The sequence below is a fragment of the Budorcas taxicolor genome, chromosome 13 (genome assembly GCF_023091745.1).
Source record: "Budorcas taxicolor isolate Tak-1 chromosome 13, Takin1.1, whole genome shotgun sequence".
Classification (NCBI taxonomy): domain Eukaryota; kingdom Metazoa; phylum Chordata; class Mammalia; order Artiodactyla; family Bovidae; genus Budorcas; species Budorcas taxicolor.
The window spans coordinates 44,791,762-44,934,347 of record NC_068922.1 but is presented as its reverse complement, the minus strand read 5'-3'; the positions used below and the strand labels follow the sequence as shown (position 1 = coordinate 44,934,347).

Sequence of the window (142,586 nt, the reverse complement as noted above, 5' to 3'; positions counted from 1 at the left end):
TGCTGTCAGGCCGCCAGCCCGAGGCAATGCTTGTGACAGGACTTAGGTGTGGGGTGAAGGAATTCCTTTTCGCTGATTGCCTTTTCATCAGGAGGGCTGGCCTGGCCAAGGACTCCTATGAAGTCCTGGCCTCCAGGGAGCAGGGTGCAGGCTCTTCCCTGTGGGGGTGGCTTGCTGGGGGAGGAGGCGGGTCCCCTGGTGACTTGTCCTGTGTTCCAGCTCCAGGCCTTGAGCCACACCACCCACTGCCCTTCCTGGGCCCCCAGCTCGCAGATGGCGGGTCAGGGCAGGGCAGGTCAGCCTGCCCAGCCTCCATGACAGCCTGCCGGCCACTCACTGTAAACCTGCATCTGCCTCCTGTTGGTCTGTTTCACCTACCCCTTCTCTGGTGGCTCAGATGGTAAAAGCATCTACCTACAATGCGGGAGACCTGGGGTTCCATCCCTGGGTCAGGAAGATTCCCTGGAGAAGGAAATGGCACCCTACTCCAGTAGTCTAGCCTGGAAAATCCCATGGACGGAGGAGTCTGGTGGGCTACAGTCTATGGGGTGGCAAAGAGTCGGACACGACTGAGCAACTTCACCTTCCTCCTCCCAGACCCCCGCCTCTCACCCCAGCCCCTTCTTGGAGTAAGAAGCTCTCAGAGGCCCTATGTTGGAAAATTGAGCCCCTCTCTAAATGTCCACCTTCTCTTTTCTCTCCTCTGACTGGTTTCACATCTAGTATTTAATTTGCACTGTTCTCACCTCTCTGTGGGGCTTCCCTGAAAGCTCAATTGGTAAAGAATCTGCCTGCAATGCGGGAGACCTGGGTTCGATCTCTGGGTTGGGAAGATCCCCTGGAGAAGGAAAGGGCTACCCACTCCAGTATTCTGGCCTGGAGAATTCCACGGACTGTATAGTCCATGGGGTCACAGAGCCAGACACGACTGAGCGACTTTCACTTTCTCTTTTCCCACCTCCCTGTAAAAACAAGTCATGCCACAATAGTAAAAAATAAAACCAGTAGTGACAATTAAAAATCAAATGACCATGATCATGAAATCTCTATATTATCACTCATTCTTGCCAGGCCTTAATGGTAACTGAAGTCAGGAAACAGAAAACACATTATTACACGTTTTTACATCTTTGCCAAGATGAAACTTGCTCTTTAAATATTGACAAAGAGCTGGTTTCCTGTGTTTAAAGACTTCTTGTGTTCTCTGAAAGGGAACTAAAATAGGGAAAGGGTAACAGAAGAGAAGGAGTGGACCTTGTAACGTGAATTACCCCCAGACCCCCTTGCGTCTGTCTCCAGCCCTCAGGCGTGAAGCAGACACCTCCTCTCTGTCTGCCCAAGGGGAGTGTCAGCCATTCCTAGAAGCCTTGTGTTCCTGCGTCTTCTGGTCACAGTGTTGATTTTCCTCTATTTTCCTTGCCGGTTCTCACTCTCCTGTGATTTTATTTTCTCCTTCCTTGTCCGGTGTCCCTCATCCTCTCCTATAAAGTTCACCTTCGCTTTCAAGGGTAAATCCCCTTGTATCAGAAAGACACACGGCTGGTTAAATGGAGCTCAGGTTTTCTCTCTGCAGGAAGACTCCCAGCACCACTGACTAACTTCAGATAATTCCACACCACATCGGGACACAAAGCAGGGGGCTGCCATCCCAGGCCCCATCGTTCTGAGACGTGCACAAGCTGAGGATAGTTGTTTCCCTTTGGGATCACTACCTGTCCTGTCCCCTGTCTTTCCCACCAAGTGAAGCCCACCTACCAAAGGATGAGGCAGAACCCAGAGACGGAAGGGGCGGGAGCTCTGATAGCATCAGCCCAGATCAGCTGCGCTGCACCGGAGCCACCCTGGGCTTCTGGGTGGGAGTCAAAAAAAATAAACAATCAACCACTACCATGTGTTCATCGACCTAGTTCATGTTGCGTTTCTGTGATGCTCAATAGAGAGCCTTTCCTAGTACAGTGACACAGCCTCCTCATCCTTCCTAATTTCCTTCCTGCCACATTTCAGATGGGAACAGGCTCTGTATGTTTTATGCAACCAAGAAATCAATCGATTGCACACAAAACTAAGTCAGTACACAAAAACACTTCTCATCATGATACTTTAAAATAAAATACTGATAAAGATTTCAACCTGTATTACAGAGGAAAGCAGATGCTGTATTAAAATATCTTAAATATGTTTACATATTGAATTAGCTTGCTGACTCTAAATGCTATGTACATAACCTAAGGAATAGACTATGTGTAATGTATTATTTAAAAACTATGTGATTTCAAGTCATTAAGAATATATTTTAAAAAAAGAAAATATCTAAACTTATCATCAATATCAGAGGTTTTTTAGACAGAGTATCATATTTCTTTAGAATTCCACTGCCAAATTGTCTCATCTTAACATGTGCATGTGAGCTCAACCACTCAGTTATGTCTGACTCTTGGTGACCCCATGGACTGTAGCCCACCAGACTTCTCTGTCCATGGAATTCTCCAGGCAAGAATACTGGAGTGGTTGCCATGCCCTTCTCCAGGCGATCTTACCAACCCAGAGATCGAACCCCCATCTCCTGCACCTCCTGCATTGGTAGGCAGGTTCTTTACCGCTGAGCCAGGAAACCTTAATATGCATTGATATACATCTGAGGGAGACAGAGAGAAAGAGAGAAATGTATATGTGTACAGAGGGTAAGTATTTTAATAGTTTTCATTACAGTGAACATATATGGGACATATGGACTGTGAGGAAGACATAATATGTACTGAACAACAATATCAAACTTAGAAATGAAACTCTCAATATAATTTTCAATTAGCCCATCTGTATACAGGCCACCAAAACACATCTCTGTTTGGAAGAATAGCCCTCTATGACTTTCCTATGGGCTAAGAGAATGTGGTCAGGTGCTCCTTTCCACTAGCCTGCTGATTTCCCAGAAGAAATCAGACGCAGTCTGGGGAGTGTGATCTCATTCTAGAAATTACATTTAAGAAAACACTCGGGTTTGCCTGGGACCACCAGCCTTGCAGCTGCCAGGATGAGTGCTTACACAGAATGAGTCCTAGAGTGCCATCTGAAGCACGCAGGCCTCGGAGTCAAACACGCTGCCTTGTGGGGTCATGGGGGACTATTTCCTACATCCAGCAGGTGCCTTTCAGAGAGTGGAGGGGGCCATTCCTGAATTTTCTGCATGTGCGTGAGGCTCTCCAGGGTCCAGTGTGGCTTGCAAATGTTGATTCCAGGACAGAACAGAGCTATTTCTACCCCAAAACAGGTTTCCATTCCTGAAATGCATCAAAAATCATGAGAAGCCCTTTAGAGTCTGTTCTGATAGACGTGTCATTTTATCATTTGCCAAAGAGAGGCTCCTTTGTATGCTGTGAATTTTATTTGTTAAATCTTTTGAGTGATCCTGCCCTCTCTTCTCTGTTCTGTTAAAATAAAAAGAGTGGTACAGAACGCTCTTCTGAAAGCTTACATTTTTATCTACTTATCAGTTAAATGTTGCCTAGAGATTTCACATTTAAAAAAAATTTTTATTGGAGAATCGTTGTTTTGCCACATGTTTTAAAATTCCAGTTTCTCATGAAAACTGGAAGTGGTCAGACTGGAACCCTGGTCATCTAGACTTGAATCTCTCCCCATCTCTCTCCCTGTGTTCACTGCAGACCCCAATAGCTCTGTTTTCCCAAGCTGCAGAACTGAGTCAGTGTCACGTTTACAAAAATCAGCTCACTGTGCATGTGAAAATCCACTTAGAGACCCTCAGTTCTATTCCACTGATCAAGCCTCATGTCAGCACTACAGTGTTTGGTCACCATTGCTTTTAAGTATGTTTTAAAATCGGGAAATGTGAATCCCCTAAATTTGTTCTTCTTCAGGATTCTTTTGGCTATTCTGGGTCCTTTGCAATTTTCATATAAATTTTAGAATTAGCCTGTCGATTTCTACAGGGCAGAGAGCTGGGGTTCTGATAGGGATTGCATTGAATCTGTAGATCATTTGGGAGTGTACTGCAGTTTCATAAAAATATGAAAATTATATTTCCATCCATTGACTGTCTCTTGAAAACATGATGAAAGTCAAAGTGTTAGCTGCTTGGTCTTATCTGACTCTTTTCAACCCCATGGACTGTAGCCCACCAGACTTTTCGGTCCATGGATTCCTCCAGGCAATACTGGATTGTTGCCATGCGCTTCTCCAGGGGATCTTCCTGACCCAGGGATTGAACCCAGGTCTCATGCATTATAAGTAGTTTCTTTACCATCTGAGTCATCAGGGAAGCCCAATAAAGTAAATCATAAAAAATTTGGGGCTTCCTAGTGCATATTTTTTGGGCTCCAAAATCACTGCAGATGGTGACTGCAGCCATGAAATTAAAAGACGCTTACTCCTTGGAAGAAAAGTTATGACCAACCTAGATAGCATATTCAAAAGCAGAGACATTACTTTGCCGACTAAGGTCCGTCTAGTCAAGGCTATGGTTTTTCCTGTGGTCATGTATGGATGTGAGAGTTGGACTGTGAAGAAGGCTGAGCGCTGAAGAATTGATGCGTTTGAACTGTGGTGTTGGAGAAGACTCTTGAGAGCTCTTCGGACTGCAAGGAGATCCAAACAGTCCATTCTGAAGGAGATCAGCCCTGGGATTTCTTTGGAAGGAATGACGCTAAAGCTGAAGCTCCAGTACTTTGGCCACCTCATGCGAAGAGTTGACTAGTTGGAAAAGACTCTGATGCTGGGAGGGATTGGGGGCAGGAGGAGAAGGGGATGACAGAGGATGAGATGGCTGGATGGCATCATTGACTCAATGGACATGAATCTGAGTGAACTCTTGGAGCTGGTGATGGACAGGGAAGCCTGGCGTGCTGCAATTCATGGGGTCACAAAGAGTCGGACATGACTGAGCAACTGAACTAAATGCATATAAAAGTCTAGCTGAACTCATTTATTACTTCTCACAATTTTTAGTCTGAACTGAGTGCATATAAAAGTCTAGTTTATACTGTAGTCTATTAAGCATATAATAGCATTATGTAAAAAAAAATAACATACATGCCTTAAATAATATGCTATTACTCAAAAAATGCTAACCATCATCTGAGACTTCAGAATGTCATAGGAGTAACATCAATAACCACAGATCATAGATCCCACAGCAAATACAAAAACAGTTGAAACATTGTGAAAACCACCAAAATGTGACACAGAAACATGAAGAGAGCAAATGCTGTTGGGAAAACGTGCCGTTAGACTTGCTGGATGCAGAGCTGACACAAACCTTCAGTTTGTGAAAAACACAATGAAGCAAAGCTGGATAAAATGAGGTATGTCTGTACTTAGATTTTCTGGAGTTTCTTTCAACACTGGTAGTTTTCAAAGCACCTGCCTTGTACATCTTTTGTTAAATTTATTCCTAGTATTTTATTCTTTTTCAGGCTATTGTGAGTGGAGTTGTTTTCTTAATTTCATTTTCAGGATGTTCATTACAAGTTCATAGAAACACAATTGATTTTTAAATATTGATCTTCTATCCTGCAACCTGGCTGGACTCATTTATTACTTCTCACAATTTTTAGAGGATTCTTTGGGATTTTCAATATACAGGTCATTGATTTTCATTATTTTCTACATTGAGTAAACCTTTCTATTGTGTATACTGCTTGCCAGCCACCGTTTTAAGCCCTCTGCAAATATGAACTCACCTAATCCTCGGAACAGCTTCTGAGGTGGGATGATTTCTAGCCCCCTTGGCAGACGCAATCCCCGGGCGATCTGAAATCAGGCCAGGGACCGTGACGGTCATTCCTAGCTCATCCTGCCCTCCATCCTGTGCTCACCGGGCAGCACACAGACTCCACTCCCTGCGGTCATGATGCCAAAAGCTTGGCTTGTCTGTACACTGATGCCAAATCAAATCTCAGGGACAGAGTTTTGGGTGAAGTAGGAAAGGATAGCTTTACTGCTTTGCCAGGCACAGGGAGACATGGTGGGCTCAGGCCTTTAAAACCAAATATCCCAACTTGGGGAGATAGCAAGAAGTTTTATAGTAATTGTTTAAAGAGGGCGTCACCAGTCTATGGACATTCTTCTGATGGGTGGGTGGTGAGGTAAGTAGGGGTCAGCATCGTCAACCTTCAGGTCAGCTGGTCTGGGGTCTCCGTGCTTGTGGGCAGCCATACCATCATTAATCGTTAACTTCTCCCACCTAGAGGGTTTTCAGTCTTGAGCAAAAGAGCTCAAAGACATGGTTGTATGTATCCATTGATGGGAAACCAGGACCCTTCCCCGAGGCTGCTCTTGACTGCTTGTACCTGGTCTCACCTCCCCTCTTTTCCCTAGTTAACAACTGCTTGAATCTCCCCACTGGGACTCAGGGAAGGTCATGGAGGCTGAATGAAGGCTGTTCCCTGTAATCACAGAAAGGGGGGACACAGAGGCCTTGTGCCAGGAGCTCCTCAGGGCCCGGCTTGGTGTCAGTCACTCCATCCAGGCTTTGCTCCCCCCACCCTGCCCTCTCATGGGTGAAGCTTCTGCTCTCTGGCACCACAGGGTTCTTAATTCCTCCAGTTTTCTGGGAGTTACCTGAGTGCTACAGCATTTCTCTGAGGGTCAGCATCAGGCAGCTCCCCACCATCTATCGGACACAGAAGGACACAGGCAATCCCAGGAAATCAGTGCTACCAACCACGTGGGTTTGAGTCCCCAACCTGGCCTAGAGTCCCTGTGTCCCTCAGGAAAGGCTCGATGCTTTCCGAAGGAGATGCCAGGAGAACCCACATGGGCAAGGAAAGAGCCACCCTCCTGCTAGATGGTCCTGGAGAAGACCCAAGCATGTCCTCCAGAGTCCAGGAGTCCACCAGATCCCAGCCCCTTGTTTGTATAGGTTTTCTGATGCATGATATCCTTATTTTTTACTCTTCTCTTTTTTAAGCAGATAATCACCTTTCAGAGAGTGTGGTTTAGCCTGTGGGATCTAAAAAAAAATAGAAAATTAAACTCCAAGACTAGAGAGTGGAGGTGTGGTCTCCAGGGGCCGGGGGTGGGGGAGGGTTAGGGGGGTGGTGATCAAAGGGCACACACTTCCATCATCGGGTGCATAAGCCCTGGGGTTGAACCACAGTTGAGACTCTAGTTAACACACTACTGACCAGAGACATATTAGCTCACAGATTTTGGTTTCTGCAAAAATCCCATGGTCAATAGTATGTTAGCAGTGGTGCATTGTATACTTGAAATTTTCTAAAAGAGTGGAAGAGTGGATCTTCAGTGTCCTCACCACAAAAAGAAAATAAAAACGTATTTATGGAAGGTGGTGGATGTGTTTAATGTGTGTTAATTAGCTCGATTGTGGCAATCATTTCACAATGTATGTGTATCAAACCACCACATCAGACCCCTTAAATAGGCACAATTTTTATCAAAAATAAGTAAGTAAAATTTGGAAGACAAATAATTACACTTGGACCAAGAGAGCTAGTGCTTGTGAGCGAGAGGCAGTTGGAAAGATGCCGTTTAGGGTTATGAAGACAGGGCAGGTCCAGGGCTGCCCGGCTCAGCATCCTGCCTGCGGAAGGGGGTTTCTTCCTAACTGGTAACTAAGCTGAGTCCTAGACTGAGTAAGGAACTTGGGAGGGTGACCCAGCCAGGGTTTCGGTCCCGTGGCACTCTCAGCCTAGCTCTGTGCCCCCTCCCGGCGAGGCCCTGATCTGCTCAGTCTGGGCTCTGCCTGCGCCCTCCGTGTGGCTGTGTGAGGCCGGTGGGCCAAGGGTGCCAAGCCTGGGAACCCTGCTGGCATGTGGGAGGGGATGGCCTGCCCACTCAGCTCTCAGCACAACACACATGTCCCGCGTGTCACCCTGCCCGGGTGGGGGGACCCTCAGGGCCATGATGGACCCAACCAGCTGAGACCAGGCCAGACCCAGGTACCCAGGCTTGGGATGAGGGGAGCCACGGTCTCACTGGACCAGGTCAAGGGTTGGTAACAGGTCAGAGGAGGTCTGGTGACCCAGCGATTCCCAGCGATCCCCTGGGTGAATCCTGCAATTCCCAGCAGTGGGCAGTGGGTATGCAGTTCTCCACCCGGGGCAGCATCAACACTGCTCCCAGGCGGGAAAAGTTTGCATTTCTATGACAATTCATGGTGTTGGTGTTGGTCTCTTTTGCTTCCTCGGAGAAAAGAACAATCTGTTGCTGGTGCTCGTGATTTGTGCCGGCCCGAGGGATGCTGTCAGCCCAGGAACCTGCCCGCTTCTGTCCCTCGTTCATTTGCATTTTCCTGATTAGCCCTTCATGCTGGACACAGCTGGCAGGGTCAGAGGCTGAGCCATGGGCATCCTCCTGTGGAGGACGGGATGAATGAGACCAGGCTGTGTGTGCCTGCATGTGTGGTCCAGCGTCATGCTCCCTCTGGTGGTCTCCTGCAAGTCTGCGCATCAAAGAAATGTCAGGGTGACCCAAGCAAAAGTGTCCAAGATGCATTATTTATCCAACGATGCTGGACATGAGGAGGCCTTCACCACAGCACGTGATTCTTTGCGCTACAGGAGTGACTTGAAATAAAAGGATTCAAGGAGTCATAGTTTGCCTCCAGAGCTGCCTGCCCTCTAGCCGAAAGGGCAAGGTTTACATTCAGCTCAATTCAGTTTCTGTGGCTCAGTCAGGTCCGACTCTTTGCAACCCCATGGACTGCAACATGCCAGGCTTCCCTGTCCATCACCAACTCCCAGAGCTTACTCAAACTCATGTCCACCGAGTCGGTGATGCCATCCAACCATCTCATCCTCTGTCATCCACTTCTCCTCCTGCCTTCTATCTTTCCCAGCATCAGGGTCTTTTCTAATGAGTCAGTTCTTCGTATCAGGTGGCCAGAGTATTGGAGTTTCAGCTTCAGCATCAGTCCTTCCAATGGATATTCAGGATTGATTTCCTTTAGGATGGACTCCTTGGAGTCCAAGGGACACTCAAGAGTTTTCTCCAACACCACAGTTCAAAAGCATCAATTTTTCAGCTCAGCTTTCTTTATGGTCCAACTCTCACATCCATACGTGACTACTGGTTCGCATTAGTGTGAGACTTTCAAAAGTCAGCGTGGAGCATATGAACCAGCTATATCATCTACATCGGTAAAAGAGGTCACAGTGCACGGAGCTCGGTACCCAGAAGGAGCTCGGGTGTGTCCAGGGCTGCACAGGGCATGTGCTGCTGGAAATCACCTCATTTGATGGAGCGAGAGGCTCCCGAAGGAGCAGACTCTAGTGTTCGTCCCTCTTACCGAGAGGCTGAGGGAGGCTGGGCCGTGGAAAACGTGGCAGTGCCTGGGTTCCGTGCAGCCTGCTGTGACAGAACACAGACTGGGACGCTTACAAACTACCGACATAGACTTCTCCAGCTCTGGAGGCCGGACTCCAAGATCAAGGCTCCACCTGGAGCCTCGAGGGCTAAGCTGCCAGCCCTCTGGGGTAAGGCTGGAGTCACCAGGTCCCAGCATACAGCCCAGAACTGTATCAGAACACAGATTCAGTATCTGAACACGGATATCAGCGAGGACCCGGAACATGGATTCAGTATCCGAAAGAAAGAATTTAACATCTCCAAGATTAATCTACCTAGAAATGAAGTGGAAAAGACATTCAATAACTTAGTCACCAAAAATTGATTTTAGGCTTCCGAGGGTACATGAGAGTAAATAAGAGAGCCTTGTGCCCTCATGTCTAGGGTCATGTGGGCAGCGTAGCAGCCAGGGCTCACTGTTCGAAACCCTAAAGCCATGCACACAGGGCTAAACGCTCAATGCTACCTCCCTGAAACTTTGAACAAGGCCATTGTTTCTCAGGGACCATAAAACACAACTTTGATCTAGGATTCCTAGACTTCCTGGAAAACATTCCCAGTGCACAGCTGTATTTTTAGCAGAGATGATTAATACATTGGGAAATTGTCCTGTATAGTCAATTTATGAAGAAGCTGCTTTCAGAAACTGAAAGTATGACGTTGTCAGAGTCTAAAAAAAAAAAAATACAATATCAGGACAAGGAGGTTAAGATTGAAAGAAATAATGTCTTTTTATCTTGGTAAAATATACGTAACATAAAGTTTACCATTTTAATCAATTTTAAGTGTGCACTCAATGGCACTAATTCACATTGTTGTAAACCATCACCACCGTCATCACCAGAACTTTCTCAGCTTCCCAAACTGAAAGTCTGTCCCTATTACTCAACAACTCCCTGTTTCCCCTTATCCCCAGACCCTGGCCCCCACCATCCTACTTTCTGTCTCTATTACTTGATTCTCTAGGGACCTCATGCAATGACTCCTCATGGATTCATACAGCATTTGTCTTTTTGTGACTGGCTTGTTGCACTTAACATAAAGCCTTCATCCGTGTTGTAACATGTGTCAGAACTTCCTTCCTTTTCAAAGCCAAATGATACTCCTCTGTGTGCTTCTACCCAATTTGCTTCTCCGTTCGTCTGCCAGTGGCCACTGGGTGGCCTCCAGGTTTCAGCGGGCTTCCTGGTGGCTCCGTCAACAAAGGGTCTGCCTGCAATGCAGGAGACACAAGAGACCCGAGTCCAGTCCCTGGGTTGGGAAGATCCCCTGGAGAAGGGCATGGCAACCCACCGCAGTGTTCTTGTCTGGGAAACCCCGTGGGCAGAGGAGCCTGGTGGGTTACAGTCCATGGGATTGGGGGAGTTGGACACCGCTTCGCCTCTAAACCACCTTTAGCTATTGTGAGTAGTGCTATGAACACCTGCTTGAGTCTCTGCTTAACATTGTTTTGGATAAATACCCATGAGTGGACTTGCTGGATCATATAGTAATTGTATATTTAATTTTGAGAAGCTATCATTCTGTTTTTATGGTGGCTGTACTGTTTTCATGCCCACCAGAAGAGTACAACTGCTCCAATCTCCACATCTTCACAACACTTGTTATTTTCTGTTTTAAGTTTTTGGGGTTTTTTTTGTTTTTGGTAATAGCCATTCTGACATGCTTAAGTGGTATCTCACTGTGGGTTTAATTTGCATTTCCCCGGTGATTAGAGATGTCCAGCATCTCTTCATGGCCTTTTTGGCCACTTGTGTATCTTTTTTAGAGAAATGCTGTCAGCTCCTTCTCCTATTTTTTATTTGGATTTATTTTTTGTGTTGAGTCAGTAATGTTAATCTCTTAACATACATTGACACCCTATGGTAACATTCCAAATATTCACTCATGAAAGATTTTTATTTAAAGACATCTCTAAGGGGATTCTCTGGGAGTCCAGTGGTTAGGACTCTGCGCTCCCACTGCAGGGGGCATGGATTGGATTTGCTGGTTGGAAAGCCAAGATCCCACATGCCACATAGCATGGCCCAAAATTAAATAAATAAAATTTTAATAAAATAAAAATTTCTCCAAAAAAAAATCTCAGCTGTGAATTATGAAAGCTTACCTTTATCCAGGAAGACTTATGAAACCTCAAGCAAGTTCACACAAGGTAATGTAACATTCAGTCCATTAAATGCTTAATTCCCTGTGTATAAGGTCAAACCTATTAAACAAGTTTTTGGTGACCAGAAATGCTCCTTTTCGCAATACAGTCAAGACAAGGACATTTCTACAGTGGTCTCTCCTGATTCCTCACAAAGGAATTGTGAGGAAGGAATTCACAATTCACAAAGGAACTCACAAAGGAATTCCAGCACACTTTCTTTCCAGCAAAACCTGGCTGACTTTTTCCTAATTATCCTCATCATGGTGCATCTACCCAGCCATATCTATAGTACCATGCTGGAAACAGCTCACGCCACTTCACGGAGTCTGTCACACGAGCCACACACGCCCACCCAGGTGGGAAGTGGGAAGTGACAGGGTGGACACTGAGCCTGGCCACCAGGGAGGAGGTTCTCTGCCCCACCCCCACTTCATCACAGCTCAGAGCCCAGTACTGACTCTGTGCTTGTCATTCCTGCCCCTCCCAGCTCAGAAAGGGCCACCCCATCCTGTCTTCAAAAGCAGGTTAAATGTTTGAGAAAAAGGCCAGGGTTCTCCAGAGAAACAGAACCAAAGAGAACCAACAGAATCAAAAAAAGAAAAATAAATTTAAAAATATATATATATATATAGAGAGAGAGAGAGAGAAATTTATTTCAAGAAATTGGCTCATGTGATTGTGGAGACTTGGTAAACTCCCTCAGGATACGGGAGGCCAGTGGGCTGGAGGCCAGGGCAGCTGGAGCTCAAGGATGTCTGCTGGACAATTCCCTCTTGGTCCAGGGAGCTCAGTCACTGCTTTATCCAGGCCTTCAACTGATTGGACGAAGCCCACCACATTTGGGGGATGGGACCTGCTTTACTCAGGGCCTGACCATTTCAACATTGCTGCTGCTAAGTCGCTTCAGTCGTGTCTGACTCTGTGCGACCCCATAGACAGCAGCCCATGAGGCTCCCCACTCCCTGGGATTCTCCAGGCAAGAACACTGGAGTGGGTTGCCATTTCCTTCTCCAATGCATGAAAGTGAAAAGTGAAAGTGAAGTCGCTCAGTCATGTCTGACTCTTAGCGACCCCATGGACTGCGGCCCACCAGGCTCCTCCGTCCATGGGATTTTCCAGGCAAGATTGCTGGAGTGGGGTGCCATTTCAACATTACCCTCACCCATAAACAGTTTCATAGAAACATCAAGAACAGTGTTTGAGCACGTTTCTGGGCCCATTTATTCCATCTGTCACAGAAAATGTGGTGCATGGAATAAACCATCATAGCCGGCTAGGAGAACAGTTCCATCAGAGGAATCACCTGCAAGAAGGGGAAAATGGAACGTAAAAGCAATAGCCATACAAACATGGACACACTGAGTTGTCTTTACTTATTCATCTATTTCTGTGGCCTCTGGTTTTCTTAGCTGGACTGAATGACCACAAGGAAACAAGCAGGCAGGCGTTTGAAAGGAAAGAAAGACTCAGGGTTGAGAGCCACCCAAAGCCACATCCTCCAAAGTGTGAACCAAGTTGTTTTTCCATCTCGGAAATGTGTCTTCCCCCTCCCCCACACTTCTAATGTAATTTTCCATAGACCCGGGAAGGCAGAATGAGGAAGAGAAGACAGCGCTGGCCCCTCATTCCAGCCATGTGGGAGGAGACAGGAGAGAAACTCAGTTCTGTTCCTGAGTGCAGTGAGAGTCTGTGTGAGGACAGGAGGAACTGAGGGGTCCAGGACTGAAGGAGAGGCTTCCCCAGCACAGGATGCCCATCTGACTTAGCGCTCGTTCTCTATCCAGCATCACTGACGGAGCAGGTGGGGTGCAGGCAGGGCAGGGAGTGAGGGGGCTCTGCTCACATGACTCACCTCAGCCACAGAATCCACACAGTAAACCTGCATCTCAGCTGTGTGAAACTTGGAAATGAGAGAAAGTCATATTCTGCCCCTCTATGGGGTGGGGCTGCCCAGAGCTGGCCAGGCTATTCCTCTGAGTGCATATCTTGGGGGCAAAGACACCCAAGCTCAGCTTTTAATATATCTCACTTGAATATTTGCTTTTTAAATTTCTTTCATTCTCCATCAGCTGCTCTAGCAGGAGAGGAAAATAAGAACTTAAAAACGTAAAGCAAAAAAAATAAAAAGGGAAATTGGGTATGAACCAACCTTGCAGAGCATTGTAGATTTTGTGTGGACCAGACTGGTTCCAAATAGGCAAAGGAGTACGTCAAAGCTGTATATTGTCACTCTGCTTATTTAACTTATATGCAGAGTACATCATGAGAACCCTGGGATGGAAGAAGCACAAGCTGGAATCAAGATTGCCAGGAGAAATATCAATAACCTCAGATATGCAGATGACACCACTCTTATGGCAGAAAGTGAAGAGGAGCTAAAGAGCCTCTTGGTAAAAGTGAAAGAGGAGAGTGAAAAAGTTGGCTTAAAGCTCAACATTCAGAAAATGAAGATCATGGCATCTGGTCCCATCACTTCGTGGGAAGTAGATGGGGAAACAGTGGAAACAGTGTCAGATTTTATTTTTTAGGCTCCAAAATCACTGCAGATGGTGATTGCAGCCATGAAATTAAAAAGACACTTACTCCTTGGAAGAAAAGTTATGACCAACCTAGATAGCATATTGAAAAGCAGAGACATTACTTTCCGAACAAAGGTCGATCTAGTCCAGGCTATGGTTTTTCCAGTGGTCATGTATGGATGTGAGAGTTGGACTGTGAAGAAAGCTGAACGCTAAAGAATTGGTGCTTTTGAACTGTGATGTTGGAGAAGACTCTTGAGAGTCCCTTGGACTGCAAGGAGATCCAACCAGTTCATTCTAAAAGAGATCAGTCCTGGGTGTTCATTGGAAGGACTGATTCTGAAGCTGAAATTCCAATACTTTGGCCACCTCATGGGAAGAGTTGACTCACTGGAAAAGACTCTGACGCTGGGAGGGATTGGGGGCAGGAGGAGAAGGGGACGACAGAGGATGGGATGGCTGGATAGCATCACCAACTCGATACACATGAGTTTGAGTGAACTCCGGGAGTTGGTGATGGACAGGGAGGCCTGGCGTGCTGTGATTCATGGGGTCTCAGAGTCAGACAGGACTGAGCAACTGAACTGAACTGAAGTTACCTACATGGGCTTCCCAGGTGGCGCTGTGGTAAAGAATATGCCTGCCAGTGCAGGAGTCGTAAGAGATGCAGTTTCAATTCCTAGGTGGAGAGGATCCCCTGGAGGAAGGCATGGCAGCCCACTCCAGGATTCTTGCCTGGAGAATCCCACGGACTGAGGAGCCTGGTGGGCTACAGTCCATGGGGTCACACAGAGTCAGATATGACTGAAGCGACTCAGCACGATCACTCCTACACATGTTACAATGAGCTGAGTCAAGCCCTGGCCCAGATCCCTGGAGCCTGTGAGTGTGAACCTAATGGCAGAAATAACTGCATCAGCATGATCGTATTAAGGGTGGTGAGATGGCGAGGCTGTCCTGAGGAGCAGTATGACCACAGGGGCCCTCATGGGAGAGAAATCAGAGAGAAGGGGCTACATCCCGGCTTTGGAGAGAGAGGGGCCCGGAGTGGAGGGGAATGGGAAGGACCAGTTTCTCCAGGACCCTCAGCAGGAACCAGCCCTGCCAAGCCCTTGGTTTTAGCCCCGTGAGACCCACTCTGGACGTCTAATCGCAGAACTGCAAGACTGAAATGTGTGCTGTTTGGGTTTTTTAATATCTGTTTATTTTTATTTATTCGGCTATGCCGGGTCTTAGTTGTGGCATGTGGGTTCTAGTTCCCTGACCAGAGATCAGGCCCCCTGCATTGGAAGTGCAGAGTTTTAGCCACTGGACCACCAGGAAGTCCTTGTGTGCTGTTTTGAGCCACTGAGTTTGTGGTCATTTGTTACACTAGCAAATAGGAAACTGAGGCTCCTCTGTCCATGGGGTTCTCCAGGCAAGAATCCTGGAGTGGGTGGTCATGCCCTCCTCAGAGGCAGCATGCTCACTCACTCAATCACTCACCTGAGACCAAGGAGGAGTTAAACAGCTTCCCACAATCACCTGGGCAAAAAACTAGACCAGAGCGAGGACTGTGAGCACCTTGGAGTGAACCTGGTGGGGCCCTCCAACCACAGCAAGTGCTGGAGGTGACCTCGGGCTGGGAGTAGACTGGACACAGTCCTAGCTCCACCAGCTGCGATGTCACAGTACCTGTAACACCTGTGCTTACCTGCCTCACTTCTGCCTGAGAGGCAATATTGTACTGTAGTTGACAAGACCAATCCAGGGCCAGATCTAAACCCCAGGTGCAGCTCTTCTAGCTGTGCAACCTAGAGGCTTGTTACATAACCTCTCTGTGCCATGATTTCACCTTCTGCAAAACGAGGAAATCAGTGTGATCTGTTGTAGGGTCCAGCTCTTAGCCAAGTACCTGCACAAGACAGAAGACCCGTGGGAGCTGGGTTTTATGATGACTGAGATGATGACAGAAATGTTTCAAGGAAAAGCAGTGCTTTATTGATTTAGGATCTGCTGTGAACATTGACTGAAATCAATGGACAACTTCTCTATTTTCAAAACCAAAGTTCACTCTTTTTCGTGATTAGAGCCTAACATTCTGGTTTCGTTTCTGATAAAGAGCATGATTTACTGCATGACCTATTTTTGTGTATGTGTGTGAATCAGTTAAACATCTCAAGAAGAAACTTACCAGGCACCCGGTCGCTTCCAAGTCACTCTTCCCAGGAACAGATTTACTGAAGACACAAACACAAGTTCAAGTTCAGTCCTCCAGGACTGGGGATGTGGCCAAAGGCATCCTGGAAGTTTCCACCTCCCAGGCACTGGAAACAAAATGCAGAGCGAATGTGACACTCCTCAGAGCAGTGGCTTCTCTCGAAGGAGCGTTTATGACCCCAGTTACTAGCTCCCCATGTCCAAACTACAGCATCCCACCATCCCACCCCCAACAAGGACCCAGGAGGGGCCAGGGTCAAAAATAATTGTAATAAAGGAAACAAAGATTTTGTTCTTGCTATCAGATCTTAGTTGGCTGCACACTGCCACTGTATTACATTTAAAGTGTAAAAACGGTCAATTGTTAAGAGTCGATTCAAAAAGAACTCCCTTCACATGCTTGCCATTAAGCCAGACATGTAAGGTTTAACAGGCTTCACTGTCACATTAGAACATCAGATAATACCAGTGAACAACAATGACTCAGAACACCAACATTTAAATAATTTAAAACCTAACGGATTGTTTACAGAAGGGATAATGGTGTTGATTCTTTATAGACATGAAAGAACTGCTTCTTGACTTAAAACATAACCTACTGCTTTGACTCCCTTGGCATCTTAACCATCAATTTTAAGTTTGAGAAGAAACAAGGACACTTACCTTACTGATTAGTTTAGAGTGACAATTCAAATTACTGAGCGCACATCTTGTGGTTCGTACCAAAAAGCTAAAGACACAACTGATAAACCATTAGTACCTAAAACTGTGTGCTGGGTGATGGTAGAAAATCAAGTTTGCAATGGCCCTGACCTTGGAAAGCAACTTACAAACTAGTATCAAATATGACATGTACATGTTACAGAGTAGAATATAAAATATAACACTGAAAATGCTGCATAGATGTGAATGTACTTCAGGAAGGGAAAAAAAGGTTAAGGGGGGAGTTATTAGACTTATGTTAACTTCTAGGACTCAAGATGCAGTGTTCTTTCCTTTGAACCTGTCAGAGAGTAAAAAAGATAAAACTTCTGCATCAATACTGTATTATTCCACAAATACCTTGGAATGTACTTTGAACCTGATCAAGAATATGGGACTTCCCTGATGGTACAGTGGGTGAACATCTACCTGCCAGTGCAGAGGACACGGGTTCAATCCCTAGTCCAGGAAGATCCATGGGCTGCGGAGCAACAAAGCCTGTGCACCACAGCTGCTAGGCCCATGTGCTGCAGCTACTGAAGCCTGCACGCTTAGACACGTGCTCCATAAGAGAAGACTCCACAAGGAGAAGCCCGCACACTGCAACTAGAGAGGAGACCCTGTTCTCTGCAACTAGATAAAACCCATGTGCAGCAACAAAGACCCAGTGCAACCAGAAATAAATAAATATATACATAAATAAAAAAGTATAGGGACTGAACTTAAAAAAAAATAAAGATGTATCTGGGGAGGAAGAGGAGCCCATCAATATGGTACCACTCCTGCTCACCCACACCCGAGAGGCCTGGTGCCCAGAGATGCTGCCTCTGTAATACACAAAGGCTTGTGGACTGGAAGAATAGAGATTTTGTGGCTTGATTATTTGTGTGCACAAAGGTAGTTTCCAAAATTCTTTGTTATTCAGTTCAGTTCATTTCAGTTGCTCAGTTGTCTCCAACTCTTTGTGACCCCATGAATTGCAGCACGCCAGGCTTCCCTGTCCATCACCAGCTCCAAGAGTTCACTCAGATTCACGTCCATTGAGTCAATGATGCCATCCAGCCATCTCATCCTCTGTCGTCCCCTTCTCCTCCTGCCCCCAATCCCTCCCAGCATCAGAGTCTTTTCCAATGAGTCAACTCTTCACATGAGGTGGCCAAAGTACTGGAGTTTCAGTTTTAGCATCATTCCTTCCAAAGAAATCCCAGGGCTGATCTCCTTCAGAATGGACTGGTTGGATCTCTTTGCAGTCCAAGGGACCTCAAGAGTCTTCTCCAACACCACAGTTCAAACGCATCAATACTTCAGCACTCAGCTTTCTTCACAGTCCAACTCTCACATCCATACATGACCACAGGAAAAACCATAGCCTTGACTAGACGGACCTTTGTTGGCAAAGTAATGTCTCTGCTTTTCAATATGCTATCTAGGTTGGTCATAACTTTCCTTCCAAGGAGAAGCGTCTTTTTAATTTCATGGCTGCAGTCACCATCTGCAGTGATTTTGGAGCTCAAAAAAATAAAGTCTGACACTGTTTCCACTGTTTCCCCATCTACTTCCCATGAAGTGATTGGACCAGATGCCATGATCTTAGTTTTCTGAATGTTGAGATTTAAGCCAACTTTTTCACTCTCTTCTTTCACTTTCATCGAGAGGCTTTTTAGTTCCTCTTCACTTTCTGCCATAAGGGTTAGCTGTACTCTTTTCTATGCTTTTATGCCTTGTTGTTAATATTTAATCAATTGTTACTAAAGCTCCTTCTAAAGGGCCCAAGTGCCAGGCTGGCTGGTTAGTGCCCTGTCTCTAATTAAGTCAGTAGCCCGACAGGTTGGCTTATTCTTGCTTCATAGATAAGAAGACACAGAGCAAAAGCTCACCTTGCTAGCAAGTGGCTCAGCTAGATGCCAAGCAAAGTCTGACTCTAAAGCCTAAGCTCGTTCTCTGTGAATTATTGTTATATTTAAAGGTGTGTCACTATTGTGTGAGGAGGGCCTTGAGAGCAGTGGCAGAACACATGGCTGGCACTCGGGCCACACTGCCCGCACCCGTTTGTCCCGGCGGTGGTCATGAGCAAGGTCACGGATGTCAGTCACTCAGCACCCTTGCCCGGTTAACTGGAACGAACAGGACTTTGCTCGCAAGGTTATGAGGATGGTCACAGGAATCAGACATGCCTAAAGGGCTTGGCCTAGCACTTGGCCCTGAGCCCCAGGATCACTGAGAAAATGTTCCGCTTGATGTGCCCATTGCCAAAGACACACTCAAGTTGACAGCCTGTGACTGAAACCCAGCCCTGCTGTGCTGAGCTTCTTCAACAAAAGCTCCCCAATGTGGGCAATGCTAATCTGACTTGTATCATATTAGTATCTGCACAGTATTTGTTGGCTGTGATTTATAATCATAACCAACACGGGAGGGGGAAGAAAGTTTGCAAAAGACTAAACCCATGAGTTTATTGTCTACCCTCAATGATGGATACAGCCTGTGTCTCCCAGGATTGCAGTGAAAAAGAAAAAAGAAGAAAGAGTCTTTCTTTCCTGAAAACAAAGAAAATAAAGAGGACAGTCAGCAGGCCTGATCACTCCTACGTTTTACTTTAACTGATCCTCATCTGTAGTCTGTAACTAAGCTTGCTAGAGTCCTTTAGCTCTATGTTAATTACATCCTGTATCTGGTGCTCACCTTTACAGCTCTCTTCAAAGACCACCCCTCATAGTTCTTCTCTTTTTGCATTACAGAAAGAGGAAAGCAGTACCACACACAAAAGGCAATGGACCCAGTTACTGGGCTACCTGACATCAGCCCATGACCATTTTTTCTGAAACAACACAAGAGAAGAATATAAGGTCCTTACACCTTTCTTCCTCATCACCTCCCCCTGACTGTAAGCCCTCATTTTATATAATCCCCCAGACTCCTCATGGTAAGGGGGGAGGGGTGAGGAGGGGTGGGGAGGGGGGGAGGGAGTAGGGGGGAGGGGGGAGGGGGGAAGGAGAGGGAGTAGGGAGGAGGGGGGAGGGGGGAAGGAGGGGCAGTTGAGGTGAGCTTGCTGTATGTCCCACCTCTGCTGGCTGAGTATTAAAACCACCTTTTTCTTTCCTCCAAACTCTGTTTCCATAATTTTTTTATTCAGCTTCAGTGGGCAAAGAAAGCCAAGATAGGGCACAACAACACCAGCACAACGTGGAGCCCTTGTCAAATGTATGAGGCATTAATTCTTGTTCCACAGAGTAGAAAAAAATAAGACACAATAAAGAGTTGTAGTTGTAAGTTCCTCTTTGTTACTGGGCAATTTTAAAATAGCTTTATTTGTTTTGATAAGAGAATTTGAGGAACCCGGAAGCATCAAGTGAGTCAAAATGACCCTTTCCTCCAAGGATTAGGAAAACCAGTCCTTTGTGTATAACTCGGAATTCCATTTGGTCCCTGTGACTAAGAGAGGTGAAGCTGAGAATGAGACTTTTCAGTGTGGACATTCTTAGCTTCCCCTTCTAAAAAAGTTAAAAACTTGAAATTAATAAATCACAAAATTCCCAATGTTTTCAATGATCATATCAGAACCCAATCACTCCTGTAACCATTAGATTAATTGTTCCTAAGCCTTGGGGTGTTCTTTCTGTGTAGTAAAGTCAAGTCTTTCTTTTAGGAATCTTTCCCCTCTTCCCATTTTAATATTTAATGAATCAATTTTTCTATAAACATGGGAACTTCTGGTCCAGAAGGAGAGCTCAACTCCAAGAGGTATTCATCATGACTCAGCATCATCTTAAAAGAAACTCCTCAGAGGACTCAGAGCCATAATTAATTCATGTCTCTCCAAGGCAAATACTGCCTTCCTTAGGCCCAGAGAAACAGGGCTAAGTAACAGTGCAGCATGTACACACGGCTGTATTTTAAATGGGTAACCAACACGGACCTGCCGTGTACCACAGGGAAACCTGCTTGGTGTTATGTGGCAGCCTGGATGGGAGGGGAGTTGGGGAAAGAACAGATACGTGTGTATGTGTGGCTGAGTTTCTTCCCTGTTCACCTGGAATTATTACAACATTGTTAATTGGCTATACCCCAGTACAAAATAGAAAGTTCTCTTTAAAAAAAAGAAGAAGAAGAACACAGTATACTTATATAACACAACAGTCTCAGTCTGAAACCATCTTCCTAAACCCCAGGTTCTGTGCAGGGGGATATTAGCACGATGTTCTACATTCCTTAGCACCAGATTCTTCTATAACACAACAGTCTCAGTCTGAAACCATCTTCCTAAACCCCAGGTTCTGTGCAGGGGGATATTAGCACGATGTTCTACATTCCTTAGCACCAGATTCTTCATTGCCAACAGCCAGTGTCAACCCAGGACATCTAGAGCAGTTTATTCAAGTGGAAGTCCCTGAAAACAAAAAGCAGCAAATCATTCATGTACTCAGTGGAATATCAACCATAGAGATATGAAAGGGACTTTGGTCCTAGTCACTCACAACTTCTCAATAATTGATGATCACCTTTATCTTCCATTATTCAGGAACATTCTCTCCTGGTCAAGGACCTGGATCCCACTTAATTCTCAGACCCCATCACACTGAGATGTCTACTTCTCCTTCCAAGGCTTCTATTCCAAAATGTAGTCTGTGCCTATAAACTTGTCCAAAGTACAGTTTGTCTGTCCAGTTGATTTATGCTAAACTGTGCTTCTCTCTGGCACGTTCTGGAAGACTTGGCTCATGCCTTATAGGAATGATGCGGCTCTCATCTGAGTGTGTCTTCGCTTCCCACAGGAGGATTTGTTTTCCTCTTTCCACTATGGAAACAGGGGTGGGGTTTTAAACTCATTTTATTAGGAAACCACTTTTTACTTAGAAGAGGGATTGAGAGTGAGTCCTTTGTTTTATTAGCACTGTGACATATTCTGGCTTCCCAAGTGGTACAGTGATTAATAACTGCCTGCCAATGCAGGAAATGTCAAGAGATGTGGGTTCAGTCCCTGGGTTGCGAAGATCCCCTGGAGAAGGACATGGCAACCACTCCAGTATTCTTGCCTGGGAAATCCATGGACAGAGGAGCCTGGCAGGCTACAGTCCACGGGGTCGCCAAGAGTCGGGCATGACTAAGCATCAGAACACACTCACATGACGAGTCCTACATGTAGGACTAACACTAGACTCTCCTTCTCTCTCACACACACACTCACACCAGTACTATTCAAAAACATTGCTGTTTATTCCGAGCTCAATGTCATGTGGGTTAAACACAATTATAAAGCATCTGAGACTTGATGATTATATTTACATTTTGGCTGACCAGATGTATAATGAGACCCATTCACTAGAGGACCCCATGCAACATTATTGCTTCAGCATTACAAAAGAGAGCTGCAACCTAACTATGATGAATAACTACTTTTTAAAAACAGGACAACACCATCTGTGCTGAAAAGCAGTTGACTTCTGAGTCAGGGAGATTTTTCAGCAAATTTGAAATTTAAGAATCTGAAATAAAATAGTTTGTCTACATTTACAAGTGACTCATGAGCTGCATTTACTATAATAAATGCATGGCTGTGTGCATTATATGCTGCTAAGGGAAAATATTTTGTACAGATACATTATCCTATAAACATTGAAGCAATAATGAGCCATTTCATCCTCAAAGCAAATCTGTTGGAGCGTAAGATACAGAATTCCAGAGCTTCAGCCTAAACTGTTTCTGTTTGAATATAACACAGAATCCATATTTTCACATCGTACAGAACATATCCCTCACCTTTCTAGGCTCGCTTGCACATATTTCCCTTGGGGAGAAAGATAATTTCTGTAAAAGTGTTTTAAAACGCAGGTTTTATTATTATTCAGGGATGGTGGGGTCAACAGGTCAGGAGACATTGTCCTTAACAAGATGGTTTGCTCCTCTCGGCTCTAAGAGGAGGGGGCGCCTGCCACACCATGCAGGGCTCTGGGGGTGTGGCCACAGAGGGGCCAGGAGCAGGGACTGGGGAGGCAGAGGGAGAAGGGGTACGTGAGCAAGAGCCCGCATTGGAAGGGCAAGTAGGTTTAGGATTCGTACTTTGAATGGTTTCTGTGGGTTCAGGGGAGAAGAGGCTGGTTGTCAGATGCCTGGCCCCGTAATTAAGGCAGAGGGAGAGAGACCAGGCATATACAAGCTCAAGAAAGAGGCAGTTTGCAGGGTGGGCTCTGAGTTGATTGGTTTGCATACAAAAAGGCATACCCTCAGACAAGGCCCTCAAAGAGTCTAAGAACAGCTACCCCTGGCTGGGCCCAGGGAAGTGGTCAGTTCCTACAGGACCCTAAGGCCCCAGATGTCAACAGATCAGGAAAAAAAGGCTTGTTTAACACACTAAGAAAGCATGAGTGTCTGAACCAATGCCTGTAAGGACTGCATGATTTCAGAGCCTTGGGGAATACGACTTCTAGGGATTTTAGTGAAAAGCAAATGGAAATAGGATGCAAGCCCACAGCCAGGGAGGTACTGGAGAAGGAACACGAACAAACTGGCAATTCAGGACAGTATGCATGCATGCTTAGTCCCTGCAGGCGTGTCTGACTCTGCAACCCCAAAGACTATAGCCCACCAGGCTCCTCTGTCCATGGGATTTCCCAGGCAAGAATACTGGAGTGGGTTGCTATTAAGTGTCCCTATAATGGGACAGTCTAGAATCTCTTAGACTCAAGACTATTCATGTAGATTCATACCAAAGGTCAGTGCATTAGAAGCCACAAAAATATCAAGTGCTGGGGACGAAAAAGTTTCATTTTCTATTACCGTCTCATAACAGTAAAAGAAGTAAAGATGGGTCATGAATAAAAGATGGTAATCCAAGTTGCTGTTGTCATTGTTCAGTTGCAAAGACGTGTCCAACTCTTTGCAACCACATGGACTGCAGCCCACTGGGGTCTTTTGTCCATGGTATTCTCCAGGCAAGAATACAGGAGTGGGCTGCCATTTCCTTCTCCAGGGGAAATTCCTAACCCAAGGATTGAACCCACGTCTCCTGCTTGGCAGGAGGATTCTTTACCACTGAGCCATGAGGGAAAAACTGGTGATCAAATACCATCTGTTCAAATACAGATAACTCTGAAATTAATTTTAAGGCTTTCTTCATCAGAAATTAAATAGTGGGGAAGGACTTTTCTAGAATTGCAGCTAGACTTATGTGGCCCAGTAACCAGCGTCAGGAGGAGGGGCCTGGGTGGGATGGAGGGTGGAGGACGCCTGCCAGATGAGGCCCAGCTCTGCTGTCAGGCTGTGTAGACTCTAGTTCTGGCTCCTGAACCGCTGTGTGGCCACCTGAAAGTTGGGAGCAGCTCTGACCGTCAGCTTCCACAGCAATGAAATATGGGTCCTGAGAGCCCTGCTTTATAAGATGGTGAAAAGCGAAGTCGCTCAGTCTTGTCCGACTCTTTGCGACCCCATGAACTGCAGCCTACCAGGGTCCTCTGTCCATGGGATTTTCCAGGCAAGAATACTGGAGTGGGTTGCCATTTCCTTCTCCAGGGTATCTTCCCAACCCAGGGGTCGAACTCTGGGTCTCCCACATTGCGGTCAGACGCTTTACCATCTGAACCACCAGGGAAGCCCTTAGAGATTTATTTATCCCAGGAGCACGTGATCAGCATAAAACCAAATATCTTGAAGTGGCTTCCGTTGTTCAGGGACAGGCTGACTTCTGCTAACCTCCTCACACACCAGGAGTCCGACTTAGGAACTTCTTGCACCAGCGGTATGATGTGGCCACAGAGTCCGTACCGGGCGATGATGTACTGCAGGTGCCCATTCCGCAGGGTGACTCTGATCTGCCCTCCGATGGACCCTCCAGGGACTGTGCTCTTGAAGTCAGCACTGATGAAGATGGGCTCTGCGCCTGCGATGGTGATGAGGGTTAAATACAATCACACACATGCATTGCTGAAAGCAGTGTTTCGCACACATCATATGCTAAATAAGCTTCAGCTCCCTTTATATGACAACAACATAATTCTAAAACCGTGAGGAGATTGCCTGTGTCTCTCTAGCTGTTCATCTGGTGATTCTGTCCTGTGGTGAGCAGATTAACTAATGAGGAAGGGGCCATGGTGAAGGTTAGTGAATTGTCCCAATGTCAAAGGAAGAGTGCTACAGGATCTGAATCAGAAAGAGGGGAGAGCCCAGCAAGTCTGTGCCCACCGGCCCAGCAGAGCACGTGGGATCTCCTCCAATGGTTCCTTTCCACTGAGAGAAGCTGAGTATCTCCAAGAACAAGGAAGAAAAAAAAACAATGAAACCTGGTCCCAGAGGCCATCTATGGATCTGGCATGTAAAGGCGCATTTCGTAGTTTTCATAGAGAAGCAGAAGCAGTGAGTTTCGGGGGAAGAAATTCTGCTTGTTCATGGGGTCGAGACAACTTCTGCCATCCTGGGGACCGCGCTGCCGCCGTGAACCATCCCTCTTTGTTATCTTTCTAACAATTACTCTTTTCCCTTAGTACCGTGAAGTTATTTAACTTTTACTATCTCCAAGTAGGATCTGTAGTACAACTTAAGATTTTTCTGTTTGTTTCTGTCAGTATACAAAACAGTGCCTCATTGTAGAGCAGGTGGAATGTAACTTTCAGTGAAATGTAATTTGACTGGTGTGACCCATAAACAAACAAAACCAGTTTACGAAACTAGGAAGCTGGAACTTCATCCAAATGTCCCCTGAAAACTTGTATCATGATGAGTTCACAACATGCTATCAAGGCTTCTCTAGTGGGTCAGTGGTTAAAGATCTGCCTGCCAATGCAGGGGACACAGGTTCAAATCCTGGTCCAGGAAGATTCAACATACGTTGGGGCAACGAAGCCTGGATACCACAACTACTGAAGCCCTCACGCCTTGGAGTCTGGCTCTGCAATGAGAGAAGCCTGAGCCTCTAAGCTGGAGAGCAGCCACTGCTAGCGGCAACTAGAGAAAGTCTATGTCAGCAACAGAGACCCAAGGCAGGCAAAAAAATATATTCTTTTAATTAAAAAAAAAAGTCAACAGCTTTGATCTTCAAAGTAAAGGTTGGAAGAAATTATGTGTGAAACACATATCTGACAAAGGACTTATACCTACAGTTGACAAACAATTCTCACAATGCAATAATAATAAGAAAAAACCAACCCAACTGAAAAGTGGGCAAAACGTTTGAACAGACCCTTCGCTAGAAGTGACACACAGATGGCAGATAAACAAATGAAAAGGTCCTGAAGATTATTGGTGGTTAGGGAGATGCAATTCAATACCAGTATGGGATTCCTCCACATACTCCCAAAAGGGTTACAATGTAAAAGGCTGACTCCGTCAAGTGTTGGCAAGGATATGGAGCAACTGACACGTCCCACGCTGCTGGCAGGGATGTAAAATGGTAAAATGCGGCCAGTTTGGCAAATAATTTGGTAGTCTATTTTAAAATTAAACATACATGTCCATATCACCCGGTCATTCCCCCTCCCTGGTAATGACTCAAAAGAAATGATAGCAGACTCTTACACAAAGGCTTGTACACCAGTGCCTATGGTAGCTTTATTTGTACTAACCAAAACCTGGAAACAACCCAACACCCATCAACAAGTGATGCTCATACAAGGGAAAATTGCTCAGTAATAAAAAGGAGAATTTTCAATACATGCTAAGATGTGGTTGAATCTCAAAATCAGAATGCTCAGTAAGAAAAGCCAGCAAAAACAGTGTACATAGCACATTTCTTCATTTGTATAAAATTCTAGAAAATGTAAACAAGAGAAGGCCACTCTTTCTGTTGGGTAGGTGGGAGGAGGGGGGTAGGAGAGAGGGCTCAGGAAAAGTCTTGGGGTGATGGACACCCCACTGAGTTCTTGCTGCACACAGATCAGAACTCATCAGCACACAGTATCAATAAGTGTAGTTTGCTGTGCTTTAATTACACCTTAATAAGGCTTAAGAAAGGAAAAAAAAGAGAGAGTGATAACAGAATGGCAAAAAAATCAAACATACTTTGTCCTATTTAAGCTTTAAATATTTATGATAAAGTATTACGACATTCAAATTTGAAGGTAGAGTCATTTGAAATATTGAGCTCAGAGGTACTTCTGTAAATTTTGGTGTCCTAAAAGAAAAGAATAAATTTATTTCAAATCTACCCTACGTCTAAGAAAGCCTTTTTATGAAATGGAGAAAGGCCATGTGATCTAACTGGAATCTATTAATCCCTGACTACATGGGGAAAAAAATCCTGGGAAATATACGGATTTCAAGTCTATTCTTTAGGGAAATTATTCATTCTCTTCTAACCTTTTATCGAGGTATAACTGATACACAGCAGTAAGAATACATTCTGGGGACCTAGTGTAGGGCATGGTGGGTGCAGGTAATACTGCACTGTGCGCTCGAAATTTATTGAGTAGAATTGATGTGTTCTCCTAACATTTTAAGCAGGGAATCAGTATGAGGTAGGAAGGGTGGCTTAGGTCTCTGCATCCGGGGCTCTGGGGCCATCATGTGGCGAGGAGGGTGAGGAGATGTCAGAGGCTCATGTATCTGTTCCAGGAAAAGCACGATAAAGACAGAGAATGCTGTGGGGAATGGCGGGCATCCAAAGCTTGGGGGTCTTCTGTAAGACTGGGGGGCTTCCCAGGTGGCGCAGCGGCAAAGAACCCGCCTGCAGGTGCAGCAGACCAAAGAGATGCGGGTCCAATCCTTGGGTCGGGGAGCTCCTCCGGAGGACTGCATGACAACCCACTTCAGCATCCTTGCCTGGAGAATCCCATGGATAGAGGAGCCTGGTGGGCAACAGTCCATGGGATTGCAAAGAGTCGGACACGACTGAGCACGCACACACAAAAAATACATAAATAAAAGCTTAGTATGATGCATAAAATCATTTGGAGAATAAGGTCTTAGAACCTGCATCTCTATCAGGCCCCGGGGTGTGGATTCCTGGGGCACAGACAGTGCTTTGAGCAGGGGTGCAGAGGCAGTGAAGAGAGATGGAAACAAATCCCAAAGGGTTGTTTTTAATATCTTGAGACAAATCCAGAGAAGAATGTAGTATTGCATTATATCATGTGCGCACACACAGACACACACATACATACACACACACACACACTCACACACACACAGAGTTTCTCTGACTTCAGTGAACAGCTTTGGCTAAGTTTAGATCTCAGGCTTCCCAGACAGACTGAGCTGGAGGAGGGGAAGGACTCTTGCCAATGAAATCCCATCTGCTTGGTCAGGATTTTATCTTCTTAATATTCCAGCATGGTAACACTTACACAAAGCTTGTTTGAAATTGCTTTTCAGGTACATATATATTCTCTAAATTCCAACCTAAGCTAGGGGATGGAGCAAAGATGGCGTGTCTAGATTCCCATTATTCTCAACAGTAAGGATGGAAATGCACACGGAGGTCATCTCATACTCAGGAAGGATGGTCCAAGTCCAGCACACGTGGGGACCAGGTCCCTGGGACACTGAGCACTTAGGTCCCCGTCCTCAAACTCCCTGTCCCCAGGCTGGGTGGAGGCTGTGAGGATGAAGGGGCATTTCCCCTGTGGACATGGATGTCCTGTCGTCCTGCTCCTTGTCCTACTAAGTGGCCCTTTGGGGCCTGGCCCCAGCCTTCAGGGAGGAACAAGAAGACCTGGAGCGGGAGAGAAGGGCGGAAGGGGAGGGAGAAAGACCCAGATTAGCGCGCGGCTTTCAAATGATTAACAAATCCACTGACCCAGAACGCACACAAACCACGACCGCCAAAATCTTGGCTTTATCTGCCCACCGTTGCCGAATAAAACATACAGAGACAGGGTTTGGAGGAAGTAGAAAGATGGCTTTAATTCTAGGCTGGAAGAGGGGCAGGCTAGCACCTCAAGAACTGTGCCCTCCCCCCATCTAGGGGAACTGGGGTTTCACAATCTTAGGATAAATGATAAGGCCCAAAGTAAAGAAGGTCTTGCATTTTTCATGGCGTCAGGCAGCCGGTAATTGGGCCCATTTGTCTCTGGGGGGTTATCTTCTTTCTGCAATGCAGACAGCTACTAGGGGTGATTTGCTGGGAGAGTGCAGGAGAGCAAATACCCGGACAAGATGTAATTTACATAGTATTAGGGAGTGCTAGGTTGGCTCCTCCTAACTGACACTGCAAATCAGCAACAGTTAAAGCAAAAGTAGGAGTGATTAACTCTTTCAGGCCTGCTCACCTTTCTTCTCTGTCCTGTTCACTGTTCCCTTTACTTTCCTTGTTCTCAGGAGAGGAAAACTGCATTTCTGCTTGTACTACAACAAAGCCACGTTTGCAAACCATGAGTCATGCCAAGAAAGGAGCCTCATTTGACCAACACACCTCTGGAAGGGTTTCACAAAGCAGCAGCTACTCTTACTAAAGGCAGAGCATTCGCATATGTCTGTCCTCCTTTGCATTAAAGGAAATACTCTGGTCACCACCACCACCCTCCCTCCCGCTGCTCGCCTCAAGCTGGTTCCACCATCCCCCCTCACCCCTGACGCTGGGCCCTGCCACCTGCAGCCCCTCCCCACTGCCTAAAAAGAGGCCTGAGTGACCTGGCCTCAGGCCTGCAGAGACTGCAGCCCCACCTGTCTAAGCGTTCTCCTCTGCTCACCCTCGCTCTGGAATCTGCCAACCCCACCCCAGATAAACTCCTCTGCAGGGGTCCAGGTTGCGGGCTCACAGCTCAGGGTTTGGCCCTGGTACAAGGCAGGCAGGGTTCCCCGGGAAGTGGGGCTGGGAGGAAGCAGCAGACACAGCCTCCTTGGCAGCACTCCACATTTCGCTCTGATGTGTCTTTTGGTGGAAAGTCACAGGCCCTCACTGAGTGACAGCCCCTATCTGCCCTGAAAAGAGTACAGGAATCCCAAGGTCTGGGAGGAGGACACGGTGTATTAATTTCAGCACCTCACACCCAGTACTTGCAGACCTGACAGCCCAGGTCTGTCCTGGCCCCGAGGGCAACCAGCAGGGGTGTGTGGGGACAGTTCCAGTCTTGCCAAGAAGCCCTGACTTCACGGCACCCAGCCTAGCACAAGGACAGTCCCTCCTGTCTCCAAGGGAACCCCAGGGGCAGCTCCCTGCAGTCTAGATGCTCAGAGTCCCTCCAGGGCCAGCACCTGCCCAGCTGCCAGCCACTCTCCTTGCCTGCCCCCTCCATTTGCCCTCCCTCATCTGCTCCCCCCACCTGCTGGCTGCCTTTCCCTCCAGCTCCCCGACACCCCCCCGGGCCTCCCCCCAGCACAGCACCCACACAAACCTCACTTGCTTTGTCCGCACTCACATCCTTCCTTCCCAGGGCCTCCGTCTGGCTAGAGCGTCCCCAGCCCTTACCTGTCCCCTAGTCACAGGTCACATCACCCTCCTGGGAGCCAGCTTGAAGCCCCAGGGTCCCAGCTGGACCCCCAAACTCACTACCGCTCAGCATGGTCCTCTTCCTGAGCTGCAGACCCAGAGGCGGCGGCAGAGACTGGGCAACACCTGCAGCCAGCAGGCTGCAAGTACTGCAGGCCGGCAGGAGGCGGAGGAGGCCAAGGCCCAGGTAGAGGCCTGAGGCCAAGGCCTTGAACAAGGTCCCACGATCCCAGAAAACAGGCTGGCATGTGGCTGGGAGCAGAACAAGGGGCAACAGCTCCCCCCGCTTCAGCCCCTGAAAGCCGGGGACACAGGAACCTTGTTGAGCCCCCTGGCGGGGGTGGGGGGTGTGCACGCATGTGTACGTGTGTCTGCACACGCTTACACAGTACCGAAGAGACAGGAGTCAGGGAACAGTGAACCTGAAGGCACTCTCAGGAACTCATAAACACAGCCTAGAACCAGCCTCCTCCAGGGAAGATTCCGGGAGCCTGTCTCAGGGAAAGAGATCTGAGAACCGCTTGCTAATAAGACTGGAGTCATTCCTGGAACGTCACCAGGACATAGCTAACAAGATACGAAAACAAGCTCCCATCACAGGGCCTCGCTTTCAAAATGGAGAGCGAAGAGAGGATTAATTACAGCCCAAGGGTGGAATGTTCTAGAAAAAGAGCTTCGGCACCAGCCTCTCCCCAGAATGCTGGAGGTGGGGAGGGAGTGGGGTGCAGGGGCTTCTGGTCAACCAGTCAGGGTCTCTGGAGGGGAGTGATAAATTGCTGTGTCTCTCTCTCCCTACCCCACCTGCCCCTTTTCCATTTCATATTTCAGTAGAAAACTCTGCTCAGATAATCCATCATTCTTCCTACTCATTTCATTTATACCAAACGGGCTTCTAATTCTCCTACCCACGTGGGAAAGCCCACACTGCTCACAAGAGGTCCTGTTGTCTTACTTCCATGACCCCCAGTCTCTAGAAGAAAGTCTATACACTGTTGTATGGCAGAAACCAACACAACATTGTAAAGCAATTATCCTTCAATTAAAAATAAAAATAAATAAAAAATAAAAAGAAAGTCTGTAAAATGCATTTATCAAAAAGGAGGAGCTGACAGAGAATCCTAGCATTTCCTTGCTGTTTACATTTATTTTGTTCACATGGTTCTCAGTGAGCGGGGAAGCTCACTGCTCAACACGCCCCGATCATGGTGTGTTTGTCCACATGCATATTTCATCACCTGAAATTCCCACTTGCATCTGACTCACCTTACTTTAGATATGTCCTTTTTTTTTTCTAGTTGCCTGATTTAAAAAGAAAAAAATCTGAGGATAAGTTTTAAAAAGCAAGTTTCTTAACCCTACACTGAGGTCAGACCCTTGGAGGCAGAGTGGGAGACAGAAGCGGGGCACCTCCTGCCCCAGAAGTGACAGCTGTGGGAACAAAGGTTTCTGTGTGCGGCTCAGGGGCAGGAACCTTGGGAAGTGAGTGTGTTCCAGCCTGGGAGGCCAGGTAAGGTGAAGCTCACTGCCTGCCCGCTGGGGACTGGGCGTGGGGCCCTCAGGCCCAGAAGCGAGAGCTGGGATCCTCAGGATCACCTTCCTGGGCAGATCTGAGGCTCTGATACACGGAGCAGGGGGGACCCTGCCCTTCACCTCTGTTCCGTGAGTGCTGGCTTATTGAAGATGCTGTTTTGGGGTTATTTTAACTTTTTATTTTGTGCTGGGGTACAGCCAATTAATAAAGACTGTTGTGATAGTTTCAAGTGAACAGCAAGGGGACTCAGCCATACATATACATACATCCATTCTCCCCGCTCCCACCAGGCTGCCACCTGACATTGAGCAGAGTTCCCTGTGCTACACAGTAGGCCCTTGTTAGTTATCTGTTTTAAATATGGCAGGGTGTACATGCTCTCCCCAGATGCTCTGTCTAACTGTCCCTTCCTCCCAGAAGATGCTATTTTGAATATTGGTACTTAACCAAGTCCTCAGCAACCTGCAATTCAGGAGACCCCAGTTCGATTCCTAGGTCGGGAAGATCCGCTGAAGAAGGGATAGTCTACGAACTCCAGTATTCTTGGGCTTCCCTTGTGGCTCAGCTGGTAAAGAATCCACCCACAATGTAGGAGACCTGGGTTCGATCCCTGGGAAGGGAAGATCCCCTGGAGAAAAGAAAGGTACCCACTGCAGTATTCTGGCCTGGAGAATGCCATGGACTGCATAGTCCATGGGGTTGCAGAGTCGGACACAACTGAGTGACAAAAAAAAATTAAAACCGAGTCCTCAGCAACCCCCCCTGGCTAGACGAACTATGTTTATGTTTCTAGTGACTAGAAAAGTTTTGCCTTCTTTGTTAAGGGACTCCACCTTCAGGCTGTTTTCTGCCCTTCCTACTGGGTCTAAACTGTGAGCTGGCAGGTATTCTCAGCCCCTCAGAACTTGGCAGGGCAAGGAGCATCCTTGAGGGGCTTCAAGTCCTGTGAGTCAATAATTCTGAGTCAGAGTATGCTAAAGGGCATGGAACAGATTGCATGGGACTAACCAGAGTTCCCGAAGTTTCTTCCTTCCAGAATCTCTGTGACAGAGGACACAGAAAGCACCAAACCAGTGTAATAAAAATTTGAAAAATGGACCATCTGGATCCAAGGAGAAACCTTGAAATACATGCTTATTATCTGGCATTTTATCTGCCACAAAGAAAGTCTAAATGCTAAGGTCCCCATTGTAACTGTGAGGAAAGGAGCCCCAACACGCTCCATAAGGAGGAGCCCGGAGGATAGAAAGTTCTACGAACAAAACATTCCTGAAGGGCTTCATCTTCTCTTCATTTACGTTCACCATCGTTATCTGCATTCTCTGTTCGCAACCAAAAAAATCCAATTTACAGAGGGCATTAGGAGGCGGTGTTAGGAAATACCACCATAGAGTTCAGAAAAATATCAAGAAAAAGTCGAGTAATTGGTTTCACAAGCTGTTTTATTCGTTGGTTGTTTGGACCGACACTTGATGACATTCAGAAGTTTCAGAGGCAGACTTGGGGAACCTGAGGGAACGGCGACTGTTTTAAACATTTTTGGTGATTGTCACAAGCAAACATAAGGAATGTTGCGTTTTTGCTTTCTCTCTCTGCCTTTCTGTATGTCTCTCCTTCTTTGTGTGTCTCTGCCTCTCTGCCCGCATCTCTCAGCTCCCTTTGTCTTCACAGCTTAAACTCTCTCCCCCTGATGAATCAATGACTCCAGAAACGATCCTTCCAATGGGCTCCAGGGTTAAAGGCTGGAGTGGGGTAGTCTCGAGGGCTGGGCTGTGTCCTCTGCCCCTGGTGACCTGGACAGAGGGAAGGTCCCTACAAGACCTGGAACGCAGCTCCTGTGACCAGCTCCCCACCAGGGCCTGGGGCGGAGGGAGGAACAGAGAAGCAGACTGCAGGGCAGAAGGGACTCAGAACCAGCCAGGTGAGAAATGATCAGCCCTGTCTGCTGCAGAGGTGCCTCATTTGCCGAAATATGGCTCTAAATGGATGGCCCATTCTGGTAATAAGGCTTTATAGACTCCATAATAGTCTGCCCCAGGCAGGATCACAGGACCACATCATTAATGGAAGGAGAGCTGGCGCTCTGAATGATGCTTTCCAAACAGCATCACAGGGTGGGGGGTTCAGGGAGACTCCCCCAGATGCAGGACTGAAACCCCAGGAACTGGCGCTCAGTCCCCATCTGGCCTGGGTTTGGCTTAGGCTCTGAGCTCAGATGGGGCCCCAGGGCTGAACAAGGAGCAGCCAGAGGGAGGCCACTCAGGAGGACTCAACTTTCTGTCCCTGGGACCTGGGGCCAGACTCCATCCTCTGCCCTCTGTCCGCCCGAGTCACCAGGCTCGGGAGTTCCCTAAACTATGCAACATGCAGGGGTTGTGTGCGTACCTGTGTATGTCTGGGTGGAGGAAGAGGTGTGTAGTTTATATAGGAATCTCAGATATTTTATTCACCAAAAAAGCTCAAAACCCCTGCTACAAGCCGGCACTGCCACTGACACACGCATGGTCCTTGTGGGCCTGTCTGCAAACTGAAAAAGCACTATAGTTCATGGCTGTGGTTTTGGGTTTTTCGGCATGTTTGCCCTTGACTGCTGGCCATGAACCATGTCAGTTCTGATGTGGGAGGAAGGGTGCTTTAAGATCCATCATTACAAACTTGAACATGTAAAATGCCACTGGGGACACAGGCCTGTGTGTGGACAACAGCATTTCACAACTAAAACACAGAACGAATGCATTTAAGCTGACTGACTTGCCAGGATTCTCCAGTGAAGCAGAACCAGGGGGACTTGTATATTGATACATTTGATAACATCTAGGGAGAGAGAAAGACCACAAGCTCACCTTTACTCAGATCTGCTTCGCTCAGTTCACTGATACAAATGTTAATCTCATTGGAAAGATTCAAATGTTAATCTCATTGGAAAGATCTTCACAGTCACATCCAGACACAATGCTTTGCCAACTATCTGGGCACTGATGATCCGGCCAAGTTAACTCATAAGATTAACCATCACATGGCAAGACTGCCAAAATCATAATTTCCTTTCCTAACTGGGAAATCCCTATGTAACTCATTTTTCAAAAAAACCATCCGTCTCTCCTTTCCTCTGTTTCCTGAAGTAGCTCGGCAATTACGAAGCTCAGTTTATTCCACCTTATCACAACCTGTGCTCTCCTGTTGCAGGAAAAGTGTTGGAAGTATGAGGAAGTCTCCGTGAACCAGCTTTCAACACCACTCAGAGAAGGAAATAGTTGTTCTCTGAGATGGTCCAGTTCACATCACCAGTGACATTTCCCGGAGCGGTTAAACTCTTAATGGCCACATACTCTGCAGAAATAAATGAGTCTGGCTTTCTTTCCATTTTTTTCCCCCAGTGTCTGGATATTGACTCTAATTGGTCCAGGACAACATGGTTCTGCGTCAAGGTCTTGGAAAGCATCCAACTGTTTTATATATAATTTAAAGTTTATCTGCTGGACATAAAGCAGAATTATTTTTAAGTTTGGACAAGGACACTGAAAGACAACTGTACAGCGGGGGAGGGACAGGGGTTGAAGGCAGCATTTCCTTGTTTAGCAAGCCGTTTCATTTAATCTTCGACTTTCCCAAGTCTAGGGGAGAAGTGGCAAGAAGATGAGGCACCAGGAAAACGGCAGATGGTGGTGGAGCTGTGGCTGTAGATTAGCTCGGAATTGGCTCTGGGGCGGGGACAGAAGGGAGTTGCTAAGATGAGGGATCAGAGGAGAATCGGGACCCCGGCGACACCTCTGCAGCCTCTGAGACCCCAAGCAGAGGGCCCAGCAAAACCCTCCTGCACGCCCTCTCTGGGATGATAAACGTGTGATATAAGTGGTCATATAAGCCACAGAAGCTCAGGGTAATTTTTTAGGCAGCAGTGGAGAACCAGCACATTGGAGATAAGCTGTGGCCTCAACATGGCATGTGATTTTCCCTCTTGTATCAGAGAAGCCTCTTCTAAGGCCAAACAACCAAAAAAAAAAAAACACACACACACACACACACACACACAAAAACCACCACCAGCTGAAGAAATACTAAAATAAACACTGCAAAAGAAAAAGAAGGGAGAGATGGCTGTGTCTTTCCATAGACTGTGTGCATGCTAAGTCACGTCCGACTCTTTGCAACCCTATGGACTGTAGCCCACCAGACTTCTGTCTGTGGGATTCTCCAGGTAAAAATACTGGAGAGGGTGCCATGCCCTTTTCCAGGGGATCTTCCCAACCCAGGGATGGAACTAGAGTCTTTTATATCTCCTGCATTGGCAGAGGGGGTCTTTACCACTGCATAGTGTGGGAAGTCCCATAATAAGCAGAAGGAAAATAAAATATCTAAATTTACATATGCATGTGTGCGCACGCATACACACAGTTTAATGGTATTTCTGATCTCCTTCTTCATTTATTAACATATCCTAAATACACTTCCATGTAAATGGATTTGTCTTCATAATCATACCAGCAATAGAAGGCCATGTGTATATTTGCATTAAAATGTACTTAACCCATTGATTGGACTCTTAGTTTGCATCTATTATTTTTTACTGGGTTGGCCAAAAAGTTCATTCAGGTTTTTCCATACCATCTTACAAACTGTTTGGCCAACTCAATACATTACAGACAACTCAATGACAAATGGCCAATCCTCTAAATTACAAAAATGTCAATTTTATAAGAATATAAAGATTTTGGGGCTAAAATTCAAAGTGCAGAATGCTCCAGCAAGGGGTGGATGATTCTGGAGCACAAATCCTGGAGAGGGAAAACCTTTGGCTGGAGAAACATGAACCTGGCTCGCGGGCCAGGACAGTGAAGGGCAGCCTCCCGATGCCCAATATCTTCTCAGTATCGCTGCTCAGTTTCACTCTGCGGAGCAGGTGCCCTCAGACTCTGCAGTCATCAGAATGTGCTGTGACTTGTTGAAAATACATCTTTTCAAGCAGCATTCCCAGAAACTGGGCTTCTGCGGTTCTGGTGGAGCGGGGAAAAACCAGGCCAGGTGATTCCAATGACCACGGGGGGTTTAGAAGTTGCTCCATCACTTCTGGTCCAGGGTAGAGATCAGAAGTCTGGCCTTGTTCATGACAGGTATTTGTATCTTTTCTGCAAAAAAACTGTGATGCTCAGAGCGAGGACAGGAGGATAAGGCAAGCGCCAGATAGAAGTGCATAGCGCACACACCGCTCTGTCCAGGGCAGCCAGGAGTAAACCACTGTCAGGCTGCTCCGGGTGGACGGGACGGCCTTGACGCACATCTGCTGCGCAAGTAGTAAGGGGATACCGTGCGGTCCCCACAAGGGACTGATGATGCGGCCGCTTATGAAACTCTTTTTCTGGGGGTGATTATACCCCAAGCTCAGCGCTGTGCGCTCCGAAAGACTGCGCATCCGTCTGCACCCGCGGCAGGAACCGACAGGGACCAAGCTCCCTGTTCATCCATCACCCAGCGGACCAGACACTAGCGCATCGGTCCGGGAGTGCCGGGCGGGGCAGCGAACATCCGGCCGGCGACCCCGGACACCGCGGCTTGGGTCTTATCGCCTCGCCAGGACCTTCCTGCCCTTCCCCCGCCCCTTCCCTTCCAGCGCCCAGCCCGGCGCCAGCGGTGGCCAGAGTCCCCGCGCGTCCTCCACGACCCCAGTCCGCCTCCTCGTCTTGCGGCCAGAGCCACTGTGGGGACGGAGCCCGCGCTTCTTCCTCGCCAGCAGGCGACGCCCACCGACTCGACGATCCGGAGGCCGGAGGAAAGGCTGGGGAGCCCGGGCCCCGAGAGCCACCCGGGCAGGAACCCTGTGGGAACGGGCGCGCGCCTCGGCGACGGTTCGGGCCCCGCAACCGCCAGTGACCCGGTGCCCCACGTGCGGCGCCCCGCACCCCCACCCGGCCTCCTGGGCTTCCCCTGCGGGATGCTCTAGCCCACCTGCCGCGTTCCCGCGACCACGGTGACCCCGCCCACCTATAGTTCCTCCTTGCCCCCCACACCCTCCCGTCGCCGGGACTCCCCCTCCCAGTCCGCCCACCTCGTGGCCAACACTCCGGAGGTGCTCTCCCTTCGGCCTACCAGGGATGCTCCGCCCACCTGCGGGCTGTCCCCTCCCACCTGCGGGCGGTCCCCTCCCTCCTGCGGGCTGTCCCCTCCCACCTGCGGGCTGTCCCCTCCCACCTGCGGGCGGTCCCCTCCCTCCGAGGCGCTTCCGGCTCGTAAAACTCCTCCCATCTGCGATGCACTCCGCACCCCCCAACCATGTGGCTCGCCCTGGAGTGGTCCTTCCTGCCGACCAGGCTCCCCTGCCCCCGGAGCTCCCCTCAATCAGGCGCCCGCAGCCCCGCCCGCGCCACCGCCCCCGCGTCCCCGCGCCCGCCCCAGGCCGCCCATTGGCGCGCGCCGCGCGGGCGTGGCCGGCGGTTCCCGTGGCGGCGGCGCGGGCGGGGCGCAGTGCCTACTGAGCGCCCTCCAGAGCGCGGTCTCCGGCCTGTTCACGATGGACGGCCACGACAGCCCTCAGACCCCCAAGGGCTCCTTCCGAAAGTTCCTGGAGCAACTCTCCGGGGCCGGCAAGGCCATCGGCGTGCTGACCAGCGGCGGGGATGCCCAAGGTGCGCCACCGGGTCCCCGGTCCCGGGCTGGAGGCTCAGGGAGGGGACCAGTGAGAAGGGAGGTGGGGGTGCCGGGGAGAAAGGATGGGGGTGCCGGGGAGAAGGGACGCCAGAGAAAGGATGAGGTGTTAGGGAGAAGGGATGGGGGGCCCGAGAGGAGCAAGGAGGAGAGGGGCACCAGGAGTAAGTGACGGTGGGGAGAAGCCCGGCGCCCGGGAACCTCGGAGGTGCTTTCCCAGGGCCGGAGCCAGTGCGGCCTCGGAAGGAGTCACTGCGCGACCCGCGTGGAGAGTGCGGGGGTCCCTTACCCGGAAGGTCAGTTTTCCACCTCCACGTTTATTTCCTAAATTACGAGTAGCGACAGGGTCGCCTGGACTCCGTTCGGAGGTCCCTCCGCTTCCGCGAGGCGGGATGAAGCCGGACTCTACTCCAAGGCTTGGCTACAGCGCGGCCACTTCTGATGCCGCTGCGGCCGCCCTGGCTCCATCCCAGACTCCCCACACCTGGGGTCGCGAGGAAGACCGCTGCGTCCCCGCGACGCGTCTGCAGCCCCACTACCCCCGCGCGGCGCGGGCGGGGTCCCCGCTGCTGTCCCGCGGCGCGCGGCGGCGAACGCACGGGATCCCTGCCCGGGTAGCCGGGCCAACCGGCACCGCCTCGCGTTTCCGCTGGGAGATTTTAAAAACGGTTTTCCGCCGCTCTCATCTCCTGTCTCCTTCCGGCTCATCACCAAACCGAAAACCGAAGCGGGTCACTAGGCCCTCCCCGCCAGCCTCCCCTGGATGGGAAGGACCAGGAAGCGGGGACTCCGGGGTGTTGCCAGCGCCGGGAGAGCGGTCTCGGGCGCCGCCCTCCACCCGCGAGCCTGGAAGCTGGTCTCGGAGGAAATGGGGCCCCAAGGTTGGGGCCCGCGGACAACCGAAGCAGAGATGGCACGACCGCGCCCCTAGCGCCGGGCGCACGTGGGGGCCCGGGGATTCCTGATCCTCGTAGATTCCCGGGTGGGGCGAGCCAACCGCTAGAAAGGAGCGGGGTGCTGCCCATGTGCTCGGAACCTGGAGGACCGCAGGCCAGAGACGCCTCCCGTGCCAGCTTCTGGCGTTTCTTTTACCCCCTTCCTACTGTCTAGATGAGCTGAAAGGCCCCGATGCCTCGTTCTCACCTCATCTCACCACGCGCGGTGCAGGGATGCTTAAGTGGCTGGCCGGCGCCCTAGCCTCCGCCCACGCGGCTGGTGACCTTCTCTTCGCCCTTGAGAGGGGCGGGCCGGGAGGGGGGTGCTGCAGGTGGGGAGCTGTGGCCGAAGCCCCGCCTGCCCCGCGCGTGTACGTGATGCAGGGCCCGTCGCCGCCCGTGCGCCCTGCGCCCCGACCCCGGACACCCGGCGCCGTGCACCGGCAGGAGGCCAGGGGACCCCGGGTCCCTGGAGAGCCCCTCCCTGTCCTGTTGAAGGTGGTGTGCGCCGCATCTGTCACCACCCCCGCCCCACAAGCCGGCTGAGCCCGAGCAGGCTGGTCTAATTTGGTATTCTAGTAAAGTGGCCCCAGTGAAGAGAGAAAACGTGATACAGCAAAGACTGGGGGCGGGGAAATGGCAGAGTGAAACTGATGACATAGCCCACGTTACTTACCTGCTGTGCTGGATTGGGTCCCAGCCGAGTCGCTGATGGGCTAAGAGGGGCTTCCCGGTCAATGTGCTTCAAAAAGCACCTGCGTCCGGAGACGTGGGCTACCCAAGTTAGGAAGCATCCTGAGTGACTCTTACCATGGGCTTGGAAAAAGAATAAAATGCTGGCACAGAAAAAGGAACTGGTCTCTTAATCCTCCAGCTTTCAAGGTCAGAGTTGCAAAGTCATTTAGAATTAAGGTGCTGTGTCTGTTCAAAAAAAATGTAGGTCATTCACTTGAATCCTTTTCCATAAATTTGCTCAGCTGCCTGGTAGCTGGTGTAAAGGCAATTGAGGTGATGACGCAATAGACAGAATCAGCATTTTCTCTGCTACATACCTGCTACTTATCTCTGTCACTTGTGAGCAGTTATGAATAATAGAGGTCAGTAAGTCCACACCTCTTCTCAGTGGAAAAGCATACTTTGAGAATCAGAATTATATGACAAGGTCAGACGGCTTGGTCGGTGTATGGTCAGGTTGATGGGAGTTGTCCTGATGCCCTGAACTGGCTCCTCTGGGTGGTCTCTGCTGGAGAGCCCCCGGTGGCCTGACGTTTGGGCATCTTCCTTGGGGCAGAGCTGAGACTGTTGTCTGTTTCTTCTTGGACTTCATGCCAAGTGCCACCTCCTGTTTGATCCTATCTGGGACCTGAGTGAACAGGGGCATGCATTTCTTTCTGAGAAAGCTCGCCTCACTATGTGCACCAGGGGGCTGGTCTCCGAGGTAGCGGACTTAAGCTCCTTGAGGAGGTGATTTCTAGAGATGATGTCACTCCCCCGTGCTCTGCTGTTTTGTCTTGACTCTGTATGATATCCATGCTTGATTTTCCCTAAGATAAGAGAGGTTTGCTCGAAGCTAAAGACCAAGGAGAATAACCACAAGTCTTAATTTCAGGATAGTTTTCTACTAAGATTGAAACAAAGATAAAATTTCATGTGGAGAAGGCTATAGCTGCTGGTTCCTGGGCACAGTTCATGTCCTAGGAGCTTTGTGGTTTTCATCTCCAGGCCTGATTACCGTCTTGGTTTTGGAGGTAGGGAGAGAAGTAACCTTTTTAAGGTTACAGGCTCTTAGGTGGCCCTTGGAAGGATTTAAACCAAGTTCCGTCTCAATCCCAAATGTTTTCCAGTAAGCCCTGCTCTTAAGACTGTAACATCTAATTAATACTCAGAAGCCAAGTTTGCTCAAAATTATACAGGTGATTTTTTTTTCATAACACCAGACTTTTCATTAGTAAGGCAAGTGGCATTTTTCTTTCTATTTTGCAGATTATGAAGAAGTAATTTATTTGCCACAAGTAAAAATATTTTCCCTCAAATTAGAAAGAAGTATTTTTTTAAAAATTTCCCTCAGATTAGAAACAAAAGAAGTTAAAAATTTTAAAAGACTCAAATGGAGTTTAAGACTGTGCTTTAACAAAGTACATTGGAAGACAGGATCACTGTGTGAAATTTCTCTTACTAAAAATATATAAACTACTTAATTGGTATAAAATGTTTTAATGATTTCCTGATGAAATTAATGAAGAAGTAAACTGTAGTCATCTAAAGGAAATAACCTAAAATTTCAGATAGATACTTAAACATGAGACTAACTGCCCTGCTTACCAGTCAAAAGAGAAGGATATTACATAGATGATACACATGATTTTTAAGCAGCTTTGCAAGTAGAACATAAAATCCATTTGTCCAATGAGAGCATCAGGGTGGCTAAATTGACATCACAACTGAGACTAAAGTGTTGAAGCGCTTATTTCCAATGGAATTTATATTATATGATTGTTGAACAAAACGAAAATCCTCCAGTTATATTCCTGACTCCCCCAGCCCTGGCCACAGAGGAAGACTATTTCTAAGGCTAATTATTATTATTTTCATTCTTTGGATTGCTTTTATTGTCACAAGGTATGTCTGCAAATTTCAGCTGATTTTCACTTTAACCTACAATAAGTTTCAGGTCAGTGCACAGACTTACCCTAACAAGGTACCCACTGCTGAAGCAAGACTGTGTCATATGCCGAAAATGACTCCTTGCCTTAGACTCAAATTGAGGGCTTCTGGAGGGCCCGGTATGATGAAAGTGCAGAGAAATGGACCTACAGGGTAGACTGAACAGGAAGACTGAGTCCTTTTTGACCTATAGCAAAGTAAGCCAGTGTTTACAGAAAGCTGATGGAAATCAACCCTGAATATTTATTGGAAGGACTGATGCTGAAGCTGAGGCTCCAATACTTTGGCCACCTGATGCAAAGAGCTGACTCACTGGAAAAGACCCTGATGCTGGGAAAAATTGAGGGCAGGAGAAGAGAGCGGCAGGATGAGATGGTTGGATGGCATCACCGACTCAGTGGACATGAGTGTGAGCAAACTCTGAGATAGTGAAGGACAGGGAAGCCTGCGTGCTGCAGTCCATGGGGTGGAAAAGAGTTGGAAAGGACTTAGCGACTGAACAACAACAACATGTAGATGGAGTCTGTATAAGCCTTCATACTAACAGGAGGGCTAGCCATAAAAAAAAAAAGAACAAAATAATGCCATTTGCAGCGCAACAGATGGACCTGGAGATTATCATACTAAGCACGGCTTTGTGACCGAACAAGTCAGACAGAGAAAGACAAATAAACAATATTACTCGTGTGGAATCTAATTTTTTAAAAAAATACAGAAATGAACTTATTTACAAAACAGAAACAGACCCACAGATTTCAAAAACAAATTTATGGTGCCCAAAGGGGAAACGAGGGGGGCGGGTAATAAATTAGGAGTTTGGGATTAACATACACACACTGCTGCTGCTGCTGCTGCTGCTGCTGCTGCTGCTGCTGCTGCTGCTGCGTCACTTCAGTTGTGTCTGACTCTGTGCGACCACATAGACGGCAGCCCACGAGGCTCCCCCGTCCCTGGGATTCTCCAGGCAAGAACACTGGAGTGGGTTGCCATTTCCTTCTCCAATGCATGAAAATGAAAAGTGAAAGTGAAGTTGTGTCCGACTCTTCGCGACCCCATGGACTGCAGCCTACCAGGCTCCTCCATCCATGGGATTTTCCAGGCAAGAGTACTGGAGTGGGGTACCATTGCCTTCTCTGATACACGCACTACTATATATAAAATAGATGACCAACAAGAACCTGCTCTATAGCTCAGGGAACTTTACTCAATATTCTGTAATAATCTGTAAAGAAAGAGAGTCTGAAAAGAAGTGGAGATATGTATATGTGTAACTGAATCACTTTGCTGTGCACCTGAAACAAAACACTATAAATCAACTATACTCCAATAAAATTTTAAAAAAAGAGAGAGCAACTAACATTTAGTGATCATTTGCTTAGCAGTAGCCACCAGTGCTTCCATGCAGTAACTCATATGTTTCACACACAAGCAAGTGAGCTCTGAGATGAGCTGGCTGGGCCAAGTGGCTACAGTGGAAGTGGTGGCCCAGGACGTGTGTCCATTCACCAGGGTGTTTCTGTGCCCAGGGCAGTACTGGGGGCACCTGGCAGGTACCCAGATGTTTGTTGAATCTCCCTCCTGGAACCTCACCTAGAATGGACTGCTTCCTTCTGCAAGATGGAGGTGACTAGTCTGTCTGTCTTTTCTCATGAAGTCATTTTGATGAATTAAGCCTTCAGTAATCAAATGCACTTTTTTTTTTTTTTTGGTACCTTGCCACGTGGCTTGCAGGATCTTAGTTCAACCTGGGATTGAACCCAGGTCCTGCACAGTGAAAGCCTGGGATCCTAACCACTAGGCTACCACATGTGTCCTAAGTCACTTCAGTCGTGTCTGACTCTTTGTGACTCCGTGGACTGTAGCCCGCCAGGCTCCTTTGTCCATGGGATTCTCCAGTCAAGTACTGGAGTGGGTTGCCATGCCCTCCTCCAGGGGATCTTCCTGACCCAGGGATTGAACCGGTGTCTCCTGCCGCTCCTGCACTGTAGGCAGATTCTTACTGCTGAGCCATGGGGGAAGCCCACTAGGCTAGCAGGTCCACCATCGTGTCAGTGGATTGCCCAGCAGTGCCGGCAGAGAGAAGACACCCATCCGTGTGTCCTGGATGGACAGACAGTCGACACCCCTCAGGGATTTGTACCACTGGTGTCTGACACAGGGCTCGATGATTGGACATGGCAGGGTGCTGAGAAGGCGAGGTTGGTAATTGGTCACAGGGACACTTTCTCCTGTGGACTGTTTGTCCTTCCCACACCTGATTTACTAAAACAGGGGAGCTTTGTAGAGGGCTGCAGTAGCAAGTGGAGAAGGCAATGGCACCCCACTCCAGTACTATTGCCTGGAAAATCCCATGGACGGAGGAGCCTGGTAGGCTGCAGTCCAATGGGGTCACTAAGAGTCAGATACGACTGAGCCACTTCACTTTCACTTTTCACTTTCATGCATTGGAGAAGGAAATGGCAACCCACTCCAGTGTTCTTGCCTGGAGAATCCCAGGGACGGGGGAGCCTGGTGGGCTGCTGTCTATGGGGTCACACAGAGTCAGACACGACTGAAGTGACTTCAGCAGCAGCAGCAGTAGCAAGAGCAAGATAAACTTTTGTTTTCCGATCTGTGCTGACGTCCTCCCTTTGGTACAAAGGTGAAAACCGCATGGTATCAGGGAGAAGCCAGTAAGATTAAGCACTGGATCTTATTTTTCAAAAGAGAATTTAAATGTTGAAGTTAGTCAGGGAGTGGTTGTAGGCCCTGAGAAATATGCAGGGGAAATGGCTCAACATGGACCAAAAGGGCCGAGCAAGGATGTTTATTAGGTTTTTCAGACCATGGGGAAATAAAACAGCTCCAATTATTTTATTAGAAGCAACACAATCCTCATTTCTTACAAATTGCTCGAAGTTTAAATTTTATCAGAACAGAATCTTAAAAGCCTCCCTTAGAGGTTGCTGGCCTCCCCAATCAGAAGGAAGAAGTTATCTTAATGACTGTCTTATATACACCATGCTTTTAGTAAGAAGCTACTTGAGGACCTGTCACAGCAGGAAGACAGTCTAACAATCCCTTCTTTCTGTCACACCTAATTTGCTCACATTTCCCTCTTAGCTGCTCCCTGGGTTTGTCAAGGTTTATTTTTGGTTTCTGTAACAAGTCCAGTCATTCCCTGAGGACGAGGGTGCTAATTTTTGCAAGGGATGAAGAGGTTACTCTCCAAAGACTAAGGCACTTTCTTGGTAGCAGGATGATGGTTCCCATGGAAACAGTTATGGAGGTTGTTTGAATTATGGGGCCTGGCTGCCAAAACAAAACCAAAAGGAAAAGGAAGGAAACTGACTGTGTCTGAAGGTTTACTAAAAACAGCTGTTGGAGTGCCCTGGAACCTGGGGCTGCTCACCCAGGAGGCCTCAGACAGCAAACCCAGCCTGGACCCCACTCGTGTCACAGAGACGGCCGGTGGAAACTGGCCTTTCCTGTTGCCCTCTGCTTCTGTCCTCTGGACACTTTCTGGAAGGCACCCACCTGTGGGCCCAGTGCCAGGCAGCAGCTCTGCCCTGTGGGCCCCAAGTTCAAGCGGACAGCCGGCCTTTCCACAAACATTTACACAAGAAACCGGGCCCAGTGGGCGTTTTTTCCTCTAAGTTTCCTTCCTTCTAGAGGCAGTTATTAGTACAATGGGTTTTAAGTTACAATAAGGGGGAGAGTAGGGCTTACACCCCAGCTTTGCCTTTTACTCGCCTTGTTCCCTCCGCTATCAATATATTCACTCAGGGGCTGACTCCCTGGGCTCCCAGGAGGACCAGGTCCCCAGGGCTTTGTGGGCGCACCCGCCCAGGTGTGCAGAGCACTCAGCCCTGGTCATCACTGAGCTCTAAGCAGGATGGCTCCGCTCAGGGCCCAGTCAGAAGGGGCCACGGGGGCTGCTGGGAAAAGCCTGCCTTGCAGCAGATTAACCGCCCTCGAATAAAAGCCCTGGGGGCCGGGCACTGAGCCTCTTAGACGCCAGGGCCTCCTCTCCCAGGAGCTTGCTAGAAATGGGTGCTCAGGACCCTCCCAAACCCTGCCTCACGAGGCCTGCTGCAGGCTGAGGGGACAGGTCGGGTTCCCAGGTGAATCCGGGTCAGCTCCTCCGGGCGGGGGAGGAACTCAGGCCGTTAGCATGGAGGTGGTCAGGCCTCTCAGGCAGGGGTCACCCCAGCTTGTTTTTATTTCACTTGGGGGTCCCCAGGGTCACCTCTGACAGTCTCCCGCTCGCCACTTCTCCTGCCCTGTCTTTCCCACTGGCATGTTTTAAAATCTCCCATGTCCTCTTTATTCATGCCTTTAGAAAACCTGCCACCAGCCTCAGGAGGTCTTCAGAAGCCACGGCAGTTGGGGGCTGGGCAGGAGTCAGGGTCATTCGTGCTGGCGTCCCGGTGAAGGGCTGCCGGGGCCCCAGCGTTTGGCGGTCAGGCTCTCGATTCCAAGGCCACAGAATGAAGTTCAGGAATCACAGGGTCTGCGGGGAGGGCACAAGGAGGCGCGCTTGTCCATGGGGTCGAGGCCCGAGGCTGTGGTGAGATGGGCGAGTGTGAGCGCCCAGCTGAGAGCAGTGGGGCAGCCACATTTAGCGTGCGTTTATTTATTTAACGTGCGTTTATTTGTTTAACGTGGATTTAGTTCCAGCTTTTTCAGCTCCATGAACCTAGTAACCTTTCAAAATGGTCATCTTTCAGAGGCAGCAGTCTTATTCCACATTTCCAGACCTGGTCAAAGAAATTTGAAAATTTGTAATCGTCTTCTGAGCCAGTTTACCCTCCAAATACATACAAACTTAGTCTCCTTGTCTGTGGAGTGTGTTCCTGGGACCACGGCTGCCTTCATTTGTTGCTTTATCGCTTACTTTATCGTCCGCTTTCTCCAACACCTTTAGTCCTGATGTTTGACCCTGAAATTTAAGTTTATGAAGGATTCAGATTGAAACCTTTGGGGGCCCAGAGGCTATGAGTTTTCTGAGACTCAAGTCTCCTTCCTTTCAGAGAGGAATGGTCCTGCCTTCTCACTGTCCTCCTGATGGTTTCACTCATCACCTGGGGTGAGAGACACGAAATCCTGACCTGTTCACGGAGGTCTAGATTATGGTCCATTTCACAGATGGCTGCCCAGAGATGGGGCTTCAGTGGAAAGCAGAATGTGGTTTTGTTGCTCAGTTGCTAAGTCATGTCTGACTCTTGGTGACCCCATGGACTGCAGCACACCAGGCTTCCCTGTCCTTCACTATCTCCCATAGTTTGCTCAAACTCATGTCCGTTGAGTCGATGATGCCATCCAAATGGGGTGTAGCAGTTTTATACAAGGATACTTTGTACTTTTAATTTCCTTTCAGGCTCTGGGGAAATATGGAAAATGGCCTAGATTTTATCTTGGTTAGGTATTACTTATAGTATGTTTGTTTAACTTGAGCTTTGTTTTAATAGGATTGTGTGATTTGTTTTGTGTTTAAAGCCACTGATTAAAATTTTACTCTTTAACACTGGCAGCGGATGATAGTGTTCTCCTCCCCAGACCAATGGGCCTCTTCAGTCCTGTTTTCTTTGATTACCTATAAAAAAGCATCTCTCCTCTCTGTTGTTCTGCAATTGGATGGAATCACCTGCAGATTCACACCAGACTGAGGTCGCCCATGTCCTGAGTGTGTTTGCAGCAAAATTTAAAACAAACATCCCGGCTCCCTTGTGATGCTCCCTGTGGTCCAGCCTGCGACACATTGGTCTCTGTACTCCTGTCCCCGGCTCCCTGCACTAGTCCTGGGGGTTCACGTCGGGACTGTTGTTCACAAGAGGAGCTTTCCGAGGGGGTGCATGGTTTTCCCACCGTCACAGTTAGTTAACTAGGGCCTCATCAGTAATGACTGTCTGCCTTCCTCTGCAGGCATGAATGCTGCTGTCCGGGCCGTCGTGCGCATGGGGATATACGTGGGCGCCAAGGTGTACTTCATCTATGAGGTCAGTGTCACATCTCTTCCCGCTTTCTCTGCAGGCCTCATGCCTGCCCAGGGCTGCCGACCACAGGCAAGGGGTGACGGGCACACAGGGTAGCAGGTACCAGGTACCAGGAGAGCCTCCTGGGGATGTTGGGGTCACACCCCCTGGTCTAGATGCACGTCTGTGAGATTTGTCTTAGGGAGCAGGGCTCCTAATAAATAAATGAAACAGGGCTCAAAATGCCATTTTGACATCAACTTAGTAGAATAAGGATCTCAAGCTGGTCGTATTGATTTGTAGTTCCCATCCCTATAGATACATTCACTGAAAATGCAGCCTGAATGCGAACAGACATTAAGGTAAATGGGAGAAAGCCTCCTCTTTGAACTTTTCATCATAAATGTAAAACCCAGGCTACCTCCCTAGTGTCTGTTTATGCCTTAACTTCAAAATGGAGCTTCTGAAAGCAAACAGCAGGGATGGTTGATTATCCCGCTTTTGAGGTCCCGGCAGCTTAGAAGTAAGTTGTGTTTGTTGGGAAGGCGCCCCTGTAGCTTCAGCCACATGGTTTATTTCAGCAACTATTAGAAAAAGTAGCTTATCATTAGTTTTTGAATTCTAAAAATGGAAATTAGAGAATGGTTTCTTAAGATTGCTGAATTCTTCCCGAATCACTGTTAGCATTTTATTCTGATTCCTCCTAGTATCATGTATGGTAAAGACTGGAAGGAAGCATTCACGTTATTAACGTCATAGCAAACATATTTTGTGTACCATACGTTTTATCTGCCACTACGTTGTAACAGTTTTCTATGTCTGTAAAATTCCATCAACCTGATGTCTCATCATTTACCTTGTGTTCTCGTGGCACTGAAATATATGTAGATCACCACCCATTTTTCAGCTCTCCTGACACAGCAAGCCCTAGATTAATCTTTGAAGCCGCTCTATACTTTGCATCATTGTTGTGATCCCAAGATACAGCATCCGGCCAAGTTAAAAGGGATGGTTCTCTTATGGGTCCTGCCAGTGTTCCTTTGTTTCCGCTCACATCCACTGCCCTTTTGTTTTATTTCACTTTGAGGTGGGGTTGTGTGCCTTAGAACTTGAGTGTGGGCCCCGCAGCCTGGGCTGATAGGAGTTCCTGATACGTGAACACCATGGTTAAACGTGTCCTGGAGGCGGAGCCCCCTCAGATCTGGCTTTTCTGTTACGTGTAATAATGTTGTTTCAGACTCACTGGAGGTGAACAGTCCTCCAGCTTCTGGTTTCCAGCATGTTCCCCAGGAAGCCTTTGATTGCCTGGCCAGCTGCCCTGCTTGCTTCCTCCCTTGGTGGGGGTGGTGGGGGGTGCAGTTCCGTCCCTCCTGGGATCTTTAGGACTGCCTTGCCGGTAGGTGAGGGAAGTCAGCTGAGTTACTTCACTGAAGAACCCGAGGGGTTGTGGGCAGCACACTTCCTCTGTGTCACTTCTCAGTCACTGGCGGGGCTGGGACAGGAGCTGGCATGCACAGCAAAGCAGTGGTGGGGGCGTGTCTCACCCCCAGGCTTTGTTTCCTTGGAGATGGTTTTGGGTCCTCCTAGGTTGAGGGGCATCTCGTGAGTCAGGGACGCTGCTCAACATCCCACGTCCGCAGAGCTTGATGCTGAGGGCCGGTGTGGATACTGGAATGCAAACTGTAACTGGTCAACTTGAAGTCGCCCCTCTCAGGCTGAGGGTTTTCGTTGTGTGTTTGTTTCTAATTGGCACCATGTCCTGTGGCTGTGTCTGTATTCAGGGGATATTTTGGTGTATCAGGGCCTGTTCTTTCCACCCCTTGGAAGGGAGTCCTTGGGGTCAGCCTCCCCTCGGGGCCCACTTGAGACCAGAGTACTCAGTTGGCCTTGATCCAGGGCCTGGGCACAAATGGTATCAGTACCATTACCCTGAATCCAGTCATCCCTCACTGCAGGTGTGAGGACCCTGCACCTGTAATTCTGAATCCAAAAATCTCTCAAGTTTGCCTGAGTTCATTTGGGCAGCAGTCCTTGATGGGGCTGCCTGTGACAGTGCCTGCCACCTAGCATGACTGTCCCAGGATGCAGGTGAGGCCTCTTCATGCTGCCGACGGCACCAGGTGACCGGGATATTTGTGCTGCTGCTGAAAACCCCAGCTTCTAAGACCCACACATCTTTGACCTGCAGGCTAGGGGGAGCGGTTGCGGGCCCACGTCCATAGCCAAGTGACGGGAGATCCACATGCTCACCTTCTGGGCCTGTTTCCTTGCCCATCACCTTCTGCACTTGGAAGGACTTTCTGCACAAACCAGGCAGGGGTCATCATGTTCCAGGTGCCGCTGACTCTGCTGGTTGTGGCCAGATGCAGAATCGGGGGCTCGGGGGACTCACCTCCCTGTGGACCGTCTCAGGACTGTGGACATCCACCGTCTGGGTCATGTCCCGATAGACATGGCTTCCTTCCTGGCTGTAGCACTCTTGGCACCTGCAGGATCCAGGCGTGGGGAGCATGGCTGGGCTGTGTATGGTGGTTAGAGCATCCCTGCCTTAGCCCCCCGGAAGCCAGGACCACCCCTAGTCCACAGCAGTGACAGCCAGAAATGTCTCCGGAAGTCAGCAGTAGTCCCCTGGTTGGGGACCACCGCCCCGTACCCAGTGGGGCTCAAGTTTAGAGAATGAGTTTGTTTTTTAAAAGCATCATTTGGTAACTTATCCAACATATTTTTCCATCCCTAGTTGAATTTCTAAGTTTAGCTGGAACTTTGGCGGTTGCCAACATCAAAACAGTTAAACAGGTCCACATCAATTATTGCAATGAGGGTGCTTTGGCTTTTTCTTGGGCAGAAAGCATGTGGGAAGCATATTGACCAGAAAACACTGGTATTTCTGCTGAGGGTCTGGCACGGACGCGTTCTGTCTAGCTGCCGCCGAGCTTGCTGTAAGTCTGGAACGCGTCTACGTGTGGTGCATGCCAGCCCTTGGGCGCCTTCTGGGAGGGATGGGGCGGGGTGTGGATTAACTCATTCTCTCCACCTAGCCTGCTGTAGATTTGTTTGTGTTTTTTCCTTCTTAAGATAGGACTTTTCCTTAGAAACATACAGGTGCCTTCAGCTTCTTGGAGGTAGTGAGGTGCTCAGGGTGGACCGTCCCAGGTCTAGGTGGATAAGAAGTGGAGCAGAGAGAGTCCGTATGTTGCCTGCTGCTCTGGTTTTGGCTGTGCAAATGGCCTAGTTGTTTTTCATTTAATATATGAGCTCAAAATGAGATGCTCGTTTTCTCGAAGGTGGCTTCCCTGATAGCTCAGTTGGTAAAGAATTTGCCTGCAATGCAGGAGACCGTGGTTCAATTCCTGGGTCAGGAAGACCTGCTGGAGAAGGGATAGGCTACCCACTACAGTATTCTTGGGCTTCCCTTGTGGCTCAGCTGGTAAAGAATCCACCTGCAATGCGAGAGACCTAGGTGTGATCCCTGGGTTGGGAATATCCCATGGAGAAGGGAACCCACTGCAGTATTCTGGCCTGGAGAATTCCATGGACTGTATAGTCCATGGTGTCGCAAAGAGTCAGACAGGACTGAGTGACTTTCACTTTTCCCAAAGATTTCCTGGTGGCTCAGATGGTAAAGAATCAGCCTACAATTCAGGAGACCTGGGTTCGATCAGGTTGGGAAGATCCCCTGAAGAAGGGAATGCCTGTCCCCTCATGTTTTCTTGCCTGAAGAGTCCTAGAAGAGATGGACAGAGGAGCCTGGAGGGCTATAATCCACAAGGTCACAAGGAGTCAGACAGGACTGAGGGACTAACATTTTACCGAAGATTAAAAAAAGTCACCATTCTGGTTATAGCTCTTTAACTATGACTAACGCAAGAGTCTTCCTCTTTAAAGGAACTCTTAGCAGCTTGCCTTGCTCAAGCCCAGCATTTGTGAATATCAGGGTTCACCCATCATCCTCCACATATTGAAGACAAGCTGAAAGTGGAGCTTCACTTTAAGAGGCTGATCTTATTATTATAGACAATACATTCTAAGTGCATTAGGTGAGTCAGGAGTTTGAACTAGAAAAGAACAGTGACATCGGAGCAAGACCAGGAGTTAATGTTCTCATCTCACCGGCTGTCAGAGGAGGTCCAGTGAATGACTTTCTCACCAGAGCTCGGGGCCCCTCAGACCAGCGTGGAGTCTGAACTGCACTCACCTGGGGCCTGAGCTTCCCAGCCGGATATTGTAGGAGCATGAACAAGCTTTAGAGGACCCCTGTCTCCCTTCCTCGCCTCCCTTGGACACTTTATTTTCTTCTTGGATATGAGAAACTGTCCACTTTCACAGTTTTTCAAGTGAGAATTGTCATGTTGTGACCAAACAGCAACAAAGCTCACTTTCCCAGGGGGGACAGAGCGGGCCGACCTGCCCAGAAGCCCAGGCTGTGCTCTGTAGCGGGGGGCTCACCCCGAAGGGGATTCGAAGCTGGAGGGAGGGGGACGCAGGTGGCTGTGATGGTGTCCTGTGGCCCCGGGGGGTGTGGGCACGGTGGATGGTGACGCCACCACTCACACAGAGAGCAGGTTAGAAGGTCAGCTTTGGGGACACGCCTGTCCTTTTCTCTCACCCGTGGTCACTGCCTCTGCCTGCCCCCTCAACAGTTCCCTGAAGGCCAAGGAGGTGACCAGAGTCCCATTATCTCCTCTCCTTGAGGTTTTTACACTTCTGCTTTCTGCATTTTAACTTCCTTAAAGACAGAACTCCTTAACCACTAATTAAAAACAGCCACCGTGGTGCTGGGAGGTAGGCAGAAGCTTCTCCGAGTGGCTGAGAGGGAGGCAGTACTGCCTGGCCCTTTGGCCAACGTGCCCCGTGCCAGGTCAGTCCAGCTCCTTAATTTAATTCACAGCAGGCCGGTGACCTGGGGGACGCAGCGGGAAACCCACCTTTTTGGCAGGAGGCTGACTTGTGCCCACCTGGAGTAGTGACCCCTCACAGCCCTGAGCATGGAAGGGTTAGTCGCTCCGTCGTGTCCGACTCTTTGTGACCCCATGGACTGTAGCCCGCCAGGCTCCTCTGTCCATGGGATTCTCCAGGCAAGAATACTGGAGTAGGTAGCCATGCCCTCCTCCAGGGGACCCTCCCAACCCAGGGATCGAACTTGAGTGTCCTGCATCAGCAGGCAGATTCTTCACCATCTGAGCCACGAGGGGCACCTCCGTAACCACAGGCTGCTCCCCGCTGGGCTCGAGCAGAATCCTTCGTGTGTGACCTAGCTTGACCCTCACGCTGTCGGCATCACTCCCGCGGCCTCGGACTGTCGAGGGCTAGCTCTCATTTTAGTGCTCAGGTTGCAAAAATGATCGTGTCTCCCCCTGCCTCTGCCCCACCCACTGATATCACTAATTGAGCACGTAAGTCACAGAGATAAGAGGGCTGGCTTTATCCTGCTATGACTTTTGGTTTACCAGGAACTGTGTATTATGAGCTTTGGCTTAGAAATCTAATAACGCCAGAGGGCTCAATAAATCACGTTGGTTTGTTATCGGGTTTCAAAGGCACAAAGTTCAGGGCTGTGCCGTGACTGTTCCAAGCTGCTGAGAATTTTGGAGTCGACCACATCTCACCGAGGACAAAGCCAAGGGCGTTTTCCCTGAAGCCATGAAGTCAGCAAGCAGGGGTTACAGCTGGTCCTCTGGACTGGAGTATCCGTGCCTTTAGAACCTGGTGGGGCCTCTCAGGCCCTGGGCCTGGGTGTGGGGAGTGTGTGGTCTCAGGTTCCGCACTGACTCTCCTGTGGATGATTAGAACCATCGTTCCTGCATCCCTAAAGCCGTCCGCATGGAGAGCTGTCCCCGTCCGCCTCTTCGGCACCCACAGCTGGTCCAGCACGATGGACTTGCTGGCCCTTGAGCAGTTCAGAGCGAACGTGTGTGCTGGCTCTCAAATGCTATACACGAGAAGCTTTATTAACGACGAATTGACTTGGGAAATCTTCATTCTGTGGGAAACAAACGTGGGTGTTTGCTCAGGACCCCTGGAGAAGCCTCTGAATGTAGGTGGTTACAGTATCTAGGAGATACTTTGAAGCTCGGTAAGCTTTTTAGCAGTTGTTTCCTCTGGTCCTTGAAAGGCTTGCCATTCAAACCGTGCTGCTCCCCAAAGAATCTAGGATTTAGGAAAAGTACTGCCAAGTTGGGAAGACATGAGGACCCATGTGACACTTTTCTTTTAGAAAAGAAACAGCCTAGCCTGAACGGAGCAGAGCATCTTACCTGGCTTCAGTGCAGAATTGGTCTCAAATCTTCTGTATAAAAGATGCCAGCTAATTCAGTGGACTACAAGTAGAAGGGACTATTAAACATCTTCTCTTTTAAGAGTAGTCAGAAAAATGAAGGCCAAGTTGCCACCAGGTAGAGTTAAAATCCCAGTAACTTTCCTTCACTTTCATCTTTGTCTTCAACTTGTATAATTATTGCAAATATCTTTTCTTTTTTTAAAGTTTTATTAAGGTGCAATTGATACACAAAGGACTCTAGATAGTGAATATCTAAAATTTGAGTCTGGGCTTATGCAAACGCAAGTGATACCATCCCCACACCACAAAGAAATTATACCTCCCAGAAAATAAGATAAATTAAAAATACATTTTTAGGGACTTCCCTAGCAGTCCAGCGGTTAGGACTCTGCTCTTCCATTGCAGGGGGCACAGGTTCAAGCCCTGGTCAGAGAACCAAAATCTGGCACGCATATAGCCATGACCCCAAAATAATTTTTTTAAAAGCCAACTTTGTCATAGCCCAAGATCGGAATTTCGCTCTGGGTCTTTAAACAGCACTCGTGAGATTTCTTTTAAGAGAAAACCACCCAGGTGACCAGCTCTTACACTATTAGAACAGATTTAACAGATGCTGAAAAATACCCATGTGGCACCATCTCCTCCATAACCAGCTGGGAGACTGTGCCTGTTTTGTTCAAACTGATCTGATAGTGAGTTAAGGTGGCTTCAGAGCCTCAGGCATGATTGGTGTTGGGCTGGATCAGACAGCGGAGGGTCTCCTGGGTCATCTTATGACCAGCACCAATGAGATGGTATTACTTTTGGTCCAAAACTAAGCGAGCTTCAAAGGTTTTACAGTTTGTTTTTCTTGTGTGAGTCATAGAACTGGCTCAGAAAGGAGGATTCCAAAAGAGAATTTTAGAAAATATTTTGGGCTCTGGCTACATTGGAATAAGTATTCAACGTTGTAAGGAGACTTGAAAAAGCTCATCAGAACTGATAAATTATAGTAACATCTGTATAAAACTAGTCTTCCTGTCTCAGGAACATCTTCCATGTTAGCAAAAGACAATTTAAAACCGCAGTAGGTAGTTCTTCTTCAGATGTTTCACGGGCCTAACAAGTTTGCAGTTAACAGGGTGAGTCACTTCCTATGGCCCAGCCCATGGGTGCAATGAGAGGTTTGGAGAGCAACACTGGCAAGCTCATCCCCTATTCCTTAGTCACTTTCTTTATTGTGTGTATCTAGGCTGCACAAAATAACCAAACTCTCTCTGGAGAGTCTCAGAATAAGTGTTATGGTCTGTAGAACAGTTTTCCATGTTCTTACTCTAGGAGCAGAAGGATTTGCAGGGTTTTTTTTTTTTAAATTAAATCCATATTTAAATTCTCAGAAATCATCAACTCCCAACAGAGTAGTTTTCAGCAGCATACCACCAAAGTGCTGGAGCTTCAGCTTTAGCATCTGTCCTTCCAATGAATGTTCAGGACTGATTTCCTTTAGGATTGACTGGTTAGATCTCCTTGCAGTCCAAGGGACTCTCAAGAGTCTTCTCCAGCACCACAGTTAGAAAGCATCAGTTCTTCAGTGCTCAGCTTTCTTTGTGGTCTAGCTCTAACATCTGTACATGACTACTGGAAAAACCAAACCATAGCCTTTTACTGACCTCTCCCATCTATCACCTATCAATTACCTCCTACCTAGCTCGCCCATTACCTGCCATCTATGATCTATCCACCGTCTGCTAGCTGCCTGTCTGTCCTCTGTTTTTAATATTCTGTGGAAACAAGCTCCCTGGAGTCCCTCAGAAGGGGAGAGGGCCTGGTTTTTCATCCACTCCTGGAGTAGCAGGGTGCCGTGCAGGACAGCGCCTGCCTCAGGTAGCTGACATACCAGGACAAAACTGAAATAGCACCTCTGATAAGCTCTCCCTCTCCTTGAGGAGGCCTGGATCACATCACGCTCAGGCTTATCACCCTCGCGTTCCAGGGTGACAGCCGCACTGGGCTCAGGGCTTTCAATGGAGCAGGCTAAAAACGTACACCCTCTGTGGTTTCCAGAAAGAAAGAAGGGAGATGGGGACAAAAAGATAAAAGTGATCCTTGGAGTTGGCCCGAGATGTGTGTGGAGCAAATGCCACTTCTTCAGCGTGAAGGCAGGGCTGTGGGTACCCCTGACCCAGCCTGTCCTGAGGTCATGTGTGTAACCCTAGACTAGACACATACGTGCAGGTGTATATGTATTTATGTACAATATTGATGTATAATGTGCTATATATAATGTGTGTAATTATACTGTCTATAATGAAATGAAAGTGTTAGTCGCTCAGTCGTGTCTGACTCTTTGTGACCCCATGGACTGTGGCCCACAGGCTCCTCTGTCCATGGAATTCTCCAAGCACAGATACTGGAGTGGGTTGCCATTCCTTTCTCCAGGGGATAGAAATCCACAACAATAATTATTATAAACTTTTCTAAACAGCCAATACCTTTTCCTTTTCAGGGGTAAAATGCCCTGGAAAGTGAGTCACGTAGACAGAGACGCAAGTGAACAATTCCATCGTCGTTGACCTTACATATTCTGTGGGGAAAATGGGCTGCATTTAGAGTTGAAAGGTCACTGTCTCTGGGCTTCCGGCCAAGCGTTCATGGCTGTCCAGACCTGCTTGCAGCCTCGCTCGGGGTCATGAGCTGGCACCAGCCCCAAGGTGAGGAGGATGGGGGTGCGTGGCATCAGCTGTGCCTTCAGACCCTGTTCCTGTGCCTGGAGAGTTGCGGGTCACCCGGCGGCTGGAGGCCCTCCCAGGTTACCGAGCGGATGTGTTCCTGTACTCGGTGTGGTTGACACCACTGTTCTCAGCAAGTTTGTGTGGAATCACCAATGGTGTTGGGGTCATTCTGTCCCTTTTCAATCTCTCGGGAGCCAGAGGACAGCAGGCAGAATGCGTCTGTCTCTAGCACCCTGGGTTAGTCTGGGCAGACATTCTCATTACTGGAGATGGCATCTGAGGGGCTCTCTCACAGTTCTGCCCCTGGGAAGAGCACTAGCATCTCCCCTATAACTCGCATCACGGTGTCTCCTGAGCTCCGGGCTCCTGGAAACTCGGCTCCATTGTCGCTGGCGTTTCTGTTTTACGTCACTCATGGATCGGTTAATGTGTCAACTCAGTTGAACCTGGTCTTAATGCTGTCCTTCCCTCCTCAGGGCTACCAGGGCATGGTGGACGGCGGCAGCAACATTGTGGAAGCTGACTGGGAGAGCGTCTCCAGCATCCTGCAAGTGGTACGTGCTGTGCTCATCCTGCTCCGTTCTCTGAGTTCTCCCTGGTCTGAAGCTTTTCCTGCTTGTGTTCCAGGAGCACTTAAAACAGGTGAATGTGCTGCCTGGCATCATGAAAAGAATACGTTCTTAATTTTCCATTTAATTTTTTTTTGAAAAAAGCTCTGCATACTGAGGATTTATCCTTGCAAGAACAAGTTGTGTTTGATGGCGAGTGGTACTTGTGGGGGATCTTTTTTTTTAAGAGCAGATCAGTGTTGAGACAGTTTTGGTTTGTTGGTGCTGAGTGTTTAGTGGTGCATCTCTTTGCCTGTTGGGTTTGGGGTGCCATTTGGCATCAGAGACCGTGGCCTGGCAAGGCCCCTGACCAGCAGCCTCCGAGGGCTGTGGCTTTAGTGGGGACACAGCATCTCCCCTGACTCAGGGCTGACTTCCTTGGCATGTGCAACGATGAGGTAATTACGACTGCAGGCGAAACAGCTCTTACACGGAATTGTAAAGAAGCCTGCCCGAATATGTCATGCCCAATAAATTCCAGGAACAATGCAGCTCAGTGAAGGCTCCAAGTTGATTAAGAAATAAAGAGATTATGTGGAAAGAATGGACTTCATGACAAGTGTTTTACTTGCGGTTTGATCTTTTGAAATGTATGTGTTAATATTAATCTGTGACTTGCCTTGAGTTTTTTAGAATTTTTATTGGCATACAGTTGTTCTACAATGTTGTGTTTCTGCTGTGCAAAGTGAATTAGTTATAATATGTTTACAAGGACCCCCCTCTTTTTTGGGTTTCCTTCCCATTCGGGTCACCAAGAGCACTGAGTAGAGTTCTCTGTGTTATACAGTAGGTTCTCAATAGTTATTTTAAACATGGTATCAGTAGCTTATATGGGTCAATCCCAGTCTCCCAGTTCATCTCCCCCTCCTTCACCGTAATCATAAGTTTGTTCACCACACCTCTTACTATTTCCGCCTTGCAGATAAGTTCATTTGTATCATTTTTCTAGATTCCTTGTATAAGCAATACTGTATTTGTTTTTCTTTTCTGACCTCACTCTGTAATACAATCTCTAGGTCCATCCACTTGTCTGCAAATCACATTATTTCACTGCTTCTTATGGCTGACTATATTCCATCGCATATGCGTACCACATCTTTATCCATTCCTCTGTAGATGGACATTTAGGTTGCTGCAGTGAAAATCGAGCGTGTGTTTCTTCGTGAATTATTGTTTTTTCCCCAAGTACGCCTAGGTGTGGGATTGCCCTATCACACGGGAAGTCTGATTTTCATTTCTTCAGGAACGTCCACAATGCTCTCCCTAGTGGCTGCACCTGCTTACACCCCACTGAGAGTGTAGGCAGACCCCCATCCCCCAGGCCCTCTGCAGCACTTATTCCCTGTAGATCTTTTTGGTGCCGGCAGTCCTGAAAGGTGTGAATGGCACCTCATTGTAGTTTCCATTTGCATTTCTCTAATAATCAGTGATGTGGAGTATCTTACCATGCTCTTTTTATTTGGTGAGTATCATTGGCTTCCTTCTCCTTTTCCAGGAGAAGGAAATGGCAACCCACTCCAGTGTTCTTGCCTGGAGAATCCCAGGGACGGGAGAGCCTGGTGGGCTGCTGTCTATGGAGGTGCACAGAGTCGGACATGACTGAAGCAACTTAGCAGCAGCAGCATTGGCTTATTGGAAGTCGGCCCTGTCGTGATCTTTTCTGATGATTTTCTCCAGGAAATATATTGAGCACAGGTCTCATTTCCAGCCCCGATGACTCTTGAACATGAAGACCCCAGCAGTGCCTATTTTCAACGTGTTGTTACAAAAGGCAGCAGCTTTTCTCCACACCCAACTCTGGTTTCTCTGGAAGCTGACTTTAGGGAAAGTCCTGTTCCTGGTCATCCCTTAGAGTGAATATGTCAGAGGAAACACCCAAGGCTGTGTCTCCTGACTTCTCTCCCTTACCTTTTGTTCCCCGAACACCTCCCCATTCCTGCAACAGCAGTCTGGGGAGGGTGCTGTCATCCGTGGGTTGAGGGGGTCCTCAGGAAGGAGGCTGGAGGTGGGAACCCCACCAGCAGAGCTATGAAGCCCAGGGGACTGTCCAGAGCTCCTGCAGCCCTGAAGCCGCCCCTTCCTGTGGGGGCAGGAGGCCTGGACTCTGCAGGAGGGACTGCCCCCTGCATCTGAGACCACAGCTCGTGCAGAGGGTCCATCGGGGAGGGCTCGTGGGCCAGCATGTCGTCCCACTCCCTCAGCCCAGGACGGTCCAGCCTGGGGACCCAAGTGCTTGGGCTCCAGGGGTGTGACCCCAGCCCAGGTCACCAAGGCCTGAGGGGGACAGAGCCCGCGTTTCTCTTTCTTTTTTCCTTTTTTCACATTAATGTTTGTTTTGAATGGGAGTATATAGGTGATCTGTAATGTTGTATGGCTATTTTTTAAAGGTGTAGTAACTTGATTCACTTGTACATAGTTGTGCATGTGTTATTCTGGGTCTCTTCCCATGTCTGTTATTACGAAGTGTTGAGTAGGGTTACTTGTACTGATCAGCTGGTTTTTGCTGAGTAACATAAACACACTAGTATTTATAAAATAATCTCAACCTAATTTCTTCCTGCCCAGCACCTTTCCCTTTTAGCAGCCATAGGTTGCTTTTGTAAGTCTGTGAGGCTGTTTCTGTTTTGTGAAGAAGTCATTTGTATCTGCGTTTTGATGTATCCTGGGAGTGATACATGGCGTATGACTTTCCCTGTCTTTATGATTTCACTTAGTATGGTCAGCCCTACTTCCTTTCTCGTGGCTGGACATGGCCATATTTCATCTCTTCCTGTGGCTGAGTACATTGCATTCTGTGTTTGGACCCCATCTGTGTGTCCGTGCGTCCGTCCGTCGGCACTTGGGTTGCTTCCCTTACTTGGCTGGTGTACAGAGTGCTGCCATGATCACTGGGGCTCAGGTGTTGGATTGCGCCCCGGCCTGGGAAAGCTGGATCACAAAGGACTTTGGTGCTCAGCTTTCTAAAGACCTTCCCTGCGGTCCCCGTAGTGCAGGTACTGATTTACCTTCCCACCAACAGTGTAGAAGGGTTTCCCTAATCCATACCCTCTTTTACTCCTGCAGATTTTTCGTGATAGCCATTCTGACAGGTGTGAGGTGATACCTCATTGGACTTTTGACTTGCATTTCTCGAATAATCAGTGATGCTGGCCATCTTTTCCCCACCTTTATGGCCATCTGTATGCCTTCTTGGCAGAAATGTCCCTTTAGTTCTTTGGCCCATTTGTCTTTGCATTGTGTTTGTTGTTACTGAGTTGCATCAAATGTTTGTGTGTGCTGGAGATTAATTATTTGGGGGTAACATCCTTTTGCAAATTTTTTTTCCCATTTTGATGGTTGTCTTTTTATGGTTTCCTTCCTGTGCAAACTCTTTGAAGGGTAATTAGGTTCTGTATGTTGATTTTTGTTTTATTTTCATGATTCTGAGTTGTGGATCCATAAAGAACTTGCTGCCATAAATTTCAAAGTGTGTGCTGCCTGTATTTTTCTGAAGAGTTTTTCTAGGATCCTTACGTTTAGATCTTGCATCTATTCCAAGTTAATTATTGTATGCAGTGTTGTGGAATCCTCTCATTTCATCCTGGTTGTAATTGTTTAAGGACCTGCACACTGTCCGCCCTTTGACTCTTCCCAGTTTAGGTTCCCAGCTTCCTCGTAGATGGGCTCTGTTTCCTCCACACCTTCTGCAGCAGTTCTTCTTGGCAGGCTTTTTGCCAATGGCCATTCTGACCCATGTGAGGTGATGCTTTGTTGTAATTTTGATGTGCATTTCTCAAAAAATTTAAACGATGTTGAAATCTTTTCTTGTGATTTTTTTAAACAGTGTGAGTGACTCTTACCTCTTGGAATTGGCTTCTTGAAGGTTTGCCCTGTGTGAATTCTATTTCAGTGACTACCCTCAGGACATTTGTGGAGGGCAGGTGGTATTTTTTTTAACTAACAGCCCCTTGAGGTAAAAGTAACTCAGTGGTGTCTGACTGTTTGCGAGCCCATGGACCGTAGCCTGCCAGGTTCCTCTGTCCATGGAATTCTAAAGCCAAGAATACTGAGTGGGTTGCCATTTGCTTCTCCAGGGGATCTTCCCAACCCAGGGATCCAACGTGGATCTCCTGCTTTGCAGGCAGATTCTTCACCTTCTGAGCCATCAGGGAAGACATTTCTAAATATAGAGACAGGTCAACTTAAAAAGTATCAGCAGATACATGCTTGACTTTATCTTATCATCAGTAGTACCTTAGAATATGTAATGAATCCATGCACCATTTCCAAAGGAATGCCCGAGACAGAAGTAGCAATAAAGTTATAAGTGACAGTCATTAATCAGGTGAAGTAATTTAGATGAAGCATATCTCTCTCTGCGAGATGGGGACTGGGCAAGCCCCTTAGGCCTGTGTCACTAAGAGCCCGTCTGCACAGGTTTTGAGGTTGTTGTTGCCAGGTGGCAGCATCTCTTCATGCCCAACACTCTTTTCTTTTTCCCTGATAAGTTCATTTTTATATTCTGTTAGAGTAGGGTTGATCTGGTGTTGCTTTTAGGTGGTATAGGACCTTCTTTTAGTAATACACAGACCTATGTCCAGTATTCTTGCCTGGAAAATCCCATGGATGGAGGAGCCTGGTGGGCTGCAGTCCATGGGGTCGCTAAGAGTCGGATGCGACTGAGCGACTTCACTTTCACTTTTCACTTTCATGCATTGGAGAAGGCAGTGGAAACCCACTCCAGTGTTCTTGCCTGGAGAATCCCAGGGACGGGGGAGCCTGGTGGCCTGCCGTCTATGGGGTTGCACAGAGTCGGACACAACTGAAGCGCCTTAGCAGCAGCAGCAGACCTGTGTCTGTTCTCTATGGGGTTCTTCTCCCATGTGGGTTGTACTGTGTTCAGAACAGTTCCCTGTGCTCTGCAGTAGGTCGTCTTTGATCATCTGTTTGATACATAGTATGTGTATGTGTGAGTCTTAACCTCCTAGTTTATCCGTCCACCTAGGTTTTTATTAACCGTAATTCTGTTTTCTAATGCTGTCTTTCTGTGTAAGTTAGTGCTCTTGCATGGATTTATTCATTTCCCCTGTAAAAGACAGGATGCTTGTCCTGCTCCGGGTTACATCAGCTCACATGTACATATGTACATGTGAATAGAATTCACACAGGGCAAACCTGCTCTGGGTTACATCAACTTATCCCTCAGCTGATTCTTGCTTCTGCGAATGACATTTTCCTCACTAATATGACTAAGCGTCCTCTATGGTACGGAGGTGGCACTTAGACGTCATTTTTCTGTCGCTGGACATGTTGGTGGATTCAGTGTCTTGGCTCTTGTAGAGTGCTGCCCTGAAGACAGGGTGCGCGTGTCAGTTTGCATGGCGATTTCTTGTATCTAAGCCCAGGGGTGGGATTACTGGCTCCTGTAGGTTTTTTTAAGGAACCTACATGCTGTTCTCATAAAGGCTGCACGTGTTTACACCCCACGAAGAGTGGAGGTGGATTCTCGGGTCCCCCAGGCCCTCTGCAGCATTTGTTCTTTGTAGATCTTTGTAATGGCCCTTCTGACAGATGTGAGGTGAATCCTCATTGTAGTTTTCATTTGCATTTCTGTGTTGATAACTGATGTGGGGTATCTTGCCATGCTCTTTTTATTTATGTGAGTACAGTTTACCTCTTGACATTGGCTTCTTGAAAACCAGCCCTGTTGTGAAATCTTTTCTGATGATTTACACCAGGGCATTTGTTGAGGGCAGGTGTCCTTTCCAGCCCCAAGCTCTCTAGAACATTAAGAGCCCAGCAGGGCCTATTTTCCGGAGAAGGCAATGGCAACCCACTCAGTACTCTTGCCTGGGAAATCCCACGGATGGAGGAGCCTGGTAGGCTGCAGTCCGTGGGGTCACCAAGAGTCAGACACGACTGAGCAACTTCACTTTCACTTTTCACTTTCATGCATTGGAGAAGGAAATGGCACCCCACTCCACTGTTCTTGCCTTGAGAATCCCAGGGACGGGGGAGCCTGGTGGGCTGCTGTCTATGGGGTCGCACAGAGTCGGACACGACTGAAGCGACTTAGCAGCAGCAGCGGCAGGGCCTATTTTCAAGGTGTTGTTACAAAAAGGGTCACAAGGCGGCAGCATTTCTCCATGCCCAACTCTGGTTTCTCGGGAAGCTGACCTGGTCAGCTTAGAGTGAATGTGTCAGAGGAAACACCCAAGGCTGTGTCTCCTGACTTCCCTCCCTTACCCTTTGTCCCCCGAACACCTCCCCATTCCTGTAACAGCAGTCTGGGGAGGGTGCTGTCATCCGTGGGTTGGGGGGCCCTCAGGAAGGAGGCTGGAGGTGGGAACCCCAGCAGCAGAGCCATGAAGCCCAGGGGACTGCCCAGAGCTCCTGTAGCCCTGAAGCCGCCCCTTCCTGTGGGGGCAGGAGGCCTGGACTCTGCAGGAGGGACCACCCCCTGCATCTGAGACCGCAGCTCGTGCAGAGGGTCCATCGGGGAGGCCTCGTGGACCGGCACGTCCTCCCACTCCCTCAGCCCAGGACGGTCCAGCCTGGGGACTCAAGTGCTCAGGCTCCAGGGGTGTGACCCCACCCTGGGTCACCAAGGCCTGAGGGGGACAGAGCCCGCGTTTCTTTCTTCTTTGACTGTTTGTTTTGAATGGGAGTATATAGGTGATTTACCATGTTGTGTGGTTTTTTTTAGGTGTACAGCCACTTGATTCACTTGTACTTCAGTTCAGTTCAGTTCAGTCGTTCAGTCGTGTCCGACTCTTTGCAACCCCATGAATCGCAGCACTCCAGGCCTCCCTGTCCATCACCAACTCCCGGAGTTTACCCAAACTCACTTGTACTTAGTCATATGTATATATGTTTTTCTGGTTCTCTTCCCATATCAGTTATTACTCAGTGTTTTATAGGGTTCCTGCGCTATACAGTTGGGTTTTTTTGATTAATATATATACACCATTATTTATCAGATAACCTCAACCTGCTGGTTTCTCCCTGCCAACCACCTTTCCCTCTTGCTAACCATACGTTTCTAAGTCTGTGAGGCTGGTTCTGCTTTCTGAAGGAGTTCATTTGTCACCATTTTTAGATTCCGCTTGCTCGTGGCACCTTGGAGTTTTGTCTCTCTGATTCTTACTTCACTTAGTATGATTATCCTGAGATTGCACGTGCTCCTGCAAATGGCATGCTTTCGTTCTTTTTCACGGCTGAGTCATACTCCATTGTGTACGTGTATCACTTGTTTTTATCCGCTCATCTGGGCACAGTCTGTTTCCTTCCTCGTCTTCGCTGTGGTAAAGCTGCTGCCCTGCCTGCCTGGGTGCATGGTTTTCTCCAAGTCTGGTTTTTTCCTCAGATGCTCTTAAGAGTGGGACAGCCAGATCACAGGGCAGCTCTGTTTGTTTATAGTAATGCCTTCTAAATGCACTTCCATATTGCTGTTACCAGCTCCATCCACCAGCATCATTAAAGGGTCCGCCGTTCTTACCCCGACAGTGTACTTCTGTGGATTTTTAAGTGTCCTTTTCCGTTTCTCTGAGGTGATACCTCATTGCTGTTTTGATCTTCTCATCTCTGGTAATTTCCCATATTGAGCCATTCCTCATGTGCTTTAACATCGTGAACTGTACGTAGCTGATATTTTTTTCTTGACAGTTTGCCCTGTTTTTAATTGTTTTTGATCAGTTACCCCTGGATTTTTTGAGGGCAGGTATTATTTAATGCCCAGCAGTCCTTCCTTGTGGCTATTAAGTGTCCCTAAGCAGTAATTTTCTGGTTGCTCCTGTGGGGAATGGCCAGAACTCAGATTTCTGTTTTGCTGGCGCTTGTGGTGAGCCCGACTGAGAAGGGCAGCCGTGTTGCCTGGGGCTGCTGGACATGGGGTTTCTCTGGCCATGGCTTGTGAGCGGCCCTGGCCCGCCTTGGGCTCAGAGAGCGTGCGGGTTCCCCCCCTCCCCATGGGATGGCCGTCCTCCTCTTATGGACTTCTCTCTGCTCCGTGCGTTTAGCTGATGGCTGCATCCTTGTTTTCCTGCCCTACTCTGTCCCCCGTGGGAGTGGTCCTGCGTCTTTAGCCATTGAATTCCAGTTCGGAGCTAAAAATGGAAAGACTCCAAACTTCTACGGTTGATCAACTGAAAAGACGAAAGGCAGGAGATCTACGCCAAGTCCTGTGTTTACACCCAGCACGCACGTGTTCAGGGGTCTGTGCAGTTGGGAGGAGACAGATAAACAGGTTTCTTTCTCTTCCAGGGAGGGACCATCATCGGCAGTGCCCGCTGCCAGGACTTCCGTACTCGGGAAGGCCGCCTGAAGGCCGCATGTAACTTGGTTCAGCTGGGCATCACCAGCCTGTGTGTGATCGGCGGGGACGGCAGCCTCACCGGGGCCCACATCTTCCAGACGGAGTGGAGCGGGCTGCTGGAAGAGCTGGCCCGCGACGGTGTGTCTCTGCCGCCCACCCCTCCCCGTCAGCGCTCCCACTGCTGACATCCTGCCCCATGAACTGTTCCACAGGTGTTTGTTGCTGGCGGTGCTGCAGACCTCAAAGCTGCCATCTCAGGACTCAGATTTGTGGCTCAGATAATAACAAAAGTGATTATAAGAATAACATTTATTCTAATATCCTATGTGCCAGGCATGGCTCCACTTTGACCCTGGTGGTTTTGTGCCCGCTCAGGATAACCATCTGGAGCTTCTGTGCTGATCCCCGCTTTACAGAGGAGGGTCAGGGACTCACGCTGAAGCCACCTGGCCACGAGGGTGGCCCCGCTCACACCAGCCCTCAGACACCTGCGGCTGCCCCTGCCAGCTCCCCTGGGGTCCCTCCAGTCACTGGTACAAGACTTGGTCCTTTATCACCTCCGAAGCTGTGTAGGAAAGGATGTTCAAGAATCCTATATATCCTGTGATTTTTATCTTTTAAATGTGGCTTTATGTAATTCCATTTTAATTTAAAATATGACCAGTGGAAACAAACTGAAGTAATATTAATAGCAACCTTGTGAAAGGCATAAGCTTGAACTAAAGCGACGACCCACATGTTCTGTGAAGTCTGTCTGGGGAATGGAGGGTGCTCTCACGCCAGCACCAGGGGCCTCGTGATGCTTCTGCACCACGTCTGGTGTGAGGCAGGTGGCCATGGTGGTGACTTGGGTGGGGGGAGCATCGCTGCCCCCACCTTGACCTTGACCTTTGTGGTCCATTTAAGCAGCTCTGCCAACCCTGGTGGTCTGTCCTGAGAATGCCAAGTACATCTATGAAATAATGGGGCCCCACAGGCCTGTCAGGAGTCAGGGTACCAGTTGTACCGCATCCTTGAGGACTGGCTTCTGGCATGGTGACCCGCCACAGTCAGAGCCAGGCTGCTGTCAGACAGAAGTCGCATCTTTTCCCCCCGTCTCTGTGTACACTCCTTCCCTGCTCCAGCGTCTGTTCCTGGGCTGGTGCTCCTGTCTGGGTGTCAGGTGACTGTTCCCCTCTGTGTGCTCGCCTCCACCTCCATCTGGCTCTTATGTCCGTCAGTGTGCAGGGTTAGGTCCCATGGGCGTGACATGGTGGGTAGGAGATGCGTGTAGGAGCACGCACTCCCCCGCATCATCTCGGGTGTGCGGCTTGTCCCCACACAGGCAAAATCAGCACGGAGCAGGTGCAGAAGCACGGGCACCTCAATGTGGTGGGAATGGTGGGCTCCATCGACAACGACTTCTGCGGCACCGACATGACCATCGGCACAGACTCGGCCCTACACCGCATCATCGAGGTGGTGGACGCCATCATGACAACTGCCCAGAGGTGGGGGACGCGGGGACCAGCGGGAGAGGCTGTGTAGACCTCAGAGCCAGCTCCGGAAAGTTCCACAAGCCTTGTCGCTTGATATTAGAAACAGTTTTGTATTGGTGCAATCAGCGGTTTTCCTCGTTTACTCTTTATTTTCAATTTTTAAGAGTCACTGCTTTCTAATTGTAAAAGAAACGCATTTATTGCAGAGAATTTAGAAAAATGAAAAAAATAAGTCATGATTACGTCAAGTCCTGCACAAAGCTCCCCTGCAGGAATGGCGGACCGTAGAGCCCCAGGTTTGCACAGCCCTGGTCAGAGCTGGGCAAGCCTCCACCCTGCACCCTCCTCACCTGGGGTTCCCGCGATGGATGAGGAGTGACCCCATGTTCTGGGTTGTAGGCTCAGGGCTGAACCTTTCCCATTACGCCTTCCCTGGCTCCCTCAGGCTTCCAAAGCACCTTCACGAATGTCAAGTGAGAGATACAGTGGAACATGTGCCTCTGTCTTGGACGAGCCACTTGCCGCCTTCTCAGGGCCACGCCTGGGGAACCGTGGCTGGAGACAAACCTCAGCCCCCATTTGGGTTCCCAAGGTTACTGGTGGCAATTAGTTTCCTCTTTGTGGAAAGGCCATGGTCCCAGGGTGCAGACCTGACTCCTTTGCTCTCGTCTGCTGAGCTGATGCGGGGACATCCGGCCTGTGGTTCTGGCCAGAGAAGCCTGACTGCCCAGTGGAACCCTCGACACATGTCCTGGTGGTGTGAGCGTGCCTGGCACAAGAACACAACCAGGAGCGCTCACTGCTGCAGCCCCTTCACTCAGGAGAGCTTGAAACACACTCCCCATGGTGTTTGTTTGTGTGCAGTGTGGGTCGTATGAGGGGGACAGCTGGGGCCCTGCCGTCTGCCCATCCGTGCTAAGTGGATGCTCCTCTGTCTCTCTCCAGCCACCAGCGGACCTTCGTCCTGGAGGTGATGGGGAGACATTGCGGGTATGGACACATGGACGCAGTCAGGGTGGGAGGTCCCCAGGGAGCCCCACACCCCAGCTCAAGCATCCCAGGAGGGGCATGTCCTGTCTGTGGGGCTGTCCTGGGCAGGGGCGCCCAGCCCCAATGCCTCGTGAAACCCTCGCTCTCTGCCTGCAGGTACCTGGCCCTGGTGAGCGCTCTGGCCTGCGGGGCCGACTGGGTCTTCCTTCCCGAGTCCCCACCGGAGGAAGGCTGGCAGGAAAACATGTGTGTCAAGCTCTCAGAGGTAACTCGCCTTCTGCCCCCGTGGCTGCCGGCCTCTGGTCGCACTGCCCGGCCTGCAGCGTGGTGGCCGTGGGCATGTTCCACGTCAAGGGGCTTTCGGCCCGTGGAGGCTCTCTGCTCAGAGTGGCTTCGGGCTTGTGGCTGTGACCTGGGGGCGTCCCATCCATCCACCTTCTGCTGCGGCAGAGACAGGCGAGGGAGAAGCAGCTGAGCTTTTGAGCCACTCGTGCAAAGCGGGCGCTCAGCCATCCCTGGAAGAGGCCATGTGAGAGCCGGGGTCTGGGGAACACAGCGCCGCTGTCCCCTTGGAAAAGGGGCAGGAGGCCTGGGAGTCGGCTCCCCCCCGAGTCCTGCAGCTCTCAGCGGGCCGGGCCCCGACAGCTAGCTCCCCGGAGAGGGTCCCCCTCCCAGTGCTGGCCTCACTGTGGGTTTGGCTCAGGCCTTTCTTTTCTCTGTGGACTGTGCTCGTCTCACACTGTGGGTCACTGGTGTCAGGCAGATTTCCTTTGTGAGGCCTCACGGAAAACAAGGGTGGCTTTCAGGACAGAAACCCCACCCCAGTGTGTGGACTTTCTCTTCTCTTATTTTCATGACCATCTCATCCTGTTCTGTAGGCAAAAAATGGAAACCTATGGCAAAGGCCAGTTATCATATTCAGCAAGCACATAAACACTGCATGCGACCAGGACCCATGATCCATGAGACATTGCCGTCCCCTTCAAGGTGATGGTTTCCAAGAGAAGATTTCCAGCAACTAATGAAATACGCTTTGACTCAAAAACTGTATAAGAGACTTGGAAAGCTATCCCTTGGCTGGGAAGTTTATCCCTAGGTCGGGAAGATCCCCTGGAGAAGGGAAGACTACAATCCTAAGATATATTTTTTGTAATACTCTAAAGTCTGCATTGGCTCTTGAATTATAGCACTGATTGGGAAGATCCCCTGGAGGAGGGATGAGCTACCCATTCCAGGATTCTTGCCTGGAGAATCCCATGGACAGAGGAGCCTGGCCGGCTGCAGTCCATGGGGTGGCAGAGTTGGATACGACTGAGCAACTTGGCGCGCATGCACATAGAACTGGGACAACTCACCCCTTTGAGGCTGGAGTCAGCTGCACAGGTCCAGGGGTGACCGTGAGCACTGAAGTAACCCGTGAGCCTACTGTCCCTTGCTTCTGGCCTTGGAATGTGGGCAGTTCTCTGCTTTGTGAAGGCCAGGCTGGGGCCGGGTTCCAAGGGAGATGACAGGAAGCTGTCTTCTAGGGGAGCCGGCAGGCCTCGTCTGTAGGAGAGACCCGGGAGTCCAGCCTCAGGACTCATCACTATCTGGGGGTCCGGGTCAGAGGCACTGGGGGCTTTTGACCTCCTGCCAACCTGTCCCACCTTCTCACCCCAGGCACCTGGACCTGCTCGTGTCCTTTGGAAGCGCTGCTGATGAAACCGGGTGACCGTGTGTCCCTGGAGAGAGCCCAATCAGTTGGGCAGAGGCCCCTGTTCACAGTGGTTTAGGCATCTGAGGGTTTCTTCTTCCATCTCCTAGAACCGTGCCCGGAAGAAAAGGTTGAACATCATCATTGTGGCCGAAGGGGCCATCGACACCCAGAACAAGCCCATCACCTCAGAGCAGATCAAGGAGGTGAGTGTGCTCTACGCCGTACCTGCCTGACAGTGGGCGGTTCCAGCACTTGGGTATGGTGAGGTTTGGAGCGGGGTGCTGTTAGGTAAGTATTCCTGTTCTTCTTAATGGTTGAAAATACTTTCATGATGACTGTGGCTTCACTGGCAGGATCTCGCAGCTCCTGACTTCTAGGGAGCCCATGCCTCTGGAATACTGTCAGGAGTATTCCCGAAGGCTCCAGGCTCTCCCAACAGAGACAGAGGACATGAGATTGGGCGGGGTTAGAAGGTTCCAGGAGCCAGGGGGTCAGCACAGTCATCCTCTCTCCTGCTGGAGAATCAGCTGAGCCTTACTCACAGAGGAAGTGCTCTGCTAGCCTTAGTGACCGCCCCTCCACCCCATGGGGGGCCGGCCCCATGCTCCTGTGGCTGCAGGGCTGCTTGTCTGCCACTGGCTTGTCCAGCCTGGGAGGGACTGACTGGGCTCCCGGTCACCCAGGTAACCCAGCAGGTTCTGGCCGCAGCGCTGGGAAATGCCCATGGGCTCTGGTGGAAGCTGCCCATTAGGGGAGACACATTCTCAGTGTGGCTTTGCAAGTTGGCATCTCCGCCTTTTCTGTGCCCCCAACCAGCTGTTTACCTGGTGATTAAAATATCAAGAGATCTGTGACAGTTGTCTGCTGGTATTTACAGAAGTAATGAGTACGATCGGAGCAAAGATTTTCTTACCCACTTAACTTGAGATTGGACTGTGGAGGATGAGAGCCAGGGGTGACCATGGGGTGACCATGGGATTCCCACGCCCCAGCCCTGACGTTTTCATAGAGTAAATGAGGGCCACTGGGGACACGGGACCTGGCCTGGCCACCCGGCTGGGTTCTCGTGGCCCTGGCCTGAGGGGATGCCTGGAGTTACTGTGCTGTGCTTTTCAAATACAACCTTACAAATTTAAGGCGATTCATGGAAAAGTTGACATTTTTATAAAGCATCCATGCTTTTAAATACAAGCTATAGAAATAGTATTTTTAAAAACCTGTTTTAGTTACGTTCACTGGCAAAGTAGGAGAGACAATGGTTTTACCTGCAGTTAAAGCATTCTCTCTCTCTCTCTTTTTTTTTTAAAGTGATTTTGGCAAGCTGTTAACATTCTTTCAGGAAGTAAAATTTAGAAACTAGGACATTCTTGCATGTAGATGTGCATAAAGGGTATAGACCTTCTCCACTTCCCAGCCCCCTGTCCTGGACAAGATGATATGCCCGGGTATGTCTGGTTTCTCTTCAGCTCGTGGTCACGCAGCTGGGCTACGACACGCGAGTGACCATCCTTGGACACGTGCAAAGAGGCGGGACGCCGTCAGCTTTTGACAGGATTCTGGTGAGTGAGGCTGGAGCTGGCCAGGCATGTCCCAAGGCAAGGAAAGCTTCTGGGATCGCAAAGGGACCAGGTTGCTATGAAGACTGGGTGACATGGTGGAGCCATCAGTGAAGGACATCTCTGCCTACAGTGCTGGATGGCTTTTCCCTGAAGTCCTTGGGAGACCTACTCACCAACGGGGTTCCTTGGCCCCCAGCCACCCACTGGGAGACCCCACCAAACATGGGGGACAACACCCAGAAGGTGGAAAGGCAGTGTTCATGTGCAGGTTCTAGAAATGGACCCAGGGACCACAGAGACCCAGAGTGCAGTCTCCGTTTCCTGCTTTGCACGCCTGTGAGCCCCCTGCCCCAGTGGCTGGTTCTTACTGGAGTTGAGCTCTTTTTTGGAGTGGGGTTAGAAGTAAGCGGGAAGGACTGAGTGACTAACAGAGACTCGGGGCAGGAGAAGCTAGGGGGAAGCTGAGGATGCAGCTGGTTTTGTCTAAACCAGGCAGGCCTCTGCCTAGGACAGCAAGCTGGGCTCCAGGCAGGTGGAGGGCCAGCTCTGACCGTTGTGACGTTGTTTCCAGGCCAGCCGCATGGGGGTGGAGGCTGTGGTCGCCCTCCTGCAGGCCACTCCCGAGACTCCAGCCTGCGTGGTGTCGCTGAGCGGAAACCAGGCAGTGCGGCTGCCGCTGATGGAGTGTGTACAGATGGTGAGTGCGGGCACAGGCCTGGTTTACTGCACGAGTGAATGAACTTCCCCAGGAGCCCCCATCCCAGGGGGGTGGACGGCAGGATGGGGGTGTCAGCTCCCGTCTCGGTCCTGTGACACAAGCAAGCCGCCTCCGCGGTGAGTCTAGCCTATCCTATGGGGGGGCATCCTCTGGGCACCTGTGCACTTCCCATGAGGCTGGAGACAGCCCTGCAGGGACCAGGGTCTTCACAGGGCAGGAGGGGACACTGTCTAGCCTCTCCAGGGTCAGCCTCTGCCGCCCTCCTGTCCCTGAGACTCTCACATCTGTGATGTGACATGGGTTGGGGGGCCTCTCTCAGGTGACACCTCGACGTGCAGTGCCTCCTCAGGCCCATTTCCCGGTGGACTGTCCGCTAGGTGAGGCGGCCATGGAGTCGCGTTAGAAATTGTTACCATTTATTTTTCAAAGTGTCTTCATGACTATGGATTTATTTCATCTTCTCAGTGGCTCTGAGGTGTGTGTATTTTATAATGTGTACAGAGAGGTGATTAAGTCAAGGGACTTGTTGAGAGAAACCTTAGAAACGTACTTTCCAAAAGCCTGTGGCAGTAAATGAATCCTGTGTGTGTGCACGTGTGTGCATCTGTGTCTGAGTGTGTACATGTATCATTCATGTGAGTCGGTGTGTGCATGTGTGTCTGAGTGTGTGAACATGTGCATGTGTGTGCACGTGTCATGCATGTTTATGAATGTGCACGTGTCATGTGCTTATGAGTGTGCACATGTCCTGCATGTGTGTGCACACGAGGATGTGTGTGCACGTTTGTGTCTGTGCACACGTGTCATGCATGTGTATGAGTGTGCATGTGTTGTGTGTGTGCACATGTGTGCACGTGTGCGTGCATGTGACATGTATGTGTGCATGCTTGTGTACATGTGTCCTGTGTGTGTCTGTGTACACATGCTATGCTTTTGTGTATGTGTGCACATGTTATGTGTGTGCACGTGTGCACGTGTGCGTGCATGTGGCATGTGTGCATGCTTGTGTACATGTGTCCTGTGTGTGTCTGTGTACACGTGCTATGCTTTTGTGTATGAGTGTGCATGTGTCATGTGTGCACGTGTGCATGTGGGAATGTGTGTGCACATGTGTCTGTGTACATCATGCATATGTATGAGTGTGCACATCATGCGTGTGTATGAGTGCACATGTTGTGTGTGTGCACGTCATGCATGTGTGTGTGTACACATCATGCCCGTGTGTGTGAGTGTGCACATGTGTGCATGTATGAGTGTGTGCACGTGTTGTGCATGTGTGTGCATGTGTCGTGTGTGGAGTGTGAGGCTGTGGCTCAGAAGAACAGAACATGGAATGACGTGCAGTGGTTTACTGTGAGCACATTTCTTCTGCCCAGTCTCTGTCTGTTTAGAGACAGAGGCGGCCGGTACCACTGGCTTGTCCTCCAAAGACTGTGCGTCATGGTGTCTCAGCCTGACGGTCGCAAGGCCACAGCCGGGCCCTCCCTGACCAGCTGCTGCTCGCTGGGTCTCTTCCCAAGGGCCGGGCGTGTGGTCATCATGACAGACGACAGCAGAACTAGGGGGCATTTTTCTTACCGCACAGCTGAGGAAACTGAAGTTCAGAGAGAGGGGTGACTCGCCTGGGATCCTGGGGCTGAAAGGGGGAGTCGGTGCTGGACCCCAAGTGCTGTGGCTCCAGGACAGCCTGCCCCCAGCCCCGTCCCTCTGCCCCTGCTCCCGGGGAGCCAGCTGGTTTCTGTTTGCTCTTTCCTCACCAGAGTCAAAGGGGATCGTTTAGAGCCTGGCCTGGGAGACTCACCTCCTGGCCTTGCTCTCAGGGGTAGGATCCCTGAGATCTCAGGACCCACTTACCCGGGCGGTGCCTCTAGTCGTTTTCTACAAAGCAGGCTGGGTGGTGGCCAGATGGTGTGGGCTCGCTGATCCCAGCTGCCGGCTGCAAGGTCAAACCCGAACGAACCTGGGATGGAAGGGCCCAGCTGGTCTGTGTCCCCGGGCCAGATCCGGGGACACATTGAGTCCTGACACGTTCTTTCTTCCTTACAGACCCAGGAAGTACAAAAGGCGATGGATGAGAGGAGATTTAAGGATGCCGTGCAACTCCGAGGAAGGTGACTGTTCTGAAAACTGTTTCCCCAAAGCCTCTATTTGTCAGCGTGTGCCCAGGTCGCGCTGCTTCTCTCTCAACATGAGAAGCCAGAAATGAGACAGGAGGCACTGCTTCTGCTGGTGGATGGTCTGGGCGGCTAATTTAGAGGGAAATGTGTTTGTTTTTGTTGAGGTGGGGGGTCGTTCAGAAGCTGAGATGAGAGAGAGCCTGACGTGGCTGCTAGCATTCCAGGAAAGAAACTAGCTGCATCCTGGACGCAGCCCGCTCAGCCCCCTCACACAGCATCCATCCCAGTCTCTGGGACCGCCCAAGGCTTCTCTCCGGTCATGAAGCCCGCACTGCAGCCACCCACACCCCGTGCAGGCATCATCTGGGGCTCCTTCTCCCCGGGAAAGCCCATCTGCCCTGTCCTGCTCTCTAGCCTGTGGTCCAATTCCAGCCTTTTCTTCCAGGAGCTTCGAGAACAACCTCAACACCTACAAGCAGCTGGCCATCAAGCTGCCAGACTCCGAAATCCCAAAGGTAGGAGACCCTGCCCCCATCCTCTCCCCTGCTTCTGGCCATGCCTGCGTCCTGCCCGGCTCGGTCCCTGCTTCGTGGAGGCCGCCCCGGGCCCCTCCAGTGCGTCCCTCCCACCCCAGCCCAGCCGGACCTCGCGGCCTGGAGCCCCCGCGCCAGCCTCTCATTTGTGCATGCGCTCAGGGTGGAGCAGTGCCAGGGGGTTTGGGGGGTGCACCTAGCTGGTGACCCCCACCCCCACCCCCTGACTTGCAGAGCAACTGCAATGTGGGCGTCGTGAACGTGGGTGCGCCCGCGGCCGGCATGAATGCGGCTGTGCGTGCCGCTGTGCGCGTGGGCATCTCTGAAGGACACAAGATGTTTGCTGTGTATGACGGCTTCGAGGGCTTCGCCAAAGGCCAGGTGGGTCCTGGGGGTGCCCACGGGGAAGGGCTTCGGTGAAAGGCAGGTTCTGGATCTCTGAGGGGGTGGGGACTGCATCTCTGGGATCCCAGAACTGGGACATTAGGTGGGAAGGGGAGCAGATGCATGCCAGGTAGTGGGGAGGTGAGCTCGGGATGCTGCGCCCCTGACTATGGGCCCTTGGGGTCCAGCTCAGGCCCCGGCTCCTCCCGCCTCTCAGGGAAAGCTGTTTCTTCATGTTAGGCAAATCCTTACAGACACGCTGCCTGTCAGAGGCACAGACTCTGAGCTGTTTGTAAAACCTTTTCCTTCCCTTTACTTGTTCACTTCAGCTGTTTCTCTCTGTGTTTGCACCTTAGATAAAGGAAATCGGCTGGGGGGACGTTGGAGGCTGGACGGGCCAAGGTGGCTCCATCCTTGGGACAAAACGGTAATTCTCTCATCTTGATCTTGACCTGCTCTCTGGGAGCAGGGTGCCACCTCGCAGGGAGAGGAACTGTGTGGCATTCGTGTCCCGTCTGGGATCCAGGAGGGAAGGGATTGGCACCAGCTCACGTCCGGGCCACACTCTGGGGGGGCACCCAGGCCAGGTGCGGGGAGCCGGTGAGATGCGGCCTCAAAGGGACACCAAGCGGAGGGCCTGGGAGGGCTTCCCCCCTGGTTCCTTGTTTCCCTCGTCAGAACAAGCCCGTGGTGGCAGAATGCCCTCATCCCGTGTGGGGCCGTGCAGACACAGGCGCGTGAGCTGCAGTGACTGCGCCCTGCAGAGGGGCTAGATGTGGCTCACCGTCCAGGGAGCCCAGCCACCAGATCCCCACCACCCAAGGGAGGACCCAAGGGAGGACCCAAGGGGCTCCGCACAAAACCGCAGGTTTCTGAACCGTGGCTGTTCCCGTTGCGGATACAGCGGGGCCCGGATGTGTTCCTGCCAAGGCGCTGATTTAACACAAGGCTGTTTGCTCTCTCATCTCTGGGCGCAGCCATCACTGCATGTCTCATGTTATATGGAAGGACAGTGTGGGTACCTGGGCTCAAAGGGGCATTGGATTCCGCACGAGTGGTAGCCTATCATCCAAGGGAATCGTCCCAGCTTCTGCCTTGCCCTGAAGCTGGGCACCCTGCCACCAGCACTCTGCGGAGCTGACCTAGGTGTCCAGAGCTCTTGTGGTCCTATCCTCCCAGTGCCCTTGGGGATGGTATTGTGATGGTGGAGCTCCACGCAGGGGACAGTACCCCCTGGCTGCCTCCTGGGCCTCTTCAGACCGACTGTGACTCCCCAACTCATCTGTTTCATGAGCGCCACACCCCGGGGGCTGCTCTGGGGGCGGTGGGGCTGGAGGGGTGGCTGGCAGCACGTTCTCACGATGCTTAGATGCTGGGGAACCCTCTAGTCGACTCCACATGCACTCATGTGCCCTGAGCACCCAGCCCTACAACTTCTTTACACCTTCCCTGAGCGGAGCCCATCCCACGTGAATCCTTGATGCCCAGGGGATACAGCAGAAAGGTTGGGGTGGGCGCTGGGTGGGCTCTCTCGACGGCCGAGTAGCCTTTGCCTCCTCCGCTTGCAGCCATGTGTGGACAGAGGGTGAAACGAGTTAAGGTGAGCAGGTGTGTGTGGAGGTGACTTTGAGTCAGATTACTCCAGATGAGGAGTGTGTAGTCTGTACATGACTCAAAAACTGGACATTTCCATCCAGACGATTACCACGTGAACGTTTAATAGCTTCCGTGGTTCACCATGTCCCTAACCCAGGCGCTGGGATTTTCTGAGGTCCAGCTGTGAGGCAGCCGCCAAGTTTCTTCCCATTGTCTTTTGAAAAGACCCTCTTTTGAGACCTGACTCCTGGCTGTGCCCACTGTGGGTGGCTCCCCAGCCATGCTGTCCCCCAGCCACGTGGCCCAGGGCGCCTCCTGCCCCTGAGTGTCATGCCACTTGGCTTCAGAGGGTGGGGTGCAGAGGGGGCCCTGCCTGAGCTCACCCCCTTGAACCTCCCCAGCATCCTCCCTGGGAAATACCTGGAGGACATCGCGGCGCAGATGCGAACCCATGGCATCAGCGCTCTCTTGATTATCGGTGGATTTGAGGTACGTCTGCTCCCCTGCTGGCCAGCACTGCGGGTTTGAGAGGGGACCCCGCGTCGGCTCCCATGAGCACCCTGCCATCTGCTCCTCATCGGGAGCACGGGCCCAGCTGCCACTGAGCACCGGCGATGCAGGACTTGGGGCCACTTGTACCCCCGACCCCATGGCTGGGCTGTCTGCTCAGTGAGTCCTCATGTCCGCTGGGTTTGTGGAGATGATCCTCTCTCTCGAGTTGGAAGCCCATGGGTTACTCAGAGAGGAGGGAAGTTATGGGGCCAGATTATTGTCTTTTAACTACCTGTTGGATTGTCCACCTTCGTTTTTAATATTAGCCTCATGATGACCTTGACGTTTCCTTTAAAGAAAACGTGAGAACCTCAGACAGTCAGACTCAAAGTCTGGGTCAGACGCTCGCCCGTGAGCAGCTTAGTCTCGCCCTGGGCCGACGCCCAGATGGCAATGCATAGCCACCCACCACCCTACCGCCCCCCACTCACACACTCACCCACAGGCCTACCTGGGGCTGCTGGAGCTGTTGGCCGCCCGGCAGAAGCATGAGGAGTTCTGTGTCCCCATGGTTATGGTCCCCGCCACCGTCTCCAACAACGTGCCCGGCTCCGACTTCAGCATCGGGGCGGACACCGCCCTCAACACCATCACCGACGTGAGTGTGGGCAGCAGGGCAGGGGCTGCGGAACTAACCTGGGGCGCCGGCCCGCTTTTATGTACCATGTGCTGGAGACAGACTGGGCTGGGGGTCTGCTGAAAAGTTTATCTTTTTTGAAATAAAGGGACTTTCCTGGTGGCCCAGTGGCTAAGACTGCATGCTCCCGAGGCAGTGGGTGTAGGTTTGATCCCTCACTGGGGGGAATTACAGTCCTGCATGCTGACATGGCCGAAAAAGAGAGAAAAAAAAAAAAAAAGCCTGACGATCTACAATTTGGCCCCAAAGATTTTTCACCTCCGTTTCCCTTTGCTGCAGCCAGGGTGACATCATCTGTACTTCAGCTAGTTTTGAGTCACAGTGATGTGGATATTCGATTAAACCCACCCCTGTTGTTTTTTCTCTAAATTTTCCCCAAGCATATAACACATTATTGTGTTATTGTGATGAAACCTGGGTCCAGGGCCCTGTGCTGTGGTGTCTGAAGGTAGAAGCTGGACTGAAGATTTTGTGAGTTCATTCACTGACCTGGATCCTTTTAAACAATTGTCCTCCTCCTCCTGTTTGTGGACTGGGGACAATAAACCATATATAAAAGAATACTGATGGTACTTGAATGTTTTTTTATCCCCCTAAAGTCCATACATGGAGAAGGCAGTGGCAACCCACTCCAGTACTCTGGCTTGGAAAATCCCATGGACAGAGGAGCCTTGTAGGCTGCAGTCCATGGGGTCGCTAAGAGTCGGACGCGACTGAGCGACTTCACTTTCACTTTTCACTTTCCTGCATTGGAGAAGGAAATGGCAACCGACTCCAGTGTTCTTGCCTGGAGAATCCCAGGGACGGGGGATCCTGGTGGGCTGCTGTCTATGGGGTCGCATAGAGTCAGACATGACTGAAGCAACTTAGCAGCAGCAGCAGCAAAGTCCATACAAAGCATAGAAATACATTTTAATTATCAAAAATTTAAATCACACTTGGGAAATTGCTTGGGCATTTGAAGATCAGTGAGGATCAGAATGCATAACTCCTTTTTTTTTTTTTTCTTCAATTCAGTGTCTAGAATTTTCTGGTAAATTCTTACATTTTATTTTCCTTGGGAGACACAGGCCTCGTGGCTGTATTTCTAGCTTTTTTCCCCTTAAACTAATGGGCATCAAATCTGTCTCCAGTGCCGGTAAATAAAAGAAAAGCTTTTAAAGCAGGATGTATGCGATAAGCAGTGCTTGGTGCTGGTTCTTTGCTTTCCTGAACCTCTTCAACTTTCTGCAGTTTCTGTACTAAAAAGCCTTCCGGCGTGGCTTTGGCCGGTGTCCGCGTGCTGGACCTCCTCACCCCCGTGCCCACCCCTTGTGGCCCCGGGGATGCCGTCTGTGCTTCTGCTGCCGTGGGACTAATTCAACCTCTGACCGCTCGCTGCTCAAGGTCTGAGTTGAAAGGTCGTGTGTCACTTCTGCTCCCATGTAGCTGGGTCTGAGTTGCTCTCGCTACGCTTGCAGTAGAAGCATCCGAAGTTTGTGTCCTGATTGTCGCCTAACGAGACCCTGGGGGTGGCAGGAACTCTGGGGGCGGTCGTCGGTGGGTCCTGACCAGGGTCGGTGTGTGTCCCCTGTGGCCTTTCACAGACTCTCAGCAGGACAGGATGCTCCCACTTCTTAATCCCAGGCTCCTCTGCTACGAAGAATTACTTTTCCAAGTGATAGAGATTCTCTACACATGGGTTGTTGAAAATCTGAAAACCAGGATAGGTCTGGGGAAATTCCACGTGGTCCATCCTGCTTCCCTTCAAGAGGTTTTGAGATTTATTACATGGCCTTTGACATGCAGGCTTTTCTTTACTGGAGCTTCTTGGAGCCAGGGTCACCGTTGGTGACGGGCCAGGGCTGCCCCACAAATTGGGGGTGTTGCTCTGCTGCTAAGTTCGTGCCCAGTGGTCAGGCGGTGGTTGAGATGACCCTGTGCTGGACCTGCTCAGTGGGTCCTGGAGCTGGGGGATGGGAGGCCAACTGGTTCCCTAGCTTGTGTGTGTTGAGCCGCAGTGCAGTTGAGTCTCTCAGGAGGCCTGGGTTTGGTTGGCCCTCGGCTGGGCCGGGCACATTCAAGAAGGGGGCGGCAGGCAGGACCGTGCTGGGGGAGGGCCCGAGGGTCATCATTCCTAAGCCTCCCCGGGAGGCAGGAGGCTCTCCGGCTTCCAGAGGGAGCTCAGCGTCTGTTTGTCCGTCCGGTCAGCTGTGCTCTCAGGATAGGCCTCTGTGGCCTGCGATCTGCGGTCTGGATGTCCTGATGGTGGCAGTGCCACCTCCCGGCCTCGGGGACAGCCCCGGGCACCTCTTGCCCCAGCCGCTGTCTTCTGCTCAGAGGCCAGGGTGGTCTGGAGGTGACTTTGTCCCCAGGGGAGGTCTGCGACGTTGGGGGACACTCTGGCTGTCAGAACTGGGCGGCCGGGGGTGGGGAGGTGGGGCATGGTGTCTGGTGAGTATCGGCCTGGATGCTGCTGACTGCATGATGTCAGGATGACCCCGCAGCCCAGGGTCCTCAGTCTGAATATCCCAGGGGGCCGAGGGGGTGAACCGAGGTGGCCTGGTATCGTCAGGTGGTGCATCCTCTGGACACTTAACCCTTGTCCTCACGTGCCCTCCTCATCAGTCTGGATGCTGAGCTTACGGATGCGTTCCTGGAAACAGATCCCAGGGAACTGACTCCATCATGAGCCCTGGGGTCCGCTGGTCCTCAGGGCTCGGGTTGAGTCTGAAGCCAAAGAGGGGGCTGCGTCTCCTCCTCTGGGCCGCATGCTGGTCCCCTTCGGAACCTCAGCTGACGTGAGCTCGGTGCTGCCCAGGTGGCTGGCTCACTCAGCATTGCCCCCAGGGCCCCGGGCTCATGTCCTGGGCAGGGTTCTCCTGGCTCTGAGTGTCTGTCTCATTTTCCAGAGATCAGAGGAAAAGCAGGGAGTGATGGAGGTCAGAGAGAGGGTGGCAAGAATGTACAGGTGTAGAACTGCCGTCAGATTTCAAGGTGCTGGCGCCCTGCCCGCCCCCTATGCCAGGTGACCCCACCCAGAGCATCCTGGGGGGTGCAGACAGCCTGGGAGCCCGTCTAACCATGGGGCTTACCACCCCTCCATCCAGCAGGCATCCGGGCAGCCCCACGGTGGCCCTGAGCTGCATCGGGGCTGGGGAGGTACCCTGTGGGGATCCGGGCTGGACTGGGTGGGGTGGTGATTGATGGTGGTGGGGCACGAGGCAGGTGAGCCACCCCCTGACCTTCCTCACAGCTGCTCCCTGGACTCACCCAGCGTGGGCTCTCCGTCCACACGTCCTAGGGCCATAGACCCAGAACCCGGCCTGTCTGGGAGTCTGGGGATGGAAGAGGCAGGGCAGGCAGAGAGCCACGCTCTCTGGAAAGCCCGGGTTGTCCTGCCGGGAATTTCCCCGCACAAGGCGTGGGAAGTGGCTCCAAGTGGGAGGAATAAAGACAGGGCAGAACGCAGGTTCTGCGAGTGTCTGGCTATGGGGCGCTGTGGCCTTAGGGGCGGGTGGTGGACCGGGACACTAACAAGTTACTTGCACTAATGCAGAGAAGGGAGGTCTGGGCCCCGGTCGTGTGCTTGAGAGCAGCCCGCTTTTCTGACATCAGAGCCCAACTGTTTCCCGGGGATCCCAAACCCCTTAGGGCTCTCTGTGAGGGTCACATGGCCTGGGCAAAGGGGACTCCGCGGGCGTCTGCCTCCCCAGCCATCCGGCATTACCTCTCCGAGGGGTCCCAGCAGCCTGGCCCCTATGGTCCCGCCAAGTGGCCGCCCACATCTCCTCCTGATGCCAGAAAGGCCTGGCTGCTCGTCCACCACTAACCCCGTGCCGCCTTGGCCTTGCTCTGCTGCCCGCCTGCCCTGGCCTGTATCCTCTGGGCCTGCACCAGAGTCCCCTCTGCTGGTCTCCCCTGCACTGAGTCCCCCCCTGCTGGTCTCCCCCTGCACCCCGAGTCCCCCCTGCTGGTCTCCCCCTGCACCCCGAGTCCCCCCATGCTGGTCTCCCCCTGCACCCTGAGTCCCCCCTGCTGGTCTCCCCCTGCACCCTGAGTCCCCCCGTGCTGGTCTCTCCCTGCACCCCAAGTCCCCCCGTGCTGGTCTCCCCTGCACCCTGAGTCCCCATTACTGGTCTCCCCTGCACCCTGAGCACCCCTGCTGGTCTCCCCTGCACCCCGAGTCCCCCACTGCTGGTCTCCCCTGCACCCCCGAGCCCCCTGCTGGTCTCCCCCTGCACCCCGAGCCCCCCTGCTGGTCTCCCCCTGCACCCTGAGTCCCCCTGCTGGTCTCCCCTGCACCCCGAGCCCCCCTGCTGGTCTCCCCTGCACCCGGAGTGCTCACTACTGGTCTCCCCTTGCACCCCGAGCCCCCTGCTGGTCTCCCCCACACCCCGAATCCCCATTGCTGGTCTCCCCCTGCATCCCAAGCACCCCACTGCTGGTCTTCCCCTTGTACCCCAAGCCCCCTGCCTATCTCCCCCTTTACCCCTAAGCCGCCCACTTCTGGTCTCCCCTGCACCCTGAGCCCCACCAGGTCTGTCCCCTGCAGCTTCCTCCGCATTGGCCGTCATGGATGTAGGTTCCCTGCTGACCCGCCCCCGCTCTGCTCAGGCTTTCCAGAGCTTGCTGGAGCTGTCGAAGAACCGCGACAGCCACCCTGAGTTTTGCATCCCCGTTTGTATGGTGCCCGCCACCATTAGCAACAATGTTCCAGGCACAGACCTGAGCATAGGCTGTGACACGAGCCTGAACGTGATCGTGGAGGTAAGGTCCTTGCGTTTGCTCAAGGAGACGGCCCGTCAGGGGTCCTGTAGGGTCTGTCTTTCCCACTCAAGGAGAACCGGAACGGGGACCTGTTGAATCTTCCAGGGCAAAGGAGCCCTGCTTCTCATCAGCTGGGTTAGCACAGTTTCCTCCCAGCCTGTCTTGAGGAGCCCACCTGTGCTGACTCTCGGTGGCCTGTTCCCTCGGGGGCTCTGGGTGAGCCTGCTCCTGCCTACCAAGACAAAGCCCCGAGCTGCCCCCAGGCGACCAGCGGCAGTGTGGTGTTGGAGGAGACAGCACGCAGAGCAAGGGGGTGGGCAGAGGGATGCGGTGCTGGGGGTGTGAGAGTCCATTGGAGCTCAGGTCACAGGGAGGCGGGGAGGAGACGCCCTTCCTGGGGGCCTTCACCCACAGTCCCTCCCAGCCCCATCCAAGTGGGGCCCCAGCAGGCCGCTGTCACCCAGGCTCCGAGGGACCAGTGTCTCTGAGCCCTGCCCACCTGGCATCCATCGGCACTGACCCTCACCCATCAGCACCCTGGCTGCCTGGCCTGTGCCGTGGGCAGTGGGACCCGTGTCCTCCCCGACTGGGGACCCCCAGAGGTGCAGAGCCCCCTGTGCTGGAGGGTTCCCGTCTCAGCTGGGCAAAGAGCCCTGGTAAATGGCAGTTGAGCACAGGTTAGACAAGGAGGCTGTCACCGGGACCTCTGCCGTCGAGGCCAACGGGCACATCTGGGTGGGGGTGAGACTTGGGTGCTTGGGCCTCACAGGAGAGGGGCTTTTCTGGCTGGTGGTGATAGCTGCTGTTCTGGGTCAGGAGGGGAGCCCACGAGACCTGCAGCCCAGGGGGGTCTGTGCATCCCCCACCCTGAATTCCTGAGACAGTGGCCAGGCAGGCAGGTTTTAGTGCTCCAGTGCCAAGTGAAGGACCCGTGGACACCGCAGTCCTGTGTGTCTCCCCACCTGGCCAGGCACCCCCAGGCCTGAGCACCGGGAGGAGGAGACAAGCTCATTGACGTGGCTTCTTTTCCTGTCTGGGCTCCTGGAGAACGTGGAGCTTCCCAGTTGCTGAAGTGCACCCTGGGTTTGGATGAGATCAGTCTGTTTTGGGGGAGGGTGGTGACCCATCACAGATGCTGGAGGGGTCATCCTGGGTGACGGAATGGGGCCTGTCTGGGGATCACAGAGCTTGTTCACGTTTAATCCAAAGTCTTGGAACGAAGGTCTCCCCGCTGGTGGTGGCACACTTTGGTGCACAAAGTCTTCCTCCCCCCACGTGTCCCCGGAGTGTTTCAGGAGAGAACAGAGCAGGGACATGCCTGCTGACGAGCCCAGAGAGGCCACGGCCTAGGGCACAGCACACCGCCCGAGGTCAGGGCCAGCCATGGGGCAGTGTCCGCGTCTCCTGACCGTGTCCCCTCGTGCAGACGTGCGACCGCATCAAGCAGTCGGCCAGCGGGACCAAGCGGCGCGTGTTCATCATCGAGACCATGGGGGGCTTCTGCGGCTACCTGGCCAACATGGGGGGACTGGCGGCTGGCGCAGACGCTGCCTACATCTTCGAGGAGCCTTTCGACATCCGGGACCTGCAGGTGCGTGGACACGGGGCCCCAGGGGTCGCTGACCGACAGGTCCAGGGTCTCAGGAACCACCCCACCCCCCTGCCACATCAGACACCAGTGAGGCACTAGAGCTCCATGTGCAGGGACAGGGTGACCCCTGGAACAGGTTCCAGGGCACCTGCTGCTCGCACCCCGAGTTTGAAAATGTGTCTCTTACATGCTTACCTGGGAAGCAGTTAACGCCCTCCCTGGAGGCCCTACACTTGCAGGGACACGGATGTGCTAGGCGCCTGGGGCCTTGCCGGCTCATGGCCACCATGTCCAGGCCTCGGGTGCGCAGGCAGCCAGAGCTTGGGGTCCCTGTGGGTCTGAGCCAGGGGAACTGTGCAGCAGTGGAGGACAGACCCCCGCCTGGAGGAGCCCCTGGTCCCCTGTGGCCCAGGACATGGGGAGGATGACATGGGGAGGGCTGCCCAGTGCCCCTGGGGAGGCTTGCCCTGGCCAGGATGCAGCCCAGGGGAGTGTCACCCCCAAAATCAGGACAGGAAACTCACAGTCCGCCTGCTCTTCTGCAGCCAGCTTCGTTTGGAACCTGTGCTCGTGTGTCCTCGCTCCCTTTTTCTCGCACACGTCCTCTCTCAAGCCATCTCCTTCCTTAGAAAATCCTCCTGCTTGAACGTGCCTGTTAGGCAGGGTCAGGAGTCTCTGTGTAAAGCCAGGTGACAGCCGTGTTCCTCTGAGACAGCAGGCGCGGGCGTTGGCCGGGGGCCTGGGGAGCAGCCTTAGGCGAGCGCACGGAGCACACAGTGAAGTGACCAGGGGCCCGCTCACCTCTCAGGCATCGCCTGCGGACACCGAGCGGCGCACTGACGCCATGACCCCCTCCCCCAGCCCCTGCTGTGGTCTCCACATGCCACTGTCCGCAGTGGGTGTCACTAGCCGACACGTCACTGTCCACTGTCCCCTCTGCCACAAGGTCAGCTGAGAGCAGCCATGCCGGCCTCCCTTGGGGCAGTGCCTAGCACACAGCAGGCGCCTAATCACAGTGTCCTGGCTTTCCTAGTCCAACGTGGAGCACCTGACGGAGAAGATGAAGACCAGCATCCAGAGGGGGCTCGTGCTCAGGTAACAGCCCATGGTCCCCGAGCGCGGCTGCTCCTCCTCTGCATGGTCACGCTCGGTCCGTGTTCAGACCAACAGGCATTTAAATGACTCAAGGGCCATTTTTAGAGATCCAGTTTTGCTTGGTCGTCAGTTTCCGTTCTTAAGATTCTTTCAGTGGTTTCTGTCACAGTGACGCCGTGGTGATAAAGCAGCGGTGGCATGGTTGCTGGGGCGGGACGACCCTGTGCTTGTGTGTTGCAGGAACGAGAGCTGCAGCGAGAACTACACCACCGACTTCATCTACCAGCTCTACTCCGAGGAGGGCAAGGGCGTGTTCGACTGCAGGAAGAACGTGCTGGGCCACATGCAGCAGGTGGGCCGCGGGCGGGGCATGGCCTCACGCCTTATCTCACTTGGATGGCCTGTGTTAGCCGTTTTGCAAAAAGGAAATGTATTCCTAAGTCAGTTCCACAGTGATTAAAATCGGCATCTGAACTATGTTATGAACTATGTTTAACTGTGCTGTTAAACCAGTTATCAGCCGCCTCAGGAACACTTTCTGTTCTGACAGTTGAGCAGATAGGCTTTGTCAGAAAACGGTCCACCTCCATATACATAGTGACACCAGTTAAGTGGAAAGACGCATTCAAATTAAGTACTTGATTCAGTCAGTCGATTCAGTCACTCAGTCCTGTCTGCCTGACTCTTTGTCACCCCCATGGACTGCAGCACGCCAGGCCTCCCTGTCCATCACCACCTTCTGGAGCCTACTCAGACTCAGGTTCATCGAGTCAGTGATGCCATCCAACTATCTCATCCTCTGTTGTCCCCTTCTCCTGCCTTCAATCTTTCCCAGCATCAGGGTCTTTTCCAATGAATTGGTTCTTCGCATTAGGTGGCCAAAGTATTGGAGCGTCAGCTTCAGTATCAGTCCTTCCAATGAACATTCAGGACTGATTTCCTTTAGGATGGACTGGTTGGATCTCCTTGCAGTCCAAGGGACTCTCGAGAGTCTTCTCCAACACCACAATTCAAAAGCATCAATTCTTTGGTGCTCAGCTTTCTTTAGAGTTCAACTCTCACATCCATACATGACAACTGGAAAAACCATAGCTTTGTCTAAGATGGACCTTTGTTGGCAAAGTGATGTCTGTGCTTTTTAATATGCTGTCTAGTTTGGTCATAACTTTTCTTCAGTATACTTTGATTCAGTATCAGGCTTTCATACCCATTTAAACTGGAGTGTCAGACAAATGACAGTTCTTTGAGATCTGCGTGAAATCAGAGCGATTTGGACAGAATCTTGGGGTATGCACGTCAGCGCACCCCAGACAGGGCAGGAAGTTGGGGTGGAGTCGCGGGACCCGGTCCCCTGACAGCAGGCCTGCCCATCACCACCTTTCAGTCCTTGTCTCAGGAGCTTGTAGTGCAGGGTCCACAAACCCACTGACTGCCCTCAAGTTACACGATGGCGTGTGTGGTAGGCGTGTGTAGGTCTTTCTGAAAGCAAGCCCACAGAGTGGGCCAGCTCCTTAAGAGAACTGTGACCCTTCCCCACGGCCTCCCCAAACAAGCTGAAGAGGTCCTGATGAAGATGCTGATGTGAGGAGGATGCTCAGGGTCTGGCTGATTAAAAGCCACCTCCTCAGGAAGCAGCGACACCTGACCGGGGGGTTTCGGCTGCAGGAGTGACAGGGTTTCTTGTGGTTTGTTTGGTCCCAGTCACATACAAGGAGATAGACCCCCAAACTCATATTTACAGACTATAGAGTTTCTTAGAAATAGGACGTGAATTTTGTTAGTCATTGTAACTTCCGTTCCATTTTAAAAGCTAACAGCCAGGAAGGTGCTGGTGTCTAACTCTCGTGTAACTCTGACCAACCACAGGGTGGGGCACCTTCTCCGTTCGACAGAAACTTTGGAACCAAAATTTCCGCCAGAGCCATGCAGTGGATCAGCTCGAAGCTGAGGGAGTCTGCGGGGAAAGGTACCAACTGGTGGCAGGCGGCGTGGGTTGGGAGGGCCGTGCTCTGCGCAGGCGCGTTTCTGCCCCGTGTCCATCTGGCTTTGGGCTGCACGTGACTTCTGCAGCTGCTGCCTGTGACTTAGGTTGTAACTAGGAATAAATGTCCTTAAGGAAGCAATGCTGATTACTGCAGGAGGCACTCCGCTCGTGTAGGAAGAAACTGCCCACTCTGAGGGCCCCAGACCTACTGTGACCTTCCCTGTTTCTCTGCTGTGCTGACGATGAATTGGCTTTTACCTGACGCTTGGCACCTTCCATTATTCCTATATGGCCTCTCTTTTTGGGGAGGACGGCAAGGGACGGGGAGGCACCTGGACAGCTTCCTCCCCGGCAGGTCCTCTCTCCACCTCTGAGCCCCTCCCCAGGGCAGCAGCCCTGCGATCCTTCCTTCAGGGTCTGACTTTGCAGGATTAAACCTTCAAAGGCTCTGGTTTTGTGGTTTACCTGAGGGGAGCTGGTCTCTGCTATGGCCTGGAACCCACCTGGCCCTGAGCAAGTGGTTCCAGGGTCACAGCCGCTGCCCAGGCCCAGCGAGGCCAGTTCCCCAAACCAGTTTCGCCCACCACACGCTCACTGGTGGGACCCCACCCTCCCTGGGGCTCACCCATCCGTGTCACCTCTGAGCTGTTGCTGTGATGGTGGGTATCCTGTCCCCCTGTGGCTGCCAGAGGCTGACCCTCCAGGTCAGCAGGGAGACGGCCAGGCCCCTCCTGCTGGTCCAGCACTCATTTATTCTGTTAATTCTTCCTGTTATCTGATTGATTGGGCTGTGTTATTTCCTAGAATTTAAAAACATTTTAAGAATTTTTGATATTGTATGTTGGAGAAGGTCCATGTTTTATATTCTGTGAGTCACAGGTTGCAGATACGTATCTCCCATTTGGCAAACCCTGTCGTTTTCTGTTATCTTTTTATGAAGAACTCTTAATTTAGTAATGTAGTCAGTTTTTTTTAACTTTGTCCTTCAAGGTTTGAGCTTTTTGTTACTAAAATATTCACCTTTTCCATTTGGTTTTTAGCCCACTTGAACTGGTATAACATTTAAGGTCTAATTTTTTTCCATGTGAATAATTACTTGGGTGCTAGCCACTGAAAAATCCATTCCCCCCAATCTGCAGTACAATTAATCTCCATCCAAGAACAGGAACCCAGAAACCTAAGGGACTGTTTCTGGATTGTTCGGTTCTTTTTTTGGCAGTTAGCAATCTTGCCAATATTCCAGCTTGGCGAACAATTACTGTCATCAGGTAGTCCTACCTGGGCTTTCTCCCATTTCAGCTATTCCTGACTCTTTGTGTCCATCAGTTCTGTTGGATTTTTGGAGGTGGGGATTACATGTAAATAACAAATTACATAAATAACAAGTAATTTGGAAGAATTGACATTTTAAAAATATTTATCTTCTAATTCATGAACAATTTAACCTCCATATATTAGACCCTTTGCTACTAAAGCATTGTTTTCCATAAAGCTATTGACTATAAGTTTATTCCTGACTTAGTGATTTTAAAAATATATCACTGTAAAGGGTATTACAATTTCTTAACTGCTGGAGTACAGAAATACAACTTATTTTTATACACTGATGTAAATTGTAGTGATTATGTGTAAATGCATCTCTTCTTGGTTTTCTCACACACAGCATCTGCATGGATGCGACTTTTCTTGGTTTTCTCACACACAGCATCTGCATGCAAATCTTTTTCTTCCTTGACTTTTTGTGGATGAGTTTCCTCCAGAGAAACCCCAACAGACGTAGTGACAGAACTCCTGTCTTGTCTCCTGGATAACACAGGGAACACCTCAGTGCCTCATGACTCAGAATTCTCCCTAATATTTAAGTGAAGTCTTTCTGCAACTTATTTGCTGATGGTCTTTGGTGGATACTGGATGCTCTGATGTTCGCTAAGAATTGTTTCAGTCATGAAGGCTAGGACACACTTTTGCACTAAATGAAATGGATGGTCCCTTGACTTTTCTTTAGCTGACTTGCTCATGTTACACTCACCTTGTCTGTTCCCCTCTGTGTAGAGGGCTGACTTGCTCTAGCATCCTAGAGGCCTGGGGGTTCCCTGGGGAGAGCGTCTCTGAGTCCTGATCTTGGATGTTCGATAAACCTCTGCCTGTGTCCTGTCTGTGCTTCTGCTGTAGGGAGAGCGGACGGCTGCATGTGTTCCATGTTTACAGACCTGCTTTTGTCTGAATCTGTGACGTTTGGCATGAAAATACACAATTTACCCTCTCCTCTGCAGTTCCTACAGCTCTCCATGCCCCCTGCTCTCCTGCTCTCCAAACCCTGGTAATTTGTGCCAATATCTAGACCTCACCTCTTGTTTTCTTACATCATCTTTCTACCTTTCATAGGAAAAAAATTTTTAAGTGAGGACTCTGTGTGTGTGCTGGGAATCAGCAAGAGAACACTGCTGTTCCAGCCCGTGGCGGAGCTGAAGAAGGAGACAGACTTCGAGTAAGCGCCTGAGGCCAGGGGCGGGGGGAGGCCCCCTGGGTGGGCCCTACCCTCGCTCAGCCTGGTCCCCCCTGCAGGCACCGGATCCCCAAGGAGCAGTGGTGGTTGAAGCTGCGGCCCCTCATGAAGATCCTGGCTAAGTACAAGGTCAGCTTCGAGGTGTCGGATGCTAGCCAGCTGGAGCCCGTGCAGCCCCGTGGCGCTGAGGAGCCGGCCGCCATCTAGTGCCGCCCGCCGGCTGTCGTGGTCCAGTTATTTACGAGCACTTTACGCGAGCATCGTCCACGTGATGCCCGACCCCAGGCGCTGGCGCACGGGCCGCCTGTGCTGCCTGTCTCCTGCTTCACAACCTGCGGGCCCCGCAGAATTAAACGTTGGCTACAACTCCAACCACTGTGCCCAGTGTCTTTATTCTACGTGGGAGTTGAAGACCTCGGGGTGTGCGGGTGGCTGTCAGGGTTCTGTTGGCAGAAACAGACAGGTGTTTTCTAGGGAATTGGAGCTGGCCACAGGCAAGGGCAAAGTCACCGGAGGAAATACGCAGTGCTCTGACCTGCAACGCGTGGGTGGTGCCCAGCGCACAGATGGCCCTGGACCAGGGAAGGTGATGCTGCCAAGGGGGAATGGAGGCATGCACCCCAGAGTCTGCAGAGAAGGGGCCCCCACCCCCACCCTGTGTGCCTGGAGGAGGAGGGGGCTGGGGGAGAGTCAGTGCCCCTAGGAGCAGAGCCTGACTGGACACAGTTGCCCCGCAGCCAGTGAGTGGAGGCCAGCGTCAGCAGCGTCAGGACACCTCGTGCATTTCTCCATAAAGTCCCTAAAAACTACTTCAGCAAATAGTCATTTAAAATAATGCCTAAAGCGCAGGTAGGTCAGAGTCACCTTTGAGTTTTAAAAGGCATGCACTAGGACAGTAAAGTAAAACAGCACTTAAAGCTTTAGAAAGTCTCAAGACTATATACTCTGTGCGTCTCTGGCATGTAGTGAGTAATGATTTCAGTTAATTTCTTTGTGATCACTATTTCCTTCTTCAAGATGGAAGAGTTTTCATCTGACTTGCCAGGCAAGACCTTATGCAAAATTTTAAGAATGATATCAAATGATATCATGTATATACGATCATATATATTTGATATATAAATAATATATACACATGATTAACAGTCTTGCTAAGAAAATAACTTAAAAGGTGAGGAAAGCAAGGCACTCGGAGTCAGGAGGCAGGGTCACCGCTGTCTTATGACCACGACAGGGCCTTGGCGATGCTCGCATCATCTAGTCACCGCTGTCTTATGACCCACGATGGGTCCTTAGCGATGCTCGCGTTGTCTGGTCCGAGCAGAGCCATGCCGTGTGTGTTTCTCCTGGCGCCCAAGTACCTGGAGGCAGGGGGGCAGTGGTCACTCAGGCACTATGGGGTCACAGGGACTGGACACTAAGCACCCAGCTCCCACTCACCTGTTGCTCACGTCGACCAGGTCTTCGTGGCAGACGGCGAAGAGCTGCTCACGGTGTACCTGCTTCATCTCATCTGAGAGGCCGTACAGAAAGTGGTCCAGGCCTGAGAGTGAGTACAGGGGATGGGATGGGGTGGTTGTGAGGACACACAGCCACCCCCAGCCTTCACGCCCCGCTTCCACCACAGGTCTCAGCACTGACCCTCAGGCCCGCTCCTCCCGACTCGGCTGAGACGCTGGGCAAAGGAGGAAGCAGAGTCTCGGGAGGACGAGCTCAGGCACCAGGGCTCCAGGTGTGTCTGCTACACCACGCACCTTTATCTGAAGATGCCACCGGAGCATCCACGGCAGAGAAGACCGAGAGCTTTGCCTCATCAATGTCCTGCTGGGTGAACCTCCCGGCCTTGGCCCAGTCGATGGCCTTCATGAAGGACTGCAGTGTTTCCGTGGAACGTGGATCCCTGGAGACCCGAGGGGTCAGACACTGACGTTTATCAACAAGGAACAAGCAAGTATGACGCAGTTTGTCCACACTTTGGGGTCATCAGCGGCTGTTTTCACATGGTACAGACACCCCAGTGCTCTGGACACTGACGAGTGGCCACAAAAGCCACCAACACTATCCCTGGAGACCCAGCCTGTCACCCTGCGAACTACACCTCTGCCACCAGGACAGGGACTAGCCAGAGGGAACAGAAGACACATGTGAGACGCCCCAGACGCAACAATGGCCCCTGCGGAGGCCAATCTCCTGCATCCTCCCTGAGCACGGAATCCTCCAAGGTCCTCACACATGCACGTGGTCCCCAGGGCATCTGTGAAAAACGCCTGGTTTCTGTCCCTCTGGAAACCCACGGCCCCCGCACGACCACAACCACGTCCAGCCCGTGAGGAGGGAAGCCCCTCCTTCCCTGGGGTGTCAGTCCTGCCCTCAGGCAGCGGGGCCGCAGGACGGAGATGTGAGCGGGCAGGAGAGTCTGTGGCCCCGAGGACCCAGCCCGGCCCCAAGAGTTTCCAGGTTGTCTCCCAAGCACCCTGGTCACCAACCCCAGAGCTGTTTCAGGCCCAGGGTTCCCAGGATTATCTGAGAACAGGGGAACGTCTTTCTGAAGTGTGCAGTGCGCTCAGACCCACCTGTAAGAGTAAAGTGTGAACATTCCGCCGTAGCTGAGCCGGGCGCCTCCGCCGTAAGCACCACCTTTTTCTCGAATTTCCGTGTGTAAGAATTTAGCAGTCATCAACCGTGCCAGGATCTTGAGGCTGAAAAGATAAAAAGATGCACATTAACAACAGCACAGCTGGCAGGGCAAGACTGAACATAACACAGAGTGATCCACGAGGGCAAGAAAGACGCGAGCAAGGTGAGGCCTGGGTGACGGGAGGGATGGGGGTGGGCCTACTCCCTCCTGCCCCGCCGCAGCATTTGCGTGTCTTAGGTGAGTGGCCTCCACCGTGAAAGTCCCTCCCTTAGAAAACACGCTCCAACAGGGAAAATCTACCAGGCCTCCGCATCCCCATGACGTCCATCATGAGCAATGACAGCGCGCCGCCCTGCCCTGGGTCTCCTCTATGGCGGGGCGGGGGGCATGTGGAGGGTGAGCCTGAGCTCCTGGGAGAGGTGGTGGGCCGCGCATGGCTCTGCTCCCTGGCAGGGACAGGGGGTGTGGAGGAGGGCAGGAATCCACCCGTCCACACGTCTTTTTTCAGGAACTTCTCTTTCAGTGATATACGGGAAGTTCCTCACACCCAGGGAAGGTGGTCCCTCTCTGTTTCTAAAACCACATCTTGCTACTCATCAGAGCCCTACATAGTGCTGCTCCTGAGGGCCCAGCCCCATGCACCTGGCGTGGTCCGGGGCTGTGTACGGGGCGGTCCTGATGCACTCGGCAACGTAGTTCACGGGGAACGGAAGCAAGAAGTGCGTCTTCATCTGGCAGGGCTCGAAGGTGGGGTCCTGGGGCAGAGGCCAGGCGGTGTCAGCGCCACATGGCCAGGACCCTTGAGGACCCAGAGCCCTGACCGTGATGCCCTGGGCAGCAGCAGCAACCCCATCCACACATAACAGCACTGGCAAGCTTGCCCCACACAACCTCCGCAGGGTGGAGGTGGCACATCCCAGCCCACCCAGAGACCTTGGCTCACCTCACCCACTCCCTCCCAGGGCCCTGAGCATGTGGCCTCGTCTGATCACTTTCCCGGAATAAGCGCCTTTGTCTTTCCTAGGGTCATCGGGAGGTGGGTGGGAGGTGAAGTGATCCCAATACAGCAGTGATGTTTGAACAGAGGTGGACTGAACATGAGGCATCCACACAGCACCTGGTGGCCTCAGATACTGGCTGGCCATGGAAGGGACGGCGAAGTGGGCAGGGCGCGAGAGGAAGGGACTCACCGTCACCAGCCTCCTTATGACTGGGCAGCTTCCGCTGGATGCCTTAGGTGCAGGTTTCTGGAAGTGAAACGTTTCCCAGAGAAATGAGTAAACCCTGAAACGCACGTGAGCGGGTCAGGTACATTCTGGAAACAGCCTGGATGCTTAGGGTTCAGGCAGTATAGGCTCTGTGGCCTGAGTGTTCTTCCAGGGGAAGAACGCCCCTCGTCCTCGGGCCCCAGGGCGGGCCCCGAGCCTCACCTCCACCACGTGCAGGCACACGGGCCTCTGCTCCTTCTCACTCCGGCTGAGGCTCCTCAGGAAGGTCTCCACTGCGCCCTCCACCTGCGACATCTGTTGGGCAGTCGCGTTCACAGAACATCTGTTTAAAACAGTGTACGCACAGAACCATTACTGTGAAAAGATTACCGAAGTGTAAAGACACGTACATGTAAATGTACAAACAAAAGCTGAGTAAACCAAAAGCCACATGCTTTTCTTCACCACATGCTTTCTGGGTACGAAAAAGCCTGACCCTGCTCTTGGCCAGCTCAGAGCTCTGTTTCCCTGAGGAGGAGGAGGTGCAGAGAACAACCCACCCTCAGTGCTTTCGGGGCCAAGGTCTCAGCACACACACTGTTGAGAGGAAGATAAACCTTCATTCAAGTAGCACTGTTAAGTAGTCAGAGGGTGGTGGTAGTTCTCCACCCTCTCAGAAGACGTTTCTCTGTGGTTCCTCCAACCTCCACTATCATAAAAAAGCGTCTGACAAACACCGAGAAGACCTGGGCTCTTCTCTGCATGCTGTGGCCGCCCCCAAGCACTCCCTCTGAAAAGCCCTCTCCACACCACACTCAGCAACAAGGAGGTTAAGTGCAGCCTGGAGGCCAGCGCGGCCCTACCTCAGGCTGTCACAGCTCAGCAGGTGTTTCCAGATGCGCAGGAGATTCCCCAGGATGGGCTGCAGGTCAGTCATCTCCGCAATTCTCTTCATCAGCAGCACCTGAGTCAGAGAGCCCATAGGGAGAGCCTGGACCAGACATCCTGACACAGGGACATGGGTGTGTGTACGCGTGGGATTCGCACTTGCCCAGCTCAAGGGAAGGGAGCTGTGGGCTTGAGAAAATAAGGTGAGAGAGAACACTTCCCGCACCCCCGCCCCGAAACCTGGCCAGTTCATGTTGGCCAATCTGTTAAGAGCCCCAGAGAGGCGGCCAGCCTGAGCACCTCACCTGGTCCATCCCCGCGAAGGTCTCCTGCAGGTCCCCCGCAGGTGCCAGCGTTCTGCCCGCCCTGATGGACGCATAGAGGTGGCCCGAGTCGGGGACACCATTAGACAGCTCCTGGGCGGCCATCCTCACCAGCACACGGAAGTGCTCCTCCTCCTCAAGGCGGGGGCTGCAGCGGAGAAAGCCGTGATGAGCCCCGGGGACACAGCCACGCCCCCGTCCCCAGTGGGAAACCTGCCGAGGGCAAGTTCTCAGGGGAGGGAAATGTTGAGACTCCAGCAGGGACCAAGGACCAGGCCTGCGACCAATCACAACAGGGCACGGTGCTCACAGGACTGGGTCCCTGTGTCTGGGGTCATGTCTTGGCAAATACTTACTCATTCAGTATCTCACTCCACAGATGCATCATGTCTGCTAGGTTTCTATCGAGGCAGAAGGAGGAGAACAGCACACCCTAAACCAGGAGGGAAGAAAGAATTCTGACCTTCTGAAAAAGAAAAAAAGACATGGGGAAAACCAACCCCCACCAGCCTGCACCCAAGGAAATGGTCACCTGCTCGTAGGTGTTAAGGTGTGAGTCGTCGGGGAGCACCTGGGGGGCGGCAGCCAGGCCACCCGTCTTCAGCTCCACCTGCTGGGCCAGCTCTCGGTAGTCGAGGCTGCCGCAGCCCAGCCTGTGCAGAGAGAGCACAGAGTCACAGGGCAGAGGGTCCTCTGGGCAGGGAGTCCCCCGACTGGGCCCCCGCCCACAGCAATGCCCGCCCAGCAGCTGGGCTCCCCCACCCCAAGCTTTGTAGCCCCCAGGTACAGGCAGCCTCGGGGGTGGGGAACCTGCAAAACAAGCTTCTCTGCACTCTCAAGAAGTCACTTCAACATGGATGACGCCTTGGGAGGGAATACCCTCATTGCTGCCCCGAGCGCAATATTAACTAACTGTCCCAAATAAATGAATAACTGAAGCCAAGGTGACGACCGGGCTATCCCGGAACCCTCTGCCATGGAAGGCAGGCAGCAGGAGCTGTACTAATGAGGACGGGGAGCAGTAGACAGGTTCTGCGGGTGACCCCAGGCCTACATGTCACATTTAAAGCTTAAAGCTTCTGATGAGAAGAATTATCCTCTTCATCATTTTAAAAAGAATCTAGTTGAGATAGCTGTATATTACGTTCACAGTTTATAAGTGTATTTTAATGTACTACGTTACAGTAAGAAAGTATGATGTCCAGGAGGAAAATTCTCAACAAATACACCATCCACCTTTCTGTAACAACACTAGAGATTTGAAAAATAAAACCGTTCACTGACAAGTGACACTGGTGCACTGAAACAGGACACACAGTGAACAGCCCCGAGTAACCAGGGAAGACGTGCCAGGCTCTAGAGGCGCGCGTCCGCCCCATGCAGCCCCTTACTTGGTGAGGACGCTGCAGAAGAGCGGCACGTAGGGCCGCAGCTCCTCAGGCAGGGCGTTGAGGCTGGAGAAGGCTCTGAAGTAGACCACGCCATTGGTGGGCTGTGCGCAGTACTGGACTGGCGTGTCCCCAGCTGCAGGAACAAGGGTACTTCTTCATATTCTTACCAGCAAAGTTTTAACAATGTAACTATCACGTAATATTTGTAAAACACTTGTTTTTCAAGGATGGAGTTTTAAATTTTATATTATATTAGCAAAAAACCGCGATTCATTCGCCACACATCATCAGACAACTTTCCCTGCTATACTTTTGTTACGGCAGAACCTGGAAGTCTTGAGTTTCTCTGTGAGGAACCAGAGCAGAGCAGGGACCCTCGTGGGGTGTCTGACCACCTGCGGTTCAGCACTGCCACCTGCACTCAAATCCTGGGCATGGGGGGACACTGGCGGCCCCTCCCACAACACACCCCACAAGCCACTCACCGCCAGGCCCCTCGGGCACTACCCTGTGTTCTCATTTTCACATCCCGAGCGCAGTGTCTGACCTGCAGCGGAGCTGAGCACTACTCATGATGAATTACAACACTGACTCAATGAACTTCACTGATAAACCAGACCTGAAGGGGACGCTGACCTGGCTTCCCAGAAGCCTGGGCCAGAGAAGGGGCTTTGCCGACACTCACACACGAGTAACAGACACATCATGAGTCAGGGGTGCTCGCGCACAGCCAGAACCCTGGCTAGACATGGGCACCATGAAGGCCAGCGCTGGAGTCAGACCTGCTCGGGCAGGAGGGGCTGTCACATCACGGCCACGGGGAGCAGCGTCAGTACCACGGGCGAGGGTCCAGTGTCCAGGGGAAGCGAGCAACGATCCCTCTGCATCCCACAAGGCAACACCCAGCGCTGTGGGCCTCCGGACCCCATGCCCTTGAGAGCCATGTGTACACACACAGGGGAACCCAGAAGCAGGGGCTCAGCATTGCTGGACCCAGGACTAGAAACGGGGGCGCAAACATCCTCTGTAGACATCCACCGGTGACTCTCCTCCCAGGGACACTGGTACCCGCCACTGACCTGCCTGCACCACCTCCAGCTCCGTGAGCGGGATGCGAGGCTCGACGTCCGACACCCTGAGCGCTGGCAGACACGAAGCGTCCGGAGGTTGACTCTGCTGAGCCTGCAGTTCCAAACCTATGGTGGGGGGCAGGGCAGGGGCGTAGCAGCAGTGAGCATCCAAGCCAGCCCTTAGAAGCCCCTGCTCAGCCCCTCTCCTGTCCTTTAGTTTCTGTAGTCTCCCCTGGGCGCAGGGAGCCCCACAACGCTGGGGTCGGAGGTTGCCAGAACCAGAGAAAGCAGCACAGTAAGCAGCCAGCAGCAGTCGTCTCCCCAGCTCATCCTCGGGATTTCAGAGGACCGGTTTGCTGGGGGAGGGGAGTTTGTGCAAGCAGTTCCCACCCGCATTTTATATCACAGACTGAGCTTGTGGGTTGAAGTGCACTAACTCTGTACTTGTTTACTTGTGTTTCATTTTCACTCATCTTGGCAATATGCTGTGTGATCACATAAAGTTCACAAATAAAGAAATGGATGAACACTTTCAGGGCCTGATCTTACACTGATGTGAGGGAGGGGTGACGGAGGATGGACGGACACCCTCTCCTTGAGTTCCTGCTCAGACCAGGCAACTCGTGGGGAGGGGGTGTCACAGGGTGCAGTCCTGTCAGCCTGAGTCACCTCACCCCCACCCTGAGTCTCTAGCACCAGGTTCCCCACCTGGCCTCACGCAGGCTCAGGGAGCCAGCTCCACGTACTTCTTGGAGCTCCGACACCTTCAAGGCCCCCACCTGGCCGCTTTTCCCCAGTCAAGTGGAGCACCCCAATCGCTGCGCCTCACATATGTCCTCGCATCCTGAGAAAGCCCCCTCGCGCCCTCTGTCCTGGTGAGCATGGGGCAGAGGCCGCAGGCACCTGCTCCACCACTGGCCCCGGCAGCCCAGCCACGCCCCTGCACACGGCACACACGATACAGGCCCCAAACTGGAAGACTGACTTTCCCAACAAACTAACGCCCATTCCCACTTCTCACTGGTGCTTATCTGCACACTAGACCCCGATTCACAGACTCTTTGCACTGAGTCCACACTCAAGACTTACTGACCTGACACAATGGTAAATGCACTAGGTTGTGTCCTATGTCTCCAGACCACTCTGCCATGATCTTGTAACCAGGGCCGCCATCCCTCCACAGGCAGGCGTGGGCTGGAACATACGAGTTCTCTTAATGCAAGACACCTCCACGGCCAGGCCAGGCACCTGATAACTCAGGGAACACACGTCTCTGTGCTTGGTTGTGGAATTACCTTCTGTGCTACAAACAGCTTGGAAAATGGATGGACCACATCAAACTAAAAACCTGACAGCAAGGGACACTGTCAACATGAAGAGGCTGCCTACACAGCAGGCAAGTATTTGCAAATCTAATGTTACTGGTAAGATATCCGAAATATCCAAAGAACCCAGTAGCAAAAACCATCCAATTAAAAAATAGGCTGAGGACTGAACAGGCATTTTTCCAAAGACAAAGATGGCCAACGGGTATAGGAAAAGGTGCCCCAAACCACTCACCAGGTATGATAATAGTGTGTGTCTACTACTGTGCCCACAATAAAAGACAGAAATGGTAAAGAACTAGTAGAAGCAGAAGAGATCAAGAAGAGATGGCAACAAAACACAGAAGAACTATACACAAAAAGATCTTCATGACCCAGATAACCATAATGGTGTGATCACTCACCCAGAGCCAGACCTCCTGGAGTGTGAAGTCAAGTGGGCCTTAGGAGGCATTACTACGAACAAAGCTAGTGGAGGTGATGGAATTCCAGCTGAGCTATTTCAAATCCTAAAAGATGATGCTTATGAAAGTGCTGCACTCAATATGCCAGCAAATTTGGAAAACCCAGCAGTGGCCACAGGACTGGAAAAGGTCAATCTTCAACCCAGTTACCAAGAAGGGTAGTACTGAAGAATGTTCCAACTACTGGACAATTGCACTCACTTGCCATGCTAGTAAAGTTATGTTCAAAATCCTTCAAGCTAGGCTTTAGCACTACATGAACCGAGAACTTTCAGATGTTCAAGCTGGTTTAGAAAAGGCAGAGGAACAAGAGATCAAATTGCCAACATCCGCTGGATCACAGAGAAACCAAGGGAATTCCAGAAAAATATCTACTTCTGTTTCACTGAGGGGTAGCTTTGACTCCTTTTATCCATTTCTCCCACCATCCACCCAACTACAGCCTTTGACTGTGTGTATTGTAACAAACTGGAAAACTCTTAAAGAGATATGAATACTAGACCACCTCACCTGTCTCCTAAGAAACCTGTATGCAGGTCAAGAAGCAACAGTTAGAATTTTATATGAAACAAATTTCTGATTCAAAATTGAGAAATAAGCATGACAAGGGTGTATATTGTCACCCTGTTTATTTAACTTCCTTGTAGAATACATCATGCAAAAAGCCAGACTGGATGAGGCACAAGCTGGAATCAAGACTGCCTGGAGAAATATCAACAATCTCAGATATGCAGATGATACCACTCTAATGGCAGAAAGGGAAGATGAGCTAAAGAGCCTCTTGATTGAGGGTACAAGAAGAGAGTGAAAAAGCTGCCTTAAAACTCAGTATTAAAAAAAAGCTAAGATCATGGCATCTGGTCCCATCACTTCATGGCAAATAGAAGGGGAAAAGGTGGAAACAGTGACAGATTTCCTCTTCTTGGGCTCCAAAAGCACTGTGGATGGTGACTGCAGCCAAGGAATTAGAATAAGACTGCTTCTTGGAAAGAAAGCTATGATAAACCTAGACAGTGTATTAAAAAGCAAAAACATCACTATGCCAACAAAGGTCCATAGAGTCAAAGCTATGATCTTTCCAGTAGTCACATATGGATGTGAGAGTTGAACCATAAAGAAGGCTGACCGCCAAAGAATTGATGCTTTTGAACTGTGGTGTTGCAGAAGACTCTTGAGAGTCCCTTGGACTGCAAGGAGATCCAACCAGTCAATCCTAAAGGAAATCAGTCCTGAATATTCATTGGAAAGACTGATGCTGAAGCTGAAGCTCCAATAGTTTGGCCTCCTGATGTAAAGAGCCAACTCACTGGTAAAGAGCCCGATGCTGGGAAACACTGAAGGCAGAAGAGGGCGGCGAAGATGAGATGGTTGGATGGCATCACCAATTCAACAAACATGCACTTGGCAAACTCCGGGAGATGGTGAGGGACAGGGAAACCTGGTGTGCTGCAGTTTATGGGCTCGCAAAGAGCTGGAGACGACTCAGCGACTGAACAACGACAACAGAGATTAACTGGACAAACTGTGGTAACCATCTCACCACATATAAATACATCAAATCATTATGTTATATATCTGGAACTAATATGATGTTATGTCAGCTACTCCTCAATTAAAAAAAAAAAAATTTAGGAGGGTTTCCTGGTGGCTCAGTGGTAAAGAATCCACCTGCCAATGCAGAAGACACAGGTTTGATCCCTGATGAGGGAAGATCCCACATCAAGCCTGTGCTCCAGTGCCCGAGGGCCGCAACAACTAAGTCCATGCGCCCCAGAGCCCGTGCTCTGCAACAGAAGATGCCACCGCAACGAGAAGTCTGAGCACAATGCGAGAGCAGCCCCTGCTCGCTGCAACTGGAGAAAAGCCCTTGCGGCAACAAAGACCCAGCACAGTCAAAAATAAATAAGATTATTTTAGAAAATTATAAACTTATGGTTACCAAAGGGCAAAAGGAGGTGGGGAGGGATAAATTAGGAGATTGGAATGAACTACTAAAGTACATAACCAACAAGGACCTACTGTAATAGCACAGAGAACTATATTCAATAGTCTGTGATAAACTACAGTGGAAAAGAATCTGAAAAAGGAACGGAACCACTCTGCTGTACACCAGAAACTAATACAACACTGTAAATCAATTATACTTCATTTATACTTTAATTAACAAATTTATGGAAGACCTTAAAGTAACTCTGTGCATATGTAAAGAACTCAGAGATTAAACAGGTTACACACTGACATTAACTCTGTCTTTACAAAGTCAAATCACCTCAAAACTCAGCATGATCAAGTCACGCCAGTCAACTCCACCTGCTGACATGCCTGATAAATTCTTCGTGTAATCCCAGCCAACTTTCCAGGGGTCGGGAGGTGGGTGGATGTATATGTATTCCTGTGTACTGTGTACATATGTAAACGTCATATGCTGCAACCTGCAACTGCTGTATAGAACCCAGTGGCTCTGATAAACGCACAGCGTGAGCAGCACACCACCATCGAAGGCAGGTGCCTCCGCCCCAGAAGGCAGCCCCACCCGCTCTGGCCTCACGGCCTGTGAGACTCACAGACCCCGCGTGTCCCAGTGTTCTGGCCCTCGTTATGGCTGATCAGAATCCCCCCATGTGGACACCTCAGTTCCCTCTCTGTGTGGACACATGCAGGGCATGTCAAGTCCCGTGTGGACAGACACTTTCACTTCTCTTGGGTGAACACTCAGAAGTAGGACTGCTGGGCTTTACAGGTGGTGCAGATTTACCACGTAAGAAACCACAGACCTGTTTCTGTGTTCACAGTGCCTGCACCAGAGGCACCCGTAGGGGCTCCGTGAAGAATGGAGACCTGCCACCCCTGAGCCCACAGCGCACTCTGTCCCCAGGACCCGTCTGCAGTCAGCCGCAGACTGCCACGCAGCACGCACCCAGTGGCCTATACAGCCTCGGTAAGGAGAAGGCATCTGTGAAGTGTGTAAATGCATAAACCCCGTGAAGCCACCTCTCTCCCAGAACACCTGCCTTTCCTGCTGAATCACAGGGTATAGTTTCTGAGGGGAAGGTCAGTCTTGTTGGGGTTAATACAGAACTCTGCAGGCAGCTGGCAGAGACCTATTGGCTGAAACCAGCCGCCTCCTTACGCTGGAAGCTCGGTGGGGCTGGGTGAGGGTGGGGCAGCTGCCAGACCTGACCTTTCTCATAGATCTGCTGCTTGTCTTCCGGGGAAAGAGAAGTGACCTTTTGCTGCAGTTTTTCTGTTTCCATCTGTGCTTGCTTCTCGGAATACTTTTCATCTGGTTTCATGGATAAAGTCAGCTTGTGCCGATTATTCTGCAACAACCAGAGCAAGAGAAAAGTCAACTAAATACACGGTCTTATGGAATCCAGCATTGAGCCGGCCTCCAGCAGGGTGCGCTTAGCCCCATAGTTCCGTTTTCCCATTTCTCACGGTGATGACAACAGAACTTGCCCCACGAGGTTGTGCATGCAGAGCCCGGGAGCCACAAGCAATCCTTGAGGCCACCTGCTCTGCAGGGACCATGTGGTCCACACGCCAAGCTGCTACCATCTGAGGCATAGTCACTGTAGTTCCTACGTCTTAACCACAAACGCATCGACATTCAACAGTGCCTTTACACCTTGGTTGTACAAAGAAACCACCTGCACCTTTTGATACCATAATAAACCTTTGGCTTTAGTCTAAGTTGAAGATAACAGAATAAAATAATTTTTTACTCAGTCTTCATAGTACCACTAACTTCTCAAACCAAAACTAAAATCAGTATTTTATAAACCGTGAGGACAAAATAGATGCTGATCTAACATGACTCAGGTGACACTGGGCCCCTTGACTTACTGCAGCCACTAGACACACACGCCCACAGAAAGCTAAAGTGCGACACCACAGAGCGGGAGGACCACAGCACATCAAGCACCATGTGCAAAATGGCTTGTGATTAGAGATGAAGAACGAACGGCCAGAGCAGGTGCCCCACCCCAGCACGGGTGCCCAGGACCACGACCCCACTCACCACAGGACAGTCCTCCCCACCCCCACCCACCCAGGGCAACAGGGGAGATGACATTCCCCTCCATCAGTGACGGTCCACCAGGGAACACACACAAAGCACAAAAGCCCACAAGTCTGTGGAGACAAATGAGTACCAAAGAGACCTTGGTAAAAACAACCAGAACATTCACACACTTGGGCAACTCGTCTCGTGTTCAATACAATCTATTAGCAAAACAGAACAAAAATACAGGGCGACCTCCTGGGGTCCAGGTTCAATCCCTGGTCTGGGAGCCAAGAACCAGCAAACCAAGAAGCGCCCTCCTCACCAAAGCAATACAGGCAGATGCTCGGTTAAACACCCACCCCACCACCCACACACACAGACACACACACACTCATACACAAAAACCCACCTGCATGAATATCTGGAAAACAGAATTTTTAAAGCTAATATGACCATTTACATTTTTAATCAACAATTAAAAAATTAAATCTCATATTGTCAAAACTTGACTTATACAATGCAGAGTATATTCCTAATGTTCCCTTCATTATTATAAAATTCAACTTCAAAATTACAGACATAAATTCTCAACTTTCTTACCTTAAAATACTGTTTCACTTTTTCTTGCAAAAACCTTGGATTTTCCTTCAGGCACTTTCGGAACTGAGCCACCTGACTTCCGAGCTTCAGGAGGTCTACAGGGTCCCCGTCATGGTTCCAGCAGGAAGCAATGTACTATTGAGGGGGCAGGTAGGAGAGTCACAACAAGCCACAGTAACCTGCAAACCCTGTGTCTGCCCAGCAAACATCCAAGCCTGCCTTTTTATCAGGACTCAGCTTCTAGACTTAAAAATACCACAGACGACTGCTCATGAAGAAAATTAAATCATTTTTTTTGGCTAGAAGAATAACTAAACTCATGATTTTTTTCCCCTAACAAACTAGAAAGCACAGATTTAAAGATTACTTTTTGGAAAATATAATTATGAAATCATGCTAAATCCCTAACCATTTAAAGTACTCTCTAAATCTATTAAAAAATAAGACATCGGAAAGCTAATGAAGTAAGCAAATAAAAACAGGAATGATGCATTATAAAACTAAATTAACAGTAATTTTATATCAGATCCAAACACCGTAACTTCTCCAGTTCAAATGAAAGGTGCTGTGAATAACAATCTGTATTTTCAAGAACCACTAACTGGGCTTCCCTGGTGACTCAGTGGATAAGAATCTGCCTGCCAATGCAGGAGACACAGGTTTGATCCCCGATCCAGGAGGATCCCACATGCCATGAAGCAACTAAGCCTGAGTCTCACAATTACTGAGCCACACGCTGCAGCTACTGAAGTGCAAGCGCCTAGAGCCTGTGCTCTGCAACAAGAGAAGCCACCACAATGAGAAGCCTGCACAACACAACTAGAGAAAAGTCCGCACGGCAGTGAAAACCCAGCACAGCCAAAAATAAATTTCAAAAAACCACGAACTAACAAAAAAAAAGAGACTGAGGAGTTTAAAACTACGCACAGACGTCAGGGTGAGTCCAAAGCTGACGGACTGGTGCTTCATCTGTATTTCAATTTTATGAAGTAATGCTTCAATGCGATCCTCTTCAAATCCTTTCCTGCAAAAACATCAAGAACTCAGACACTGAAAAATCCATATGTCTCAACAACAAGGCCGCAAAGGTGACATTCAAACAGCTGCCATGAAGGACTGCGTGTGATGTGAGCCTATGTTCGGGAACGAGGACCCAGCCCAGCCCTGCAGGCGCCACACGTACTCGATGACATCATCTAGCGTCCGGTCCACGATGTCCCGGACCGTCTGGACGTCCTTCTCTGCGATGCCCTGCAGGCCCACGCTGAAGTAGGCCTCCCGAGTGCAGCCATTGTACCTGGTATGAAAGCAGGTGACACGTCAGAATCTGCACGCCCCTCCATCGCTGGTTGAGAAGACTCTTCACTGAGATCAGAGCCTCTACAGGACTCAGCCAGGAGAAGCCAGGAGGGCAGCTCCTCAAGTACCCGCTGCTCAGATACGATGGCTCATACTCATACCCTTTTAGTTTTTCCAAAAACCACCACGATTAAAATTCCAGAGCAAAACAAATCTAGAGAGTTTTACCAAATGCTATGATTTCAAAGGACTTCTAATGGCCTGACTTTTCAAGCAGGCAGCAGCATGCCACTCTTGGAAGAGTTACCTTGTTGGGTTTTTTTGTCAACTGTCCACTGCAGGGGACATCTACAGCTTGTGCTAGAAGCACAGCTGGGGCAGGAAGAGGCCCCTCCCTAACCACAAGGTATGGAGCCACCTATACCACTGATCCCCCTCAGCCCCACCCCCTACGAGCGGCCAGTAACCCCTGCCCTGCAGTGACCAGCCCAAAATGTGTCCAGACACTATCAGGTGTTAGAAGTGCCCCTCACCACGGAGTAACGATCTGATCTGACAGTGACACGCACCCAACATCAGGAGAGAAGTCGGTGCCAAGTCCGGATTCAATGAGGGCTTTGTAGAAGGGGGCATTGGGGCCACTGATCAGGAGTGAAGACAGAAGGCTCAGCGTGAAGGCTTCAAACGTATTGGTGATGCTTCATTTATGAAGAGGGGGGAAGAGAGGGAAATGGTTGGCCCATGGAAATGTTTTCAAAACTATTAAAACCACAATAAACACTTTTATTTTCCAAAGCAGCTGAAATTCTACTAGAAATTCTTCCATTTCAACCTCTATCTTTAATAGTTACATGGGCAAAAGAGCATTTCTTGACTTGTAAAACTCTTACACTGTGGGACCCTGGGGGTCCCACACCATGAGCAGACAGTGACAGCACAGCAGGAGCCCTCCCTGCCCACACCCCTCATGTCAGGCCGCTTGGGGTCACTCTTGAGTGAACAAAGCTTCTCAAGGTCAGAGTTCACAGGGCTCTTTTCACGTGCAGAGGCACTGTGACCCCAATACTAAACCCAAACAGTTCCACCGCTGTTAAAGACACCCCACATCTAATAATACCACTGGAGGCCCAAATCCCCCCACCCATGTGCTCCCAGGGGCGTGTCCCCACAGGGTGGTCCGCGTGAGCCTCACACACTCACTCCGGCAGGAGAAAGCTGACACTGATGGTAGTCTGCCCCGAGGGGCCCTCAGCCAGCGAGTCCGGGGCACACGTGATCTGGAACTCCCTCTGCAAGGGCACAGGCGTGCGTCAACGGGCGCAGATGGGCAAGAGCACCTGACGTGCAGGACATTCCCTGTGCTTCTCGTCAGGGCAACTGTGCTTTTGCACGGACCACCGCTCTTCCGCTGGAGAACCCTCACACTCAGGGCAGGCCCACAGCGCTGGAAACCCTAGGAACACACACCCCACCTGCATGTCACATGCTCACAGGTCTGCTGACGCGTGACTCAGACCCAGCTCTCACCGGCTCATCCCAGGGCTTCTGGGCTGGCACTGACGTCCGTGGCTCAATTCTCTGAAATTTACTCAGGGCCTCTTCGTGAATTTGCTTCAGATGCTGCTCCAGCGGAAAGTTACCGTAAGTGAAGAACCTGAAGTTTGAGAGAGCACCTTAGTCTACATCAGGCTCTGTATGAACCAGAGGGTTTCCAGGATCTAATGGCCAGAACATGCCAGTCCCCATGCTGATGTCAACTTCACACAGGAACACTTGTTTCACTTAATTTAACCACAACACCGAATAGAGAGGCTTCTGCTCTTTTCTGAAGATGTGGTTCAAACAAAGCACAGATTGTACAAAAAGGATTAATTAAAATCTGGCAAAAACTGCTCTTCAGTTTGAATTTACTATAAATGTGTTAGAAAAACCAAATAAACTACACATTAAAATATTTAAAACCTAAGCTACAGCACCACAATAATCCAAGACTAACAACAAAATTTAAAACGTCACAAACATCAAATCTGGGTCACAAATCTCAGATCGCCCATGTTTTTAGGACAACACATTACTTACTGGGATAAAAAGCACAGTGCAGACCTCATCTTTTTAGCAGAACGCAGTTTGAGCTACAATTAAGGGCCTGGGAGCTAGTATCCTATAGATCCCGTCAGCCTCCCCCTCAGAGCTTAGACAGTGCAAAGCCAGCAGTGAGGAGCACCTGGCTGTGCACACTGGTCCCCACACGCCCGACTGGCTCAGCTCCAGGACCCCTGGAGGAACAGCCACGGGTCTAGAGCAGGAGGAGGCCTGCCTTTGGGGCCAGGGCAGATCTCAGAAGTCACCGAAGATGTCAAGGATGAGTGTCAAGGAACTTCCTCAGGCCACCGTGGGGACAATTTGAGCACTAAAAAGTTTTTGAAATTCATTTGGTGATCACATGGTCTTAAATATATACACATATGAAAATATTTCCATGAAGTCTTTATGGGCCATGAGGGGGCAATGTCCCACCAGAAAGGGTACTTAAGGGACACAGCAAGGAAAGGCTGCCTGTGGGCCTCGACTGATCAAACATCTCAGGGACAACTGGAAATCAATCTCGGTCAAGGCATAGGTGGTTTTATTCAATCATTTATTCTGTTAAATGTGAAAACAGTGTTATCTCACATAAGAGAGCATCCTTGTAAACATCTATGTGTATCCGTGTATGTCTGTGTGTATGTATGTCTGTATGTATACATGTCTAGCTGCCTGTTACTACATGTGTCTACATGTGTCTACGTGTGTCTACATGTGTCTATGTACACACCCAGAGGATGGAGCTACAGGCTGAACACATGGGGTTCACTGATCTACTCCCTACACTCTCCTGGATGATTAGGAGTTTTCGTAATTAAATTTTTTTAAATTTTACACTTAAAATAGTTTTGCAAATGACTTTACATGACTGCTTAAAGTATTTGTAAACTACTGTTGTTTAGTCACTAAGTCATATCTGACTCTTTGCAACCTCATGGACTGTAGCCTGCCAGGCTCCTCTATCCATGGGATTTCCCAAGAAAGCATACTGGAGTGGGTTGCCATTTCCTTGTTCAGGGGATCTTCCTGACCCAGGGAACAAACCCACGTCTCCCGCACTGCAGGCAGATTCTTTACCACTGAGCCACCAGGGAAGTCCTTGCAAACTGTCAGCATTTTATTATTAATCATACCTGAAACAGGGAATTGATCAGAGGTTGAATGACACAGCTACCTGTCTGGGGGCACCTCTCCAGGACTGTGTCCGCCCTGAGAGGAGGACCACAACTTCCTGTTATACCATCAGCCTGAGGCTGAGCTGCAGAGGCAGCAGGCAGGGGCCTCGCCTTGTGGGTCTGAGGGCGCGTCCACGCACAGCAGCTCCCATCCACTGCCTGTGGTCGTGAAGGAAGCCTCCAAAGCCCAACTCAAGAGAAGCAGGACAATGGGGGAAAGCAACCCGGCACCAGGCTTCCCAGGCAGTGTCACCTGGCATTGCTGGGGTGGTAGTGCACGGCATGGAACTGTCTGAGCTGCTCCCACGTGAGGTCGGGGATGCACAGGGGGTCCCCTCCGGAGACCACCGAGTACGTGTGGTCAGGAAGCAGGCGGTTCTGAAGGTGCTGTGAGAATATCCTCTCGTTATCTGTCTTCAAGTAAAAATACACATGTAAGTGAAAACCAGCACACACACTGTTCACATGTTCAACAAAGTAGCTGCGTCCTGGGAGTCCCCCTGCTGACATCCTCAAGTACCCACCCAGATGCTTTCAGCCATGAAATGCTAATTAAGACGTGTACATTTTTTTTTACACATGGTGCTCCTGCACACCTGAACTCCAGAGTACAGTGTCAGGAAACAAAAACTCCTAAGAGCTGCCTTCCTGCAGCATTCACTGCATGTGGTCGTCTTTACCATAACTTGAGAGACACTGTGTCTGTGAACCCCACCCTACACCGGGCAGGAAAGAGCGGAAAACCAAGGTCTCAGGATCGTCAGGAACACAGTTTTCATCTGGCCAAGCCCCAAAGACCAGACGTCACTGTGGTCCCCACACCCTCGCTGAGAACTGCCGTCCAGCTCATCGCCCAGCGGTGCCAGCTCAGTGCACTGTCCGCGCTGACGCAAGTTCTCACAGCGAGGATGTTAAGTGACATAACAAGATGCCAGCCATCTGCAAAGACTGTTTGTACTCCAACATTTTATACAGTAGGATAATTTAACACAGCATGAGAGAGGGAAACACTCACAAATGCTCCCTTCATTTCATTGAAGACGACACCTTTAAAGACCAAAGGCGTCTGGGGGTCATTCGGGTCCTCATGTTCCAGTCGCCATCCTTCCTGCCTGAAGAGTGACAGATGATTACATGGTGACAGTGACTCTATCGCTGAACTAAAGCTCGATGAACCAACTGCTACATACCAGAAGTCCAGTTCCCGCAAGCACGGAAAAAAGGCTGCGTCCAAATACACGGACAGGAGGTTCTGGAAGTCCTTGGGGTTTTGTGTGGAAAATGGGTACAGGGTGTAATCACTAGCTAGACACAAAGAAGAGCAGGGTTTTAAACACAGCGGTTCCCCCAGGTTTATGCCAGCACTGTCTGTTTCAGCATCATAGCAGGTCCACGGTGTTGGGGCACAGAGGCAGCAGCAGCTGTTGGGGGCGGGGGGTGGGATTGCCCACAGGGTGCCTGCCGCCAGCCCATACCCCCTGCTTCCTGCAGCCACAACCCAGACACCAGCCCTACTAACCAACCTCTTACAGCATTATTCCCCAAAGAAAACAGCCGTCACCTTTTCCAGAAAAAATTCAGATGCATTTTCCCTAAAATCCCAGGTTTTATAATTAACCCGGTGTTCCTAAGAGATTATGCATCAAACGGCCTCCAGACAGAGACTGGGAACTCGACCCCAGCCTCCAGGCTGCCACCCCCACATCTGAGACCAGGCAGCCCTGGCCGGGTCAGCGTCTCACCCGTGAAGGCATTCATGAATGTGGACAGCGACCGGTTCAGCATCTTGAAGAAGGGGTCTCGGCAGGGGTACCTCTGAGAGCCGCACAGGACCGTGTGCTCCAGGATGTGGGGGGCGCCGCTGCTGTCGGTGGGGGTGGTGCGGAACTGCACACTGGGGACACAGCCACACGTCAGAGCCCCTCAGGGTGCGGGCCAGCCGTGTCCCCGCCTGACCTAAGGGAGCCGGGGCTGGGGGGAGACTCCCCTCCCCTCCATTCCTGCTGAACCACCGCAGGCACCCCTGCAGGGCATTCAGACCGTGAGCCCAGGATGCACACACACCTGAACAAGTTGTTTCCATCCTCGCGGGCCAGGTGCAAGTACTGTGCTCCCGTGCCGTCATGGCTGAGCTTCACGGCTGTCAGCGACAGCTCGGGGACAGGCGTCACCTGAACCAACGAGGAAATGGGGGAGTTAGATTGGCTGGAAAGGCGTGCACCATGGGGACGCTGCATCTGTGGGACCCGGCGGACCCAGCGGGAACCTCCGAGTCCAGAGTCCACGGACCAGGAAGGCCAGACCTGGGGCTGAGGACAGCACCACTGTCCCTCCTGAGCTCCCACTGTCTGCTACCATCTCCTGAGTGTGCCACAGGTGACCCTGGGAGGGAGGCATCCCACCCCACTTACAGATGAAAACTGAGCCTGTGGCTGACGGGACAATATGCCAAGATCACAAAGACTAGAGTCAGACCCCTTGTGTCGCACCGGGCTGCCCTGGAAGAGAGTGGACTTACCTGGAACGCATACCAATGAAGAGGAGCCCTGCTCAACACAAATAGAGAAAGTCCACGCAAAGCAGACTCAGGACAGTCAAATAAATGAAAAGAACTATTCTATTATTTAAGAACAGCAATCTCTTCTTCACCCCCTGGGGGAGGTCTTGTCTGTGAGCGCTGAGTAACTTCCACTGTCCTTGGTATTGAAGCAACAGCGTCAAGGCCCCACCCTTAACCTCAGCACCTTGTCACCATGACCACCACCTGGTGTGACAGGGACCTGTCTTTACTGATGCGACTTCCTGGCCGGGCAGAGGTCAAAGTTCTGCTGTCCTGAGCCTGCTCTGGGGGCCCTACTACAAAAACTATGTGCTTTAAGTGGCCTACTGATGCCCACATAAGTTACAGCAATGAAACTGTTTACACCTCGGAGTTCACAACTGTACTTCTGTCAGATGTGATCAGTGTATTAGGTTGGTGCCAAAATAATCGCGGTTTTGCAATGTCGAACTTCACCACTTGTTATTAGAACACATTCTTAAATGCGGTTATGTCATACATCATTTGAATGGGTATTTCTTGCTTTATGTTTTTTGCTAATGACTTATTACTTACTGTGTATTTTATATTTACACTATGGAAATGATGTTAGACAAAAAGCAAATCTGAGCGATTTTCTTTTGAGTTCAAAACGGGTGTAAAGCAGCCGAGACAGCCCACAACATCAACAACGCATTTGGCCCAGGAACCGCTAGTGAATGTACACAGTGCAGTGGAGGCTGAAGTTTTGCAAAGGAGATGAGAGCCTTGAAGATGAGGAGCGTAGTGGCCGGTCACTGAAAGTTGGCAATGACCAACTGAGAGCAATCATCAAAGCTGATCCTTTTACAACTACACAAGAAGTTGCCAAAGAACTCAACACTGACCATTCTATAGTCATTAAGCATTTGAAGCAAATCGGAAAGGTGGAAAGCCTTGCTAAGTGGGTGCCTCATGAGCTGACTGCAAATAAAAGAAAAATCCTGGTTTTGAAGTGTCATCTTCTCTTAGTCCACACAACAACAACCAATCATTTCTCAATCAGATTGCGACATGTGACGAAAAGTGGATTTTATATGACAACCAGATCAGCGGTTGGATGGAGAAGAAACTCCAAAGCACTTCCCAAAGCCAAACTTGCACCAAAAAGAGGTCATGGTCATTGCTGGGTGGTCTGCTGCATGCCTGACCCACTACGGCTTCTGAATCCCAGCAAAACCATCCCATCTGAGAAGCAAGCTCAGCAAACCAATGAGATGCACTGAAAACTGCAAGCCTGCAGCAGGCAGTGGCCAACAGAAAGCCCAGTTCTCCATGACTAGGCCCGACCACAAGCTGCACAATCAGTGCTTCAAAAGTTGAATGCACGGGGCTACAAAGTTCTGCCTCATCTGTCACACTCACCTGACCTCTCGCCAACGGATAACCACTTCTTCAAGCATCTCGACAAATCTTTCACAAGGAAAATGCTTCCACAACCAACAGGATGCAGAAAATGCTTCCCAAGAGTTCACTGAATCCTGAAGCACAGATTTTTATGTGACAGGAATAAACAAACTTATGTCTTGTTGGCAAAAATGTGTTTATTGTAATGATTCCTATTTTAATACATAAAGATATATTTGAGCCTACTTATCATGATTTAAATTTCATGGTCCAAAACCGCAATTATGTTCGCACCAACCTAATATTTAAAACCAGTCTGCCTCTGGACTTCCCTAGTGGTCCTGTGGTTTAGAACCCACGTGCCAAGAAAGGGGACATGGGTTTGATTCCTGGGTCGGGAAGATTCCACGGGGCAACTAAGGGCATGTGACACAACTACCGAAGCCTGTGCTCTAAAGCCTGGAAGCCACAACCACTGAGTCCGAGTGCTGCAGCTACTGAAGCCTTCGTGCCCTGAGCCCGTCCTCTGCAACAAGAGAAGCCACTGAAATAAGCCGCCTGCGCATTTCAACTAGAGTAGCCCATGCTCGTCACAACTAGAGAAAGCCCGTGCATGTGTGCTAAGTCGCTTCAGTCTTATCCGACTCTCTGCAACTCCATGAACTGCAGCCTGCCAGGCTCCCTGTCCATGGGATTCTCCAGGCAAGAATACTGGAGTGGTTGCCATGCCCTCCTCCAGGGGATCTTACTGACCCAGGGATTGAACTGGCGCCTCTTAAGTCTAACCTGCGTTGGCAGACAGGTTCTTTATCACTAGCACAACCTGAGAAAGCCACACAGCAACAAAAATCCAGTGCAGCCAAAATAAGTTAATTAAAAGTAAAAATAAAATAAAATAAAACCAGTTTACCTCATAAACAGCTCTCACAGTAATTGTTTCTCAAAAAGGACCATGGTTTATTATAAACTAAGTTTCCACAAAACTTGAAATGTACAGGAAAAGAATCATGCCTCTGAAAAAGGTATTATTAGCCAGAACTATACAGATATCCCAAGTCTCTTGAGACTTCTTTAGGGGCCCCACAACCATGAACCCCTTTAAAGTGGTTCGGAGACCCTGCCCTGAATACCCCCTGCCCCTGTTCCTGGAGACAAATGGTGGCTCTCCTTTACTTCTCCACAAATCCATCCCCACCCTGCTTGTGCCCAGCAGACCCTCTTGTGTCTTCCTGTTGCACACCTGAGTCCTTCTGACTGTGAGCTGCCTGCCTCTGTTTTTATTAGTGTAAAGAACAGTGTGAAACCAACATCCAGTCGACTATGGCATGTACATCATTGTCAATTATAGCATTAAAATAAAAAAAAGTTTAAGCCAAACAAAACAAGATATTTTAACATAAGCTAAGTACCTATAAGCCCACACAATCTCTCTTCTATAATCCTGAAACCTAATTGACTCAAAACCAGAAAGATTTTGCCCAACTTTGGAGCAAACCTGCTTGATGGTAGGAACTTCACCTGAGTAGATGTGGGGCCTTCAGTCTTCAACACAGGTTATCAGCAATGCAGAAACAAAAGAAGCAAGGCCTCAGGCACTCAGGGAAGGGATTAGGGGGTCTGCTTTCATCTGAGTCAGGAAACCCTTTCACTTGCAAACTCCGCTCCTTTGAGCATCTGCTGTGAAACTGAAGGAAGCGGGCCTGGGGACACAGATGAACAAGCCCAGCCCCCACATCTCTGCTCTGAGCTGACACAGGAGGCGCCCCCAGGCCCACCTGGCTGATGGTGAAGCCGTGGATCCTCTCTCCAACGCGGTACTGCAGCGCTCGCTCACAGGCCTTGGTGCTCCCCCACCTCCAGGCTCCGAGGTGGGCACTGCTACATTTAAGAAAAGGAGTCAGATGATCTGCTGGAAGACTGGCTAACATAATTCAGCAAGGTAACAAAAAACACTGCCATGTGACAAAGAATTCTAAGAAAAATGAAAACCTGCATCTGCTAAACACATTTCAGAAAATCAGTTTCCATTAAAGTCCTTTCAATTGTATGTCAACTCACCTAAGCCTTGTAATACCAAACACTTAATGTTGAAAACCTTTTATTTCTACATGTCCATAAATAACTGTAATACAATCATGTCACTAATTTCCCTTGATTCTGGGGAAAAATACAATTCTCATGTCAAGATCATGGTATCCCAATGAACTCAGACTACAATAAAGTTTCATCCCACACCTGCCGAATTAGTGAGAATTAACAATCTAGTGTTGTCAGGGGCTCACGTGGCCACTGAGTGGGCACTCTGAAGGGAGACTTCAGAACAGCCCTGTCCTTATTAGATGAACAGTTCATTCCCCTCAACGTATGTGCCCGTGACCTGCACTCACTCCCTGGTGCACAAACACACAACAACATGCACATCATTCCCAAGGGCCCCAAACTCAGCAGCCCAAATGTCCAGTAACAGAGAACAGATAAACTGAACTATTCAATTGACAAACTTAGCCCTAAGAATGAATGGACAACAACTATATGTATCAAAGATGTGGGCACATGATGCTGAAGCAAAGAAAAAAGGTGCCATCTAACCAGGTAACACCGTAACGTAAGACTACACAGGGATGGTAAAAATACAGGGGAAAGTAAGTTACTTCTGTAAACCAGAAGAGCAATTTCATTTAAGAGAGAGGGAGAGTTACCATGGGTAAAGGGTAAGCTTAACCTGGGTAACAGGGACACAATTTATAGTATTTTCTACATTAACATTAAATCTCACAAAAATATTCTTTATAGAAAGTATGGGCTGAAAACACTGACTCATTCAACATCATGCAATAGTATGGGTCTATTTTATAAACAACCAACAATTCCATTCTGGATTTAGCCAATTCTAGAATTATGGGATAGAAGATTTTAACCCAAATACCCAATAAAGACAGCCCAACGACAGACACTCCCGTTTCCTCCCCTGGGTCAACAGGAGCTAAACTCCACCATAAAATAATTCTCTGAATCAGCATGAAACTAAACAATTTATGTTTCTTTAGAGAGTAAAAAGTTACATTTTACAAAGTCAAAAGGAATGAAGCTGATTCAGTTTGAAACTAAATGCATTCTTTTCCCATAAATCCACTCATTAAACACGAAGTTGGAGGCTCAGACAGGGAAGAATTCACCTGCCAATGCCGAAGACCCGGGTTCGATCCCTGGGTCGGGAAGATCCCCTGGAGGAGGGCATGGCAACCCACCCCAGTGTTCTCGCCTGGAGAATCCCGTGGACAGAGGAACCCGGCGGGCTGCGGTTCAGGGGCCGCTAAGAGTCGGACACGCCCGAACGATCAGCCCTCCACCTCGGAGGCCCCATTCTCCAGGCCGCAGAGGCGCTTAAGCCCCCCGCCCACAACCTCGGGTAAAAGAGCAAACGCCCAGCGAGAGCCCTGCCCGCCGCCCCCTAGTGTCGCTCTTGTCAGCTCACTTCAGGGGGCCTCCGCCTCGGAGGCCCGACCCCCGGTCCGCGCTGGGTCCTGGCCGGCTTCACCCCGCCTTCGCTGGCGGCAGCTCCCCAGCCTAGGTAACCGGACAGGGGCTCCCTCCCTTCCTCCGGGATGAAGGCCACCGCGGGGCCCGCTCTGCCGTCCTCGCACCACGGCCTGCGAGGGCGCCCCGTCTGGGGGCCGGGCTCTCGCAGCCAGAGCCCCGCACGAGGGGTCCCAGGTGGGGGAGCCACGCCGCCTCGTCCCCTCCCAGCGTCACAGTCCCGTCGCTCCCTGCCCCCAGCCCCGCCCCCTCACCCGCCGCTCAGCCTCCGGAGCGCGCCCTGCGCCCTCCAGCCGCCGCGCCACATGCCGCCAGACTAGCTCGCTGCTGGCGTGACCCCGTGCAACCCGACGCACGCCGCAGGGCGGGACCAGCCAGACGCCTCCCAATTGGCCAGCGCGGAGCTACGGTCTCTCCGATAGGCTGGCTTGAAGGGGGTGGGGCCTGTGCACAGGGGGTGGGGCCTGGGCGGGGAGAGGAAGGGCTGCGCGCGAGAGGGGCGGGCTTACCCCAAGCCTGGTGATTTTCCTGGTTCTCAGGCCAGAGGTAACCCCGGTATCTGAGACAGACGTTTGGGCGCCGGCACTCTGCCAGCTCAGGCGTCCATCAGCAGCTCTAGGGCAGTGGACCGAATAGGGCTTCACCTGTCGGGTGCCTTAGCCCCGGGGCGTGGGGCTTCGTGGATGGGGTCTGAGGCTGGCATTGCCTGCTTTCCAGGGCCAGGATTCCATGATGTCACGCTATTTTAGGAATGGTCCCAACAAGAATGTCTCCAGCCAGAATGGATGCATGTATATGTATGGCTGAGTCCCTCTGCGGTCCACCTGAAACCTATCACAACATTGTTCAGTTCAGTTCAGTTCAGTCGCTCAGTCGTGTCCGACTCTTTGCGACCCCATGAATCGCAGCACGCCAGGCCTCCCTGTCCATCACCATCTCCTGGAGTTCACTCATTCACGTCCATCGAGTCAGTGATGCCATCCAGCCATCTCATCCTCTGTCGTCCCCTTCTCCTCCTGCCCCCAATCCCTCCCAGCATCACAGTCTTTTCCAATGAGTCAACTCTTCGCATGAGGTGGCCAAAGTACTGGAGTTTCAGCTTTAGCATCATTCCTTCCAAAGAAATCCCAGGGCTGATCTCTTTCAGAATGGACTGGTTGGATCTCCTTGCAGTCCAAAGGACTCGGTACCAATATATAATTGTTGTTTTTCAGTCGCTCAGTCGTGTTCAGCTGTTTGCAACGCCATGGACTGCAGCATGCCAGGCTTCCCTGTCTTTCACCATCTTCCAGAGCTTGCTCAAATTCACGTCCATTGAGTTGGAGATGTCATCAAACCATCTTATCCTCTGTCATTCCCTTCTCTTCTTGCCCTCAATCTTTCCCAGCATCAGGGTCTTTTCCAGTGAGTTGGCTCTTTGCATCAGGAGGATGAACTATTGAAGCTTCAGCACCAGTCCTTCCAATGAATATTCAGGACTGATTTCCTTTAGGATTGACTGGTTGGATCTCCTTGCAGTCCATGGGACTCTCAAGAGTCTTCTCCAACACCACAGTTTAAAAGAATCAATTATTCAGCGCTCAACTTTCTTTATGATCCAGCTCTCATATCCATACATAACTACTGGAAAGACCATAGCTTTAACTATATAGATCTTTTCAGCAAAGTGTTGTCTCTGCTTTTTAACATGCTATCCAGGTGTGTCATGCTATCCAGTATAAACTAAAAAGGTTTAAAAAAAAAAAAAAACTACAAAAAAAAAAAGTCCCAGCAAACTTCAGGACAGCTCCCTACCTGCATTTGTGCCTGGAGAGACTAGACAGGTGGCCTTCTGGAACCTCAGGGACTGGCCCCAAGAGGGCGGAGCATGAGTGGGTGGGCCAGGTAGGTGGCTGCAGGCTGGTGGGAACACTGGTGGCTGGGGTTGGGGGCACTTGGAAGAAGGCAGGACCCAAGTCTGGCCTCGGTTTCTCAAAGCTTTGGCTTCCTCCCTTGTCTCAACTTCCTCTTTCCTCCCAACCCCATCCCCTGCTCACCCATTACTTAAAAGGGACTCAAATCCCGTGGCCCCTTTTTCCAGGCTCTAAAGAAAGAACGCAAAGTAGACAGGTGCAGCTGGTCTGAACACATGACACTTTTCCAGCATCCTAAAAGATAGTCAGCAAAGTCTACAGAAACCTCTCTGTAGCACAGAGGATTCTGCAGTTAACCACAGCACCTCTTTGTTCAGAGGGGATACCCGTGGGTCCAGGACAAGCAAGGGTGATGGTGAGACACTGCAACATGAACACTTTCTGTGCAAATACCTTTCCTCTGATGAGAATCTGGCTGATGAATGTCACTGAGTCACCACAACTTCTCTGTGATCTTGGGGGACACAGCTGGGCATGGTTAACCTTGCAGTGATTGTGCAGGAAATTGAGGCACTAAAAGTTCTAGTATTTTGATCTCTGAAGAATAAATGCTACATTAACCCAGTAATTGCCACTTAGTAGAATGTTCCCACAGGATAAACCTCACTGATAGCCGACCTACACATACACACTCAGTCAGTTCAGTTAGTCGCTCAGTCGGGTCCAACTCTTTGCGACCCCATGAATCGCAACACATCAGGCCTCCCTGTCCATCACCAACTCCTGGAGTTCACCCAAACTCATGTGCATTGAGTAGGAGATGCCATCCAGCCATCTTATCCTCTGTCGTCCCCTTCTCCTCCTGCCCTCAATCCCTCCCAGCATCAGGGTTCTTTTCCAATGAGTCAACTCTTCGCATGAGGTGGCCAAAGTATTGGAGTTTCAGCCTCAGCATCAATCCTTCCAATGAACACCCAGGACTGGTCTCCTTTAGGATGGACTGGTTGGATCTCCTTGCATTCCAAGGGACTCTCAAGAGTCTTCTCCAACACCACAGTTCAAAAGCATCAATTCTTTGGCACTCAGCTTTCTTCACAGTCCAACTCTCACATCCATACATGGATGGAAAAACCATAGCCTTGACTAGATGGGCCTTTGTTGGCAAAGTAATAGCTCTGCTTTTGAATATGCTATCTAGGTTGGTCATAACTTTCCTTCCAAGGAGTAAGTGTCTTTTAATTTCATGGCTGCAATCACCATCTGCAATGATTTTGGAAGCCCCAAAAATAAAGTCTGACACTGTTTCCACTGTTTCCCCATCTATTTGCCATGAAATGATGGGACCAGATGCCATGATCTTAGATTTTTGAATGCTGAGCATTAAGCAACTTTTTCACTGTCCTCTTTCACTTTCATCAAGAGGCTCTTTAGTTCCTCTTCACTTTCTGCCATAAGGGTGGTGTCATCTGCGTATCTGAGGTTATTAATATTTCTCCCAGCAATCTTGATTCCAGCTTGTGCTTCATCCAGCCCAGCATTCTCATGATGTACTCTGCATATAAGTTAAATAAGCAGGGTGATAATATACAGCCTTGACATACTCCATTTCCTATTTGGAACCAGTCTGTTGTTCCATGTCCAGTTCTAACTGTTGCTTCCTGACCTGCATACGGGTTTCTTAAGAGGCAGGTCAGGTGGTCTGGTATTCCCATCTCTTTCAGAACTTTCCACTAAGAATTTATAAATTATTACTTTGAGATGCAAAGTATGTCATCTCAATTTACATTAACACAAATCACTGCCATGTAGAAAAGAAAGATCAAAAATTGTCTATGCAATATCCTTTGTTACAATGAAACATTGTGTTAGATTAGCAAGTGAGCATTCTCTGGAAAGTGTGACTGGGACTTAGAAAGACAATCAAGTTAACACTGGAGTGTCAGGTGTAGAATTGCATCTCCCCGTAAAGATATGCTGATGTCCTAAAGAAACCTCAGAATGTGACCTTATTCAGAAAAACTGTCTGTGCAGAGGTAACCAAGTTAAAATGATAATCCAGTATGACTGGTGTCCTTATCATGGGGGGACAGTTGGCCACACTGAGACAGACACAGAATATCACATGAAACTGAAGGCAAAGACAGGGGTGATGGATGAAGATGAAGGCAAAGATGCAGGTGATGATGATGAAGATGAAGACTGAGATTGGGGTGATGATGAAGATGATGGCAAAGATTGGGGTGATGATGAAGAAGATGAAGGCAGTGATGCTTCTACAAGCAAAAGTGCCCAAGGATTTCGACAACACCAGAAGGCGGGGGAAGAGCTAATAGAACAGATTGGCCCTCACAACCTCAGGATGAACCAATCTGCTGATACTGTGAGCCCTGAGTTCTGGCCTCTAGGACTACGAAACAGTAAGTTTTTATTGTGCTAACTCACCCAGTTTGTGGTACTTTGTGATGAAGTCTTAGCAAATGAATACCAAGATGTCAAGGTTATTTTACCTCCAGAAGAAAAACAGGCAGCGGTTTAACTGACTATGTTGTTTTCCAGGATTGCATGTCATTGACAAAATGCTGCTGCTGCTGCTAAGTCGCATCAGTTGTGTCCGACTCTGTGCGACCCCATAGACGGCAGCCCACCAGGCTCCCCCATCCCTGGGATTCTCCAGGCAAGAACACTGGAGTGGGTTGCCATCTCCTTCTCCAATGCATGAAAGTGAAAATTGAAAGTGAAGTCGCTCAGTCGTGTCCGACCCTCAGCAACCTCATGGACTGCAGCCTTCCAGGCGCCTCCATCCATGGGATTTTCCAGGCAAGAGTACTGGAGTGGGATGCCATTGCCTTCTCCGTGACAAAATGCATGCTTTTGCAAATCCTTTGCCTTCTCCGTGACAAAATGCATGGTTTTGCAAATCCTTTGTTTCTGAATCCATCATAAACAGCAGTCAAGTGAGACTGCAGGAAATGCAAAGTGCCTCTGAAGTTGGCATGACTGAAAGGGATAAAATGTCAACAGAACCCAGTGCTGATAACACGCAACCAGGGAAAGAGCCTCAGAGTTAAACCTGGACTACAATCCTAGCACTCTTTTTTGTAAAAGTGGGTCCATCTGTAAAGAGAAAGAGGCCCTGATTTCCTCCCACTTGACTTTCAACCCTAAGGTTCCATAGTTTTATCATTGTGGGTCTTAATTTTGACATTGGTCACACACTGACTTCAGCCATGTTTTATTTTGTCTGTTTAAAATGACCCATTCAGAAATTCGGGTTAATTTGGCAGATTTTATTTCATTTCTGCTTCCAGGTACAATCCCTGACATTCATCCTGATGCATATCACCTCGTCATTGAGCTTGGTTTAACTCTGCATGTCTTAAGTAGTTGTTTTAGAAAACCTAAGATGTTGTTGCGATTCCTCTTGGCTAATGTCTTTAAGAATAATAATACTTATAAAAACTTTACAAATATAGATATAACTATGAAAAAGGACCAGGATTAATGATTTAGAAAAGGTATGTTAAAATAACAATGGGACATTATCAAATGTAACAGTTTGATAAAACTCAAGGCTAGTGAGGTCTGTGAATTTAAAGGATTTAAGTATTTTTATGCTCTGGTGGCTATGTGGTACTATATATATTTTTAACCTTTTGGAAAGCACTTTGGCATCATTTATAAAAATGTTAAATGCACATTACTTTGCCCACAAAGATCTATATAGTCAAAGCTATGGTTTTTCCAGTAGTCATCTATGGATGTGAGAATTGGACCATAAAGAAGGCTGAGCGCCAAAGAATTGCTTTGAACTGTCATGATGGAGAAGACTCTTGAGAGTCCCATTGACAGCAAAGAGATCAAACCAGTCAATCGTAAAGGAAATCAACCCTGGATATTCATTGGAAGAACTAAAGCTGAATCTCCAATACTCTGGCCACCTGATGCGAAGAGCTGACTCACTGGAAAAAGACCCTGATGCTAGGAAAGATTGAGGGCAGGAGAAAGGGGCAACAGAGGGCAGAAGACAACTCTTTTACCAGAAATTTCACTTCGTGAAAATTAACCTATAGCTATATTCTCTCAAGGGCACAATGACATATGAAGACAGATATTCCCTGCAGCCTTTTTAGACTACAACAAATACTAAACAACATACAAGTCTACCAAGAGGAGTTTTCTTAAATAAACTATAACACGTTTATATAATTAGACATTAGTTGTTGTTGTTCAGTTGCTAAGTTGGGTCTGCCTCTTTGTGACCCCGTAGGCTGCAGCTCGCTAGGCTCCTCTGTCCTTCACTGTCTCCCTCAGTTTGCTCAAATTCATGTCCACTGAGTCAGTGATGCTATCTATCTATCTCATTCTCTACTGCCCTCTTCTCCTTTTGATAGTTAAAAATAGTGATATACATCATCTTTCACATGTCTATATAAATATCTACATCTGTCTGTCTGTCTATCTACCTACGTACCTACCTATCACAGATTAATAAGAAAAAAAATTCATGGGACCCTCTGGTGGTCCAGATAGGACCCTGGGCTCCATAGGAAGGAGCACAGGTTTGATCCCTGGTCGAGGAACTGGTACAGCATGGCCCCCCTCTCCCCCTAAAAAAGGAATATTGAAGCTCTCACTTGAGTAGGAAAAATATATTTGCATTTGAGTGGAATGAGTCAAAAGGAAATTTTAATTGTGAATCAAATATAACACTTTAATGAAAGGCATTTGATAAAGACCTAAGTAAAGGGCAAGATGTTCTATTTCTATAGATAGGAACTCAGTGGGATAAGAACGTCATTTCTCTGCAAAAATGCAGTGGGAATCTGGTAAAGATCCCAACATGTGAGGAGCACACAGCGATCCGAAGACACAGGTAAGGAGAAAAGACAAGAGGAGGCAAAGCAATTCTGAAGGACAGTTTGGGAAAGTTACTTTAGCAGGAATTTTTAAAAAAGTTTTTTATTAAGGACTTTTAGACTTAAGTCAACAAAGCTATAGCAAATAAGACAGTGTGCATTAAGCTCATAGGGAGAGAAAGCAAACAGGCTGAAGGAATCTATAAAAAAGCCAGGAATAGACACCTAGAAGTAGGTCACTGGAGAACAAATTCAAAAAATCTCGTAATTATATGGGGGGAGAAAACTGAATTGCTATTTCAACTCTGCACCTACCCCAATGCCATAGTGATATTATACTTTTTCTAAGGGTTTAAAAGTTTTACATTTCTCACTTATGCTTGTCTCTGCTTCCTGTAATAGAAAAATCCTGAAGATTAAAATGCCCTCAGAATAAGTCACTCACAGGGTGAAATTTTCAGAATTCAAGGCAGAGAAAGGACCTCCTCTACACATCACCCCCAGCGTTCACTCACTAATGCCTGAACTACTCCAGTGGGAGACAGAATTACACTTCCAAGTCAGGAAAAGGCTTAAAATGCAAATACTCATCTTCTCAAAATTTTTCTGTGAAAGTGAATGACTTGGAGAAACCAGCCCCACCGACAGCCTGATCTTGAACTCCCAGCCTCCAGGACTGGGAGACAACAAATGTCTGTTGTTTAAGGCCTCAGGTGAGATGTGTGTCCCTTTTTGGCCCTAACAAACCAGCACAGAAGGCCACTGCTCAAGAGGGAAGAAACAGACTGACCTCAGAAACCCAGTGTATTGTGTCCAGAAACAGACCCAGAACATATGGAATTTCATGTGCAATAAAAAGCATTTTGAATCATTGAGGAAAAGATTATTTAAGAAATGATGTTGAGATTAAATTAGCTTAATACTGATGCATTCTTTATACCAGAAGAGAGTCCAGATGGATCAATGAGTATAATGTAAAATGCCCTCATAAAACCTTAAAAGATAAGCAAATGCAAAACATAACTTAGGAAATATTTATAAGTATGGTATAAAACGGGAACAAGCTAATGGAAACAAGATTTAGGGGGTCTTGGAGAAGGAAATGGCAACCCACTCTAGTATTCTTGCCTGGAGAATCCCATGGACGGGGGAGCTTGGTGGGCTACAGTCCACGGGTCACAAAGAGTCGGACACGACTGAGCGACTTCACTTCACTTCAGTGTGCTAATGGGCTTCCCAGGTGGCTCAGTGGGTCAAGAACCCGCCTGCAATGTAGGAAATACTGGAGATATGGGTTCGATTCCTGGGTTGGGAGGATCCCCTGGAGGAGGGCACAGCAACCCACTCCAGTATTCTTGCCTGGAGAATCCCATGGACAGAAGAGCCTGGCAGGCTACAGTCCATAGGTCGCAAAGAGTCAGACACAACTCAAGCGGCTGAGCACACCACATAGTACAGAACCCCAGAATCCATAAAGGGAAAACCTGGCACATTTGTCAGTATAAAATTTTAAAGTATATGTGTAAACAAAAGTATCAATATAAAGTCAAAAGATCAACAAACCATAAAAAATTTTTTGCAAATATGACAGAAAGAGCCCTTCGTATACAGATCAGTCTTATAGGAAAATCTTATAGGAAAATACCAATAATCAAAACCTTCGGGGGACTTCCTGGTGATCCCGTGGTTATGAATCTGCCTGGCAATGCAGGGGACACAGGTTCAGTCTCTAGTCCGAGAAGATGCCACATGGCACGGGGGCAACTGGAACCTGTGCTCTGCAGCAGGAGAAGCCACCGCAATTGGAGGCCCGGGCGCCACATCTAGAGAGCAGCCCCCACTTGTCGCAGCTAGAGAAAGCCAACGCACAGCAATGAAGACCCAGTGCAGCCAAAATTAAATAACTAACAATTCTTTAAAATTGGGCAAGTTGGCTCAAAAATAGAATTACAAATGACCAACAAAAAAGAAAGACCCTTAAACTGGCAACTAAGAAAATTAAAATTGAAGTGTCCATTTTTAGCCAATGCAGTTGGCAAAGACGTAGTGTCTGAGAATGGTTGGGTGTCTCTGGGAACTCCTCCCACACAAACTGTGGGAATATTAACCGCTGAGGACACTTTAGAGCAGCACTCAGCAACTGATCAAATGATAAAATAATTCACATGCCTGAGAGTGGGCGTTTTACCTCGCGTGGCTTACCATGTGCATATATTCACGAATGAATAAAGTAGAATTTCCATCGCGTTGCAGAGGATTATCCTTTATATGGAAAAAAACTGCTGTACTGAATAAAACTTTGTAGTTAGAAATGTCTGGGGCTTCCCTGGTGGTCCAGTGGTTAAGAACCTGCCTGGCAATGCAGGGGACAGGGGTTTGATCCCCACTCTGGGAAGATCCCACATGTCACAGGGCCACCAAGCACAGCTGCCACAGCTAGTGAGTCCAGTCTGGAGCCCGTGAGCTGCAACTACTGAGGTCCACGTCCTGCCTCACAGGGAGTCTGCGAGGCAGCGATGTGGAGGAGTGATTCTGGTCCAGGAGAGACACGTTTTCTGGGGTCCCTCGGCACCTAGAAATGACTGTCACCTACAGGAAAGATAAAATGATTTCCTCTCCAACAGAGGTGTCTTCCCAAAGCCTTCAGTTTGATTTTCAGTAACAGCCACTAGATGGTGCCTTTTCCTTAAATTTCACCATTTCCATGGCAAGGATTCTGCTTTTGCATAAATACGTCCTTTACACGGTTTATTTATTTTCATTGAAATTGCTTTCATGACAGTTATTCACACCTACGACCACTTCAGCCTGCTTGGCTGGCACTGTAAAAAGGACGAGTGAGACAAAGCCATGGTCAGTGTAAATAAATCAAAAGTAACAGGGAGTTTAGAACCGCTGAGATTTCTTTTCTTTTTTAAAGTTTTTTATTGCTTTGTTCTTTGATCATTTCTCCAAGCAATTCTGTCAACACAGGGACTTCCCTGGTTGTCCAGTGGCTAACAGCCCACACACCCAGTGCAGGGGAACTGGATCCCACGTGCTGCAACTAGAATTCAAATGTCAGAACTAAGACCCAGCACAGCCTAAATAGAGCAACTTTAACAAATAAAAAGCAAGGCCCAATTATAAAAAAAAAACTCGTGTAAATATAAAAAAAGGACTCTTTTGGAGAAGGCAATGAATATAAAATCTATCATTTGAAAGACTGTATTGTAACATATAACTTAAGACCTATTTCCCCACATTATTTATGTTTTTATTGCATCTCGGTTCTATGACAATTCTTGTTTCATAACATTAATTTCCTCCTCTTGTGTCCAACGGTGAGTCAGAAGCTGCTTATTCCCTAGATCCGTCCTCCTTTCTTGGTCCATCACTATGAAAGTATAAAGTGGGTCTCCATCATTATTCTTTTGGGGAATCTATCCTAAGAAAAAATCAAAAATTAAAAAACATTAAGACTCCTCAAGAAAAAATGGGGAGAGGATTCAAAGCAATAAGATAAAAACTGAAGGAGAAATTACAACTGACATCGCAGAAATACAAAGATCATAAGAAACTACTACAAGAGGTTATTAATACTATGCCAATAAAATGAATAACTTGGAAGAAAAGGAAAAATTCTTAGAAAGGTACAACCTTTCAAGACTGAACCTGGAAGAAATAGAAAATATGAAGAAACCAATCACAAGAAATGAAACTGAAAGAGTGATTAAAAATCTTCCAACAGAAGTCTCAGACCAGATGGCTTCACAGGTGAATTTTATCAAACATTTAGAGAAGAGCTAATGCCTATCCCACACTCTTCTGAAAAACCGCAGAGGAACACTCCTAACCTCATTCTACAAGGCCGCCATCCCCCTGATACCAAAAGGAGACAAAGACATCACCAAAAAGAAAATCACGGGCCAGTATCACTGACAAAAATGGACGCGAAATCCTCAACAAAGTACTATCGCACTTTTACAATAAACACACTGATAGCGGTGCTTTGTGGAGGAGAAGGGAGTCTGAGGTGGAAAAGGGAGCGGGAGGTGCACGAGGGCTGTCTGTCTCCACGGCGTCCAAGAACGTCCCTCCTGGTCCCAGTCCTGCACACACCCTCCAGCCCTCTCCATGTGAACAGTCCAGCTCCTCACCCTGCGGGCCACAGCGCTGGTGCCTCCACTGGAATTGGTTCCACCTTGTGCCTCCAGGAATTGGTTCAGGAGCGGAGCAAAGACTCAAGCAACCAACTCCTTTCCGAGGATGTTCTTGGGCCCCACGGCAGTGCATCTCCACTCTTCAGCTGGGAAAGCTGGCAGACAGTTCCTCCAGGAAGCCAAGAGGCAGAGCAGATGCTCGGCCTTCGTGCCCAAGCTCTCTTCGCTCTTGGGTTTTGACCATTTCCCATGTCAAGCCATTTCCTTTTCCAGGCAGCCCAAAGTCCTGGGGCTACAAAGTCCAAAGTCATTGCTGATTTTCTGGCTGTGGGGGTGGAAACACCCCCTCCCATCCTTCACACAGTCTGTGTTTCTGAGGTTCCTTGGCCAGTCCTGGGTGAGAGGACCCGGTGCCTCCCTGTTTGGCTGACGGCTTCTTGTCAGACATCGTGGACACAGCTCCACATGCATCTCAGGAATGAGCAGCCCCGTCTCTCAGACCCAAGGGTGTGAGGACTCAGGTTCCTTCTGGCAGCGCCCCTTCCCAGCACCCTGACAGCTCAACATTCCACGAGAAGCAGGGATTACAGAGGCTGAAATTCGTCCTCCACGCGTGGACGTGCGTCTCCTCGTGTCTTTACCTCACGAGCCCTTGGCTATCAGCTGAGTGCCGCCCGAAAGCCACCCTCTGTGCCCGACTTCTTGGTGCCAGCCCAGGTCTCCAGAATGAGCTGACAAGGCGATCTGTGTTCCCGCCCGGTCCTCCCTGCGTCAGGGCCTGTATCTGCGGTGCCCTCACCCGGAACGGTCTTCTCCCAACGCCCACACTCCTCACCCATCTTTACGGGGCTCCCACGGCCGCTGGTGTGAAACAACCCCTCAGCCTGACCCTTCTCCCGCTACCCGTATGTCCAGCGTTTCTCCACGTACATGTTTGTAGAGATACAGTCGGACTCACTACTTCCGTGCGCTTTCAGCTCCTGCGACTTCAGAAACTTGAATGGCTCTGCAGCCTGACTCCTATGACCAGACTCAGCCCTCCGCAGCCTGCCTGCCTGCCTGCCTGCCTGCCTGCCCCCGCCGCGGCCACCGCTCGCCTACATCAGGTGGCCTCTTAGCATATCCTCATCCAGAGACTCAGACTTCAAATTGCAATCATTTTGAGGAGAAACTATTTCAACAGGGAATCGCCAAGGGACTGAGGACTTTGGCAACGAGTTGACCACACCTGCAGACAGAAGCGGCTCCCACGCTCCCTCCCCTGTAGGCAGCTCCTCCGTCCAGAGCAGGAGGCTGGCAAGGCAGCTCCGTGGGTCAGAGGGCGTTAATTCGTTGCTTGGTTCACCTCTCCATTTGTCATGGGTAATTCATGTGAAGCACTTACATTAATCTGAGATTGGATTTTGTCTTGACTATTTTGGTGAATTGTGAAGTTTCACAGTATCATACTTGGGAAACCATTCCTGGGAGACTGGTTTGGAGAAAGATTATAACAAGGATTGAATATTAAGTGATTAAAATTCACGAATTAACCTTTTGGTACTTAAGAGTCCCAATTAATGAAAATACCATAGCGAGTTCTGTCTCCCAGAACTCTTATTACACTTATAAGTGTAGTAAGACTCTTATTACAGTAGAAAGCGGAGTCTGACAACACTTCTGTTTTTGTTAGCCCAGGATGACTGTTATCTCGTTTTTCCCTCAGTCATGTCTCTTTTTAAAAAACACACACCGGTCCCATTAACCCATGATGGAGCCTTCTACTTGAATCCACATATTCCCACACTTGCCTGTACCCTCATTTCGAAGCTGAATTTTACCCCACAAGCAGGCAAAATATCCTAGCTCAGTCTCGGACAGTTTTAACAAACATCTCCCCATATCACAATAAAGTGTCTCTTGAAGTGATTTTATGAAAGCTTCCCACTTCTTCCACCTGTTCTCTCAAGCTGTTTTCCCTCCAGTCACTGACTTTTCCTGAATCAATCTACATTTCCTTCAAGAAGGCATGAAATATACAGGAAGGAGGTGACACTGAGTCCCTTCGATGTGATTGCTTTGAGAGGAAAACATAAAGCAATTAATAAATATTTATGAAATGTGGGCCATTTGCCTGGGCCTACACAAAGGTACAGAGAAGGCAATGGCACCCCCCTCCAGTACTCTTGCCTGGAAAATCCCATGGATGGAGGAGCCTGGAAGGCTGCAGTCCATGGGGTTGCCAAGAGTCGGACATGACTGAGCGACTTCACTTTCACTTTTCACTTTCATGCATTGGAAAAGGAAATGGCAACCCACTCCAGTGTTCTTGCCTGGAGAATCCCAGGGACAGGGGAGCCTGGTGGGCTGCCGTCTATGGGGTCGCACAGAGTCGGACACGACTGAAGTGACTTAGCAGCAGCAGCACACAAAAGTATGACAATATCTTCATGTAGAGGAAGTTCACAAGAGGACGGTCAAGTTTACACAACCAAGTGCCAAACACGTTCCTATGTTTCATATAGGAAATATGTGGTTGTTGTGGACATAAAAATTATAAAACTCTTAGAAGCCTAGTTGATTCTTGCTTTGGAAAATTAAAACCTATGAACATGACACAGTTTTCTCTTCTGAGAAACAGGGCGAGAATCATGATCCTTAAGTCAAGGGTTGTGAAGGTCAGCGAGCAGATTCAGGCGGAGTCCCTGCACAGAGCAGGTGTGACTGGACACGTCTGCTCCTCCTACTGCTGTCCTCATCTCCGCAGCTGCTCAGAGACCAACACGTCCCTGAGGATCCGAGAGTGGTCCGTGTGTTCCTGTCTATCATCAGTACTTCCTGAGACTCTCCCCCAAGCACCCCGCCTGGACACCCCCATCGCAAGGGTGCTCCTCTGCTGCTCCTGGCAGTCATCCCTGTGAAATAATAATTCCAGTGGAACCAAGACCAGGCTCTGCTCACCTGGCCCCTGGCCATGAATCCAGAAATGGGCCAACCTACCAAAAATCCGTTCATGGCTGACCCATTCCTAGAATGTCCACTTTGCCAGACGTCCATTTGCTGAGTGTGGCTCCCATTCTAGCCTCTGTCACATTTCCACCATTCAGTGAACTGTGTGTGAGTGACTCCAACCTCAGCGTGGCTTGTGTCAACTTCTCTGACTTTCTGGGGTTTCCCAAGACCCAGGCCAGCAAGCGCATGGAAACTTCTGTGCAGTGACCACAGCTACACCGTGTCTGTGGTGATGGAGTCCCCGCCCACAGGGCCTGTGGCCTGTTATCCATCGAGAGCAGGTCCGAATCCCAGAGGCCTAGGGTGCAGGCATCTCCTGATCCCAGAGGCTGGGGGTGCAGGCATCCCCTGATCCCAGAAGCCTGGGGTGCAGGTGTCCCCTGATCCCTGACGCCCGGGGTGCAGGCGTCCCCTGGTGTTTCCCCTGGAAGGCCCCGCCCCCTCTCCAGGTTGGAGGGGAGCAGAAGAGCTGAGAACAAAGGGCTTCCAGGGCTTCCATTTGGAGCCTCCCTAGAGCCAGACATCTTAGAATGTGAAGTCAAGTGGCCTTAGAAAACATCACTACAAACAAAGCTAGCGGAGGTGATGGAATTCCAGTTGAGCTGTTTCAAATCCTGAAAGATGATGCTGTGAAAGTGTTGCACTCAATATGCAAGCAAATTTGGAAAACTCAGCAGTGGCCACAGGACTGGAAAAGGTCAGTTTTCATTCCAATCCCAAAGAAAGGCAATGCCAAAGAATGCTCAAACTACCGCACAATTGCACTCATCTCACATGCTAGTAAAGTGATGCTCAAAATTCTTCCAGCCAGGCTTCAGCAATACGTGAACTGTGAACTCCCTGATGTTCAAGCTGGTTTTAGAAAAGGCAGAGGAACCAGAGATCAAATTGCCAACATCCTCTGGATCATGGAAAAAGCAAGAGAGTTCCAGAAAAACATCTATTTCTGTTTTATTGACTATGCCAAAGCCTTTGACTGTGGGCATCACAATAAACTGTGGAAAATTCTGAAAGAGGTGGGAATACCAGACCACCTAACCTGCCTCTTGAGAAATCTGTATGCTGGTCAAGAAGCAACAGTTAGAACTGGACATGGAACAACAGACTGGTTCCAAATAGGAAAAGGAGTACGTCAAGGCTGTATATTGTCACCCTGCTTATTTAACTTCTATGCAGAGTACATCATGAGAAACGCTGGACTGGAAGAAACACAAGCTGGAATCAAGATTGCCGGGAGAAATATCAATAACCTCAGATATGCAGATGACACCACCCTTATGACAGAAAGTGAAGAGGAACTAAAAAACCACTTGATGAAAGTGAAAGAGGAAAGCGAAAAAGTTGGCTTAAAGCTCAACATTCAGAAAATGAAGATCATGGCATCTGGTCCCATCACTTCATGGGAAATAGATAGGGAAACAGTGGAAACAGTGTCAGACTTTATTTTTTTTGGGCTCCAAAATCACTGCAGGTGGTGATTGCAGCCATGAAATTAAAAGACGCTTACTCCTTGGAAGAAAAGTTATGACCAACCTAGATAGCATATTCAAAAGCAGAGACATTACTTTGCCGACTAAGGTCCGTCTAGTCAAGGCTATGGTTTTTCCCGTGGTCATGTATGGATGTGAGAGTTGGACTGTGAAGAAAGCTGAGCGCCGAAGAATTGATGCTTTTGAACTGTGGTGTTGGAGAAGACTCTTGAGAGTCCCTTGGACTGCAAGGAGATCCAACCAGTCCATTCTGAAGGAGATTAGCCCTGGGATTTCTTTGGAAGGAATGATGCTAAAGCTGAAAGTCCAGTGCTTTGGCCACCTCATGTGAAGAGTTGACTCATTGGAAAAGACTCTGTTGTTGGGAGGGACTGGGGGCAGGAGGAGAAGGGGACGACCGAGGATGAGATGGCTGGATGGCATCACTGACTCAATGAACGTGAGTCTGGGTGAACTCCAGGAGATGGTGATGGACAGGGGGGCCTGGCGTGCTGCAATTCATGGGGTCGCAAAGAGTCGGACACGACTGAGCGACTGAACTGAACTGAACCCTGAAGGCTGACTTTTGGGTTCATTTCATCTGATTTCATCACAAAAGAAAAGCGCCTGGCAGAGGGAGGACCGGAGGGCTCAGTGTTTCCCGTGAACCGTCTTCATCTGAGGGTTGCAGGGCCCCCCACCCCCGAGGCCAGCAGCTCTGACCGGGCCCCGGGCCACCCTCTCCACCTGGCAGTGAGGGATCCTGCATGGCCACAGAGGCCAAGGTGACCGGCAGGATGCGTGGGAGGCGCTTGAGGGGGCCTCAGCTGCTCCAAGACCAGTTCCCCCGACACCCAGCAGTCAGCACGGCGTGAGATGGCTCAGCTCGAGAAGAAGCAGCAGAAAGGCTGTGCAGGGGGTGGAGGGCAGGGGACAGAGCCAGAGCCCCAGCCCCTCTGGGGAGCCCAGATACACTCCTGCCCGCTGGGTTTAGTTTTGTCAGAAACCAGAGTGACCCTCCCAGAGGCAGGCAGGTGACACAGGACAGAACAGGTAGTCACCTGTGTGTCATGAAGGCAAAGTGAGGCAGAGACAGGAAGGTCGGCCTGGGGTCCGCCCCTGTACTGCAGGCAAGAACGGAGACCCCTTCCTCACCTTGGCCCCCTCCCCGCGGACATGAGGCCCCCGCAGCCCACCTCTGCTCTGAGCTGAGCTCCAGAAGCAGCCCTCCAAGTGCAGGGACGCTCTGTCCAGCCCAGGGCCTCCCGCCGCTCCAGCCCAGGACACCTCCTGGAACACGTGGGTCCCCCACTGGGTCAGGCTCTGATTCCCCAGGAACCCAGAGTCGGGCATGAAGAAATGCTGTCACCTTGTGGCTATTTCCTATAACAACTTTATAACTGGCTGTTAATAGTCACAAGGCCCGAGGGGCTGTAAATGACCCCTGCCTGCAAGCACTGTCCTGGGGTAGATAACTGAAAGAGAAAGGGCAGTCTTTCAAGAAGCCAGTTTCAAGAGGTAAGTTTTACTCACAGTGTTTTAAACAAAAGCTCACATGAAAAGATGCTTGACGTTGCTTATTAGCAGAGAAATGCAAATCAAAAGTACAATGAGGTATCACCTTGCATTGGTCAGAATGACCTGCATAACAAGGCTACAAGCAATAAATTCTGCATATGGTGGGGACATACATTGCTAACAGCCACTCTGAAGAACAGCGCAGAGGCTCCTTAAGAAAGTGAAATCAGGGCTTCCCAGGTGGCTCAGTGGTAAAGAATCCCGCCAACGCAGGAGACATGGGTTCAATCCCAGGTCTGGGAGGATCTCACCAGGTGTAGAGCCGCTAAGCCCGAGCACCCCAAATAGAGTGTACCCCCACTCCCCGCAACAAGAGACACTAGAAGGTAGCCCCACACCCACAACTAGAGCAAGCTGGTGCAGCAATGAAGACCCAGCATGGCCACAAATGAGTAAATAAGATTATTTTTAAAAGAAAGTAGAATGAGAGCTCCCAAAGGTCCCCTGGTCAGCACCTGTCCCTGTGCCTCACTGAGGCCTCTCAGGATCAAGCAGCTGCCTGGGGCCCTGGGCCATGTGACCGTGGACTGACGGACGCCTGCAGACCCTACAGACCTGCACAGCCCTGGGTCGGGGCGTACTGGGGTTAGGAGGGGAACACAGGGGACACACTAACCCACAACCGCAGAGCTTTCCTCCCTTGCGTGACAACCTCAACACAACTCTACTTAACAACAGACAACTCGACAGCAGCCCTAAGTTCTGGAATGTGCCCGAACCCCACAGCTGCTCTTGGGGAGCACCCAGGTGGGGGCCCAGATGCCAGGGCCTACAGTTTCCTGAGGCCCCAAGCCCGCCTTCCATGTAAGCAGGACTGACCCAGCAAGGGCAGTTTGGAGGCCCAGGGTCCCAGGTGCTCTGCTCTGTTCCTGGTGAGGCCGTCCACCCAGGAAGGGGCCCACGTCAGCAGGGACCTTGCCTGTGGCTCCTGCTGCTTCCCATCTTCTCCCCACTGTGTCCCCCGCCCCTGTGGAGGTTCTCTCATCCTCACCACCTGCAGTGTCCAGCACCTCAGGACCCCTCAACACAAATTTGATAGAGAATGAAACAGACACGTCCAAGAATTTAGGTCCTGAGATCCACAGTGGGGAGCACCTGGCCCAGGGCTGGGGCCTGGAGTCTAGTGTGGACCCAGCCCTGGGAAAACCACGAGGGGACAGTCCTCGACGTCCCTGAGGGTGGAGGATCCAGACCTGTGAACACGCCACAAGGAGCCCTCACTTTCCCAGCGGTAGGCAGCTCCTTCCCGGCCTCGAGGGGAACCTTCCAAAGGGCAGGGGTGGGGGGAGCAAGCCAGGAAAGACTGACTCAGAGGTCGGGGTGGGATCTACAGGCAAATCTGGTCCCACTTCGCAGTGGTCTTCCCGGCAGGTGAACATGTGGAGCCTCGCAACCACATGAAGCGCATCTGGACCATCTGCTGTGAACATCAGGCCGGCAGGTGACAGCTCAGAGCGGGCTGAGTGGGTGGTGACCTTAGGGCAGAGCTGGTGCCGGGGGCAGTGGAACTTGGCGGGGGGGTAGAGAGGTGGGGACAGGAGGACACGGGTCAGGGACCTGCAGCACCACGAATTGCTCAAATATGTGGATAAGTAAGGGCCCCAAACCCTTGGGATGGGGGTAGCGGCAAGGGTTCTTTCAGACTTCAGCCTGGCCAGGGCACAGGGCACAGCAAAGGGTGGAAGAGTAATAACTGCTGTGGGCTGCTCCCACCTCTAAACAATGGACATGGGGTAGACACACTTCTGAACATAATAAATCACTTACCTTTCCTTCAGAGATTCCATTACTCGTTCACTCAATGAACATATATGGGGTATGGAAATTCGTGTGTCAGGCCATGCCCGAAGCTCTGAAAATAGACATAAACAGGTTAGTCCCAGGTGGGGCAGCTGGTGCTCCAGCATCAGGGGTGAGGAGCCGTGAGCCTGACCACTGCTCTGTGGGGGCGTGGGCTCAGTGCACTGGGAGCTGGGAGGCTTGGGGTTAACCTGGAAAGAGCACCCCGCTCCAGACTCATGCAAACAGCACCAGTGAGGACTTCCCTGGGGTCCAGGGGTTAAGACTTCGCACTTCCACTGCAGGGCGTGCAGGTTCCACCCCTGGTCAGGGAACTAAGATCCCACATGGCACTCGCCACCACCAAAAAAAAAAAAAAGCACCCATGAGAGTGACCTTCCTCCTTGTGCTGGTCACTGTAACTCAGTGAGGCATCAACAGGCTGCTCCGTCACAGACAGCCTGGTCCCTGTTCCTTACTGTCCTGTAGAAAGGACCCCAGGTGTCCTTCCATTCAGAGCACTCGTGTGTGGGGCTCACCTGTCTCAGGTATCACTGCCCTTCTCACCAGCCATCACACCCGCTCTCAGGTGAGAATAAAGCATCTTTTATGTAAGCCCAGGGAGGCCTGCACAATTATTTGGAGATGTTTGCCGTGACGTCTGAAATGCACTCATCATTCTCTGATCTTCAAAGGACTCCAGGCAAACAGCCCGAGTGTCTCCTAACCCTGCAGGTAACTGTGTCACCCGATGGGACCCGGAGGACACAAGGGCCCCAGTGACACACATTCAGTTTCACTTTAGCCAAGCTCAACTCTGTTTCCCAAAGACTCTCTTTACCTATTTCTCGAGAAGTACCCCTTCCCCTGTTTTAATTCCTGTCGCCTGGGTACACTCCATTTCCTGAAATGGCCACTAAGAAGTCTGTGAAATGAAAAGAAATCTCCCAGATTTCTTCCTCTTTGAAAAATGTTCATTGTTCTGTGTTCCGAGTTAGGCACAATAGTGAGAATGTTTCTTTGGGGCAATAACAATGGAATATCCGGAAACCTTTGACCACAGTACGGATGAAAAGACGAGGCGCCCACAGAGGTAATGCAGGAATCAGGCATTATTAAGGTGGCAGTCACTGAAGAAGACAAGCTCAACACAAAGCGTGCCCTCCTCCAAGGTCAGGCTGGGTCAGAGGACTTGACCTCCAGGAGTGAGGCAGATTATCTGTCCAATTTTCTCTCTGCTGACGAATGCTTTCTCCCATCCTCCCAGTCCACAGAAGAACCAAACTAGCAAAAGTATCAAATACTGTCCCAGAGAGAAGCTGAGATACATGCATTTTATTGAGTTTTCTTAAAAACAAATACATCACTAACTGAAGCTACAGTCTTGAAACACCTTTCTTAGAAACATAGAAAGTCCTGATCTCTGTCAGGATCCAGGCAAGTAAGAATTGTGCTAGGATGTAACTGACAGCTTCCTTCTTAGGGCAGAAGAACGCTTGCAGTCAGTGATCCGATTTTCCCCTTGGGATCTTTCTGTCTCCCCAACTGAAATGTCTTAAGGACATAAGTGAAGTGAAGAGAAAGTCACTCGGTTGTGTCTGACTCTGCGTCCCCACGGACTATACGGTCCATGGACTTCTCCAGGCTAGAACGCTGGAGTGGGTAGCCTTTCCCTTCTCCAGGTGATCTTCCGAACCCAGGGGTCGAACCCAGGTCTCTCACATTGCAGGCAAATTCTTTACCAGCTGAGCCACAAGGGAAGCCCATAAACAGGGCTTAAGGACACAAACAGAAGACCTGAAATTCAGTGGTGGTAAAGGTGTGGCGCAGCCAATACAGAACCCACAGGCCACTTTCAGTGTCCCTGTGTGATCAGATGGGCAGTGGCTGGTCACCTGCTGGGCACTGCCCGGGGATGCCAGCCTGATCTGACACACAGCGAATGCTCCGCCATAATATAATAAATAACACCTGCTCCAGCACCCACAGTCAGCATTTCATTACTTCTCTACACAAACTGTACACTGCTTGTGGCTGTGACTCATGGTGGTGAGGTGGTTCTAATCCCTCCCAGGTAAATTGCTAGTAAGGGTACACGAGCGGGCAGAGCCAGCTATCGGTTTAAGAGAGTCTGCTGTTAGTCCACCAACATCTTCTTAACCAAAGTTTTCCTAATGTTTTCTTGGGGTTTGGAGTGTGTTTGTTCACCTTGTTTCAAGCTGGAAATCTCAAGAATTATTCATGGACTTTGACCTCCTAAAATCAACTGTACATTTTTTTGCACATGACTACATCCAGACTTTTTGTAAGAAGAGGGTCAAGCAGCTTTGATCATATTCTCTGTCATGAAAAAAAAAAAATCAGTGCTCTAAGGACTCACTAGGGTGTAGACAATATACAGGAAATTTAAGTGTGAATTCCACACAATAAAAGGAAAACTAAGTTTCCAACAAAGTAGGCTACAGGGCATCCCAGCCAGATGCCAGCAAGGGCAGGATGGCAGCAGCTGAGAGGCGTGTTAGTGCTGGCCTCTGCCACCCTGGAGGGCATGAAGGGGTCCTGTTGGCACGATCCCACTGTCCTGGGAACCCCGCTGCCTGGCTAGAGAGGGCAGTTCTAGGACCCAAGGGACTTCTGCAGTTGAGGGAGAGCATTTTCTCCTGAAAGTGAGAACGTCTAAGGGTCAGTTGCTCTGTTGTGTCCTCTTTTGCGACCCGTGGACTGTAGCCCACCAGGCTGCTTGTCCATGGGAGTCTCCAGGCAAGAATACTGAAGTGGTAGCCATCCCCTTCTCCAGGGGATCTTCCAGACCTAGGTATTGAACCTGGGTCTCCTGCATTGCAGGTGGATTGTTTACTGTCTAAGCCACCAGGGAAGCCCATGGCATTTCCACAGCTGAAGAAAGTGATCATCTTTCTCCAAGTGGACCCCTTCACTGGAAAGCCCAGCACAGGGAGGGCCTCAGTCATCACCCATAAGACAGCCGTTGATGAGCTCTTTACGTCTCTCAAATCTGGGCTCACTCTACTGAAAATATTATGAAACCAGAAGAGGGGATACAGAACTCCTTTCAAAGAAAACAGGCCAAAGATAAATGAGGACACTGACATAACTTGTTGAAGAGGAAAAAAATACATATGGAAAAGAAATATTGAATATATGCCAAATCAATCATGAACCCACGTTTGCATGACTGCTGTGAGAGAGGACTGGATGGGTTAGAAGCTTGTATATCACGTGGATCAGGCAGTTCCCGCACTGTGCCTGTGACGAGAGACACAGCAGCTTTGAACCTGTCTGCTTCCTGCCATGTCTCTAAAGGAACAGAGGATCTTCGTGGCGATGGCTCAGCAGACGGTCCAACCCAGCATCTTTCCTCCTCTGTTCCCAAGCCCTCTGCCTCTGCACAGCAATCCACCTCCGAACAGTCTTCCCTTGTCTTACACATTCAGGGTTATTTGTATGTTTAGCCTAGAGAAGGGAATGGAACCCTCTTCACTATTCTTGCCTGGAGAATCCCATGGACTGGCAGACTTCATCCCTGGCAGACTTCAGTCCACGGGGTCGCAAAGAGTCAGACACAACCAAGCGACCACCACTTTCACCTGTGTTGTTCAGTTCAGTTCAGTTCAGTCCAGTCACTCAAGTCATGTCTGACTCTGCGACCCCATGGACTGCAGCAGGCCAGGCCTCCCTGTCCATCACCAACTCCTGGAGTTTACTCAAACTCATGTCCATCAAATCAGTGATGCCATCCAACCATCTCATCCTCTGTTGTCCCCATCTCCTCTTGCCTTCCATCTTTCCCAGCATCAGGGTCTTTTCTAATGAGTCAGTTCTTTGCATCATGTCACCAAAGTATTGGAGTTTCAGCTTTAGCATCAGTCCCTCCAATGAATATTCAGGACTGATTTCCTTTAGGATTGACAAGTTTGATCTCCTTGCAGTCCAAGGGACTCTCAAGAGTCTTCTCCAACACCACAATTCAGAAGCATCCGGGATGATGAATTTCATCCTTTTCCTCCCACCACCTGTGAAATCTGAGCTCCCTCCTTCCCCACACGTACACTCTGCTCAGTTCCAAGCTTTCACTTGGGGCTTTCCCGTTGGCTGTCTTTCCAGTCAGGTGTGGAGACAGTAGTCTCTGGGGGTAGGCAGTCTTGCTCCCCAGGATGGCCTGGCTCTGCAGGTCGGCACTGCCTGTCCTGGGATGGGGTTGGGGGCGGTGGTTGGTGCTCGGGAATACCCAGGAGCTCCCAGCAACACCACCTGGTCTCACAGGGGAGGAGGCACGTGCTTTGCTCCATCATGATCACTCACAGTGCTGACCTGGGGGTTTTCTGGAAGATGAAGCCCTCCATTTCCCACAGCAGCTTCAGGATCAAGGGTGGGTACAGCTTCCAAAGCCAAGGGTCTCGCTCTGTTATGATTCTGCCAGAACGTCGCTCTTCCCATGAGCTGTCTCCACAGGACTGAGAAGCAGCATCATGGCGAGGTCCTTCAGGATGTCACCAGGCGCCGACTCAAGCAGTACCCTGTGGGGCCTTTACGTGTTCCAGTATTTTCAGTGCAGAGGCGACACTGTGGGGCCAGCCATCACCTGCTCAGTGCTCACTGCCCCACGGAGCAGGACCCAGGTCTCAAGCAGAGGTCAGTCTCTGTGTGGACAAAACCTCTCGCGTCGCCCATCAGGGCAGGAGCGTCAGCACAACACGGCCATGGCTGCTGCCAGGGCTCTGACTGGTTGTTGAATATGAGGCTGGATCTAAAAGCTTCTGAGGGTTTTAAACTTTGCCTTTTGAAAATGAGCGTGCTGTGTTGCTCAGTCTGCGTTTCTGTCCATGCCATCTGTCTTCTGAGACAGAAGAGGAGGCCTGGCTGGAGGGGCAGAGGCCTAGAGAACTGTTTTGATTGCTGTCGGGCCAGTGACCGGCCGGGGTGAGCTTGGGGCCTCTGCCCCTACACTGGGGTCACTGTGAGGGCCTCCCAGCCTGGTGCTCTGGACCCCGTGGCTTTTTGAGTCATCCCTCACCCTCAGCTGCTGCTGCTGCTGCTAAGTTGCTTCAGTCATGTCCGACTCTGTGCGACGCCATAGACGGCAGCCCACAAGGCTCCCCCGTCCCTGGGATTCTCCAGGCAAGAACACTGGAGTGGGTTGCCATTTCCTTCTTCAATGCAGGAAAGTGAAAAGTGAAAGTGAAGTCATTCAGTTGTGTCCAACTCTGAGTGAACCCATGGACTGCAGCCTACCAGGCTCCTCCATCCGTGGGGTTTTCCAGGCAAGAGTACTGGAGTGGGGTTCCATCGCCTTCTCTGTTACTCTCAGAGTCTCTGTAAAATGAAAGGCAAGTAGCCGCCTCTCCAAGGTGGGGCCCCCAGGACTCCACACAGCACTCTGAGCTCCAGGCCTCCTCAGGTCATGGGATGGAGTCCTTTCACCTTCTCAGGCCGGTTTTTCTGCCCCAGGGGCTCAGGTATGGAGGCAAGGTGGCTCTGGCCTGGGTTTCTGCAGGCACCTCGGTCCTTCAGAGGAGCATCGTTTGAAAAAGCTCCCAGGCTCTCTCTGGGAGTAGAGGTTTCAGGTTACGGAAGGATGTAGGAGGGCAGATGGCTGGGTCTCCAGGGCCCCAGAAGGGGCAGAACCATGTCCCCCAAATTCACACGTTGAGCCCTGACCCCACGTTTGGAGTCGGGGTCTCTTGGCATTATTATGGTTAAACAAGGTGGTAAGGGTGGGCCCCTGATCTGAAAGGACCCTTAAAACAATGGGAAAGGACCCACAACCCACTCCTCACTGTGACAGCTCAGCGAGAAGGTGCTGTCTGCAGGCCAGGAAGAGGGTGCCCACCCACCATAACCAACCCAAGGGCACCCTGATCGCACATGGCTGGCCCGCCCGCATCTCGTGTGTGTTATCATGTTTATTTTAGCCACAGTCTTCTCTGCATCTGCTGTACCTGAAAACATGAGATTCAGCGAGGCCAGCAGCTCAGGGGCACCGAAAGGTGCAGGGTGTGTACAGGGCCCCACAGGACCTTCCACGGGACACGCGGAGTCCTTACCCCACGGGGGCCTGCGGGTCTTCAGAGCACAGGCATACATATGCGTCCACACATCACACAGAGACACGTACTCATACGCATAAAAGAATACACATGTATACACACAACACACACACAGAGACACATATACCAACACACAAAGACATGCATACAACACACACGTGCACACACAGACACATACATACACACACAGCAGAGACACATACACAAAGACATACACATGTACACACACAACACACAGATACACAAAGAAACACACAACACACAGAGACACAGACATACACACCACACACACATACACAAAGATGCACATGAGCATGCGTGCACACACACACACACACACGAGCGTGTAGGTGTGGGAGCCATGGCCTTTTTGATTCTCCCACATGGAAGGGCAGCACCAGGAAGGAGTACAGGGCAGTGGGGGACAAGCTAAGCTCTGTTCTCACTGAAGTTGTTCCTAAGAAAATAATTGCAGGTCCAGGTATAATTCTAGTTAGCATTAAGAAAATGTACAGTTTACATAGTTTCCCCTCTGGATTACCAACAGTACAAACATTATAAAAGGAAATCCCCTGTCGCCTTATGATTTAAAAATCAGACTAAGTACTATACAAAGTAAATAGAGCCAAGAACCAAATTACCGCCATCTAGAAACTCTTATGATGCATGTTTTTAAAAGATAATCAAACAAAATCACCAGGAAAAATCTTTGATCTAAGATATGCCACTTTTTTGGCCTCCAAAGTATATTATTTTCCCCTGATTGTGTTAATTAAAGAAGATGACCTTTAATAACATGGAGATATTAACCTGTGGTTCCCGTTTGCCTTGGGCACTGAGGAGGAAAGCATCCTCCTCTTTGCTTGTGAAAAGTGACGCACCCCCCAACCCTGCAGACCTGGGCAGCATGTACATCACGACTAAAACGCACTTCGCACCGTCCAGGCTACAGGCAGGCGGATACACTGATTTAAGAAGACGGGAGTCTGGTGTATGAGAAGACAACAGAGAACACTGCTTTTTTGGATCAGGTGTAAAAATTAACGAACACTGAAGTTCTAAGACCTGTGGTAGGGAGACATCAATGAATCTTGACTCTTAGCTGCCCTTGTTTGCAGAACTGTGTAAGCAGCCCTCAAAACTGCCTTGGCTCGAGTATTTCTTCTCACTCGGGGCCTCTTTATCCCCATGTGACCTTGTGTCCCAGCCCCTTGGGCAGCTTATACACAACAGGTGTGCATTTCCCCCAGTTCTGGAATCTTGGGGTCCAAGATAAAATACCAGCAAACAGGGTGTCTGGTGAGGACCCATTTCCTGGTTCACAGACCCAGGCTGGGGTCTCTACCACCTTGAAGTTTCACACCTGTAATCTGAAGCCCCAGGGTTTATGGAAAGGGCTCCCCAGAGCACTCATGGCACACTCAGTGACACAGCAGCCAAGAGATGCTGAGCCAGGAATGTATTCTCTACTTTGCTTGCTTTCCAGATGGTTAACTATTTACTCTAAATTTCAGTGAGGAACGGCCAACCGAAGCAGAACCAGACCCATGGGGCCACCTAACCTCTCTCCTCTCCTGTTTCTTCTCAAAAATGCTAGTAAAATTCTGTCTGTGATCAGAGAAAGGAGCCCTTGGGGAGGGGTGAGTGGAACAGAAATAAAGCCTAAAGGAAGAGCCAAGTGCACAGGCCAAAAAGTGACGTCAACCAGTCCGAGTTTGGTCATTGTGAGCCAGCTCCCAGCCTCATCCTTCATCCCAGCCCTCACCGAGGGCCTGGCGTAACAAAGCAGGCTTCCGTGGCGTCTCTCTGACATATTTATGCCTCCTGCTGCACTGTCCTTCTCGGTATTTCAAAGCCCTGGTCAGCTGTCCTCGT

General features: G+C 50.1%; 2 protein-coding genes across 3 annotated transcripts; one reads left to right on the top strand and one right to left on the bottom strand.

Annotated features, from left to right (window-relative positions):
- The first annotated feature begins 38,270 nt into the window (after window positions 1-38,270).
- PFKP (phosphofructokinase, platelet) lies at window positions 38,271-90,416 on the top strand. The gene is made up of 22 exons (XM_052651197.1): window positions 38,271-38,398; window positions 47,921-47,994; window positions 57,435-57,512; window positions 65,808-65,997; window positions 67,184-67,349; window positions 68,283-68,327; window positions 68,484-68,592; window positions 70,131-70,226; window positions 71,490-71,582; window positions 72,154-72,279; window positions 74,347-74,411; window positions 74,863-74,932; window positions 75,185-75,331; window positions 75,691-75,761; window positions 77,332-77,419; window positions 77,928-78,080; window positions 84,295-84,459; window positions 85,493-85,554; window positions 85,795-85,906; window positions 87,421-87,520; window positions 89,924-90,026; window positions 90,104-90,416. The coding sequence occupies exons 1-22, from the start codon at window positions 38,284-38,286 to the stop codon at window positions 90,249-90,251; spliced, it is 2,376 nt and encodes a 791-aa protein (XP_052507157.1). The 5' UTR covers window positions 38,271-38,283; the 3' UTR covers window positions 90,252-90,416.
- Window positions 89,160-116,303, bottom strand: PITRM1 (pitrilysin metallopeptidase 1). Of its 2 annotated transcripts, none has more exons than XM_052651195.1 (27): window positions 116,233-116,303; window positions 114,217-114,319; window positions 110,581-110,687; window positions 110,259-110,410; window positions 109,707-109,821; window positions 109,532-109,628; window positions 108,770-108,930; window positions 106,784-106,910; window positions 106,457-106,545; window positions 105,826-105,954; window positions 105,141-105,254; window positions 104,885-104,981; window positions 103,958-104,092; window positions 102,533-102,671; window positions 97,572-97,688; window positions 96,493-96,625; window positions 95,634-95,754; window positions 95,458-95,534; window positions 95,084-95,249; window positions 94,754-94,854; window positions 94,113-94,233; window positions 93,873-93,929; window positions 93,325-93,437; window positions 92,618-92,743; window positions 91,799-91,944; window positions 91,485-91,587; window positions 89,160-91,405 (listed from the first exon to the last, which is right to left on the bottom strand). In XM_052651195.1, exons 1-27 carry the CDS (start codon window positions 116,283-116,285, stop codon window positions 91,306-91,308), a joined length of 3,099 nt encoding a protein of 1,032 aa, XP_052507155.1. In that variant the 5' UTR covers window positions 116,286-116,303; the 3' UTR covers window positions 89,160-91,305. The 2 variants fall into 2 exon arrangements, with proteins under 2 accessions (XP_052507155.1, XP_052507156.1); XM_052651196.1 differs by having other exon boundaries at window positions 114,217-114,316; window positions 116,233-116,263.
- Window positions 116,304-142,586: the final 26,283 nt, after the last annotated feature.

Bases quoted from the DNA above. Each gene is read 5' to 3' on its own strand.
- PFKP (XM_052651197.1), top strand. From the start codon at position 38,284: ATGGACGGCCACGACAGCCCTCAGACCCCCAAGGGCTCCTTCCGAAAG. The intron at 77,420-77,927 runs GTACGTCTGCTC...ACTCACCCACAG, and splicing joins TGATTATCGGTGGATTTGAG to GCCTACCTGGGGCTGCTGGA. The intron at 90,027-90,103 runs GTAAGCGCCTGA...TCCCCCCTGCAG, and splicing joins AAGAAGGAGACAGACTTCGA to GCACCGGATCCCCAAGGAGC.
- PITRM1 (XM_052651195.1), bottom strand. From the start codon at position 116,285: ATGTGGCGCGGCGGCTGGAGGGCGCAGGGCGCGCTCCGGAGGCTGAGC. The intron at 114,320-116,232 runs GTGAGGGGGCGG...TCTTAAATGTAG, and splicing joins CTCCGGAGGCTGAGCGGCGG to CAGTGCCCACCTCGGAGCCT. The intron at 110,411-110,580 runs GTGTGTGTGCAT...CTGTGTCCCCAG, and splicing joins GATGGAAACAACTTGTTCAG to TGTGCAGTTCCGCACCACCC.